Source organism: Procambarus clarkii, chromosome 34, assembly GCF_040958095.1.
Source record: "Procambarus clarkii isolate CNS0578487 chromosome 34, FALCON_Pclarkii_2.0, whole genome shotgun sequence".
NCBI lineage: Eukaryota > Metazoa > Arthropoda > Malacostraca > Decapoda > Cambaridae > Procambarus > Procambarus clarkii.
Genome location: NC_091183.1, coordinates 36,853,173 through 36,996,694, shown reverse-complemented (window position 1 = coordinate 36,996,694; position 143,522 = coordinate 36,853,173). Strand labels below are relative to the sequence as shown.

General features: G+C 43.5%; 3 protein-coding genes across 8 annotated transcripts in view; 2 read left to right on the top strand and 1 right to left on the bottom strand.

Annotated features, from left to right (window-relative positions):
* Positions 1-40,457: 40,457 nt before the first annotated feature.
* Positions 40,458-87,633, bottom strand: LOC138371059 (protein Star-like). The gene is made up of 4 exons (XM_069335711.1): positions 87,564-87,633; positions 76,073-76,274; positions 69,102-69,255; positions 40,458-40,911 (listed from the first exon to the last, which is right to left on the bottom strand). Exons 1-4 carry the CDS (start codon positions 87,631-87,633, stop codon positions 40,720-40,722), a joined length of 618 nt encoding a protein of 205 aa, XP_069191812.1. The 3' UTR covers positions 40,458-40,719.
* Positions 87,634-101,613: 13,980 nt separating this feature from the next.
* LOC123762037 (ubiquitin carboxyl-terminal hydrolase MINDY-3) lies at positions 101,614-123,488 on the top strand. Of its 3 annotated transcripts, XM_069335834.1 has the most exons (11): positions 101,620-101,768; positions 108,497-108,694; positions 114,721-114,854; positions 116,618-116,774; positions 117,092-117,227; positions 117,348-117,462; positions 117,840-117,993; positions 118,359-118,496; positions 119,002-119,161; positions 120,578-120,740; positions 121,507-123,488. In XM_069335834.1, exons 2-11 carry the CDS (start codon positions 108,589-108,591, stop codon positions 121,648-121,650), a joined length of 1,407 nt encoding a protein of 468 aa, XP_069191935.1. In that variant the 5' UTR covers positions 101,620-101,768; positions 108,497-108,588; the 3' UTR covers positions 121,651-123,488. The 3 variants fall into 3 exon arrangements, with proteins under 3 accessions (XP_045604187.1, XP_069191935.1, XP_045604186.1); XM_045748231.2 differs by lacking the exon at positions 108,497-108,694 and having other exon boundaries at positions 101,614-101,768; XM_045748230.2 differs by lacking the exons at positions 101,620-101,768; positions 108,497-108,694 and adding an exon at positions 113,580-113,778.
* Positions 123,489-127,101: 3,613 nt separating this feature from the next.
* The window catches only part of LOC123762039 (uncharacterized), a 36,388-nt gene continuing 19,967 nt past the window's right edge, over positions 127,102-143,522 (top strand). For 2 of the 4 annotated variants that reach the window (XM_045748238.2, XM_045748237.2), the window contains exons 1-2: positions 127,102-127,322; positions 139,276-139,368. The gene's annotated coding sequence lies outside the window, so the exon portion shown is untranslated. The remainder of the gene's footprint in view (positions 127,323-139,275; positions 139,369-143,522) is intronic. The other 2 variants (XM_045748235.2, XM_045748236.2) reach the window with 2 other exon arrangements.

Sequence of the window (143,522 nt, the reverse complement as noted above, 5' to 3'; positions counted from 1 at the left end):
GTGTTCCTCCTTTACGGACAACCCAACCCACAACTCGGTAGAGTTCTTATACTTCACTAGGAGATCACAATAGGAGCTTCTGGCTCTTGGAGAGAGGCTCAACGTCACACGTTTAGGGGATGCGGCTCCAACACTTAGCCTCGTTGTCACGTGCACACACCCACTCGAGCCACTGTGACTCCCCACTCTCTCCTTATGTGATATGATCTCCTCAATCCCCTTTAACTTACTAGTTTTTGTCCTACCCTGTCCACAGCAGTGGTTCTTGGTTCTTTCTCTCTCTCTCTCTCTCCTTTACTATTTCCTGGGAAGCCTCACTAGGACAAGGGCAAACACCAGCAAATTGGAATACATTTACTGGACAAGCACATACACAATACATACACACATATAATAATAATGAATCCTATACTCTATACTATTACAATCAGGTTGCACGCCAACACCATCAGAACTCTATCATCGGCTTATCAAGTGGTATCCTATCTCCTGGTTCACCACCTGATACTATCAACCTCCTCAAGTTGATCAAGTCTACATACACTGTTGCACCATCAGCAAGAGAATATATATATGTATCTATAAATGTGTACAAAGAAAATCAGCATGTGAATGCAGTAACATATATCAGTAAAAATGTTCCTTGATACACATTAATGATCAATCGATCACTCTATCAGTCCTAGAACACATACATCTGTAGGTAATCCAGCCTACGACTGTAACTCTAAACTTCAGTATAAAACACTCCTTGACATAAGAATGCAAACAATCACTCACCTCTCACTGCGACTTGCACGCTAAGGACAACCAAACACTATCAACTCCCTACAGGTAATCCACCAGAACTTCCCTTCCACCTCTGGAAGTTCACTACCCTAATCTCTTCAGGTTCTTCCGGGTTTAACCACCAGGATCCTCTTCAGCTCCTCCAGGCTGCTACCATGAAGTTTCCTTAAACAACTATGGTGCTTCACCACTTCTACTAGGGTCCTCCACAGTTCTCCTGGCTGCTACACCATGAGGCTCCTTGGAGAAACTATGGTGCTTCACCACCTCTACAGAAGCACGTGACACTCCTCTTCACTGCTTCTCCTCACAGCTCGAGGTCCTCTCCTCCACTACCTTGGTGTCTCACCAACTACTCCCTAAGTGCTGGCTTCGAAGATCTCAGCAACTTCTTCTCCAAAGACAAACCTGCAACCCATCGACACTCCGATAAAAATTTTTCCACTTTAACATATAAACAAAAATAATCACACAATATGTTTGCCTCCAACCCTTCCTGTCCTCTACATACTGTGAGAGTGGACTCCCCCGTTGGGCGGGTCCATGCTCCACCTCGCCCAGCGGGCCTCCACACTCTCCTCTGCCGCCCCTCAGTCAGTTGGCTCCAAGCGGTCGAAGGGAGAGGATGCGCTGCTCGTCCCTCCAGCTGTCTCTCTCATCTCTGTCCTCTTATTTAGGTTTCTTGCCTTACCAAAACATTTCTAACTCATCAATAAACATTGCTACTGTCGCTGGGCACACGACCAACTACAAGCAATCACTATGAACTGGCTTAAATCGTGCTTACCACAGATTGTCTCGTTGAGGGCGCTCCTCCCTCTGACGGAGCCTGGTCAGGGCGATTCCACAGCCCACGAAAATGTCTCTGGGCGGCTTAATACTCTCCTCGTCGACCAGGACTTGAGACCACAACGTTCGCAGCTCGATTCTACAGCTGGCACGTCTGCATACTTCTCTTCTCTTAGAGATATATCACTAGGGGTTCATTACTGACGGGAGCTCAAACGGAGGGCGGTTTTCCCCTGCGATGTCTGGCGCTCAAGTGAGGTCAAAGCCCTCCAGAAGCGAGCCTCAAGTCTCCAGCAAATTATACACATATCCTAACCAGTCATTTATCTGCTTTCTTATGCACTGCCCATAATCTCAAATTGTTCATTAAATCAAACAAACTATTTTACATCTGTGTTTTCGCCTCTATATTTCCTATACTTTCTAGCTAGGTCAGGCTTGTTGAATAACTCTCAAGGGGAGACTCGTTTCTCCTGTAGGCTGAGATCATAACAGTGGTGTAGTGGCGTGGTGTAGTGGCATGGTGTAGTGACGTGGTGTAGCAGCCTGGTGTAATAGCCTGGTGCAGTAGTCTGGTGTAATTGTGTGGTGTAGTAGCCGGTGTAGTAGCCTGGTGTAGTGGCATGTAGTAGTTTGGAATAGTGGCATGCTGTTCTACCATTGTGTAGTAGCCTGGTGTAGTGGCATGGTGTAGTGTAGTGATGTGGTGAAGTGGCATGGTGCAGTGATGTGGTATAGTGGAGTGGTGTAGTGTAGTTGTGTGGTGAAGTCTGGTGTAGTAGCCTGGTGTATTACAGTGGTGTAGTAGCCTAGTGTTGTGGCGTGGTGGAGTAACCTGGTGTAGTGGCGTGGTTAGTAGCCTGGTGTAGTAGCCTGGTGTAGTGGCATGGCGTAGTAGCCTGGTATAGTGGCGTGTATTCACGTAGTGTAGTGGCGTGGTGTAGTAGCCTGGTGTAGTTGCATTGTGTAGTGGTGTGGTGTAGTGGTGTGGTGTAGTACCGTGGTGTAGTGGTTTGATGAAGTGGCGTGGTGTAGTGACGTGGTGTAGCAGCTTGGTGTAATAGCCTGGTGCAGTAGTCTGGTGTAGTAGCCTGGTGAAGTGGCATGGTGTAGTGACGTGGTATAGCAGCCTGGTGTAATAGCCTGGTGCAGTAGTCTGGTGTAGTAGCCTGGTGTAGTAGCGTGGTGTAGTAGCCTCATGCAGTGGCATGTAGTAGCCTGGAATACTGGCGTGCTGTTGTACCATAGCGTAGTAACCTGGTGCAATGGCGTGGTATAGTGGCATGGTGTAGTGTAGTGATGTGGTGAAGTGACATGGTGCAGTGGTGTGGTATAGTGGCGTGGTGTAGTGTAGTGATGTGGTGAAGTAGTCTGGTGTAGTAGCCTGGTGAAGTACAGTGGTGTTGTAGCCTGGTGTTGTGGCATGGTGCAGTAGCCTGGTGTTGTAGCATGGTGTAGTGATGTGGTGTAGTAGCATGGTGTAGCAGCTTGTAGTGGCATGGTGTAGTAGCCTGGTGTAGTAGTGTGATGTAGTAGCATGTAGTAGCCTGGTATAGTGGCATGGTGTAGTAGCCTGGTGTAGTGGCGTGGTGTAGTGGCATAGTGTAGTAGCCTGGTGTTATGGCGTGGTGTAGTAGCCTGCTATAGTGGCGTGTAGTAGCGTGGTGTAGTGGCGTGGTGTAGTAGCCTGGTGTAGTTGCGGGGTTATTATAGTTGTGTTGGTTGGTGTTGTTGTCGTCGTGTTCCTCCTTTACGGACAACCCAACCCACAACTCGGTAGAGTGCTTATACTTCACTAGGAGATCACAATAGGAGCTTCTGGCTCTTGGAGAGAGGCTCAACGTCACACGTTTAGGGATGCGGCTCCAACACTTAGCCTCGTTGTCACGTGCACACACCCACTCGAGCCACTGTGACTCCCCACTCTCTCCTTATGTGATATGATCTCCTCAATCCCCTTTAACTTACTAGTTTTCGTCCTACCCTGGCCACAGCGGTGGTTCTTGGTTCTTTCTCTCTCTCTCTTCCTTTACTATTTCCTGGGAAGCCTCACCTAGACAAGGGCAAACACCAGCAAATTGGAATACATTTACTGGACAAAGCACATACACAATACATACACACATAATAATAATGAATCCTATACTCTATACTATTACAATCAGGTTGCACTCCAACACCATCAGAACTCTATCATCAGCTTATCAAGTGGTATCCTATCTCCTGGTTCACCACCTGATACTATCAACCTCCTCAAGTTGATCAAGTCTACATACACTGTTGCACCATCAGCAAGAGAATATACATATGTATCTATAAATGTGTACAAAGAAAATCAGCATGTGAATGCAATAATATATATCCTTATAAATGTTCCTTGATACACAACAATGATCAATCGATCACTCTATCAGTCTTGAACACATACATCTGTAGGTAATCCAGCCTACGACTGTAACTCTAAACTTCAGTATAAAACACTCCTTGACATAAGAATGCAAACAATCACTCACCTCTCACTGCGTCTTGCACGCTAATGACAACCAAACACTCTCAACTCCCTACAAGTAATCCACCAGAACTTCCCTTCCACCTCTGGAAGTTCACTACCCTGATCTCTTCAGGTTCTTCCGGGTTTAACCACCAGGATCGTCTGCAGCTTCTCCAGGCTGCTACCATGAAGTTTCCTTGAACAACTATGGTGCTTCACCACTTCTACTAGGGTCCTCCACAGTTCTCCTGGCTGCTACACCATGAAGTTCCCTCGTGCAACTATGGTGCTTCACCACCTCTACAGAAGCACGTGACACTCCTCTTTACTGCTTCTCCTCACAGCTCGAGGTCCTCTCCTCCACTACCTTGGGGTCTCACCAACTACTCCCTCTGTGCTGGCTTCGAAGTTCTCAGCAACTTCTTCCCCAAAGACAGACCTGCAACCCATCGACACTCCGATAAAAATGTTTCCCCTTTACCACATAAACAAAAATATTCACACAATATGTTTGCCTCCAACCTCTATCTGTCCTCTACATACTGTGAGAGTGGACTCCCCCGTTGGGCGGATCCATGCTCCACCTCGCCCGGCGGGCCTCCGCACTCTCCTCCGCCGCCCCTCAGTCAGTTGGCTCCAAGCGGTCGAAGGAAGAGGACGCGCTGCTCGTCCCTCCAGCTGTCTCTCTCATCTCTGTCCTCTTATTTAGGTTTCTTGCCTTACTAAAACATTTCTAACTCATCAATAAACATTGCTACTTTCGCTGGGCACACGGCCAACTACACGCAATCACTATGAACTGGCTTAAATCATGGTTACCACAGATTGTCTCGTCGAGGGCGCTCCTCCCGCTGACGGAGCCTGGTCAGGGCGATTCCATAGCCCACGAAAATGTCTCTGGGCGGCTTAATACTCTCCTCGTCGACCAGGACTTGAAACCACAACGGTCCCAGCTTGATTCTACAGCTGGCACGTCTGCATACTTCTCTTCTCTTGGAGATATATATCACTAGGGGTTCCTTTCTGACGGGAGCTCAAACGGAGCGTGGTTTTCCCCGGCGATGTCTGACGCTCAAGTGAGGTCAAAGCCCTCCAGAAGCGAGCCTAACGTCTCCAGCAAAATATCCACATATCCTAACCAGCCATTTATCTGCTTTCTTATGCACTGCCCATAATCTTAAATTGTTCATTAAATCAAACAAACTATTTTACATCTGTGTTATCGCTTCTATATTTCCTATACTTTCTAGCTAGGTCAGGCTTGTTGAATAACTCTCAAGGGGAGACTCGTTTCTCCTGTAGGCTGAGATCATAACACTCCCTCCCTTATTTTTTGAGAGTTATTCCAGTGGCAAAGCTCGGGATAATACATCCGCCACCACACTGTCTCGTTCTTCAAACCGATTGGTTCGACCGGTTGATCTGCTTACGTACTCCCTTAGGAGTCTGCAATTAGTTCATTGCTCCTTGCAACATCTGGCTCAGAACACGCCAGAAACATGATCTTCTCACAAACGATCTGACTTCTCTGGCACCTCTTGGCTAGGCTGTCCTCCTTGGACGCATGCACTCCATCAGTCCACTCTACTTATTGTTTCCACTCTCCGTTTCCTCGTCTTCTTCTCTTCACGTCCAGAGTCAGACATCTGCTGTCTGTACCACCTCTGTCGTCTTCACACTTCCTTCTGCTGCCATTATACTTCCTTCTCCTGTCATCATACTTCACTCTCTCGTCTTCACCGACGATCCTCCCTTTCGTCTCCTCATTTATCCGAGACATCATCCTGTTTGACTTCCATCGAGTCCTCGGTTTTCTTCTACTCCTCCATGCTTGTATCATCATCGTCTTCCCACACTTCTCACCTATATACAACTCCATTTCTTCTCCTTCAGCTCTTCTTCGTTCCCTAGAAGTTTCTTCGAGCACTGTACTACACCCAACAGCAGTCGACCGTACATGTCGCTTTGCCTCTCCTAGAGTGCTCGTAAGCATTTCTCCACACATACTGTCTCTTCTCCTTTCATTTTCTTGGCTATTACTCTGTTTCATTATCTCTCCTCCACGTTTTCTGTGAAACATGCCAACTCTTGACATCTCCCACAACTTAACTCCACTATCCATATGCCTCTGTGCTCGTGGACAACTTGACGCTCTACTCCCGTCCTCAGTCTGTCCACAGCCTTCTTCATTTCTACTCAGCACAGTTGCATTCATCTTCCGACTCTTAATTTCAGCAGTCTGGGCTCTACTCAGGTCCGCTCTCTTCACATGATTCTTCTTCGGCTGGGTCATCTTCGCTTTTGACCTCACCGAGACTTCATTTTCCTGGGCTGGACCTTCATCAAATAACCACGCTATATCTACGTCGACATCTTCCACTGGTTGAATTGACACTGTTTCATCTTCTCCAGCGTCTTCCTCGTCGGCCACCTCTGCCTTCATCACTACCGAGACAGGGTTTTCAATGGCTTGGCGGTCTCCTGACTCATCTCCTCGGATGTCAGTCAGGTTCACACTCTCAGGTGTCCCACCCGTGCCGTGGCCTTCTGGGCACTCCTCTGGCACATTCTACACTACGACTCTCGGCAACACCTTTGTCCCGCACAAGTCATTCCCCAGGATCACTTGGACTCCTGGAACAGGTATGTCGGGGCATACTCCCAACATCACCTCTGCCGACACATATTCCGACCTTAGCTGGACAGTGCATACGGGCATGTCACTCTCAGACAATAACCCATATACTTTCATCTTACTCTTGCCAGCTAACCGTCTATCATTCCCAATCAGGCTTCTCATAATCAAGCTCTGATTAGCTCCGGTATCTCTTAAAATACCAACTTCTACTTCAGGTTGGCCTCCTATACTGATCCAACCTTTGCTCATGAACGGCCTATACCTCTTGTTCACTAAGTTCACCTTCTGTGGTTTGTCCTTGGAACACATTAGTATATCTACTTCGGGGGTCACACATGGCCAGGGTCACAACTCTTTTGCCCTGCCGACAGTCTCGCAATCACGTGACCCAATCCGTTACAATTGTAACACCTCACCTGGGAGAAATCTCTCCTATACAAACCAGAGTGGCTCTGACTTTGTCCACACGCATGAGAGTACCTCGGGCCAGGCACACTACCTGCACTCTGTGGGGCTGTACTGGACTCTTGATTTCCTGGATTAATGATCAGTTTCTCGTTTAGCTCCTCCATCTTCACTTTCAGACGAAGTTCGCGACCTACTCTTCTGAGTTTTAGGGTACTAACTTTTATCTGCCCATTTATCAAAATTCTTCTCACCCCAGACTCCTCTGGGTCTTCCACAATTTCTTCCTCCACAGACTCCACTGGATCTGCCATTGCTGTACCTCACCTCGTTCTTCACTCTGTTCTCCCTCAAGCTCTTGTATGCTTCAGTAATCATATCTGCCCTATCTGCGGCATCTTTCACCTCCTTTATCCCTGCTTCTTGGATCTTGAACATTGTTTTGGGATGCATCATCTCCAAGAACTTCTCCATGACCATCAGTTGCTTCAGGTCAGCGTAAGATCCAACTCCAGCAGCCTCAATCCATTTCTGGAATCATCTATCCAGATCTCTTGCTGTCTCAGCAAAAGTACACGCTCCAACCTTCACCATCTCTCTGAAGCGCTTTCTATAAGCTTCTGGAATTAACTGAAACGAGCGCAATATGCTGCTCTTTACTGTGGCATAATCCTGGCACTCTTCCAGTGACAATTGGGTGTATGCCTCCCTGGCTGCACTGGTCAATCTTAACTGGACCAGATGGGCCCATTCCTCCTGTGGCCACTCCTTGATGGTGGCTACCTTTTCAAAGTGCTCGAAAAAGCTCTCTTCCTCTTCGGGAACAAACAAGGGAATGTCCTTCTCCCTAACCCTAACATCTGGTGAGTGTGATACCGGGGTGGTGCTCTCTGGCAACCCATGTTCGATCCTTTGCTCAGCCAAGGTTCTATTCGCTTCTATGTGCATTTGTTTTGTTCTCTCTTTTTCTTTTTCGACCTGGGCTTTTTCTTTTTCTATTTCCAGTCTCCCGGACAGGCCCTCAACTTATTATAGTTGTGTGTGGTGGTGTTGTCATTGTGTTCCTCCTTTACGGACAACCCAACCCACAACTCGGTAGAGTGCTTATACCTCATTAGGAGATCACACTAGGCGCTTCTGGCTCTTGGAGAGGGGCTCAACGTCACACATTTAGGGGATGCGGCTCCAACACTTAACCTCATTGTCACATGCACACACCCACTCGAGACGCTGTGACTCCCCACTCTCTGCTTATGTGATATGATCTCCTCAATCCCCTTTAACTTACTAATCATCCATCCTACCCTGTCCACAGCAGTGGTTCTTAGTACTTTCTCTCTCTTTCTTTTTTTCTACTTCCAGTTTGGTTTTCTCTTTTTCCTTCTCGGCTTCATTTTTCATCTGGAGTTCTAATTTCATCTTTTCCAGCTGGAACTGTCTCTCCTCACGCTGCATCTGGAGCTCTAACTGGAATCTCTCCAAGCTCCTATTTCGGCTACTCCTGCTACTGCAGCTACTCTTTCTGCTCCTAATCGATCCCTGGGATCTCATTTCATCCTGCCCATCATCCTCCTTTCCTCTTTCAGCTCCTTTTGGGCTCCTTGCTCTGCCGCTTCACTTCTGGCTCTCAACTGTTTCAGGATCTCATCCTTCATCCCAGCTACTTTAGATGCTTTCAACCTAATGCCACATTTTTCTGCTATTTGTTTCAATTGATCCCTCGTGCAACCTTCCAAGTCCTCAGGCTTGCCTGACTCCGCAAATGCTTGCACCTTATCCATCTTTGTCCTCTGAGTCTTCCCAAGAGAGAGAATATACACCTGCGGTCACACAGTTTATTTCAGCAAGGGTGTACAAATCCACTCTTGGACAGGGTGTGGGTGTGTCAGTTTACTCTCCCGGACAGGCCCCCAATTTATTATAGTTGTGTTGGTTGGTGTTATTGTCGTCGTGTTCCTCCTTTACGGACAACCCAACCCACAACTCGGTAGAGTGCTTATACTTCACTAGGAGATCACAATAGGCGCTTCTGGCTCTTGGAGAGGGGCTCAACGTCACACGTTTTGGGGATGCAGCTCCAACACTTAGCCTCGTTGTCACGTGCACACACCCACTCGAGCCACTGTGACTCCCCACTCTCTCCTTATGTGATATGATCTCCTCAATCCCCTTCAACTTACTAGTTTTTGTCCTACCCTGTCCACAGCGGTGGTTCTTGGTTCTTTCTCTCTCTCTCTCTCTTCCTTTACTATTTCCTGGGAAGCCTCACTAAGACAAGGGCAAACACCAGCAAATTGGAATACATTTACTGGACAAAACACATACACAATACATACACACATATAATAATAATGAATCCTATACTCTATAATATAACAATCAGGTTGCACGCCAACACCATCAGAACTCTATCATCAGCTTATCAAGTGGTATCCTATCTCCTGGTTCACCACCTGATACTATCAACCTCCTCAAGTTGATCAAGTCTACATACACTGTTGCACCATCAGCAAGAGAATATATATATGTATCTATAAATGTGTACAAAGAAAATCAGCATGTGAATGCAGTAACATATATCAGTATAAATGTTCCTTGATACACAACAATGATCAATCGATCACTCTATCAGTCCTAGAACACATACATCTGTAGGTAATCCAGCCTACAACTGTAACTCTAAACTTCAGCATAAAACACTCCTTGACATAAGCATGCAAACAATCACTCACCTCCCACTGCGTCTTGCACGCTAAGGACAACCAAACACTATCAACTCCCTACAAGTAATCCACCAGAACTTCCCTTCCACCTCTGGAAGTTCACTACCCTGATCTCTTCAGGTTCTTCCGGGTTTAACCACCAGGATCCTCTGCAGCTCCTCCAGGCTGCTACCATGAAGTTTCCTTGAACAACTATGGTGATTCACCACTTCTACTAGGGTCCTCCACAGTTCTCCTGGCTGCTACACCATGAAGCTCCCTGGAGCAACTATGGTGCTTCACCACCTCTACAGAAGCACGTGACACTCCTCTTCACTGCTTCTCCTCACAGCTCGAGGTCCTCTCCTCCACTACCTTGGTGTCTCACCAACTACTCCCTCTGTGCTGGCTTCGAAGTTCTCAGCAACTTCTTCTCCAAAGACAAACCTGCAACCCATCGACACTCCGATAAAAAAGTTTCCACTTTAACACATAAACAAAAATAATCACAAAATGTGTTTGCCTCCAACCTCTTTCTGTCCTCTACATACTGTGAGAGTGGACTCCCCTGTTGGGCGGGTCCATGCTCCACCTCGCCCAGCGGGCCTCCACACTCTCCTCTGCCGCCCCTCAATCAGTTGGCTCCAAGCAGTCGAAGGGAGAGGATGCGCTGCTCGTCCCTCCAGCTGTCTCTCTCATCTCTGTCCTCTTATTTAGGCTTCCTGCCTTACCAAAACATTTCTAACTCATCAATAAACATTGCTACTGTCGCTGGGCACACGACCAACTACAAGCAATCACTATGAACTGGCTTAAATCGTGCTTACCACAGATTGTCTCATCGAGGGCGCTCCTCCCTCTGACGGAACCTGGTCAGGGCGATTCCACAGCCCACGAAAATGTCTCTGGGCGGCTTAATACTCTCCTCGTCGACCAGGACTTGAGACCACAACGTTCCCAGCTCGATTCTACAGCTGGCACGTCTGCATACTTCTCTTCTCTTGGAGATATATCACTAGGGGTTCATTACTGACGGGAGCTCAAACGGAGCACGGTTTTCCCCTGCGATGTCTGGCGCTGAAGTGAGGTCAAAGCCCTCCAGAGCGAGCCTCACGTCTCCAGCAAATTATACACATATCCTAACCAGTTATTTATCTGCTTTCTTATGCACTGCCCATAATCTTAAATTGTTCATTAAATCAAACAAACTATTTTACATCTGTGTTATCGCCTCTATATTTCCTATACTTTCTAGCTAGGTCAGTGTTATCGCCTCTATATTTCCTATACTTTCTAGCTAGGTCAGGCTTGTTGAATAACTCTCAAGGGGAGACTCGTTTCTCCTATAGGCTGAGATCATAACAGTGGTGTAGTGGCGTGGTGTAGTGGCATGGTGTAGTGACGTGGTGTAGCAGCCTGGTGTAATAGCCTGGTGCAGTAGTCTGGTGTAATTGTGTGGTGTAGTAGCCTGGTGTAGTAGCCTGGTGTAGTGGCATGTAGTAGTTTGGAATAGTGGCGTGCTGTTGTACCATTGTGTAGTAGCCTGGTGTAGTGGCGTCGTGTAGTGGCATGGTGTAGTGTAGTGATGTGGTGAAGTGGCATGGTGCAGTGGTGTGGTATAGTGGAGTGGTGTAGTGTAGTTGTGTGGTGAAGTAGTCTGGTGTAGTAGCCTGGTGTATTACAGTGGTGTAGTAGCCTAGTGTTGTGGCGTGGTGGAGTAGCCTGGTGTAGTGGCGTGGTTAGTAGCCTGGTGTAGTGGCATGGCGTAGTAGCCTGGTGTAGTGGCATGGTGTAGTGGCATGGTGTAGTGTAGTGATGTGATGAAGTGGCATGATGCAGTGGTGTGGTATAGTGGAGTGGTGTAGTGTAGTTGTGTGGTGAAGTAGTCTGGTGTAGTAGCCTGGTGTAGTACAGTGGTGTAGTAGCCTAGTGTTGTGGCGTGGTGAAGTAGCCTGGTGTAGTAGCCTGGTGTAGTACAGTGGTGTAGTAGCCTAGTGTTGTGGCGTGGTGAAGTAGCCTGGTGTAGTAGCCTGGGGTAGTGGCATGGCGTAGTAGCCTGGTATAGTGGCGTGTATTCGCGTAGTGTAGTGGCGTGGTGTAGTAGCCTGGTGTAGTTGCGTGGTGTTGTTGTGTGCAGTGACGTGGTGCAGTAGCCTGGTGTAGTGACGTGGTGTAGTGGTGTGGTGTAGTAGCTTGGTGTGGTAACATGGTGTAGTAGCCTGGTGGAGTGGCGTGGTGTAGTGGCATGTAGTAGCGTGGAATAGTGGCATGCTGTAGTACCATGGTGTAGTAGCCTGGTGTAGTGGCATGGTGTAGTAGTCTGGTGTAGTGGCATTGTAAAGTGGCGTGGTGTAGTAGCCTGGTATAGTGGCATGTAGTAGCATGGTGTAGTAGTGTGTAGTGGCTTGGTGTAGTAGCCTGGTGTAGTACAGTGGTGTAGTTGCCTGGTGTTGTGGTGGGGTGTAGTAGCCTTGTGTTGTGGTGTGGTGTAGTAGCCTGGTGTAGTGGCATGCTTAGTAGCCTGGTGTAGTGGCGTGGTGAAGTAGCCTGGTATAGTGGCATGTAGTAGCCTGGTGTAGTCGTGTGGTGTAGTTGGATGGTGTAGTGGCGTGGTGTAGTGGCGTGGTGTAGTAGCCTGGTGTAATAGCCTGGTGTAGTAGTCTGGTGTAGTGGTGTGGTGTAGTAGCCTGGTGTAGTAGCGTGGTGTAGTGGCATGGTGTAGTTGAATGTAGTAGCCTGGAAGTGGCGTGCTGTAGTACCATGGTGTAGTAACCTGATGTAGTGGCGTGGTGTAGTAGCCTGGTATTGTGGCATGGAGTAGCATGGTGTAGTAGTGTGTAGTGACATAGTGTAGTTGCCAGGTGTAGTACAGTGGTGTAGTAGCCTGGTATTGTGGCATTGTGTAGTAGCCTGGTGTAGTGGTATTGTGTAGTAGCCTGGTGTAGTACCCTGGTGTAGTTGTATGGTGTAGTGGTATGGTGTATGTGAGATTTTATTCTTCTTGACAGGTTATCAAAAGAATTAAGTCCTATTGATGTTACGTTAATCGCAACTACCTCGCAAGAGAGGCAGACCTTAAACAGCAAGAGCTGCCAGTGGCAGATATTTAATCTTAAAGCCTAAGATCATAGGACCGCGGGAGCAAACCGCCAGGCGAAACCACTCGGGTAACACCTGTCACTTAGGTCGCTGGCTCCTCCTAGTTAACAAACTAATAAAGGGTAGCCGACGGATTCTCACCTCTTATTTATAGAAGAGTGGTGCTGTGCAATGGACTCGAGCTTTAGATACATACTGAATATGAACATAAGCAGGCAAAGCGTTGCAGAACATAAAATGTGGGGCAGTAATATTGGAAGGTTTGACGTAAACGACCGTTTTCTATAACAAAACAATTTATTCACAAAACAAAACTAAAACTACTACACAGTGAATTTACGTTACTTTACTGTCACTCCAGTGGCACATTAAAGAACAGCTAATCAACAGCCTGATGGACCATGGTCTCCTTATCCCGTCGTCGCTGACTGAACAATGACACTAACTGAACAAAGTGGTGCCCACTGGTGACGCAAGCTTGCAATCAATATTGTCACGGCTTCACGGTGACCAATACTATAATCACAAAAACTTGACTGGCGCTCGCTGCCCACAACGAGGTACCAAGTAACAAGGCGGTTAATCCAAGAATGATAACTCCTTATAAAAAATCTTACGTTAACACTTGTCTCTCAGGACAATCAAAACAAAAGTTACTCTAATTGAATTTAAACAATTACGTTAACACACACGTGTCTCAACGACACTTAAATGGCATCAATGACTCGTAAATCAATTAATTACATCAACTTGAAAGTCAAGCATTCGGTGAGTAATTCCCAATTAATTACTGAATACAACAGCCTATTAATTCAGACGAGTATTGATAAAGCCTACTGTCTCTCAACTGACAGTTCACTTCCGGTCTTACGACAAGATTACCTTAACGAGGGTAGACTACTGTACCACACACAATGTTCCAATACTCCGTGTAAACAACAACATGAACACCTGGTGAACTCACTAAGTGGCGATTACTAATTATCTTTAATTAGCTACGAGTGCTTAATCACTCTGTCCGCAGACAGAGCTGATCAGTCCAACGAATTACAACAGCTTAATTACAGCGCAATTGACTCCGATCATAACAGACCGTAAACCCCTTACGTTAATCACTCAATTAACGACAGCTCGTTAAATCGTTAACACTACATTAGTCTTCACTTGACAATTCCTCCACTGCGTGAACTTCACTGTGACTGTTGCCTTTACACGTCCCTATGTTAATCACAATAATGTTCAACGAACAAATGACCGCGTTAAGTAAATCGTGACCCCCGGTGACGTTAACTGACTTTAATTCTCACGGAATCCTTCACAGTACACAACGCCTTCCACCAAGGTCAAACTTGTCTACGGTTTACACACACACACAGTACATCACAGTACAACACAGTACATCCTTGCCACTCACGGCAAAACTTGTAAATGACTTCCCCCAGTAAATTATCCACCAATAATTCACACTTTACCACAACACAACAGTAAAATATATAACCAAGGGAAATCTCCCTGTTACCAATTTTCACTGCTGAAAAAGGGAATCAAATTACAGCGAATACATACACGACACATAGAAAAAATATAGAAGTAAATAACTCACTTTACTCTACCTCTGAATGTGTCACTAGGTGTCTTCACACACGTCATAAATCACAGTTGGGCCCAATCCTCAACTTGATGACAAACAGGGTAGACTCACACGTCTCCAATTCCCATTCACCTCCCCAGGTGGTCCCAGGGACAGAGGACAGACGGAACACTGGGAGCGAACCCAGCTTCAGAGTTTTATTACCCAAACGGAAACAGTGTACTTACATTAATCATGTGGGGCCCCTCTTTCACTCACACATACACGTCAATCACACTCCCACTGCTGCTGCTGGATGACGACGTAGGCGTCCTCACTTCCTACACGAGGTCAGGTGGAGCACAGGGTCCTAGACCACGGGGTTAGCTCTACACACACAGAGACCAGGATGGCGCAGACACACCGGCACAGGCAACCAAGGTTGCGCACAACAGCAGGGATGCGGTACCACGCCCCTTCCACTTGACACGGTACCCCAGGATACGACGGTACACGGTGTTACACGGTACACGAGACCCGAGATGGAGTTCTTCACTGTTCCTCAGAATTATAACATTTAAGGTTTCTCTCATAACACTGAAACCTTTTCTGGCACGTCTCACAGCAGTATCTTCAAGCACAGATACGATCGACGGCGGATGTCACTTTTGTAGCCCGATAATTACGCCTCACTCAGTCCAGTTCCTCTAAGATGGCGTCCCACAATTACGCGGCTAGATGACAAGTTCACACGGCTCGATACAAGCCCCTTTCCGATTACCGGATTCTTACGCACGGCACACGGAAAGATAGCAAGATGTAGGCGTGACTTTAGTAACGTTGCAGGCGGTATTTCCCGATGCTTGGCCTAGCACGGGAAATGTCGGCCTCACTATGCAGCGTCTTAAGTAAGAATGTCTTTCCCGCCAACATTATGCCCGGGGTACCATGCAGTACCCCTCAGCGTCTTGGCCAATCACGGTTCAGCATTTCTGAGGCCCCAGAGCCTCAGCCAATCGCGCACCTGCCCCATGATGCTACCCCCTCTCACACGAGGTGGACACGTGATAGGAGGGTGGTCTACGGCCGTTAACCCCCCATACCTCCCTCTCTACACTTGACTTGTACAAAAATTTCCCTGAAATCAACTCCCTCCTATAATTTCCTTCACAGACCTGATACAGCGATCAGAAAGACATCAATGGCTAGCAAATGTCATGGGCTGTCCAACGACACCCAACACGACTGTGGAAAAGATATATACAGAAAGTTGAATCACGGTGCACATCACTGGTGCACTTTGTAATTTCGTACTTAATTCAGTGCACGAGAGAGCAGGGAAAATATGTCCCCTGACAGTGTAGTAGCCTGATGTAGTACCCTGGTGTAGTGGTGTGGTGTAATACCCTGATGTAGTACCTTGGTGTAGTGGTGTGGTGAAGTAGCCTGGTGTAGTAGTGTAGTGGTGGTGTAGTAGCTTGGTGTAGTAATGTAGTGGTGGTGTAGTAGTAGTTGTAGTAGTGTAGTGGTGGTTTTGTAATAGTAGTAGTAGTGGTGTAGTGGCGACTACACCCACACACGACTACACCCCCACACGACTACACCCACACACGACTACACCCACACACACGACTACACCCCTACACCCTCGACCAGCTACACACACATCCGGCTACACCCACACACGACTACACCCACACTCGACTACACCCACACTTGACTACACCCACACACGACTGCACCCACACACGACTTCACCCACACACGACTACACCCACACATGACTACACCCACACACGACTAAACCCCCACACGACTACACCCACACACAACTACTTTTTTCTGATCATAAAATAACTAAATGTATTTTGAAGGTTTCATTCAGCCATTAAATATCATTTACAATTTATTAATGAATTTTACAAAAAAACATCATAAATGATATATTTAAACATGTAAAAACTATTTGTAATACATTAGGAACAAAATAGTTCTAAAAAAACATTTATTATAAAACCAATGTGTTTGGATTTTTGGATTAAAAGTTTCTCAAATGTTCTCCTGCACCATTCTCAATGCAAGTTATTCTTAACCTATGGGAAGAGATATGTGAAAGTTTTCGCAACGTTTTGTGTTTGCTGGGATGTGGGTCCCCATTCTCCCTGTCAATCTTTCCATGGTTGAAATCGCCATGATTAAGAGTCTTGAGCCACTCATGTAAGCAACTAAGGCTGCTCTCTCTATATATATTTTTATTGGTTGCCATGCTGGTCCTAATCAAACTCCTGTCTGGGTCATCTGTCAAATAATGGAGGGTTGTAAATGACTGCCACTATTATCTTAGGTCCACCCATTGTTATAGTTCCTGCAATGTAATCTCTGACTCCGTCACAGCCCAGAATTTCCATCTCATCAAAACACCAGTCCTTCCTTATCAGCAGAGCCACTCCTCCACCTCCTCTCCCTTCCCTCTCTTTCCTTACTATATAGTAGTCCTTTGGAAACACAGCATCTGTTATGACTGCTGACAATTTTGTTTCTGTGAGTCCTATTACATCTGGGTTTTCTTCCTGCACCCTTCCCGCCAGTTAACTTGTTTTATTGGTAGTCCTATCAATGTTTGAGTACATTACCTTGAAACTCACTTTCCTATATACATTTTCACCCCACTTCCCCACAAGTGTAGGAAGTTGTTCCATGAGCATTGCTACTTGGGTAGGCTCATCCTCCTGTGGGGTAGTTGCCAGAGGTTCAGGGGAAGGTGGGATGGAGGATGGAAGGCTTAGGTCTTGCCCAGGCCTACCAGGGGGCAGTGCTCTTGGGGTGAGGGCACGCCCTCCTGTGGTGTAGTTAACAGGGGTTTGGGGTGAGGCTGGGTGTGGGATGGAGGGCTTAAGGCTTGGCTGGGCCTGCTTGGGGCAGGAAGAATACCAGTGGGATGGGAAGGTAAAGGATACTCTGGGTAAGGCGGGAGGAAGGATTTGGGTGATATGGTGGGCATTGTGTCGGGGCAAGGAAGGTTTTGTGCTGTTCCCTATGGGGTAGTGGGTTTGGGGTGTTGTAGTTGTCTCTGGTGCTCCTAAATTGGATTGGGGTTCCCCACTCCCCTCTGGGATTTCTGGATGGGGGGCTGAGGTTCCATGGATCCCTTCCCTCTCCTTGCACCGTTTCCTTGCATGTGCTGCCCTTATTATCTCGTCCCTGGTCATGTCCCTCTGAAGGTATATCCCTGAGTAATTCTTTGCATTTTTTAGTTGCTCCTCTTTACTAGGATGTCCTCTTTGATAGCCTTGTTCCTGACTACTACTTTCATCATCATTTTTAGTCTTTATTGTACTGGCCAATCCATAAAAACTGTTCAATGCCTCGTTCAGTCCCTTCCATTCCAATCTCTTTTAGTATCTCTGACACTGCAGCTTTGTCCTTAGTCCTTCATTCATCCTTCATGGAACATCCCTAATACCTACCACTACTACAGCTCTTTTCCTCTCCATTAGCTGGCTCGTGCATCTAGCTGCCTCCTGTGAAGTTACTGCTTTCATTACAACTTCCTTCACTGTGGACATGGCATCTGGGCTCTTCAGTATTTAAGCAAAGGTGGCACCCATTATAGGGGTTCCTGTAATTGCTAAATCCCCTGTTACCTAGGCCAGAGTCTGAGGAGGGCCTGGTTTTAGCTTTTTTATCGCCTCTTGCTCTGCACTGAGTTCTATCTGCAGTTTACGTATGGTTTTCCTCATGTCCTTCACTTTCCCACTGAGTTCTCTCCATGCATGAGCAATCATCTCCATGTATGACTCGTCCTGTTCCTCTCCTCCAACTTTGTTCTGATATCTTACCATCCTGCTTGACCTATAGTCACCTATTTGTACTTACGTATTTGTGCTTGCAGGGGTTGAGCGTTGGCTCTTTGGTCCAGCCTCTCAACTGTCAATCAACTGGTGTACAGGTTCCTGAGCCTACTGGGTTCTATCATATCTGCACTTGAAACCGTGCATGGAGTCAGCCTCCACCACATCACTGCCTAATGCATTCCATTTGTCAACCACTCTTTCACTAAAAAAATTCTTTCCAATATCTCTGTGGCTCATTTGGGCACTCAGTTTCCACCTGAGTCCCCTAGTGCGTGTGCCCCTTGTATTAAATAGCATGTTCTTATTTTTATTTATTTTATTTTATTTATTTATATACAAGAAGGTGCATTGGGTTTGTGAGAATACATAGCATAGTACAGTAATTACACTCTTGTAAAGTCACTAGTACGCGCAGCGTTTCGTTTTGGGCGTTATCTACCCTATCATTTCCTTTGAGAATTTTGTATGTGGTGATCATGTCCCCCCTAACTCTTCTGTCTTCCAGCGACGTGAGGTTTAACTTCCGTAGTCTCTCCTCGTAGCTCATACCTCTCAGCTCAGGTACAAGTCTGGTGGCAAACCTTTGAACCCCCTCCAGTTTATTCTTGCTCTATGACTAAATATTGACTCCATGTTGGGGCTGCATACTCCAGGATTGGCCTGACATAGGTGTAATACAAAGTTCTGAATGATTCCTTACACAAGTTTCTAAATGCCGTTCTTATGCTGGCTAACCTGGCATATGCCGCTGATGCTATCCTCTTGATATGGGCTTCAGGTCTGGCGTGATATCAACCACCAAGTCTTTCTCTCTCTTTGACTCTTGGAGAATTTAATCTCCCAAATGATACCTTGTATCTGGCCTCCTGCTCCCTACACCTATCTTCATCACATTACATTTGCCTGGGTTAAACCCTAACAACCATTTGTTCGACCATTCCTTCAGTTTGTCTAGGTCTTCTTGAAGCCTCAAGCTGTCCTCCTGTCTTAATCCTTCTCATAATTTTGGCATCGTCAGCAAACATTGAGAGGAATGAGTCTATACCCTCCAGGAGATCATTTATGTATATCAGAAACCGGATACGACCGAGTACAGAGCCCTATGGGACTCCACTGATGACTTCACGCTAATCTGAGGTCTCACCCCTCACTGTAAATTTGTGCTTCCTATTGCTTAGCTGCTCCCTTATCCACTGGAGCACCTTACCAGTTACTCTTGCCTGTCTCTCCAGCCCATGTACCAGCCTCTTATGAGGTACTGTGTCAAAGGCTTTTCGACAGTCCAAAAAAATGCAGGCCGCCCAGCCTTCTCTTTCATGCTTAATCTTTGTCACCTGGTCGTAGAATTCTATTAAGCCTTTAAGGCAAGATTTACCCTCCCTGAACCCATGTTGACGATTTGTCATGAAGTCCCTTCTCTCCAGATGTGTTACTAGGTTTTTTCTCACGATCTTCTCCATCACTTTGCATGGTATACAAGTCAAGGACACTGGCCTGTAGTTCAAAGCCTTTTGTCTGTCACCCTTTATTTATATTGGGACTACATTAGCCGTCTTCCATATTTCTGGTAGGTCTCCCGCCTCCAGTGACCTACTATCTTGAGGTTATCTTGAGATGATTTCGGGGCTTTAGTGTCCCCGCGGCCCGGTCCTCGAACAGGCCTCCACCCCCAGGAAGTAGCCCGTGACAGCTGACTAACACCCAGGTACCTATTTTACTGCTAGGTAACAGGGGCATAGGGTGAAAGAAACTCTGCCCATTGTTTCTCGCCGGCGCATGGGATCGAACCCAGGACCACAGGATCACAAGTCCCGTGTGCTGTCTGCTCGGCCGACCGCCTCCTCTCCTATACACTATGGAGAGTGGCAAGCAAAGTGCCTCTACACACTCTTTCAACACCCATGGTTAGATCCCGTCTGGCCCAACAGCCTTTCTCACATCCAGAACAAACAGGTGTCTGTTGACCTCATCTCTTGTAATTTCGAACTCTTCCAAGGCCGCCTGCTTTACTGCCCCCTCTCGTAATGCAGTGACCTCACCTTGTTCTATTGTGAAGACTTCCTGGAACTTCTTGTTAAGTTCTTCACACACCTCTTTTTCATTCTCTGTATACCTGTCCTCGCCAGTTCTAAGTTTCATTACCTGTTCTTTCCCTGTTGTTTTCTTCCTGATGTGACTGTGGAGTAGCTTTGGTTCGGTCTTGGCTTTGCTGGCTACATCATTTTCATAATTTTTCTCTGCTTCTCTTCTCACACTAGCATACTCATTCATCCGGTATCTCTCTCTGCTTTCAGGTGTTCCTTTATTTCGGGAGTTCCTCTACGCCCTTTTGTTCAGTTCCTTTGCTTCCATACATACCCTATTAAACCATGGATTCTTCTTTTGCTTCTCGGATTTTACCTTTTGGGCCGGGATAAACCAGTTTACTGCCTCGTGACATTTTTGGGTGGCATAATCCATCATGTCTTGTACAGATTTCGTTCTGAGGTCTGTGTCCCATGGTATTATATCACTTAGGAAATATGCCAGCCTTTTGTTTCCTAGTTCTTTTTGTGGGGGGAGATAAATCCTAGCTCTACCAGGTACTCAAAGATCAATATACTGTGATCACTCATTCCCAAGGGTGCTTTCAACTTAACTTCCCTTATATCCCACTCATTTAGGGTAAATATCAGATCAAGCATGGCTGGTTCACCTTCCCCTCTCATTCTTGTCGGTCCCTTAATGTGTTGGCTTAGAAATTTTATTGTTGCCACATCCAGCAGCTTAGCTCTCCATGTATCTGGTTCTCCATGTGGGTTTCTGTTCTCCCATTCTATCTTCCCATGGTTGAAGTCTCGCATGATTAATTGTCCAGATCCATTCCTGCTGGTGACAGAAGCTGCTCTCTATATTATGCTAATGGTGGCCATGTTGTTTCTATCATATTCCTGTCTGGGTCTTCTGTCATTTGGTGGCGGGTTATATATGACTACGACAATAATTTTTTGTCCTCCTGTTGGTATGGTACTTGTTATGTAGTTATTGAAACATTCACAGCCCTGAATAACCATCTCCTCAAAACCCTAGCATTTTTCTTACCAGCAGAGCTACACCACCACCACCTCTTCCTTCTCTCTTTCCTCACAACACAATAGTCCTGTGGAAACACTGCATTTGTTATGGTTTTCGTTAGCTTAGTTTCTGTGAGTGCTATTATGTCTGGGTTTTCTTCAAGTACCCATTCTCCAAGTTCATTTGTTTTATTTGTAATCCCATGTTAGTGTGCATTGCCTTGACAATCACTTTCTTCTGTCCCTTCTTATGCCCCTTTCTTGGTGAGCGTTCTGCTGGTGGGGGAAGCTGTTCCATGGGTGTGAGCATTTGTCAGGTGGATAATAGGGTCTCAGAGGATAGTGAGGTTAAAGGTGGGGTGGGGGTCAAGTGAAGGGGGAACAGGGATGGTATAGGATGAAAGGGGAAGGAGGACAGGGAGGGAAAGGGAAGAGGGGAGACTTGTTGGGAGTAGGGGAGAGGTAGCAGGGTGGAACTGGGGTGAGGGGGGAGTAAGAGTTGGCTGAGCATTTGAGTGGGGGCAGGGAGGGTTTGGGATAGGGGGGTGAGAAGTTTCTATGCAGAGGAGGGTGGTGATGTTGCCCTCCCTTCTGGTGTTACTGAGTTGCTGGTTGTGGGTTTCCCACTCACCTCTGGGGATGTTGTGTTGGCTGTGATTTTCTGGTTTCTTCTCTCGCCCTGCGCTTCTTCCTTGCTTCTGCTGACATGGCTCTCTTCTCCCATAGCGGGAGGATGTGAGAGAGAGGGAGTGGAATAGAAAGAAGGGGATCGATGAGAAGGAGGGTGGGGGAGACAAAGCAAGAGAGGTGAAAGGGGAAGAGAGAGAGCGTGGGAGGTGAAAGTGAGAGACGGAGCAAGAAGAAGAGGGGCTGAGAAAGAAAGGGAGAGAGAGAAGGGAGAGCTAGACAAAGGGAGGGGGTTGAGAGAGACTGAAAGGGAGAGGAGAGGGAGAGAGAGAGAGATAGAAGAGTAAGAGAGAGAGAGAGAGAGAGAGAGAGAGGGAGATATATATATACAGTGTGAGTTACAGAGAGGGAGGGAGAGAGGGGGTGAGAGGGAGGGAGGGAGAGAGAGGAGAGAGGGAGAGAGAGTGAGGGGGGAGAGAGAGAGATAGAGATACATTGTGAGTGAGAGAGAGGGAGGGAGGTAGGGGTGAGAGAGAGAGAGAGAGAGAGAGAGAGAGAGAGAGAGAGAGAGAGGAGAGAGAGAGAGAGAGAGAGAGAGAGAGAGAGAGAGAGAGAGAGAGAGAGAGAGAGAGAGAGAGAGAGAGAGAGAGAGAGAGAGAGAGAGAGAGAGAGAGAGAGAGAGAGAGAGAGAGAGAGAGAGAGAGAGAGAGAGAGAGAGAGAGAGAGAGAGAGAGAGAGAGAGAGAGAGAGAGAGAGAGAGAGAGAGAGAGAGAGAGAGAGAGAGAGAGAGAGAGAGAGAGAGAGAGAGAGAGAGAGAGAGAGAGAGAGAGAGAGAGAGAGAGAGAGAGAGAGAGAGAGAGAGAGAGAGAGAGAGAGAGAGAGAGAGAGAGAGAGAAGAAAGAGTGTCAGATGGGAGAGAGATAGGAGAAAGGGAGAAGGAGGAGGGTGACCGACGATAGTATGGCCACACCCTCACCTAGGTGTCAAATCCTGTTTGTGATACGTGTGTGTGTACTTACCTAGTTGTGCTTGATGGGGTTGAGCTCTGATATTCCGGCTGCCTCTCAACTGTTACTAACTACTATTCTTTTCTTTTTCTCACATCACACACACACACACACACACACCCCAGGAAGCAGCCCATGTCAGCTGACTAACTCCCAGGTACCTATTTACTTCTAGGAAATAGGGGCAACAGGGTGAAAGAAACTCTGCCCATTGTTTCTCGCCTGCGCCGGGAATCGAACCAGCGACCACAGGAACAGGGGTCCAGCGTGCTGTCCAGTCAGCCACCGGCTCCCTCCCTGTGTTTGTGTGTACTCACCTAGTTGTACTCACCTAGTTGTGTTTGTGGGGGTTGAGCTCTGGCTCTTTGGTCCCGCCTCGCAACCATCAATCAACAGGTGTACAGATTCCTGAGCCTATTGGGCTCTATCATATCTACACTTGAAACTGTGTATGGAGTCAGCCTCCACCACATCACTTCCTAATGCATTCCATTTGTCAACCACTCTGACACTAAAAAAGTTCTTTCTAATATCTCTATGGCTCATTTGGGCACTCAGTTTCCACCAGTGTCTCCTTGTGCTTGTTCCCCTTGTATTATATAGCCTGTCTTTATCTACCCTATCAGTTCCCTTCAGAATCTTGAATGTGGTGATCATGTCCCCCCTAACTCTTCTGTCTTCCAGCGAAGTGAGGTTTAATTCCCGTAGTCTCTCCTCGTAGCTCATACCTCTCAGCTCGGGTACTAGTCTGGTGGCAAACCTTTGAACCTTTTCCAGTTTAGTCTTATCCTTGACTAGATATGGATCCATGCTGGGGCTTCAAACTCCAGGATTGGCCTGACATATGTGGTATACAAAGTTCTGAATGATTCTTTACACAAGTTTCTGAATGCCGTTTGTATGTTGGCCAGCCTGGCATATGCAGCTGATATTATCCGCTTGATATGTGCTGCAGGAGACAGGTCTGGCGTGATATCAACCCCCAAGTCTTTTTCCTTCTCTGACTCCTGAAGAATTTCCTCTCCCAGATGATACCTTGTATCTGGCCTCCTGCTCCCTACACCTATCTTCATTACATTACATTTGGTTGGGTTAAACTCTAACAACCATTTGTTCGACCATTCCTTCAGCTTGTCTAGGTCTTCTTGAAGCCTCAAACAGTCCTCTTCTGTTTTAATCCTTCTCATAATTTTAGCATCGTCCGCAAACATTGAGAGAAATGAATCGATACCCTCCGGGAGATCATTTACATATATCAGAAACAAGATAGGACCGAGTACAGAGCCCTGTGGGACTCCACTGGTGACTTAACGCCAATCGGAAGTCTCACCCCTCACCGTAACTCTCTGCTTCCTATTGCTTAGATACTCCCTTATCCACTGGAGCACCTTACCAGCTACACCTGCCTGTCTCTCCAGCTTATGTACCAGCCTCTTATGCGGTACTGTGTCAAAGGCTTTCCGACAATCCAAGAAAATGCAGTCCGCCCAGCCCTCTGTGTGTGTGTGTGTGTGTGTGTGTGTGTGTGTGTGTGTGTGTGTGTGTGTGTGTCCTCACCTAGTTGTACTCACCTAGTTGTGTCTGTAGGATCGAGCATTGACTCTTGGATCCCGCCTTTCGAGCATCGGTTGTTTACAGCAATGACTCCTGTCCCATTTCCCTATCATACCTGGTTTTAAAATTATGAATAGTATTTGCTTCCACAACCTGTTCCTGAAGTGCATTCCATTTTCCCACTAATCTCACGCGAAAGAAAACTTCCTAACATCTCTGTGACTCATCCGAGTTTCAAGCTTCCATCCATGTCCCCTCGTTCTGTTACTATTCCGTGTGAACATTTCGTCTATGTCCACTCTGTCAATCCCTCTGAGTATCTTATACGTTCCTATCATGTCCCCCCTCTCCCTTCTTCTTTCTAGTGTCGTAAGGCACAGTTCCCTCAGGCGCTCCTCATACCCCATCCCTCGTAGCTCTGGGACGAGTCTCGTAGCAAACCTCTGAACCTTTTCCAGTTTCATTACATGCTTCTTCAGATGGGGACTCCATGATGAGGCGGCCTACTCTAAGACTGGCCTCACGTAGGCAGTGTAAAGCGCCCTAAATGCCTCCTTACTTAGGTTTCTGAATGATGTTCTAACTTTTGCCAGTGTAGAGTACGCTGCTGTCGTTATCCTATTTATATGTGCCTCAGGAGATAGATTAGGTGTTACATCCACCCCCAGGTCTCTTTCACGCGTCGTTACAGGTAGGCTGTTCTCCTTCATTGTGTACTGTCCCTATGGTCTCCTATCTCCTAGTCCCATTTCCATAACTATACATTTGCTCCTGTTGAATTCCAGTAGCCATTTCTCTGACCATCTCTGCAACCTGTTCAGGTCCTCTTGGAGGATCCTGCAATCCTCATCTGTCACAACTCTTCTCATCAACTTTGCGTCATCCGCAAATATCGACATATAGGACGCTACACCTGTAAACATGTCGTTAACATATACAAGAAATAGAATTGGTCCCAGCACCGATCCTTGTGGTACTCCACTTGTTACTGTTCGCCAGTCCGACTTCTCGCCCCTTACCGTAACTCTTTGGCTCCTTCCTGTTAGGTAGTTCCTTATCCATGCTAGGACCTTTTCCCCCACCCCCGCCTGCCTCTCGAGCTTGAACAGCAGTCTCATGTGCGGTACTGTATCAAAGGCTTTTTGGCAGTCCAGAAATATGCAGTCTGCCCAACCATCTCTGTCCTGTCTTATCCTCGTTATTTTATCATAGAATTCCAGAAGGTTTGTTAGGCACGATTTCCCTGTCCAGAACCCATGTTGATGTTTGTTCACAAACCTAATGTTCTCCAGGTGTGCAACCAGTCGTAGCCTAAATATTCTTTCCAGTATTTTACAGGGGATGCTTGTCAGTGATACAGGTCTATAGTTAAGTGCCTCCTCCCTATCACCTTTCTTGAAGATCGGCAAGACATTTGCCTTCTTCCAGCAACTGGGCAATTCTCCCGACATAAGTGACTCATTAAAGATCATTGCCAGAGGCACGCTGAGGGCCTGCACTGCTTCTTTTAGTATCCACGGTGATACTTTGACTGGTCCAACTGCTTTAGTTGCATCTAGAGTTGTCAACTGTTTCATTACCTCCTCTGCTGTCACCACTATATCTGATAGTCTTTTATCTAGGGTAACCCCTTCCAACAATGGGAGCTGCTCAGGCTCGGTAGTGAACACTCCATGGAAACTGGCATTCAGTGCCTCACAGATTTCCTTGTCACTTTCAGTATATGCCCCCCTCTGTCTTCCTTAGTCTTGTCGCTTGGTCGTTCACCGACATTTTTCTTCTTATATGACTGTGTAGTAACTTAGGTTGTTTTTTCGCTTTGATTGCAATATCGTTTGTGTGTGTGTGTGTGTGTATGTGTGTGTGTGTGTACTCACCTAATTGTGCTTGCAGGGGTTGAGCTTTGGCTCTTTGGTCCCGCCTCTCAACTGTCAATCAACTGGTGTACAGATTCCTGAGCCTACTGGGCTCTATCATATCTGTGGTGTTGTGTGTTACTGAGGAAGTCTTGGTTGTAGGGTTGATATAAAGCCATTGCTTGGTTATTGACTTTAATACTTAAACTGATACATGACTAGTAGCTTCCAAGCTGGTAGCGTCCTGTACGCTCTCTTATTTACCTCTCTCTCTCTCTGGCGTCTCAGCCGCCGCACATATAAAACGGATGGTACTATTTTCTGTGAACATGACATCCCTCCTTTTCTTTAAAAATGATGAATACAGGATGTCTACCATGCTTGTAGCACAAAGCAAAGTTATTGACACAAAGTAAGGTATTAACATATCACGAGATATTGCATACATTTAACATTAAGCACACAAAGAATTTAAACAACTTAATCTTTACCACACAGGATTTCAATGTTAAAAATACAAATGCAATGTTAAACAAACATGAAAGAAACTGTAATACAAAGTTACAAAATATTGAATGAGAGATCTGCATTATTGAAACAATATTAAATTTAGTTCAGCATAACAAGTAAATACTTTGCATTGCATAGGAACGCAATTAATCATCAAATCGTGTAGGGCGTTTAACATGACGTTTAGGACGAGAGTCCCCAAATACAATAACATCCCTCGATGAATTGTTTATTGAGTTATAGCTCGTTTTTTCTTTTTCCTTTGTATGACTTTTCACCTCATCATTTTCTACACTAGATGGAATCACTTTGAAATAGGCCATATTACGTGTTATACTATGATCTCTATTACTAGCTGTTACCTTAGTTCCTTTTACACTTATCACTTTATATGGTTTTGTATCATATGGCATATCACGCTAAAGGAATATGCAAATATGGAAAATTAGGAGCAAAATGTCATTTTCTGCATCCTCGAAAATGCAGGAACATGTTGGAGAGGGGTACATGCCGTTTTGGAATAGGGTGTAGATACTTCCACCCTAAATTATGTCAATTTTCAATTAGGGACAAAAAATGCTACAATCTTCAGTGTCCGGATTTCCATGTGAGAGGTACAGAGCGTTATAGACGGGAAGATCAATATGATACTACTGGAAATTTTTTAGAGGAAGGCAGAAACAGAGTAGTAAATATAAGAGAGAGGAACAGTCAGATGGAACCACTACAGGATTACAGAGGGGAACGGAGATACCCACAAGACTGGAATTCAAATTACCAACAAGCACACAGGTACTACACCAGACAACACCCGTCCTACTACCAAAACTGGACGAATCACTTCCAAAACGACACACCCTGGACGCAAACACCAGAGGCCTCCTTACCAGAGCCTCAGATATTAACACCAAGTAAGGCTTCCAGCACTTCCACTAACACGATAACATCATTTATATTTGCCAACATCCAGGGTATAAAAACACGCAAAACCAACAAAGTTCAATTTATAGATGGTCTCATTCATGAGGCAAATGCAGTGTTTGCAGCCCTAACAGAAACCCACACAAAGGACTACCATGATGGTGAAATATGGATCTCAGAGTACAATCTTTTCAGATGTGATAGGAAACACCGGCTTCAGGGTGGGGTCAGTCTCTACATCAAAGACACACTCATCTGCACTGAGCTGCTAAACACCTCAAATGATATGGTGGAAGTGCTGATAATCAAAATAGAGATTTTAAATGTAGTTATTGTCCTTGTATATAAGTCACCGGAGGCAAACCCTCAGCAGTTTAAAGACCAACTAATGAAAATAGAACACTGCTTGGAAAACCTCACAAATCCAGCTCCGAACATCATCCTGCTTGGGGACTTCAACCTACGGCACCTGAAATGGAAGCACCTGGCTAATACAGTAATATCAGAAAGAATACCAGGAAGTAGCCTAAATGAACAGGCACATGCAAATGACCTGCTACGGATGTGCGACAGGTTTGCCTTAAACCAGCAAATAGTAGAACCAACTAGGAAGGAGAACACGCTGGACCTCATTTTCACTAATAATGATGAATTGATCAGGAACATAATGATTACAAATACCTGTTACTCAGATCACAACTTAATTGAAGTTATGACAACCATGGGGAGTAGACCTTCAAAACCAGTCCAGATTCCCGGTGGAGGAGATTTGAGCAAATTCAACTTCAATAATAAACAGATATACTGGGAGCAAATAAACCAGGACTTCACAGAAATAAACTGGGAAGAACAGCTAGAAAATGCAAACCTGAACCAGTGCCTGGAAAAAATAAGCTCAGTAGCACTAGAAATATGTTCAAACCGCATACCTCTAAGAAAAAAGAGAAAGAGATGCAGATTGGAACGGGAACATCGTTCCCTATATAGGCGAAGAAAACGAATCGCGGAACAACTTGAGAGTCGTACCCTATCTCAAGAACGGCGAAGAAGGTTAGGTAGAGAAATAGAAACAATTGAACTCAAGCTACAAGAATCATACAAAACCCAGGAGAGGCAAAGAGAGCAAAAGGCCATCAGTGAAATAGAAAGAAATCCGAAATATTTTTTCTCCTATGCAAAATCAAGATAAAAAACCACATCTAGTATCCGGCCCCTGCGAAAGGGAGATGGAACTTTCACCGATGACAACAAAGAAATGAGCGAGCTACTGAGGACGCAGTACGACTCTGTTTTCAGCGAGCCATTAAATACACTAAAGATTGATAACCCAAATGAATTTTTCATGGATACGATACCAACATCAAATCATATATCAGACGTCACCCTATCCCCACTGGATTTTGAAGAAGCCATAAACAGTATGCCTATGCACTCTGCACCAGGCCCGGATTCTTGGAACTCCATATTCATAAAGAACTGTAAAAAACCACTATCGCAGGCCCTTCACATTCTGTGAAGACAAAGCCTAGATACTGGCGTTATTCCTGATATACTAAAAACAGCAGAGATAGCACCACTTCATAAAGGAGAAAATAAGGCAGAGGCAAAAAATTACATACCGATAGCGCTAACATCGCACATCATAAAAATTTTTGAGAGAGTGCTAAGAAGTAAAATCACAAAATACATGGAATCACAGCAACTCCATAACCCCGGACAACATGGTTTCAGAACAGGGCGCTCTTGCCTGTCGCAGTTGCTGGACCACTATGATATGGCATTAGATGCTATGGAAGACAAACATAACGCGGATGTAATTTACACAGATTTCGCAAAAGCTTTTGATAAATGTGACCATGGTGTTATTGCACATAAAATGCGTTCAAAAGGAATTACCGGAAAAATAGGCAGATGGATCTACAATTTCCTGACCAACAGAACTCAATGTGTAATAGTCAACAAAATAAAATCCAGCCCATCAACCGTGAAGAGCTCAGTCCCCCAGGGTACTGTGCTTGCTCCAGTACTTTTTCTCATCCTCATTTCGGACATAGACAAGAACACAAAGTATAGCACTGTATCATCCTTTGCAGATGACACTAGGATCTTCATGAGAGTAGGCAACATAGAGGACACGGCGAACCTCCAGTCAGATGTAGATCAGGTCTTTCTATGGGCTTCAGAAAATAATATGGTGTTTAACGAAGATAAGTTCCAGCTCATGCGCTATGGAAAAAATGAAAATATAAAAACGGAAACCACGTACAAAACTCAGGCAAATCATAACATAGAACGAAAAGGCAATGTAAAGGATCTGGGTGTACTCATGTCAGAAGACCTTACCTTTAAAGAACACAAAAAAGTAGCCGTCACAACTGCAAGAAAAATGACAGCTTGGATAACAAGAACTTTTCACACTAGAGATGCTATACCGATGATGATACTTTTCAAAACGCTTGTGCTCTCTAGAGTGGAGTACTGCTGCACAATGACAGCACCTTTCAAAGCTGGAGAAATTACTGACCTGGAGAGCGTGCAGAGATCCTTTACTGCTAGAATCCACTCAATAAAACATCTAAACTATTGAGACCGACTAAAGAGCCTAAAACTGTACTCCCTTGAGCGCAGGCGGGAGAGGTACATAATAATTTACACGTGGAAAATATTAGAGGGGCTGGTCCCAAACCTGCACACAGAAATAACATCACATGAGACCAGAAGACATGGCAGGATGTGCAGAATACCCCCGTTGAAAAACATAGGTGCAACTGGTACTCTGAGAGAGAACTCTATCAACATCAGAGGTCCGAGACTGTTCAACACGCTCCCACTACACATAAGGGGCATAACTGGCCGACCCCTCACAGTGTTCAAGAGAGAACTGGATAAGCACCTCCAAAGGATACCTGATCAACCAGGCTGTGACTCGTACGTCAGGCTGCGAGCAGCCGCGTCCAACAACCTGGTTGATCAGTCCGGCAACCAGGAGGCCTGGTCGACGACCGGGCCGCGGGGACGCTAAGCCCCGGAAGCACCTCAAGGTAACTTCAAGGTAGGTAGGTTCCCTCTTTTTTCTTTTTAACTAGAACAGTGTCTCCAACCTTTATGAATTGTTCCTTTGCACGTTGATCGTGAGCAATTTTCATTTTGCCCTTGGCTAGTGCATCCTTCTGAGCGAGACGTTTATCCGTTACCTCGGCTGGCATGACAGGTAGTGAGATCCTCATAGGACGTCCAAATAAAAGTTCGCCAGGCGACTTGCCCAGTGTTCCATGCGGTGTTGCACGGTAGTTCCTGAGAAAAGCATATATAGCTTGTTTCCAGGATCGTCCTTCGGCATGAGCACAGCGTACCGCTTTCATGAGAGGTTGCATGAATCTCTCAACTTCTCCATTTGCTTGAGGATGTAGTAGCATCACACGGCGGTGTTTGAATCCAATATGCTCAGCAAAGTTGACGAAGTCTTGTCCATTAAATGGCGGTCCATTGTCCGTCTTGACAACTCCAGGAATGCCAAAGTTTGAAAAGATCTTGTAGAGTTTCGGGATGACGGCCTATGCAGATGTGGAAGTGATGATTTTTACTTCTGGACAACGTGAGTGATCATCAATGACTACCATCAAGTACTCTCCAGTTGGTAGCAGTCTACAGAAGTCCATCGATACTTCCGTCCATGGTGCATCATGACCGATGATAGGTAGTGGTGAAGATTGTAGAGGTGTTGGTCTTGAAATATCCACTGCAGCTTGGCAAGGGACACAGGCATCATGCATGTCCTTTGCTTGACGATCAATGCCAGGAAACCACAACTTTTCTCGTAGCAGCTGTTTGGTCCTAACAAGACCTTGGTGTCCTTGATGTGCAAGCTTCAGAGCACGCTGCTGGAGAACAGCTGGAATAACGATACGAATACCTTGCAGCACGGTGTCGCGTTGTTGTGTAACACTTAATTCTGTCTGGATGCGTTCAAGTCCTTTGAATGCATCTCGGTCAACTCCTGAGGGTGGGATGCGTGGAAACTTTTTCTTAGTCAATGCATCCACTGTTGCTTGCAGAGTTGGGTCCTCTAGGGTTGCAGTACGGATTTCATCAAGAGTGAGAGCCTTAGGGACTGCATCACAGGTTACAGAGTGTACATATTCCTCGGCAACTTGCTGATGCTTGGTGATGGTGAAACTGTTGGCAGGATGTCGACTGATGTAATCAGCGGGATTGCCTGCACCCGGCTTGTATTTCACCGTAAAGTTGTATGGTTGCAGACGAAGAGCCCATCTCTCAATGCGAGCTGGTGGTTTGGACTTTGGATTATTGAAGATGGTCTCCAACGGTTTGTGGTCAGTGACTATCGTGGTGAAGGGCGCACCAAGCAGATACACATTGAAGTGTTCACAGCCCCATACAAGAGCAAGAGCTTCCTTCTCTGTCTGACTGTATCGTTGCTCAACATCTGTGAGAGAACGGCTGGCGTAGGCAATTACTACTCTGGAATCTGGTTGACCAGGTTTGTGTTGGGCTAAAACAGCACCTAAACCAACAGGACTAGCATCCACCGTTAACTCAGTGTCCTTTGATGGATCAAAGTATGCAGCAGTCGCATTCTCTACTAGTGCATCTTTCACAGCATCAAATGCATTTTGCTCGATATCGCTCCAATACCATGATGCATTTTTCTTCAGGAGCTCACTTAGAGGCTTCGTAATGGTAGTAAAATCTGGAATGAAGCGAGAACAGTAGTTTGCCATTCCCAGAAAACTATGTACTTCAGTGGATGTTGAAGGAGGTGCAGCATTCTTGATATCTGCAACTTTCTTAGTATCTGGAGACAGACCTTTGTCACTAAGTACAAGTCCAAAGAATTCAATTTTATGTTGATTGAACTCACACGTTGCTCGGCTTAGTGTCAGATTTTTGTCTCGTAGGCATTGCAATGTTGCACGAAGAGCTTTGTCGTGTTCAGCTTGGGTACGGCCATAAACAATGATGTCATCAGACATGTTGTCAGCATTAGGTATATCTTGCAATACCTGGCTGATGATGTGATGGAATACCTCGGCAGCACTGTTAATGCCAAAACTCAGGCGCTTGTACCTATACAGACCTCGATGTGTCGTAAACGTTGTGATGAAGCGACTATCATCATTAAGTTCAAGCTGATGATAGCCCTTGTTTAAATCTAACTTGCTGAATACACTTGCACCATTCAAGCGGTAGATCATATCATCTACAGTGGGTGTAGGATGGCGTTCACGCATTATTGCCTTGTTGGGAACACGCATGTCTACACAAATGCGTATCTCATCTGGATTCTTCGGCTTTGGTGGAGTGACAATTGGGCTTACCCATGGTGTTGGGCCTGTTACTGGTTCAATGATATCTAGTTCCATCAGCCTATCCAGTTCGGGATCGACTTTCTTGCGAGTATGGAATGGTTGTCGGCGACGTGGTTGGGCAACTGGAATTACATCTGGGTTGATATGCAGATGTACTTTGCTATCAGTATAACAACCTATGGATTTAAATCGATCAGAAAATTCAGCAACAATAGCATCAACATTGTTTGCAGATTCCACTGCTACAGCACTAGAAAGCTGAAGTAGCCCCAATTTGGTTGAAGTCTTGTAACTGAGTAGAGACTCCTTTGCATTCCTAACAACATGGAATGTAGTAATGAGCATTGCATTCTTTGACTTAATCTCTGCAGTGAAAGTTCCAATCACTGCAAGGCTACCTTTGAAGCATAGGCAGTGGCTTTACCATTGTAGTTCTCAAGCTTTGGGAACTGTTTTTTAAATTTCTCATAGTGACATTCAGCAATGGTGTCAATATTTGATCCAGTGTCAATGAGAACTTTGAGACAAATACCAGAAATGTATACTATAGTCTCTGGGTTGTTTTGAAGATCATTCCATTCTGTGATTGATTGTACTCCATAAGTGTAATCACATTCACTGTCATCTGAGACTGGTTGTAATGACATGTTGTCTTGTACATTATTAACATTCTGGATATGAGGTGCAATATTGTGTTTGCCACTTCGACCCCTATGACCTGATCCTCTTACAGTGCTTTTATTCACTGGCTGTGGTTTCTTTAGTGCAGAACGACACAGCACCAAAATGACCTAGTTTTCCACACTCATAGAACTTCTTACCTTGAGCAGGACAAACATTATCTTGGTGTGGGTAGTCTCCTCCACAATTGTAACATTTATTGTTGACACCCTCTGATGTGAGTCGTTGTGACTGCTTGAGTCTTGTTCCATGACTCTAGTTGTGATGTGGTTCTCGGCTCAATTTACTGTTAGGTTTGGCATGATATCTTCTTGGATCACGGTGTCCTCCCTGAACCTTAAGTACCTCATCACTGTTAGTAACAGTGGCAGAACCGTTGTTGGCCCTGCACTCCATGACACGAGCATCACGTGCAGCATCTTCCATTCGACGAGCAATATCCAGTATCTTGGTAAGAGAACCTTCATCATCAACAAGTTCTAGAGCTCTTCGACGGAGACGTGTAGATGTGCATGTTTCAATTATTTGTTGTTTGATTTCTTTGTCAACATCAGCAAACTCACAATGGGCTGCTAAACCCTGCAGACGTGTGTGGTATTGATCCACAGTTTCATTAGAGACTTGTTTGGCTCTCCTGAAATGCATAATTTCCATTGCAGTATTTTGTCTTGGTTTGAAGTGCTCAGTTAATTTGACTTTGGCAGTGTCATAATCTTTGGCACCACCAGTGTCTTTCAGTGTGTCAAAGATGTCACAAACTCTATCACCTGCATAATGAAGTAGAAAGGCACGCTTTCTTTCAGCACTTTTGATGTCAGAAACTATCAACAAATTTTCAAACCTTCTAAGCCTTTTGACCCACCTCTGTGACAGGTTTGTCTGGTCACAGTCAGGATCAAATGCAGGAAACTGAGGTATATTTGCCATTTTTTTACTGATTAAAAGTAAACTTATCACTTAAATGTTCCTCAGAATATTAAACACATACTGCACTGTATATGTTAGTTAAGAATTCACTTTAATTACTTTAATTTTGCAAAGCACACAAGCATTTTAATGCAAAAGTTCACAACAGAGCACAACACAGCAGCAACTGACTTCTTACCTAGCTCTTGTGTACATGTGTTGTTCCTACTCACAGCAGCACAACAGTTGTCAGCAGTTGTTTGCAGTTGGTACAGCAGTTGGCAGCAGTTGGTGCAGCTGTTGGTACAGCAGTTGGCAGCAATTGGCACAGCAGTTGGCACAGCAGTCAGTTCACAGCGTGAAGAATTGTGGCACAGAGCGCGTTTCGTATACATAACATCGGGTTTTGTATACAGCATCAAAGCGTCGTTTCGTACACAGCGTCGGCAGATTTCCAGATTCCTCAGTACACAGCTTGTCAGCACAGCATTGGTTAGCACACAGCATTGGTTAGCACACAGCATCGGTTAGCACACAGCATTGGTTAGCACACAGCATTGGGTATGGTGCTCACAGACAGCTTCTCTTCCTCCTCCGGGCGAGACAGCATGCTTCTCCCTAGTGTTTTAAGCTGAACCAATGTGGTGTTGTGTGTTACTGAGGAAGTCTTGGTTGTAGGGTTGATATAAAGCCATTGCTTGGTTATTGACTTTAATACTTAAACTGATACATGACTAGTAGCTTCCAAGCTGGTAGCGTCCTGTACGCTCTCTTGTTTACCTCTCTCTCTCTCTGGCGTCTCAGCCGCCGCACATATAAAACGGATGGTACTATTTTCTGTGAACATGATAATATCTACATTGGAAACTGTGTATGGAGTCAGCCTCCACCACATCACTGCCTAATGCATTCCATTATTAACTACTCTGGCACTGAAAAAATTCTTTCTAACATCGCTGTGGCTCATCTGGGTACTAAGTTTCCACCTGTGTCCCCTTGTTTGTGTCCCACCCGTGCTGAAAAGTTTGTCTTTGTCCACCCTGTCAATTCCCCTGAGAGTTTTGTAGGTGGGTATCATGTCTGCCCTTACTCTTCTGTTTTCCAGGGATGTGAGGTTCAGCTCCTTTAGCCTTTCCTCGTAGCTCATTCCTCTCAGTTCCAGGACGAGCCTGGTGGCATACCGCTGAATCTTCTCTAGCTTTGTCTTGTGTTTAACTAGGTATGGACTCCAGGCTGGAGCTGCATACTCTAGGATTGGTCTTACATAAGTGGTATTCAGGGTTCTGAAAGATTCCTTACACAAGTTTCTAAAGGCAGTTCTTATGTTGGCCAGTCTAGCATATGCCGCTGATGTTATTCTCATGATGTGGGCCTCTGGGGACAGGTTCGGTGTGATATCAACCCCCAGATCTTTCTCTCTATTTGACTCTTGCAGGATTTCACCTCCCAGATGATACCTTGTGTTCAGCCTCCTGCTCCCTTCGCCTAATTTCATCACCTTGCACTTTCCTGAGCTGAGCTTTAGCAGCCATTTTCTTGACCATTCCTCCAGTTTATCCAGGTCTATCAAGTTTATCCAGTTTATCCCGGTTGATATGGGCTGCAGGGGACAGGTCTGGCGTGATGTCAACCCCCAAGTCTTTTTCTCTCTCTAACGTGCAAAGAATTTCATCTCCCAGATAACACCTATTATCTGGCCTTCTGCTCCCTACACCTATCTTCTTTACATTACATTTGCTTGGGTTAAACTCTAACAACCATTTGTTCGACCATTCCTGCAGATTGTTCATGTCTTCTTGAAGCCTCAAGCAGTCCTCCTCTGTCTTAATCCTTCTCATAATTTTGGCATCGTCAGCAAACATTGAGAGAAATGAATCTATTCCCTCCGGGAGATCATTTACGTATATCAGAAACAAGATAGGACCGAGTACAAAGCCCTCTGGGACTCCACTGGTGACTTCACGCAAATCTGAGGTCTCACCCCTCACCGTAACTCTCTGCTTCCTATTGCTTAGATACTCCCTTATCCACTGGAGCACCTTACCAGCTACACCTGCCTGTTCCTCCAGCTTATGTACCAGCCTCTTATGCGGTACTGTATCAAAGGCTTTCCGACAATCCAAGAAAATGCAGTCCTCCCAGCCTTCTCTTTCTTGCTTAATCTTTGTCACCTGGTCGTAGAATTCTATTAAGCCTGTCAGGCAAGATTTACCCTCCCTGAACCAATGTTGGCGATTTGTCACAAAGTCCCTTCTCTCCAGATGTGTTACCAGGTCTCTTCTCCTGATCTTCTCCATCACCTTGCATGGTATACAAGTCAAACTCATGTGTGTGTGTGTGTGTGTGTGTGTGTGTGTACTCACCTAGTTGTGTCTGCAGGATCGAGCATTGACTCTTGGATCCCGCCTTTCGAGCATCGGTTGTTTACAGCAATGACTCCTGTCCCATTTCCCTATCATACCTGGTTTTAAAATTATGAATAGTATTTGCTTCCACAACCTGTTCCTGAAATGCATTCTATTTTCCCACTACTCTCACGCTAAAAGAAAACTTCCTAACATCTCTGTGACTCATCTGAGTTTCAAGCTTCCATCCATGTCCCCTCGTTCTGTTACTATTCCGTGTGAACATTTCGTCTATGTCCACTCTGTCAATCCCTCTGAGTATCTTATACGTTCCTATCATGTCCCCCCTCTCCCTTCTTTTTTCTAGTGTCGTAAGGCACAGTTCCCTCAGGCGCTCCTCATACCCCATCCCTCGTAGCTCTGGGACGAGTCTCGTTGCAAACCTCTGAACCTTTTCCAGTTTCATTATATGCTTCTTCAGATGGGGACTCCATGATGAGGCGGCATACTCTAAGACTGGCCTTACGTAGGCAGTGTAAAGCGCCCTAAATGCCTCCTTACTTAGGTTTCTGAATGATGTTCTAACTTTTGCCAGTGTAGAGTACGCTGCTGTCGTTATCCTATTTATATGTGCCTCAGGAGATAGATTAGGTGTTACGTCCACCCCCAGGTCTCTTTCACGCGTCGTTACAGGTAGGCTGTTCCCCTTCATTGTGGTCTGTCCCTTTGGTCTCCTATCTCCTAGTCCCATTTCCATAACTTTACATTTGCTCGTGTTGAATTCCAGTAGCCATTTCTCTGACCATTTCTATGTGTGTGTATGTGTGTGTGTGTGTGTGTGTGTGTGTGTGTGTGTGTGTGTGTGTGTGTGTGTGTGTGTGTGTGTGTGTGTGTTCACCTAGTTGTATTCACCTAGTTGGGCTTACTGGGGTTGAGCTCTGCTCTTTCGGCCTGTCTCTCAACTGTCAATCAACTGTTTCTACTACTACTACTATATTTTATTCCACACGACACACCCCAGGAAGCAGCCAGTGACAACTGACTAACTCCCAGGTACCTATTTACTGCTAGGTAACAGGGGCATAGGGTGAAAGAAACTCTGCCAATCGTTTCTCGCCGGCGCCCGGGATCGAACCCGGGAACACAGGATCACGCGTACAGCGTGCTGTCTGATCGGCCACCGGACGTGTGTGTGTGTGTGTGTACTTACCTAATTTACCTAATTGTACTTACCTAATTGTGCTTGCGGGGGTTGAGCTCTGGCTCTTTGGTCCCGCCTCTCAACCGTCAATCAACTGGTGTACAGATTCGAGCCTATTGGGCTCTATCATATCTACATTTGAAACTGTGAATGGAGTCAGCCTCCACCACATCACTTCCTAATGCATTCCATTTGCTAACTACTCTGACACTGAAAAAGTTCTTTCTAACGTCTCTGTGGCTCATTTGGGTACTCAGCTTCCACCTGTGTCCCCTTGTTCGCGTCCCACCAGTGTTGAAAAGTTCGTCCTTGTTTACCCGGTCGATACCCCTGAGGATTTTGTAGGTTGTGATCATGTCCCCCTTTACTCTTCTGTCTTCCAGTGTCGTGAGGTGCATTTCCCGCAGCCTTTCCTCATAACTCATGCCTCTTAGTTCTGGGACTAGTCTAGTAGCATACCTTTGGACTTTTTCCAGCTTCGTCTTGTGCTTGACAAGGTACGGGCTCCATGCTGGGGCCGCATACTCCAGGATTGGTCTTACATATGTGGTGTACAAGATTCTGAATGATTCCTTACACAGGTTCCTGAACGCCGTTCTGATGTTAGCCAGCCTCGCATATGCCGCAGACGTTATTCTCTTTATGTGGGCTTCAGGAGACAGGTTTGGTGTGATATCAACTCCTAGATCTTTCTCTCTGTCTGTTTCTGTCTGTCTTCTGTGTGTGTGTGTGTGTGTGTGTGTGTGTGTGTGTGTGTGTGTACTCACCTAGTTGTGCTTGCGCGGGTTGAGCTTTGGCTTTTTGGTCCCGCCTCTCAACTGTCAATCAACTGGTGTACAGATTCCTGAGCCTAATGGGCTCTATCATATCTACATTGGAAACTGTGTATGGAGTCAGCCTCCCCACATCACTGCCTAATGCATCACTTTCCTGATTTGAACTTTAGCAGTCATTTTCTAGACCATTCCTCCAGTTTATCCAGGTCATCCTGTAGTCTCTGTCTATCTTCATCTGTCTTGATTCTTCTCAAAATTTTTGCATCATCAGCAAACATTGAGAGGAATGAGTCAATACCCTCCGGAAGATCGTTTACATATATTAGAAACAGGATGGGTGCAAGTACTGAGCCCTGTGGGACTCCGCTGGTGACATCTCGCCATTCTGATGTCTCCCCCCTCACCGTTACTCGCTGTTTCCTGTTGCTTAAGTACTCCCTTATCCACTGGAGCACCTTCCCTTTTACTCCTGCTTGTTGCTCCAACTTTTTTAACAGCCTTTTATGGGGTACTGTGTCAAAGGCTTTCTGGCAATCCAAGAAATGCAGTCGGCCCACCCTTCTCTTTCCTGTTTAATTTTTGTTACCTGCTCATAAAATTCTATTAAACCTGTGAGGCACGATTTACCATCCCTGAACCCATGTTGGTGGTGCGTTACAAATTTATTTCCCTCCAGATGCTCTACGAGCCTTTTCCTCACAATCTTCTCCAGCATCTTGCATGGCATACAAGTTAAGGAAACTGGCCTGTAGTTCAGTGCCTCTTGCCTGTCACCCTTCTTGTATATTGGGACCATGTTAGCTGTCTTTCAACTTTCTGGTAAGTCTCCTGTTTCCAGTGACCTGTTATACACCATAGAGAGTGGCACACTTAGTGCTTCTGCCCCTTCCTATAGTATCCATGGTGAGATTCTCTCAGGCCCAACAGCCTTTGTCACATCCAGCTCCAGCAGACACCTTTTGACCTCATGACTGGTGAGGTCAAATTTCTCCAAGGTTGCTTGGTTTGCCGCCTCCTCATTTAGTGCAGGGGTTTCTCCTTGTTCTATTGTGAAGACCTCCTGGAATCTCTTGTTGAGTTCTTCACACACCTCCTTGTCATTCTCTGTGTATCTGTTCTCCCCTTTTCGCAACTTCATCACTTGTTCCTTCACTGCTGTTTTCCTCCTGATTTGGCTGTAGAGCAGCTTTGGTTGGGTCTTTGCTTTACTCGCGATGTCATTTTCAAACTGTGTGTGTGTGTGTGTGTGTGTGTGTGTGTGTGTGTGTGTGTGTGTGTGTGTGTGTGTGTGTGTGTGTGTGTGTGTGTGTGTGTGTGTGTGTCCTTAGCCATACAGGAGAGTGAAAAATAAAGATAAGTACATGGAAATTTTTTAATATTGGCACTATAATACAATGAAATCTTAATTGAAAATTTAATATATAGACCAGTTATGGTAATACATCAGAAAATGACATCTTCATAGCATCAAGCCGGTGTAAATCGTGCAAGACATTTTGTATACCTTTTGTGAAGAAATTCGTGTACCTTGAAGTTATGCATTATACCTCGTCCACACTTCATCATAGTACAATAATAAATCAGTATGAGCATGACTTAATGGTTTATGAAGCTTTTATCCAATGTTCATTGTTTGATTCAAGAGAGCTGGCCAACCGAACCAGGCGTCAATACTTCTAATACCCAGGAACTTGTAGCCTTGTTTCTTCATGAATTCGAGAAGAGTCTGGAAGCCCTCTGGAATGTGGTTGATCTCCACACACATAAGGCGGATTTTGATTTTGTCCCAGGGCATCGTTCTCAATACCTGTTACATGAAATATCAAGAATTAGAATACTTATTAACTTTAAAGCGATTGGTTCAACTTGGCAACCATAATGTAATGACTGCAATATGCTAATGTGACAAATAATGAAGATTGAATTGGTCACGTGTTAATTAGGTAAAAATACTACTTAATCAAATGGATAACGTCTCCCTATCATAGTGAACAAAGTAAACTACACACACACACACACACACACACACACACACACACACACACACACACACACACACACACACAAACACAGGGGGGGGGGCCCTGGTAGCCTGGTGGATAGCGTGCAGGACTCGTAATTCTGTGGCGCGGGTTCGATTCACGCACCAGGCAGAAACAAATGGGCAAAATTTCTTTCACCCTGAATGCCCCTGCTACCTAGCAGTAAATAGGTAGGAGTTAGTCAGGTGTCACAGGCTGATTCCTGGGGTGGGTGTGTGTGTTGTGTGGAATAAAAAAAATGTTAGTAACCCAGTAAATAGTAAAAATAAAAAAAAACAGTAAAAATAGTAAAACCCAGAGCTAAGAGGCATGAGTTACGAGGAAAGGATGCGGGTAATGCACCTTACGACACTGGAAGACAGAAGAGTAAGGGGAGACATGATCACAACCTAAAAAATCCTCAGGGGATTCGACCGGGTAAACAAGGATAAACTATTCAGTACTGGTGGGACGCGAACAAGGTAACACAGGTGGAAATTGAGTACCCACATGAGCCACAGAGACGTTAGAAGGAACTTTTTCAGTGTCAGAGTAGTTAACGGATGTTGACCAGACCACACACTAGAAGGTGAAGGGACGACGACGTTTCGGTCCGTCCTGGACCATTCTCAAGTCGATTGTGCAAAGATTGGGGGCCGTGTATAACAAATCTGTTATACACAGTTATGTGGGATTGTGTATAACAAATCACTGGCAACAGGTGAACTGCCAAAAACTTGGAAGACGGATGGAATGCATTAGGCAGTGATGTGGTGGAGGCTGACTCCATACACAGTTTCAAATGTAGATATAAAAAAGCCCATAGGCTCAGGAATCTGTACACCAGTTGATTGACAGTTGAGAGGCGGGACCAAACAGCCAAAGCTCAACCCCCGCAAGCACAAATAGGCGAGTACACCCTCCCCCCACACACACACACACTCACACACACACACATTATATATGTAAATGATCTTCCAGATGGTATAGAATCATTCCTCTCATTGTTTGCTGATAATGCAAAAATTATGAGGAGGATTAATACGGAGGAAGACAGTATGAGACTACAAGATGACCTAAACAGACTGCATGAATGGTCCAACAAATTGCTTCTAAAGTTCAACCCGAGTAAATGTAATGTAAAGAAATTAGGCATTGGAAACAGGAGGCCAGACACAGGATACAGAATGGGAGATGAAGTCCTTCATGAAACGGACAGAGAGAAGGATCTAGGAGTTGATATCACACCAACCCTGTCTCCTAAAGACCACATCAAAAGAATAACATCTGCGGCATACGCGAGGCTGGCTAACATCAGAACTGCCTTCAGGAACCTGTGTAAGGAATCATTCAGAACCTTGTATACCACATATGTAAGACCAATCCTGGAGAAATGCGGCCCCAGCTTGGAGCCCGTACCTTGTCAAGCACAAGGCAAAGCTTGAAAAATTTCAGAGATATGCCACTAGGCTAGTCCCAGAACTAAGAGGCATGAGTTACGAAGAAAGGCTGCGAGAAATGCAGAACGACTCTGACATAAAGGAAATTGGTTTTGAAGCTCCCTGTGGGAATGAGCGATCACAGCGTTCTGATGTTTGAGTATCTGGTCGAAGAAGGGTTAATGTACTCAAGGAATGGCCCAGAAAACAAAAGGCTGGCATTCCGAAAAGGAAAATATGAGGAGATAAGAAAATTCCTATCAGATGTAACTTGGGAAACAGAGCTCAGTGGAAAGACGGCCCAAGACATGATGAACTACATCACACAGAAGTGTAAGAAGGCAGCAGACAAGTTCGTCTAAGTCCAGAAAGAAAGAAATGAAAATCAGATGAGAAACAAATGGTTTAATCAGAGATGTAAGCTAGCTAAGCATATAAGTAAAAGGACGTGGAGAAACTGCAGAAATAATAGGACACTAGTGAGCAGAGAAAGATACCAGAGCGCCAGGAATGAATATGTCAGGGTGAGGAGAGAGGCAGAGAGACAATATGAAAATGATATAGGAAGCAAGGCAAAGACAACCCAAATTGCTGCACAGTCACATCAGGAGAAAAACATCAGTGAAGGAACAGGTAATGAAACTGAGGATAGAAGCAGACGAATTCACTACAAACGACAAGGAGGTGTATGAGGAATTCAATAAGAAATCTCAGAAGGTCGTCACAGTAGAGCAAGGGGAAGTCCCAGAGATAGAAAAGGGAAGACCTAACCAAACACCACCAGATGAGTTTGTAATTACCAGTGGGGAGGTAAGGAAGCATCTGCTAGAGTTGGAAGTGATAAAGGCTATAGGCCCGGATGGAATCTCACCTTGGACACTGAAGTAAGGAGCTGAAGCTCTGTGTCAGCCACTCGCCACTGTGTATAATAAAGCACTGGCAACAGGTGAACTGCCAAAAACTTGCAGGACGGCTAATGTAGTGCCGATATTCAAGAAGGGTGATAGACAGGAGGCATTGAACTACAGGCCAGTGTCACTAACCTGCATACCATGCAAAGTGATGGAGAAGATTGTGCGAAAAAAAACTAGTGGAACATCTGGAGCGGAAGAACTTTGAATCAAAACATCAGCATGGGTTCAGGGATGGCAGCTCATGCCTCACAGGATTGATGGAATTCTATGACCAGGCAACAAAGATCAGGCAAGAAAGATAGGGATGGGCAGACTGCGTACTTTTGGAGTACCAGAAAGCCTTTGAGACAGTACCACATAAGAGGCTGATGCATAAACTGGAGATGCAGGCAGGAGTGAGAGGGAAGGTACCCCACTGGATAAGAGAGTACCTAAGCAACAGAAAACAGCGAATCACTGAGGGGTGAGGTCTTGGAATGGCGAGATGTAACCTGTGGAGTCCTTCAGGGGTCAGTCCTTGGACCTATACTGTTCCTGATATATGTAAATGATCTCACAGAGAATAGACTCGTTCCTCTCAATGTTTGCGAACGATGAGGAGGAGGATTAAAATTATGAGGAGGATTAAAATGGAGGAAGATATTATGAGGCTACAAGATGGCCTAAACAAATTGAATGAATCGTCCAACAAATGACTACTAAAGTTTAACCCAAGTAAACGTAAGGTAATGAATCTATGGGGAGCAAATAAGAGACCAGACACTGGATACAGAATGGGAAAGTCCTTCACGAGACGAACAGAGAGAAAAATCTAGGGATTGATATCACACCAAACCTGTCTCCTGAAACCACACCATCAAAAGAATAACATCAGCGGCCTATGCGAGGCTGGCTAACATCAACAGGAAGAAAATAAAATGGTATGAGAATGATTACATAAAGATGCTTAACGCAAATGTGCGAGACATGAGTAGAGAGTACCGGAGACATCCCACTGAAAGTAACCAAGAATTGTTTAAAACTGTGTGTCAAGTAGCCAGGGAAGAGAAGATTAAAGAGCGGGAAAGACAATGGCTTGAGTTCACTAGCTCTATTGGACGGGAAACATCTGCAAGACAAGTGTGGGCAAAAATTCAGATAGCTAAGGGGGGCAGAACCCGGCCTGCGGCTCACAAAGACCCCCAGGGTAAGGCTGAGGAACTAATTCACAAGTGGAGTGATGCAGCATCCTCCTCCTCCATCCCTGCAGGGATCAGCTCCTGCGACATGATGACAGAAGAATTAGGATAACAAGAGCACTGTCTAGTGATGACGAGTATGGGGAACCAATCACAGCCCAAGAAGTAAGGGGCGCTATGAAAAAGGGTAAAAGTACAGCACCTGGTGAAGATGGCGTCACCTACGACATACTCAATGCACTGTGTGAAGTGTCTGGGAATCCACTACCCCACCTGTTTAACAAGTCATTCCTAAGTGGAGTGTTGCCCACACAATGGAAACACGCAATAATTATTCCCATACCGAAGCCTAATGACCCTGGTAATTACAGACCTATCAGCCTCGTGTCATGCACTTGCAAGATGCTTGAAAGGATCATCCTAAACCGACTGTTGCACAAAATAGGCAGGTTAGGGGAGGGGGTCAATGGATTTGTTAAAGGACGGAGCACAGCAAATTGTATAGTTAATTACTTGGCTAATGACACGGCTAGGTACTCTGTATATGTTGACATCAAAGGAGCCTTCGACAAAGCACAGGGGATTGCGATCCTGGACGAGCTTGCATGCATGGGTGTCAAGGGGAGACTCATGAAATGGGTTGAAGACTACCTCACAGGAAGGAAAGCCAAGGTTTGCTTCAATGGAGCAGTCTCCAGAACAATGAATATGGAACTCGGGACCCCCCAAGGCGGAGTCTTAAGCCCTACACTATTCAATGTACTTATGAACCCCATTGCAAATATTAATTTTCCGGAAGGAACACAACAAGTGGGATATGCAGATGATGTCCTAATACAAGCTCCCACCTTGGGAAAAATTGAACAGTCCATTGAACTCCTCGGAAGGAAATGTATTGAGCTCGGTTTCACTCTCTCCACAAACAAGACGAAGGCATACTCCCATCACAAGCGGAGAGCAAATGAAGAACTGCAAATTAATGGTGTAACACTTGAATGGGTTGACCACTATCGGTACCTTGGCGTCACTGTCGGCTCTAACAAGGGAAAGAAAGAGGAGCTCAATCAACTCATAGGAACATGCAAAAGTCGACTCAGGGTACTGAAAGCTATGACCTGGAATGGACATGGAGCCTCTATTGCCGTGCTTAAAGTGATGTACACAGCCTATGTGCGCTCCGTCATAGACTATGCTGCACCAGTTCTGTGCACCTACTCCCAAAGCGATATGAAAAGGCTTGAAAGCATTCAAATTGAAGCCATGACAATCATTCTTGGGGTTCCAAGAACTGCCAAAACGTCTAATCTACGAGAGGAGTTGTCCCTTCCCAGTGTTAAAAGCAGAATTCAGGAGCTGAATGCTAAGCTTGCAATTAGGATAGCCAGAGATCCCCATTACAATGATATTGCCAAGAAAAAACTGAGCTCTGTGCTACTTTCAGGGGGAAACAGGAGAAGCAAAAAATGGCATCACAGAGCAGTCTGCTACCTTGAAGAGCTTCACCTGCTTGAGCAAGCCCGTGAGCTCCTGCCTGTAGAGAGGTTACCTCCCTGGGAGGATGACTCATGCAAGATCATCATCAATGAAATGGCAATGAAAAAATCCAACATGATACCACAAGAAATGAGGCACAAGTATCTCGAGGAAATTTATAAAGAAGCCGGAGATGAACTAGATCAAATCTACACTGACGGGTCATCTAATCCTATCAATGGCACTGGCTGGTGCAGCATACACGGTAATCAAGGATAATACCTTCCAACGCAGAAATGAAGAAAAAGCACGTATTGAGAACTATGCCTCTTCAACGCAAGCAGAGCTAACTGCCATTGTTATGGCGTTAAGGTTTCTTGAACGGAACACTAATGGTGTAGTGATTTGCACCGATTCAAAAGCAGCACTGCAAAGCCTAAGTAAAAATCAGGCAGAAAATCTTGCAATAGTCGCTGAAATCAAGAGAGCTGTGAGAGTACTTACCAATCAGGGAAGAGTCATCAAGTTTCTGTGGATCCCCTCCCATGTTGGAATATGTGGAAATGAACGAGCAGATGTGCTGGCTGCTGAAGGCGCTGAAGGAGACCATATTGAATACTTCATACCCAAGACTCAACTACAAATTAGAGGTATTGTCAGGCAACATCACCGTGACAAGGTAACTGAGGAAAGGAGGATAGAAGCACAAACCAGTGAATCTGTACGATGGTACAACATGGTTGCAGCTGGCAATCCCAATCAGTATGGCCGAAGAGGAGGACGACGAGGGAGAGAATCAGTAATAGCGAGAATCCGTCTTGGATACAAATATCCATGGAGATTTGGAATGGAAACAACAGTTGATCAGCGAAGTTGCAGAATCTGTGGTGAGAGTGATGGACACCGCCTTGACCACTATCTACGTGAATGTGAACACCTGAGAGACATTAGGAATAACTGTAGAATAATAAACCCCACATTGTTTGAGTTAGGAAAACACTATTTGTCAAATATTGATACTGTTCTTAAAAGATTTCCCCATTTTGCACCCGCAAGATAACGTAAGCTTTTAAGGGTTGATAAATGTTAATCTTCTTGTTTGAGGAGCTGTTCACTTGAGACAGTTAAGCAAGTCCCAGCTGTGTCTGGGTACAAGTGACAGGATGAACAACCCAGCGGGTTTTCTTCCTATTGGGGAGTGTTGTATATTCTGCTATGGCGGTATGTTCACTCACAAGATGAGTGGCGCTGCCCAATAAACTCGCCCCTTGGGGCAAAATTTAAAAATTTAAATCAGAACTGCCTTCAGAAACTTGTGTAAGGAATCTGTCAGAACCTTGTATACCACATGTGTAAGGCCAATCCTGGAGTATGCGGCCCAAGCATGGAGCCCGTACCTAGTCAAGCACAAGACGAAACTGGAAAAAATTTCATAAGTATGCCACTAGGCTAGTTCAAGAACTAAGAGGCAGGAGTTACGAGGAAAGGCTGAGGGAACTGCAACTCACGTCCCTGAAAAACAGAAGAGCTCGGGGAGACATGATCACCACATACAAGATTCTCAAGGGGAATTTACAGGGTAGACAGGGATGGATTATTTAACATGGGTGGTACACGCACAAGGGGACACAGGCGGAAGCCGAGTACCCAAATGAGCCACAGGGAAGTTAGAAAGAACTTTTCAGTGTCAGGGTAGTTAGTAAATAGGATGTACTAGGAAGTGATGTGGTGGAGGCTGACTCCATACACAGTTTCAAATGTAGATATGATATAGCCCAGTAGGCTCAGGAATCTCTACACCTGTTGATTGACGGTTGAGAGGCGGGACCAAGTAGCCAGAGCCCAACCCCCGCAAGCACAACTTGGCGAGTACACACGCGCTCACACACACACACACACACACACACACACACTCACACCGGGGGCGTCGGTGGCTGTACAGATAGCACGCTGTACACGTAATCCTGTGGTCCGGCACTGGCGAGAAACAATGGGCAGAGTTTTTATCACCCAATCTATCACTATCTATCACCCAAGGGTAGCCTTGGAAGCCGCACCCAATTGCCGTGGGAAAGGAGAAAGCGGATAAACGGCGGGGAGATCAACACCCACTGCTAGATTATGACATGTCAGTCAGTCCGACCGGCGCAGATCACAGTCCAAGCGCCGTATACTGCATTAGAGTCCTCTGTTGGGGATCGCGACACTCGTCCCCGACATCTTTCTTCCTTGTCCCCGGCCGCTCAGTGGCGTCCGGCACCCACACCATACAGAGAGAGAGAGAGAGAGAGAGAGAGAGCAGGCAAAGACTCTGCTCCCCTCGTTGACAGGGCCGGCGCCTGCTACTCTGGCGGCGTCTTGTGCTGGGTTTTCCTTGACACGCTTCCCAGTGGGCCCTCCCCTTCATTCTACTGTAAACGTAAATGTACGTGTGCGGCAGAGAAGGAAAGGGAAGGAAAAATAAGAGAGAGAGAGAAAGAGGAAAAAAAAGTATATCTATGTCTTCTAACCCAAGTCGAAACACTTTCAAAGAATACCTGATCAACCAGGCAGGTTGCGTACCTGCCTGGTTGATCGTACCTGCATTCGTACGTCAGGTTGCGAGCAGCCGCGTCCAACAGCCTGGCTCAGCACTCCAGCAACCAGGTGGCCTGGTCGACGACCGGGCCGTGGGAACGCTAAGCCCCGGAAGCACCTCAAGGTAACCACCCTGATGCCCCTGTTACCTAGTAGTAAATAGGTACCTGGGAGTTAGACAGCTGTTACGGGCTGCTTCCTGTGTGTGTGTGTGTGTGTGTGTGTGTGTGTGTGTGTGTGTGTGTGTGTGTGTGTGTGTGTGTGTGTGTGTGTGTGTGTGTGTGTGTGTGTGGTGTGAAAAAATAAAAAAAATGTTAGTATTTAGTAGCAGTTGATTGATTGATAGTTGAGAGGCGAGCCAAAAGAGCAGAGCTCAACCCTCGCAAGCACAACTAGGTGAATACACACACACACACACCAACCTGTCCTCTTAAAAATAACGTCACTTTTCGCTCGTTTGCACGCTATGGCCAAATTTGGACGTAATTTGAAATGAAATCGACTCACAAAAGTGACGTACTGTTCCGTTTTCTGTTTGAGTCGTCCGGCTTACTCCGTAAGGTTAGGAGAGGAAACTTTCAATTAACGTTTTCATATCGTTTTGAAACTTTATGAGATTTTCCTGCCCACCTAACTTACTGTTGTTGAAAACAAAAATCCCAAATTTATTTTCTTTTTCAAATTATGTCCACTTTCGGCCATATGGGCAAACGGCCAAAAGCGATGTTATTTTTAAGAGGACAGGTTTAACAGGCGGGATCCAAGAATCTATGCTCGATCCTGCAGACACAAATATCTGGGTACACACACACACACACACATGCTGAGCATCTTCTTCTGGAGAATAGGTGCAGTTTGCATGAAGGGTTTACCCTTCCGACGACTCCACCAGGACAGATGTAGGAAGACGTGTGGACGTTGAGGAGGAGAAAAAAGTCACAAGTGTTAGATGTGTTGGGCCGTAGAGAGAGGAGTGGCGACGAAAACAGAGGGGGCACGTTAGAGGGAGACTCAGCGCACCGCAGGGCGGGGTGACGAGTTCATGGCGGCAGCCGATCCACGCACGGCGTAACGTTGTGCACAAGACGTTAACTACTACTTCTCCGGGAACTTGTATATCGGAAAGCGCAAGCAGTACGCATCCCAAATCACCCACGTGTCAGGGGACACCCGGCCACCAGGCGGTGCCCTCGGCTGAGACATTTTATCCGGCACCCTATAGACAAACTTCTTCACCCCCCTACACCCAGACAGTGGATGAGCACCACGGGATCGGAAGCACCCGGGCATCCCGATAAGGGCCCAACACCGGACCCGCACAGGGCACGACCCCAGCAGACGGGACTAGGCTTCCCCCAGACCGGGGCAACAAAGGAGGGGGGGGGACCGCAGGGGAGGCAGGCGCGGAATCGACCCCACCACATGGCACAGGAGTCGAGTCCCCCCAGCGTACATCGTTCCGCAACATCACGACGAGGTCCCAATCATCAGGGGCAACCCCCCACTGCAGAGATCCAACAGCAGGAGACGCAGGGGGGGGGGGGGGCACAGGTAGCAGCTTCAGAGCCCCTCACAGCACCATCATCCTTGGCGGGGGGCGCCAGAGCACCATACTCCTCCACCATCTCCCAAGGCACACCACGAAGGGGGGAAACACTCCGAGCCCGCCGCCAACGCTTTGAGACAGGCCGTACCACACCACTCACACCAGGCCCCTCCGCAGGCACGGCCATCATTTTCACATCCACACAGGCCACACCCGCACCATCCAAAGAGTCCACAGAGGCCACATCACCCACACTGTCCACATCATCCAGGGAAACAGCCTCAGAACACCGACGCACATGCTTCGGCAAAGGGATGGAAAGAGCAGAACTACAGTCGCCAGCACACACAGGCACGGCAGGCACCTGCCCCTGCCGAAGCCCCCATCCAAAACAGCAGAACCCGCGTTCCCGGGAGCCGGTATCACATCCACTGGCGGGGGCAGGACATGGACCTCCACTGGGACATCCATCACGACAGGCAGCGCAGGCGACGGCCAGACACCCACACACACCGGCTCAACAACCCCAGGGGCCACAGCAGTCACCTGACGTGTCGCACAGGCCGTAGAACTCACCTCAACAGGCGGAGCAGCAGATAGGCAATCAGGCGCCTCAGGCACTGTACCCACTCTGTCCTCAGAACCGTCTGAACGCAACAGGGGCGGAAATTCCTCCGCACGAAAAACATGCACCTGACCAGTTGCTCTCACGTCGCACGCTGCAGCCAGATGACCCTCGTGACCACACCGATAACAGGTGCGCGGTTCACCCCGGTACAGGCAGCGGATCGTGTAACCCAACATGGACATCGACGACGGTACACTACACTTCAGCGACATCGTCAGGGTGCGGAGCCGTTAAGCATACCAACACAGTGCCCGGCAACGACCTTGTTCCAACGAATACTTAACACTGTCGCAAATTGTTCAAACAGGAGGTAAAAAAGTCGTCCTGAAATTCGAAGGGGGCACCATGCACCGCCACAGACGTTAAGGTGACACTAAGATTCACTACCTTAACTGAGCCAGCAGTATCAGGGAGAGAGTAAACAGACCCCTCACATCGCTCGAGGAACACCTGAAAGGCAGCCTGGAGGCGGAACTTGACCACAGCACGGTCGTCCTGAAGCAGCTGGATGCCCACCAGGTCCGACAGCTGTACATGCAGCACATCAACTAGGGCGACACCAACCAATGGATGGTCCACCGGCACCGTAAATGCTAGACCAGCCGACAATGTCCTCTTCACTGGAGGGCAAGACGTCCCCATGGCTAAATCAAACGTCACCCTGTCAGAGGCAAACCACCACCAGCAGGGCAAACAAGCAATCACCCAACGTAAACACTAGCCAGGAGCGGACAGACCTCAGGAGCGTCCGACCTGGCCGGTGATCACCACGCAACTCATGCTGAGCATGTCATCAACTATTTCCTCAACTACTAGGCTGTCACCCCAGTCCGTCCTGCGTACAAAGATCCAAGCTTGTCAATCCAGCAGCCAAACGCCCTGTTTATGAATGAAAAGCGGTTTACACATGACTCACAACTGATGACGTCTGAACACTTCCGGAGCAAGTGCTTCTCTCATGTCCTCTACTCAAACCACAATTCTATAAATGCTTCACCCGCATACTACAATTACAAATAAGCACCATCCAGCCCGTCCTCCAAACAACTACTCAAAAGTTATTCCATGCACCCGCCAAACCTCCTTTTTTATGAATGAAAACGGTTCACACACGACTCACAACTGATTTCATTCGAACACTTGAGGATCAAATGCTTCACTGACGAATTTTGTCCAAATCACAACGCTGTGAATGCTTCACCCACGTACTACAAATACCAGCCCGTCCTCCAAACAAAGATCCAAAAGTGATTCCATGCACCCGCCAAACCCCCTGTTTATGAATGAAAAGCGGTTTACATACGACTCACAACTGCTGACGTTCGAACATATCCGGAACAAGTGCTTCACCGACGAATTTTGTTCGAATCACAACGCTATAAATGCTTCACCCACGTACTACAAATACAAATAATCGCCAACAGAACCTAAACACCTGACCTAACCTAACCTATGCCTATTTATACACAATATGCTAATATATTATAATAATAATTTATACTTGAGAAAACTCCGGTTTTGAATGAACAGCATGTTAAAATTTATGAATGCGTCTGTGGGGTCGACCGCTGAATGTAATGGACTTGAGTCGAAGACGGAGTTGCACCAACAGAACCTAAACACCTATCCTAACCTACGCCTAACTATACATAGAATTTTTATGTATAATAATATTTATTTATGTATGAGAACAAACCAATTTTTAATACACAATATGTTAAAATTGCTAAAAGCGTCTGGGGGAGGATGGCTGCTGCTTTAACCAGCCTAGTGTGAGGACGGGTTGTCTGGGGAGGGCAGCTGCTGCTTTAACCAGCCTACTGTGAGGACGGGTTGTCCGGGGAGGGCAGTTGCTGCTTTAACCAGCCTAGTGTAAGGACGGGTTGTCTGGGGAGGGCAGTTGCTGCTTTAACCAGCCTAGTGTAAGGACGGGTTGTCTGGGGAGGGCAGTTGCTGCTTTAACCAGCCTAGTGTAAGGACGGGTTGTCTGGGGAGGGCAGTTGCTGCTTTAACCAGCCTAGTGTAAGGACGGGTGGTCTGGGGAGGGCAGCTGCTGCTTTAACCAGCCTAGTGTAAGGACGGGTTGTCTGGGGAGGGCAGCTGCTGTTTAACGAGCCTAATTTTTTTTTATTTTTTTTCTACCACAGACGTGGCCACACATTTACAATGCTAACCAACATATATACATTTTCTTCTGTCCTCCATGGACAGGGTTAGAGATGTGTTAAACATATAGTTCAAGGGTTTATTGAACACTCAACCACAGAAGGTGAATCGGTGCTTTTAAAATGCTAAGCTAACCTACATACGTTAATACATTGATACACAGATTTACGTATGTCCTACATAAAGTGTTCGATGTGTCTTTTACATAGTGTCATTAATGTGCATTTACAAAGGTGAAATTTAATTCTTATCAGCTTCCATATATACTTTATACACATACATATATGTATACCTGTCCTCGCCTGTTCTAAGTTTCAATACCTTTTTTTGATGGTATTTTTTTGAAGGCACACACACATGTGTGTACTCACCTAGTTGTCCTCACCTAGTTGTGTTTGCGGAGGTTGAGCTCTGGCTCTTTGGTCCCGCCTCTCAACCGTCAATCAACAGATGTACAGATTCCTGAGCCTATCGGGCTCTATCATATCTACACTTGAAACTGTGTATGGAGTCAGCCTCCACCACATCACTTCCTAATGCATTCCATTTGTCAACCACTCTGACACTAAAAAAGTTCTTTCTATTATCTCTGTGGCTCATTTGGGCACTCAGTTTCCACCCGTGTCCCCTTGTGCGTGTGCCCCTTGTGTTAAATAGCCTGTCTTTATCTACCCTATCAATTCCCTTCAGAATCTTGAATGTGGTGATCATGTCCCCCCCTGACTCTTCTGTCTTCCAGCGAAGTGCCCGAAACGCTTTGCGTAATAGTGGCTTTAGGCATTGTATGTACTAGCTCTATCTATTAACCCAACAAACTTTGTAAAATCTCTTTATGTATGTACCTTTCCAAAATAAAAATTATTTTTATTATTATTATTATGAAGTGAGGTTTAATTCCCGTAGTCTCTCCTCGTAGCTCATACCGCTCAGCTCGGGTACTAGTCTGGTGGCAAACCTTTGAACCTTTTCCAGTTTAGTCTTATCCTTGACTAGATATGGACACCATGCTGGGGCTGCATACTCCAGGATTGGCCTGACATATGTGGTATACAAAGTTCTGAATGATTCTTTACACAAGTTTCTGAATGCCTTCGTATGTTGGCCAGCCTAGCATATGCCGCTGATGTTATCCTCTTGATATGTGATGCAGGAGACAGGTCTGGCGTGATACCAACCCCCAAGTCTTTTTCTTTCTCTGTCTCCGGAAGAATTTCCTCACCCAGATGATACCTTGTATCTGGCCTCCTGCTCCCTACACCTATCTTCATTACATTACATTAAGTAATGTAATGTGTGTGTGTGTGTGTGTGTGTGTGTTTGTGTGTGTGTGTGTGTGTGTGTGTGTGTGTGTGTGTGTGTGTGTGTGTGTGTGTGTGTGTGTGTGTGTGTGTGTGTGTGTGTGTGTGTGTGTGTGTGTACTCACCTAGTTGTGTTTGCGGGGGTTGAGCTCTGGCTCTTTGGTCCCGCCTCTCAACCGTCAATCAACAGGTGTACAGATTCCTGAGCCTATCGGGCTCTATCATATCTACACTTGAAACTGTGTATGGAGTCAGCCTCCACCACATCACTTCCTAATGCATTCCATTTGTCAACCACTCTGACACTAAAAAAGTTCCTTCTAATATCTCTGTGGCTCATTTGGGCACTCAGTTTCCACCTGTGTCCCCTTGTGCGTGTTCCCCTTGTGTTAAATAGACTGTCTTTATCTACCCTATCAATTCCCTTCAGAATCTTGAATGTGGTGATCATGTCCCCCCTAACTCTTCTGTCCTCCAGCGAAGTGAGGTTTAATTCCCGTAGTCTCTCCTCGTAGCTCATACCTCTCAGCTCGGGTACTAGTCTGGTGGCAAACCTTTGAACCTTTTCCAGTTTAGTCTTATCCTTGACTAGATATGGACTCCATGCTGGGGCTGCATACTCCAGGATTGGCCGGATATATGTGGTATACAAAGTTCTGAATGATTTTTTACACAAGTTTCTGAATGCCGTTCGTATGTTGGCCAGCCTGGCATATGCCGCTGATGTTATCCGCTTGATATGTGCTGCAGGAGACAGGTCTGGCGTGATATCAACCCCCAAGTCTTTTTCCTTCTCTGACTCTTGAAGAATTTCCTCTCCCAGATGATACCTTGTATCTGGCCTCCTGCTCCCTACACCTATCTTCATTACATTACATTTGGTTGGGTTAAACTCTAACAACCATTTGTTCGACCATTCCTGCAGCTTGTCTAGGTCTTCTTGAAGCCTCAAACAGTCCTCTTCTGTTTTAATGCTTCTCATAATTTTAGCATCGTCCGCAAACATTGAGAGAAATGAATCGATACCCTTTGGGAGATCATTTACATATTTCAGAAACAAGATAGGACCGAGTACAGAGCCCTGTGGGACTCCACTGGTGACTTCACGCCAATCGGAGGTCTCACCCCTCACCGTAACTCTCTGCTTCCTATTGCTTAGGTACTCCCTTATCCACTGGAGCACCTTACCAGCTACACCTGCCTGTCTCTCCAGCTTATGTACCAGCCTCTTATGCGGTACTGTGTCAAAGGCTTTCCGACAATCCAAGAAAATGCAGTCCGCCCAGCCCTCTCTTTCTTGCTTAATCTTTGTCACCTGATCGTAGAATTCTATCAAGCCTGTATGGCAAGATTTACCCTCCCTGAACCCATGTTGGCGATTTGTCACGAAGTCCCTTCTCTCCAGATGTGTTACCAGGTTTTTTCTCACGATCTTCTCCATCACCTTGCATGGTATACAAGTCAAGGACACTGGCCTGTAGTTCAGTGCCTCTTGTCTGTCGCCCTTTTTGTATATTGGGACCACATTCGCCGTCTTCCATATTTCTGGTAGGTCTCCCGTCTCCAGTGACTTACTATACACTATGGAGAGTGGCAAGCAAAGTGTCTCTGCACACTCTTTCAGTATCCATGGTGAGATCCCATCTGGACCAACAGCCTTTCTAACATCCAGATCCAGCAGGTGTCTCTTGACCTCCTCTCTCGTAATTTCGAACTCTTCCAAGGCCGCCTGGTTTACCTCCCTTTCTCCTAGCACAGTGACCTCGCCTTGTTCTATTGTGAAGACCTCCTGGAACCTCTTGTTGAGTTCTTCACACACCTCTCTGTAATTCTCTGCATTCCTGTCCTCGCCTGTTCGAAGTTTCAATACCTGTTCTTTCACTGTTGTTTTCCTTCTGATGTGACTGTGGAGTAGCTTTGGTTTGGTCTTGGCTTTGTTTGCTATATCATTTTCAAAACTTTTCTCTTCTCTTCTCACCCTGACGTACTCATTCCTGGTTCTCTGGTATCTCTCTGGTATCTATCTGTGTGTGTGTGTGTGTGTGTGTGTATATTCACCTAGTTGTACTCACCTAGTTGTGCTTGCGGGGGTTGAGCTCTGGCTCTTTGGTCCCGCCTCGCAACCGTCAATCAACAGATGTACAGATTCCTGAGCCTATTGGGCTCTATCATATCTACACTTGAAACTGTGTATGGAGTCAGCCTCCACCACATCACTTCCTAATGCATTCCATTTGTCAACCACTCTGACACTAAAAAAGTTCTTTCTAATATCTCTGTGGCTCATTTGGGCACTCAGTTTCCACCTGTGTCCCCTTGTGCGTGTGCCCCTTGTGTTAAATAGCCTGTCTTTATCTACCCTATCAATTCCCTTCAGAATCTTGAATGTGGTGATCATGTCCCCCCTAACTCTTCTGTCTTCCAACGATGTGAGGTTTAATTCCCGTAGTCTCTCCTCGTAGCTCATACCTCTCAGCTCGGGTACTAGTCTGGTGGCAAACCTTTGAACCTTTTCCAGTTTAGTCTTATCCTTGACTAGATATGGACTCCATGCTGGGGCTGCATACTCCAGGATTGGCCGGATATATGTGGTATACAAAGTTCTGAATGATTTTTTACACAAGTTTCTGAATGCCGTTCGTATGTTGGCCAGCCTGGCATATGCCGCTGATGTTATCCGCTTGATATGTGCTGCAGGAGACAGGTCTGGCGTGATATCAACCCCCAAGTCTTTTTCCTTCTCTGACTCCTGAAGAATTTCCTCTCCCAGATGATACCTTGTATCTGGCCTCCTGCTCCCTACACCAATCTTCATTACATTACATTTGGTTGGGTTAAACTCTAACAACCATTTGTTCGACCATTCCTGCAGCTTGTCTAGGTCTTCTTGAAGCCTCAAACAGTCCTCTTCTGTTTTAATCCTTCTCATAATTTTAGCATCGTCCGCAAACATTGAGAGAAATAAATCGATACCCTTTGGGAGATCATTTACATATATCAGAAACAAGATAGGACCGAGTACAGAGCCCTGTGGGACTCCACTGGGGACTTCACGCCAATCGGAGGTCTCACCCCTCACCGTAACTCTCTGCTTCCTATTGCTTAGGTACTCCCTTATCCACTGGAGCACCTTACCAGCTACACCTGCCTGTCTCTCCAGCTTATGTACCAGCCTCTTATGCGGTACTGTGTCAAAGGCTTTCCGACAATCCGAGAAAATGCTGTCCGCCCAGCCCTCTCTTTCTTGCTTAATCTTTGTCACCTGATCGTAGAATTCTATCAAGCCTGTATGGCAAGATTTACCCTCCCTGAACCCATGTTGGCGATTTGTCACGAAGTCCCTTCTCTCCAGATGTGTTACCAGGTTTTATCTCACGATCTTCTCCATCACCTTGCATGGTATACAAGTCAAGGACGATGGCCTGTAGTTCACTGCCTCTTGTCTGTCGCCCTTTTTGTATATTGGGACCACATTCGCCGTCTACCATATTTCTGGTAGGTCTCCCGTCTCCAGTGACTTACTATACACTATGGAGAGTGGCAAGCAAAGTGTCTCTGCACACTCTTTCAGTATCCATGGTGAGATCCCATCTGGACCAACAGCCTTTCTAACATCCAGATCCAGCAGGTGTCTCTTGACCTCCTCTCTCGTAATTTCGAACTCTTCCAAGGCCGCCTGGTTTACCTCCCTTTCTCCTAGCACAGTGACCTCGCCTTGTTCTATTGTGAAGACCTCCTGGAACCTCTTGTTGAGTTCTTCACACACCTCTCTGTAATTCTCTGCATTCCTGTCCTCACCTGTTCGAAGTTTCAATACCTGTTCTTTCACTGTTGTTTTCCTTCTGATGTGACTGTGGAGTAGCTTTGGTTTGGTCTTGGCTTTGTTTGCTATATCATTTTCAAAACTTTTCTCTTCTTCTCTTCTCACCCTGACGTACTCATTCCTGGTTCTCTGGTATCTCTCTGGTATCTATCTGTGTGTGTGTGTGCGTGTGTGTGTGTATATTCACCTAGTTGTACTCACCTAGTTGTGCTTGCGGGGGTTGAGCTCTGGCTCTTTGGTCCCGCCTCTCAACCGTCAATCAACAGATGTACAGATTCCTGAGCCTATTGGGCTCTATCATATCTACACTTGAAACTGTGTATGGAGTCAGCCTCCACCACATCACTTCCTAATGCATTCCGTTTGTCAACCACTCTGACACTAAAAAAGTTCTTTCTAATATCTCTGTGGCTCATTTGGGCACTCAGTTTCCACCTGTGTCCCCTTGTGCGTGTGCCCCTTGTGTTAAATAGCCTGTCTTTATCTACCCTATCAATTCCCTTCAGAATCTTGAATGTGGTGATCATGTCCCCCCTAACTCTTCTGTCTTCCAACGAAGTGAGGTTTAATTCCCGTAGTCTCTCCTCGTAGCTCACACCTCTTAGCTCGGGTACTAGTCTGGTGGCAAACATTTGAACCTTTTCCGGTTTAGTCTTATGCTTGACTAGATATGGACTCCATGCTGGAGCCGCATACTCCAGGATTGGTCTGACATATGTGGTATATAATGTTCTGAAAGATTTCTTACACAAGTTTCTAAAGGCCGTTCTTATGTTAGCCAACCTGGCATATGCTGCTGATGTTATCCTCTTGATATGAGCTTCACGGGACAGGTCTGGCGTGATATCAACCCCCAGGTCTTTCTCTCTCTCTGACTCTTTAAGTACCTCATCTCCCAAATGATACCTTGTATCTGGTCTCCTGCTTCCTACCCCTATCTTCATTACATTACATTTGCTTGGGTTAAACTCTAACAGCCATTTGTTCGACCATTCCTGCAGCTTGTCCAGGTCTTCTTGAAGCCTCAAGCTGTCCTCCTCTGTCTTAATCCTTCTCATAATTTTGGCGTCGTCAGCAAACATTCAGAGGAATGAGTCTATACCCTCTGGGAGATCATTTACGTATTTCAGAAACAGGATAGGTCCAAGTACAGAGCCCTGTGGGACTCCACTGGTGACTTCACGCCATTCTGAGGTCTCACCCCTCACTGTAACTCTCTGCTTCCTATTGCTTAGGTACTCCCTTATCCACTGGAGCGCCCTACCAGTTACTCCTGCCTGTTTCTCCAGCTTATGCATCAACCTTTTATGGGGTACTGTGTCAAAGGCTTTCTGACAGTCCAAAAAAATGCAGTCCGCCCATCCTTCTCTTTCTTGCTTAATCTTTGTCACCTAATCGTCGAATTCTATCAAGCCTGTAAGGCAAGATTTACCCTCCCTGAGCCCATGTTGATAGGTTGTCACGAAGTCTCTTCTCTCCAGATGTGTTACTAGGTTTTTCTCACAATCTTCTCCATCACCTTGCATGGTATACAAGTTAAGGACACTGGCCTGTAGTTCAGTGCCTCTTGTCTGTCACCCTTTTTGTATATTGATACTACATTAGCAGTCTTCCATATTTCTGGTAGGTCTCCCGTTTCCAGTGACCTCCTATACACTATGGAGAGTGGCAATCAAAGTGCTCCTGCACACTCTTTCAGTACCCATGGTGAAATTCCCAACATCTTTTCTCACATCCAGCTCCAATAGGTGCTTCTTGACCTCATCTCTTGTAATTTCGAACCTTTCCAAGGTCACTTAGTTTGCTTCCACCTCTTCTAGCGCCGTGACTTCTCCCCGTTCTATTGTAAAGACCTCCTGGAACCTTTTGTTGAGTTCTTCACACACCTCTTTGTCATTCTCTGTGTATCTCTCCTCGCCCACCCTAAGTTACATTACCTTTTCCTTTACTGTTGTCTTCCTCCTGATGTGACTGTGTAGTAGCTTTGGTTCGGTCTTGGCTTTATTAGCTATATCATTTTCATACCTTTTCTCAGCTGCTCTTCTCACACTAACATACTCGTTCCTGGTTCTCTGGTATCTCTCTCTACTTTCTGGTGTTCTGTTATTACGGAAGTTCCTCCATGCCCTTTTGTTCAGCTCCTTTGCTTTCATACATTCCCTATTAAACCACGGATTCTTCCTTTGTTTCTCTGTTTTTTCCTGTTGGGCTGGAACAAACCAGATTACAGCCTCCTGACATTTTTGGGTGACATGGTCCATCATGTCTTGTACGGACTTGGTTATGAGTTCTGTGTCCCAATGTATATCTCATAGGAATTTATTCATCTCCTCATAGTTTCCCTTTCGGTACGCCAGCCCTTTGTTTCCCAGTTCTTTTTTGGGGGTGATAATTCCTAGCTCAACCAGGTACTCAAAGCTCAATACACTATGATCACTCATTTCCAAGGGGGCTTCCAACTTAACTTCCCTTATATCCGACTCATTTAGGGTAAATATCAGATCAAGCAAGGCTGGTTCATCCCCTCCTCTCATTCTTGTCGGTCCCTTGACGTGTTGACTTAGAAAGTTTCTTGTTGCCACATCCTGCAGCTTAGCTCTCCATGTGTCTGGGCCTCCATGTGGGTCTCTGTTCCCCCAACCTATCTTCCCATGGTTGAAGTCTCCCATGATTAGAAGTCTGGATCCGTTCCTGCTAGCCACAGAGGCTGCTCTCTCTATTATACTGATGGTGGCCAAGTTGTTTCTATCATATTCCTGTCTGGGTCTTCTGTCATTCGGTGGGGGGTTATATATGACTACTACTATAATTTTCTGTCCTCCAGTTGCTATGGTGCCTGATATGTAGTCACTGAAACCTTCACAGTTCTGAACTACCATCTCATCGAATCTCTAACATTCCCTTAGTAGCAAAGCTACACCACCTCCTCCTCTCCCTTCTCTATCTCTTTCCTCACTACATAGTAGCCCTGTGGAAACATTGCATTTGTTATAGTTTTCGTTAGCTTTGTTTCTGTGAGTGCTATTATGTCTGGGTTTTCTTCTAGTGCCCATTCTCTGAGTTCACTTATTTTATTTGTAACCCCATCTATGTTAGTGTACATTGCCTTGAAGCTCACTTTCTTCTGTTCATTTTCTTGTCCCTTTTTTGGCAAGCATTCTGCTGGTGTGGGAAGCTGTTCCGTGGGTGAGAAGATCTGTGAGGTGGTTTGCAGGGTCTCAGAGGATTTTGGGGTGGGGAGTTGGGGTTAAAAGGAAGAGGGGACAGGTAGGGTGTGGGTTAAGGAGATAGGGGGAACATGGAGGATACGGGATGAGGGGGCGGAGGGATAGGGAGAGTATGGGATGAAGGGGGAGGGGAGACAAGGGGGGAAAGGTTGGAGGGGGGACATGACGGGAATGGGGAAGAGGTTACAGGGTCAGAATGGGGTGGGGGGGGAGGGAGGGTTGGGTGGGGGCAGGTAGGGTGAGGGGAAGGGAGGGTTTCTATGCAGAGGGGGGTGGTGGTGTTGCCCTCCCCTCTGGTGTTACTGGGATGCTGGTCGTGGGTTCCCCTCTTGTCTCTATGACTGTTGTGTTGGGGCTGTGATTTCCTGGTTTGCTCCTCTCTCCCTGCGCTTCCTCCTTGCCTCTGCTGCCCTGTCTCTCTTCTCCTTCGTCCTGTCCCTCTGCCGGAATACTTTTTTGTATCCCTCCACATGCTGCAGATGACTCTTCCTTTCGAGAATATCCTCCTTCGTGGTTTCGTTTGTAAACACCACCTTTACAAGTTGGTTTCTGTACTTGTTGTACAAGCCCAACCTGAAAACCTTCTCAATGTTTTGTTCAGCCCCTTCCATCTGTAACCCCTTCAGTTGCCCACGTACTGCCTCTCTATCCTTGCTATTCCATTTTTGCCTGTTGGGTCCTTCCTGTTCTTTGTTGCCTACAACTACCACTGATCTTTTTCTCTCCAGCAGCTGAGTGGTGCACCTTGCTGCTTCCTGTGAGGTAGCAGCTTGCATCGCTACCTCCCTCACTCTGGCCATTGCTTCTGAGCTCTTTTTCAGTATGTCTGCAAAGGTTTCAGGTACAGAGGCATTTCCTTCCAATGTAACATTCCCACCTTCCCTTTGGATGATAATCTGATGCTCGGTCTCTTTATTTTTCTATGTGAGGGATTTGATCTCCTCCCTTGCTGATATGAGCTCACTTTGCAGGTTGTTAATTGTAATCCTCATTTCATGCATCTCCCTCTTGTGTCCCTGTTGCGTCCTCCTGCCATTTTCCCCCTTGTCAAGAGAGAGAGCAAGAGAGAGAGAGAGAGAGAGAGAGAGCAAGAGAGAGAGAGAGCAAGAGAGAGAGAGAGCAAGAGAGAGAGAGAGCAAGAGAGAGAGAGAGAGAGCAAGAGAGAGAGAGAGAGCTAGAGAGAGCAAGATAGAGAGAACAAGAGAAAGAGAGCAAGAGAGAGAGAGAAAAAGATAGAGAGAGAGAACGTGTGTGTGCATGTGTGCGCGTGGGATGGGGGTTAAGAGGATTTGTGGTGCCTGGAGATTATGGTAGGTAAGAGAGGGGGTAAGAGAGGGGTGGATTATGAGTGAGGTTTATATCCCCTTTCCACAAAAGGTGTTAATCCCTTCTAGCCTGACTGAACGTATGTGTGAGTGCGTGCGTGTTCGTGTGTGCCTGTGTTTTGTTTTTGCGTGTGCGTGCATGTGTGTGTGCGTGCGTGTGTCATGGGGGGTCCTGTAAAATGTCCACTGCTACCCAAATTGAGCCACTTTGATATTTTAAATGTATCTGGTATACTGAACAAGAATTTGGTAATATTTTAACTCTGTACACCTGAAGATTTGAGCAGAATTTGTGTACTCACCTAATTGTACTCATCTAATTGTGCTGGCGGGGGTTGAGCTTTGGCTCTTTGGTCCCGCCTCTCAACTGTCAATCAACTGGTGTACAGATTCCTGAGCCTACTGGGCTCTATTATATCTACATATGAAACTATGTATGGAGTCAGCCTCCACCACATCACTTCCTAGTGCATTCCATTTATTAACTACTCTGACACTGAAAAAATTCTTTCTAACGTCTCTGTGGCTCATCTGGGTACTAAGTTTCCACCTGTGTCCCCTTGTTCGTGTCCCACCCATGCTGAAGGGTTTGTCTTTGTCCACCCTGTCAATTCCCCTGAGAATTTTATAGGTGGTTATCATGTCTTCCCTTACTCTTCTGTTTTCCAGGGATGTGAGGTTCAGCTCCTTTAGCCTTTCCTCGTAGCTCAATCCTCTCAGTTCCGGGACGAGCCTGGTGGCATACCGCTGAATCTTCTCTAACTTTGTTTTGTGTTTAACTAGGTATGGACTCCAGGCTGGAGCTGCATACTCCAGGATTGGTCTTACATAAGTGGTATACAGGGTTCTGAAAGATTCCTTACATAAGTTTCTAAAGGCAGTTCTTATGTTGGCCAGTCTAGCATATGCCACTGATGATATTCTTTTGATGTGGGCCTCTGGGGACAGGTTCGGTGTGATATCAACCCCCAGATCCTTCTATTTGACTCTTGCAGGATTTTCCTTCCCAGATGATACCTTGTGTTCAGCCTTCTGCATCCTTCGGCTAATTTCATCACTTTACACTTTCCTGAGTTGAACTTTAGCAGCCATTTTCTAGACCATTCCTCCAGTTTATCCAGGTCATCCTGTAGTCTGTGTCTATCTTCATCCGTCTTGATTCTTCTCATAATTTTTGCATCATCAGCAAACATTGAGAGGAATGAGTCTATACCCTCTGGAAAATCGTTCACTTATATTAGAAACAAGATGGGTACAAGTACTGAGCCCTGTGGGACTCCGCTGGTGACATCTCGCCACTCTGATGTCTCCCCCCCTCACCGTTACTCGCTGTTTCCTGTTGCTTAAGTACTCCCTTATCCACTGGAGCACCTTCCCTTTAACTCCTGCCTGTTGTTCCAACTTTTTTTACAGCCTTTTATGGGGTACTGTGTCAAAGGCTTTTTGGCAATCCAGGAAAATGCAGTCGGCCCACCTTTCTCTTTCCTGCCTAATTTTCGTTGCCTGGTCATGAAATTCTATTAAACCTGTGAGGCACGATTTACCATCTCTGAACCCATGTTGGTGGTGCGTTACAAAGTTATTTCCCTCCTGATGCACTATGAGCCTTTTCCTCACGATCTTCTCCATCACCATGCATGGTATACAAGTTAAGGAAACTGGCCTGTAATTCAGTGCCTCTTGCCTGTCACCCTTTTTGTATATTGGGACCACGTTAGCTGTCTTCCAACTTTCTGGTAAGTCTCCTGTTTCCAGTGACCTGTTATACACCATAGAGAGTGGCACGTGTGTGAGAGTGTGTGTGTATATATGTGTTCGTTTTTGCGTGTGTGTGTGTGTTTGTGCATAAGTACGTGGGCGTGCTTGCGTGTACATGTGTGCGTGCGTGTGTCTCAAGTTCCCGTAAGCGTTAACTTCTACCCAAATGAGCCACTTTGAGAATTTTTAAATATATATGCTATCCTGAACAAGAATTTGATAATATTTTACCTCGCACTGTACACCTGATTAATTAACCAGAGAGGGGTACATACCAGTCTGCCTTTCCGCTCACACAATTAGATGAGTAATGATGATGTATGGTTGACGGTGGTGCTCCGTCGTCGCCTTCCACTTGGTGATTCACTAAGTTCGAGTAGATTGATGATGTCGGTTCTTCTCTATCTACACAAAGCTCTGGAGTCAGTCACTGTATCGTTGTGTTCCAATTCACTAATTTACTTTACCACTGATCACAGTCACCACCAAACAAACACAATCAGGTAGTTCCATGGCGGGTCGTCGCACCTGGCCGTCAGGTCAGGTCGCTCCACCCGGTCCTCCACACTGTATATGCACCTGGTTGATTGGTTGATGCCACTAGCTCCACTTTGGCTTCTTCGCACTATCGCTAGCGATATGACTATGGTATGTTGCACCCTGCTAGCTACACACTGCGAGAGGCCAAATACAATGATCTAGCCTCTATACTCCTTCAATGTCCCGAGAAATTGACGAATTTCCGCGAACCTCACTAATCGTGTGTGTCTCCTACCGTCGTCGTCTCTGTGTATGTGTGTGTGTGTGTGTGTATTCACCTATTTGTGCTTGCGGGGGTTGAGCTTTGGCTCTTTGGTCCCGCCTCTCAACTGTCAATCAACTGGTGTACAGATTCCTGAGCCTACTGGGCTCTATCATATCTACATTTAAAACTGTGTATGGAGTCAGCCTCCACCACATCACTGCCTAATGCATTCCATCCGTTAACTACTCTGACACTGAAAAAGTTCCTTCTAACGTCTCTGTGGCTCATGTGAGTACTCAGTTTCCACCTGTGTCCCCTTGTTCGCGTCCCACCAGTGTTGAATAGTTTATCCTTGTTTACCCGGTCGATTCCTCTGAGGATTTTGTAGGTTGTGATCATGTCTCCCCTTACTCTTCTGTCTTCCAGTGTCGTAAGGTGCATTTCCCGCAGCCTTTCCTCGTAACTCATGCCTCTTAGTTCTGGGACTAGTCTAGTGGCATACCTTTGGACTTTTTCCAGCTTCGTCTTGTGCTTGACAAGGTACGGGCTCCATGCTGGGGCCGCATACTCCAGGATTGGTCTTACATACGTGGTGTACAAGATTCTGAATGATTCCTTACACAGGTTCCTGAACGCTGTTCTGATGTTAGCCAGCCTTGCATATGCCGCAGACGTTATTCTTTTTATGTGGGCTTCAGGAGACAGGTTTGGTGTGATATCAACTCCTAGATCTTTCTCTCTGTTCGTTTCATTAAGTACTTCATCTCCTATTCTGTATCCTGTGTTAGGCCTCCTATTTCCACCACCTAGTTTCATTACTTTGCATTTACTCGGGTTGAACTTCAACAGCTATTTGTTGGACCATTCACTCTGTCTGTCTAGGTCATCTTGTAGCCTCCTACTATCGTCCTCAGTTTCAATCCTCCTCATAATTTTTGCATCATCGGTAAACATTGAGAGAAACGATTCTATACCCTCTGGAAGATCATTTACATATATCAGAAACAGTATAGGTCCAAGGACTGACCCCTGCGGTACTCCACTCGTAACGTCTCGCCAATCTGAGACCTCACCCCTCACACTGACTCATTGTCTCCTGTTACTTAGGTACTCCTGTATCCAACGGAGTACCTTCCCTTTCACTCCAGCCTGCATCTCCAGTTTTTTCACTAGCCTCTTGTGTGGCACTGTGTCAAAGGCTTTCTGACAATACAAAAATATGCAGTCTGCCCACCCTTCTCTTTCTTGCCTTATTTTTGTTGCCTGGTCGTAGAATTCAAGTAACCCTGTGAGGCAGGACCTGCCATCCCTGAATCCATGTTGATGCTGTGTTACAAAGTTCTTTCGCTCCAGATGTTCCACTAGCTTTCTTCGCACAATCTTCTCCATCAACTTGCATGGTATGCAGGTTAGGGACACTGGTCTGTAGTTCAGTGCCTCCTGTCTATCCCCTTTCTTGTATATCGGGACTACGTTAGCTGCTTTCCAAATTTCTGGCAGTTCCCCTGTTGCCAGTGATTTGTTATACACCATGGAGAGCGGGAGGCACAGTTCTTCTGCTCCTTCCTTTAGTATCCAAGGGGAGATTCCATCTGGACCTATAGCCTTTGTCACATCCAATTCTAGTAAACACTTCCTTACTTCCCCGCTGGTAATCTCAAACTCTTCCAGTGGTTCCTGGTTAGCTATTCCCCCTCTTATCTCTGGGATTTCTCCTTGCTCTAAGGTGAAGACCTCCTGGAATTTCTTATTCAGTTCCTCACACACTTCCTTGTCGTTTGTAGTGAATCCTTCTGCCCCTAACCTTAATTTCATAACCTGTTCCTTTACTGTTGTTTTTCTCCTGATGTGGCTATGCAGCAATTTAGGCTGAGTCTTTGCCTTGCTTGCGATGTCATTTTCGTATTGTCTTTCTGCCTCTCTTCTCATCCTAACATATTCATTCCTGGCATTCTGGTATCTTTCTCTGCTCTCCAGTGTCCTGTTATTCCTATAGTTTCTCCATGCCCTTTTACTTTGCTGCTTAGCTAGCCTACATCTCTGATTAAACCATGGGTTTCTCATCTTCATTTCACTGTTTTCCTTTTGGACTGGGACAAACTTGTTTGCTGCATCCTTGCATTTTTGCGTGATGTATTCCATCATATCTTGGGCCGTCTTTTCCCTGAGCTCTGTTTCCCATGCTATATCTGCTAGGCATTTTCTTATCTCCTCATAGTTTCCCTTTCGGTATGCTAACCTTTTGGTTTCGGTATCCCTTGTCGAGTTCAATAACCCTTCTTCAATCAGGTACTCAAACACCAATACACTGTGGTCGCTCATTCCTACTGGGTCCTCAAAACTGATTTCTCTTATGTCAGAGTCGTTCAGGGTGAAAACCAGGTCAAGTCTCGCTGGTTCGTCGTTTCCTCTCATCCTTGTGGGTTCACTGACATGCTGGGTTAAGAAGTTTCTAGTCGCCACCTCCAGTAGTTTGGCTCTCCACGTATCCTCGCCTCCATGCGGTTCCTTGTTCTCCCAATCAATCTTGCCGTGATTGAAATCCCCCATGATGAGCAGGTGGGATCTATTTCTACAGGCAGAAGAGGCTGCCCTCTCAATTATAGTGTTAACTGCCATGTTGTTGCTTTCGTACTCTTGACTGGGTCTTCTGTCATTTGGTGGAGGATTATATATTACTGCTACTACTATCCTTGGTCCTCCCATTGTCATGGTGCCTGCTATGTAGTCTCTGAAACCCTCACAGCCCGGGATAGCCATCTCCTTAAAACTCCATTCCTTTCTCATGAGTAGGGCCCCACACACACACACACACACACATGTGTGTGTGTGTGTGTGTGTGTGTACTCACCTAGTTGTGTTTGCGGGGGTTGAGCTCTGGCTCTTTGGTCCCGCCTCAACGTCCCGCCTCCCGTGTGTGTGTGTGTGTGTGTGCTTTGATTATTTATTAGCAGGTTATTCACATGTTTAATTCATATAAACATAATGATATATATTTGCTGCTCATAAATTATCTTTTTCCATGTTGGGGGCCTGACAGCTAAGTGGACAGTGCTTCGGATTCGTAGTCCTGAGGTTCCGGGTTCGATCCCCGGTGGAGGTGGAAACAAATGGGAAGAGTTGATTTCACCCTGATGGCCCTGTTCACCTAGCAGTAAACATGTACCTGGGCGTTAGACAGCTGCTACGGACTGCTTCCTGGGGGTGTGTAACAAAAAATAGACCTTGTCGAGAACCGGGCCGCTATGACGCTTAGCCCCGAAATCATCTCGGGATAACCTCAAGATGTGAATTATTTGACATTATTCTATTACTATTATTAAACAATACCCTTCACACTTAGTTGCTAAGTCTACTAACTGGACTCTATCCAGCACCAACATGCAGTACAGTAGCGTACACAAACAACACAACAATGACCAAATATCCCCAGTTTGCTAACTGTAGGTAGTAACTAAGAGATTGTAACCTATCCACCGCTGCCCACTGGATGGGGGGGGGCGGTGTGCAGGACAAACATATCAATTGTGACACTAGCTCTCCACATATGTCAGTTGCTTAATTTAGAAACTGTACTTGTGGTCGGTCTCTAACAGTCAACCCATTGTTGATGTGACGATGTGCATGGAATTTTGTAACTAGCTCATCAAGACTGTAACTTGCTGAGCTAAATGAATTGTGAGAATTTAAATATGTGAGCCCATTATGTGCCTTTGTAACCTTTCCACGTCCATAAACAGGATGCTTATGGGGTGCATATAAGTAAATTATGGATTAGTTTTCGCAATTTAATTGTATATACAATATTTTTATGAAGAATAATTATAATTATTTTTATTTTATAGTAAATACGAAAAAATGTGACAAAGTTGGTCTTACCTTCATCTCAGATCCTTCAATGTCCAAGGAGAAAAAATCAATTTGCGTCACGTTGAGCGCCAGCAAGATGGAGTAGAAAGGGAGAGCCTTGGTTTTATAGGTAAGGCTGCTGTTCTTACTGATTTGACCTAGAACACCTTTTACTCCAGTGGATCTATGAACATAGAAAATAGGGAAATATCAGCATCGAAAATATCGTTTTCCATGTCGAGTAGATATATGCACATATGAATAAATTTTGCATTTCAGCAGTTCTGCGGCAAGCTGTAGTAAGGCACATCATTATCCGGGCTGTAGGCAGAAGTGGACGCTTGCACATACATTTTTAAAAGTTATATATATATATATATATATATATATATATATATATATATATATATATATATATATATATATATATATATATATATATATATATATATATATATATATATATATATATATGTCGTACCTTGTAGCCAGAACGCACTTCGCAGCCTACTATGCAAGGCCCGATTTGCCTAATAAGCCAAGTTTTCAAGAATTAATTGTTTTTCGACTACCTAACCTACCTAACATAACCTAACCTAACTTTTTCGGCTACCTAACCTAACCTAACCTATAAAAATACGTTAGGTTAGGTTAGGTAGGGTTGGTTAGGTTCGGTCATATATCTACGTTAATTTTAACGCCAATAAAAAAAAAATTGACCTCATACATAATGAAATGGGCAGCTTTAATTATTTATTTATTTATTTATTTATTTATTTATTTATTTATTTATTTATTTATTTATTTATATACAAGAAGGTACATTGGGTTTGTGAGAATACATTGGATAGTACAGTATTTACATTCTTGTAAAGCCACTAGTACGCGCAGCGTTTCGGGCAGGTCCTTAATCTAGCAGATAATTTTAAGTAGGTAATTTCAATCAGAATTGATAAATGATAAAGATACATTACAAGAGAAAATGAGATGAGAGAGATAAGTAGGTATATTAAAGCATATTGTTATATTAAAGCTCTGATTGATTACATTGACAGCTTGATTAGTAATTTAAACAAGGTTAATAGACACCATACAGCAGATTGACAGCACATATAAGACAGCAATGATCACAATGGTAAAGATGTTCAAATTGGGAACATAAAGGTTGGGAGATTGGGTAGCAATTGATACAGTGCAATTTTAAGGCAAAAAGTGAAAAACTATGAAGATGAAATTAGGTACTTTTTAGTATTGATTTTGAATGATGTAAAAGTTGGACAGCTTTTCAATTCAGTAGGGAGTGAGTTCCATAAACTGGGTCCCTTTATTTGCATAGAGTGTTTACACAGATTAAGTTTAACTCTGGGGATATCAAAGAGATATTTATTTCTGGTGTGGTGATAATGGGTCCTATTACATCTGTCCAAGAAGAGTTTCAGACAAGGATTTGCATTTAAGAACAGGGTTTTGTAAATGTAGTTGACACAAGAGAATTTGTGGAGTGAGATTATGTTCAGCATGTTTAGGGAGTTAAACAAGGGGGTTGTGTGTTGTCTGAAAGCAGAATTTGATATTATTCTGATAGCAGATTTTTGCTGGGTGATGATGGACTTGAGGTGGTTTGCAGTGGTTGAACCCTATGCACAGATACCATAGTTGAGATAGGGATAGATTAGTGCATAATATAGAGAGGTGAGAGCAGAGTTAGGAACATAATATCTGATTTTGGAGAGTATACCAACTGTTTTAGAGACTTTCTTAGTTATGTGTTGTATGTGGGTACTGAAGTTGAGTCTCTTGTCTAGGAATATGCCAAGAAACTTTCCATCATTTTTATTGCTAATGTTTACATTGTCAAACTGAAGTTGAATTGCATTTGTAGATTTGCTTCCGAATAGGATGTAGTAGGTCTTTTCTATGTTAAGTGTTAGTTTGTTGGTTGACATCCATAAGGGGACTTTTTTTAGTTCATTATTAACAACACCATTTAGAGTATGTGGGTTGGGGTTGGAGTAGATGAGGGTAGTATCATCAGCAAACAAAATAGGTTTCAGAATGTTAGAGACATTAGGCAGATCATTAATGTATATAAGAAAAAGAAGAGGTCCCAAGATGCTGCCCTGTGGCACTCCAACAGTTATTGGTAGAATGGGAGAGATTATATTATTGATTGCTACACATTGGTGTCTATCACTAAGATAGGATTGGATATAGTCCAGTGCATGGCCTCGGATTCCATAATGATGGAATTTACTTAATAGGTAATCGTGATTAACAGTATCAAAGGCCTTTCTCAGGTCAATGAAGAGTCCAATTGGAAACTCATTTTTGTCAAGAGCTGAGTAAATTATATCAAGGAGACTAATAATTGCATCGTTGGTACTCTTTTGAGAGCGGAAGCCAAACTGACAGGGGCTAAGAATGTCGAATTTTACGAGATAGGAGTAGAGCTGTTTATAGATAATTTTTTCAAATATTTTTGATTGTATGGGTAGGTTCGATATTGGTCTATAGTTGTTTATGTCTGACGGATTACCTCCTTTATGAACTGGCGTTACTCTAGCTTTTTTAAGTATATCGGGGAAGGTATTTATCATTTCATAAGAAAAAAATTAGAGAAATTATATTAATTCAGGAAAACTTGGCTTATTAGGCAAATCGGGCCTTGCATAGTAGGCCGAGAAGTGCGTTCTGGCTACTAGGTACGACATATATATATATATATATATATATATATATATATATATATATATATATATATATATATATATGTCGTACCTAGTAGCCAGAACGCACTTCTCAGCATACTATGCAAGGTTCGATTTGTCTAATAAGCCAAGTTTTCATGAATTAATTATTTTTCGACTACCTAACCTAACCTAACCTAACTTTTTCGGCTACCTAACCCAACCTAACCGATAGAGATAGGTTAGGTTAGGTTAGGTAGGGTTGGTTAGGTTCGATCATATATCTACGTTAATTTTAACTCCAATAAAATAAAATTGACCTCATACATAAGGAAATGGGTAGCTTTATCAGTTCATAAGAAAAAAATTTGAGAAAATATATTATTTCAGGAAAACTTGGCTTATTAGGCAAATCGGTCCATGCATAGTAGGCTGAGAAGTGCGTTCTGGCTACTAGGTACGACATATATATATATATATATATATATATATATATATATATATATATATATATATATATGCAACAATGATCACAAAAACACTGATCCAAGTATGCAGAATAACCACATATGAAAAATAGAAAATGCTTAACGCGTTTTCGGCTAATTCGCCTTCATCAGAGCAAAGTAGAATGAGGATAAGATTGCTGATCAGACCTTTATATCCGCCTGGGCAGATCACCTGACCACCAAAAATAAGTGGAGGAAAGGAATTATAAGAAAGAAGGTAATTGCAGAAGGCCTATTGGCCCATACAAGGCAGCTCCTATTAATATCTCCAAGTGCCATACGTGTTTAAATGATTGCTATATTGTTTTGACGTGCTATATTGAGGCTTAAATAGGGATCCAACTTGTACATACCGGGGCTCACATTAAGGCTGTTGTTACAATGTTTGATCAGAGCAGACTCGATCACGTTTCGTTCAACAAAATCCTTACTTTTAACAATACATTTTGCCCCTGTGAAGTCGATAGAATGATTACATAAACTGGAATGTAAATACAATGCACTGGATTGCTGGGCTGTACGAATAGCGTATGAATGCTGTTTTAAACGTGAGGAAAGAGTTTTACCTGTCTGGCCGATGTAAACACATGCACACTCATTACAAGGGATGGAATACACACAACCTGCTACAGACGAGGGCGAGTTCTTAATTAACATGGACTTAACTGTATTATCATTTTTGAACACTAGATTAATATTAAGGTTCTTCAGGGCTGGGGCAAGATTTACTAGACCCTCAGAATATGGTAATACCAACGAATTTTTCAGTTCTGGTTTCGACTTAGTAGTCTGTTTGTAGAAAGTCCTTTTTGCTTGACCAAACGCAAGATCCAAGATCGATTTTGGGTATTTTAACTTCTTCCCAATTTCAAATATATATACGATGAAGAAATAGCAAATATATTTGAAATTGGGAAGAAGTTAAAATACCCAAAATCGATCTTGGATCTAGCTTCTATATTGGAGCGGAGTCTTGAGGTGGGTAGAATATAGTTGTGCAATAATTGACTGTTGATTGCTGGTGTTGACTTCTTGATGTGTAGTGCCTCGCAAACGTCGAGCCGCCTGCTATCGCTGTATCTATCGATGATTTCTGTGTTGTTTACTAGGATTTCTCTGGCGATGGTTTGGTTATGGGAAGAGATTATATGTTCCTTAATGGAGCCCTGTTGTTTATGCATCGTTAAACGCCTAGAAAGAGATGTTGTTGTCTTGCCTATATACTGGGTTTTTTGGAGCTTACAGTCCCCAAGTGGGCATTTGAAGGCATAGACGACGTTAGTCTCTTTTAAAGCGTTCTGTTTCGTGTCTGGAGAGTTTCTCATGAGTAGGCTGGCCGTTTTTCTGGTTTTATAGTAAATCGTCAGTTGTATCCTCTGATTTTTGTCTGTAGGGATAACGTTTCTATTAACAATATCTTTCAGGACCCTTTCCTCTGTTTTATGAGCTGTGGAAAAGAAGTTCCTGTAAAATAGTCTAATAGGGGGTATAGGTGTTGTGTTAGTTGTCTCTTCGGAGGTTGCATGGCTTTTCACTTTCCTTCTTATGATGTCTTCGATGAAACCATTGGAGAAGCCGTTATTGACTAGAACCTGCCTTACCCTACAGAGTTCTTCGTCGACTTGCTTCCATTCTGAGCTGTGGCTTCATTTAACGCATACGTCGACCGTGCTCTCAGCCACAGCTCAGAATGGAAGCAAGTCGACGAAGAACTCTGTAGGGTAAGGCAGGTTCTAGTCAATAACGGCTTCTCCAATGGTTTCATCGAAGACATCATAAGAAGGAAAGTGAAAAGCCATGCAACCTCCGAAGAGACAACTAACACAACACCTATACCCCCTATTAGACTATTTTACAGGAACTTCTTTTCCACAGCTCATAAAACAGAGGAAAGGGTCCTGAAAGATATTGTTAATAGAAACGTTATCCCTACAGACAAAAATCAGAGGATACAACTGACGATTTACTATAAAACCAGAAAAACGGCCAGCCTACTCATGAGAAACTCTCCAGACACGAAACAGAACGCTTTAAAAGAGACTAACGTCGTCTATGCCTTCAAATGCCCACTTGGGGACTGTAAGCTCCAAAAAACCCAGTATATAGGCAAGACAACAACATCTCTTTCTAGGCGTTTAACGATGCATAAACAACAGGGCTCCATTAAGGAACATATAATCTCTTCCCATAACCAAACCATCGCCAGAGAAATCCTAGTAAACAACACAGAAATCATCGATAGATACAGCGATAGCAGGCGGCTCGACGTTTGCGAGGCACTACACATCAAGAAGTCAACACCAGCAATCAACAGCCAATTATTGCACAACTATATTCTACCCACCTCAAGACTCCGCTCCAATATAGAAGCATCAAGAAATATGGACCAATAGGCTTTCTACAAACACTTCTATTCAATATCCATTGTTTCGTGTTCTGTCTTGTGTTGATACTTTTAATACCCTATTAATATCCTCTAATGCCACATCATCCTTCCCACCTTACTCAAATGTAATGCCACATCACCCTTCCCACCTCACTCAAATGTAGATATAAAATCAGGGAAACGCAAGTTCTAATCAGTTGTGTATTTGTGAAGTCTTTGAAAATGTAATAAGTTTTACGAAACGCGCCCGTGTCGCGTCAGACTAGAAATAAAAATGAATTTTGGAGAAGTGATTTTTGATTTACCTCCAGCAGTGAAGAATAATGTACGAAAGATTGAGAAAATTCGTGTTAGAATTATTAATCTTACTTTTTCGGTCATATTTAATAAAATATATATATATATATATATATATATATATATATATATATATATATATATATATATATATATATATATATATATATATATATATATATATATATATATATATATATATATATATCACTTAAGAACTCTGTGACACAACCAGAGTTCAGTAGCGATTGAATAAGCAGTGGCTGGTGGAGTGGTTATGGTGCCGTCTACACCAGGGGGAGAGCCCTGGTAATGCAACTTCTAACCCTGGTCAGGTCTTATAGTTCTTATGTTATTATGTGACTGTTGATGGCTGGTTGATGACTGCAGTGTGACTCATATTGGAAAATTGTATCACCTTCTACTTGATGAACACAACAAAGCTAATGAAATAAAATGAAGAAAGTTATTATGGAATGATAGCGATAAACTCTGTACAGCAAATTGATGTAAATATTTATTGTAAAATGTTAAAAAATAATTCAGACATCATTGTGAAATATTTAAAATAATGATAAGAGAAAATCCTTCACACTTTACAGTTTGCTGGTGTATATTATTCCGGAATATTGCACATATTTCATTAAAATATTTATTGCAGAGTGACCAAGTTAATAATTAAATCCCGAAATAGAATGTGATTTTATTTGATTTTGAAAGACAAAGTATATGTAGGATTTAAAAAAAAATATTCAAATTTTCAAAGAGAGTGACAGTCATGAAAAATAATTTGCTAATAAAATCCCCAAGTAAATAATAATTCGTACCAATAGTTTAATTTTTAATTATTGTAAAAAAGTAGAGAAGCAACGTTTCCCTTTCTCTAACAGAGTAGAAAAAATACTATTTCTGTTAACACACAGCTAAGTGTAATTCTGTGTATTTATTCACAAATCTATTACACAAAAACTTCTGGAATCCCTGCCTTAAATTAGTAAATATTTCAAATTTACCATTAACAAAAAGCCAGAGAGAAATCGTATAGGAGTTTGCTGATAGACTTCTTTGATATTTTTATATAATAAGACAATTAATTAATTAGAACACATTTAAGCTACTCACACAAAGTGAATTTCGGCGGAAACGTTGCCAATAGCCAGGGCCGTGTTTACAGTGTAAGCCTTCCTGTGTTTCTGTAGAAGTTCCTGGTAGGTCTGCGGGAAAGCCTCTATGAGAAGCCCCGTCCAGTTGCGGTTTCTCTCGAAAAACAAAGTGTTGCTAAGGAACTCTCCGTCCACGGCGCCAACCTCCACGAAGAATCCACCTGTCTGTACAACAACAGTATTAGTTACGGGCTCCTAACAGCTGAGTGAACAGCGCTTCAGATTCGTAGTCCTGAGGTTCAGGGTTCGATTCGGTGGAGGCGGAGACAAATGGGCAAAATGTTTCTTTCACCCTGATGCCCCTGTTACCTAGCAGTAAATAGGTACCTGGGAGTTAGACAGCTGCTACAGGCTGCTTCCTGGGGGGTGTGTAACAAAAAGGAGGCCTGGCCGAGGACCGGGCCGCGGGGATGCTAAGCCCCGAAATCATCTCAAGGACGACAGCACAAAATCCAACATTTTCAGATTTAAGAGCTCAGGTTACAGGTACTAATACAGTATGATGCTGAACATTGTCATAAATTATAGTTACATGTATAGGGAGATACTAAACACTGTCAATGTTTTAGTTATAATGGAAGTGGTATGTTAAGTACTGTCATAACATTAGTTACCTGTACAGTATGATGCCAAACACTGCAATAATAATTGTTACAGTTATAAAGGGATACCAAACACAATCAGATGGGTCACACCTTCCCCCATTTAAACCACCAAGGCTACAAAAGATACCCCAGTTACATTAATAGAGGACCCACTTATGACGCGTCTTATGTATATAGAGTAGGATAAAAAAAAATAAAAGTGTCGGGGACGACCTCTTCCTTGTCCGGTCTGCGTGCCTGAAATCTCTGCCGTCCAGGAACAAGGGCTTCTGCTCAGCACTCCACACAAATACCTCACAAACAAGTAAGGTCGTCTCTTTGGGTCTCTCTTAAGGAGACTTTGGGGAGTCTCCTTAAGCTGCCAAATGCCTGTGGTGCTAGGCTACATTCTCCTGCTCAAATCTTACCAGTTAAATGAATACCCTGGCCTTATCTTACGTAGTTATGGTCACTGTAGGAATGGACGTCACTCAGGACATGGAGACACAACCAGGCGTCTCTCCGCACTCGACAGTGTCAAGTATCTCACTCTCAAAAGGTTGTTTCACATCATTGTAAGAAATTGTTTTCCACAGTTGGTGTGTATGTGTTATGTTATTTGTTCAACTCTGGTTGCTAGGCAAGTAATCAGATAGAACATGGAGAACGGAAACATGCTAGCATAAAAAATATGAAATTTAATGATAAAATAAACTCTGTACACTCGGGAATTACAACCATCCCCCCCCCCTCCAAAAAGTTGCAACTAATTCTTTAATCCAGGTCATGTCCCGCAACAACTGAGTTCCACTCTTCCATTCTCACACTAATTCCGGGTGTTATACTACTCCACACACTTGGGGCTAAACACTTAAGCCTACCCTACAGGCGACCAGACATCAGAGTCAATAATTCTCGCTTTTGTAGTCTCCGTGGTGTAGTGGTAAGACACTCACCTGGCGTTCCGCGAACGCTTTGTCGTGGGTTCGTATCCTGGCCGGGGAGGATTTCCTGGCGCAAATCCTTAACTGTAGCCTCTGTTTAACTTAACAGTTAAATATGTACTTGGTTGTAAAAACGATTCTTCATGGGGTTGGTATTCCTAGGACTTGCCCGAAACGCTAAGCGTACTAGTGGCGGTACAAGAATGTAACAACTATGTATACATCTAAACAAAAAATAGTGTACAGTGGCCCTTCACACAGGCTCACTAGCTTCAGCTACCACACCACATTGCTCACTCTCCCTAAATAATTGGCTGCAATACGCTCAGACGTTCCACGGCCTCACTTCTTATTGATTCTGGCCACAGAGAAGTAGGCGTTCCACAATCTTTACTCCAGTGCTGTCTCTTATAGACTGTAGAACCACTCAGGCAACAAAACTTCACTTGGTCTTCACTGCTGATTTTACTGTTGTCACTGCTGGTAACATTAGCATCAGAAACCTCACACAGATACAGAAGGCTGCTAAGAAAACCGCCCCCCCCCTTACAATTAATCTTTCTGCCCAGCCGTTACGTTTGAATTGTTGGCCCTGGACGAGTAATAAACTTTTGACTTTTACTCCTCTTCCGACTAGTTACGTGTGCTTACCAATCTCTTCCACAGAGATTTACTAGGTGGCTCCGTTCGTACACCGTCGTCTCTCAACCTGTAGACTCTAGACACGCAAAATTACCAGAACTTTTAGTGCTGATATATGTTATGGCCTCCCAGTCCGAATTCCTTTGATATATTGCTATCTCGCTGGGCTGCAGTGCATCATTCCGGTGCCAATGTGACTCGAGTCTCTCCCGATTGGTTAATACCTGTTGCAACCAACCAATTATCTGCCCTTATCACATCCGGGATATTTGGAGCCCTCGCATGACTTCGTTAGTGCCAAACTCGCTCCCTTGTAATGACATTTCCCCAACCATCATAATGGATATTGGTGACTGGGCTTTCCACCCAAATTCGTTTGTTTAACCTTTATCAAAAAAAGGTATTCTGCCACATTGCAAATTTAACTAAACAATCCTTGAGCAATCTTACATATATAGAAGTGGGTTAGAAGACTCCTGACAGGCAGAAGAGGTTTGCTCCGGAGACGGGAACCATAACACAGAATACTAGTTAAGGAGTGATGCTAAACACTGTCATACCATAAGTTATAGGTACAGTATAGCGCAAGGCACTGCTATAGCATTAATTATAGGTACGGTATGAGGCAAAGCACCGCTATAGCATTAGTTATAGGTACGGTATGATGCAAAGCACTGCTATAGCATTAGTTATAGGTACAGTATAGCACAAAGCATTCCTATAGCATTAGTTACAGGTACGGTATGGGGCAAATTACTGTCACACAGGTATAGTGTGATGATCAACACTCAGGGACTCGCTGCCGGCGCCATTGCTAGTTGGCCGCACATGGAACAAACAACGTTGTTGATTAACTGATGTCCAGCTGACTGATATTCTGCACAACTCAGTTCGCAGGCGACCCAAACTGTCGTACCGCACACGTCGCTCATGACAGTTTTTTTGTGAGGATCGTATCACTGACCTGGTCATTGAGAGTTCTACCCTGATGGGCGAGGAGATACCCTGAGGGTTGTTACCAATCGTACGTCACGAGTCTAGCCCTAGCTTCGGTAGGGGAAGGACGTGGTGAATCGGCGCTCCGGCTGTTGGTGGTGTTTACCAATTTGGCCGGTTGAGAGCAGGTGTGTCTCTGCCTGCCTGTGCTGACGTGGAGTTAACGATGGGGGTCCCCCTCCCCCCTGTACTGCGGGGTCAGTCTGTGGGCCTCGAATTTTCCGGCCGGGCTGGGTACCGAGAGATAGCGCTGGTGTGTGAATTGCTTCATGTCCCTGTGATAAACATTTATGGGGTCGAGCTGGTGACAGCTCGTCGAGCGATATTAAAGTTTACCGAGGAATTGGCATATCGCGACTTTCTCCGTCGTTACGAGGGGCGGATATTGCCCCTGCCGGATGGTGCGGGCACTGTGTCACTATCTGATCGGAGTGGTGCCCTCACGTATGTCAGTGTGCATGGGGCTCCCTTGGAGTTTCCAGAGAGTCTGCTACGGCGGTACTTCGGCCGGTATGGCGCAGTGGTTAGTGTGCGGGTGAACGTGGTGTCTTCCAGTCAACTTAAGGGTGTGAGGACCAACATTCGCACCCTGGGCATGAGGCTCCGGGAAGATATTCCGTCCTCTGTGTGGCTTATGGGCTACAACGTTCGGGTGTTTTAGCCCGCCAGCCGCGGACGTGTTATCGTTGTGGCCTCTTGGGCCATCAGGCTGCTGACTGTTCTGCGCCTGTCATTGCACCCGTGAACCTCTTCAGTGAGGAGGATTTTCCACCGCTTCCTGTGGAGGAGGATTCAGTGGATGTGGACGTCTCTTCAGCCGCGGATGTGCCCCGTGTATCGCCTGTTGTGCCGCCTGGTGCGCCCGCAGTTGTTGTCGCCTCTCCTCAAGAGGTTGTGGCGTCGCAGGGTGATCGTCCGGCTCCGACTAGTGTCCCTGGGGTTCTTCAGACTGCCTGCTGCTCGATTCCCCCATCTTCCAGTTCGTCCTCTGCTGCGTCTGACCCTGTCCCTGCACCCTTGCCAGCTGTTCCGGCTTTGCTGGGTGATGGGGTGGATCCGGCGCTTCCTCCTGTGCCTGGTCTGGTGCCCCATGTGGTTGAGGATGCTGCCGTTCTGCGGCGTGCGTCGGTTCGCCCTGCTTGTGTTGCGCGTGTCTCTGAGTCGGCCTCCGGGTCTGATGATGTGCGGCCAGAGCCTAAGCGTTCCCGGCTTTCGTCTTCAGCTTGGGCTGACGTTGGCGATTTCGACGCTTGTGGATCTGCCGGCGACGGAGGGGTGGCTCCGGTTGCGATGCAGCAGACTATGGTGGTGGTGGAGGTGCATTTGCCTGAGGGTGCCAGTGACGGTGTTTCGGCCTTCACTTCAGATTTGGTGTCTGCGGTTCCTGCTTCGGGTGCGTCGCCTGCCTCGGATGGCTCCGGTTCTTCGTGGGGGTGGTTTCTCCTGCTGAGGTTCGCGGTGAGCGGGGTGGCCTGGTGATGGTGTTGAAAAAGACTGCTCGGTCTGGGGGTTCTGTAACCCCTTCCTCGGTCCCTGTTTCATCGACTGCGGTCTCGACGCCTCTTTCGTCTCCGGCCATCTCTTCAGTGTCTCCTGCGGTCTCGGTTGGGACGTTACCATCTCGTTGCTTGTCCCCTGCTCCTGTGCGTACGGCGACGCGGCCGTCCCGACAGCCCTCGTACGCTTCATCGGTGTCATCTGCTACCTCGAAGGACGTGGTTTGCGCTCCCCAGCCTCGTTATGCGACTTGCGTCGGTGACCTTCAGGAGTGGCCGTTTCCACCTGATCTGGAGGTTCCCGAGTTTATGTTGGGCCCACGGCGGCAGGGGGATCGCCCCCCCACCGACTTGGAGTATTTGATTTGGGAGGCCTATAAGCGACGGTATCCTTGGGATTCGTTCCCTGATAAATATCTTCCTGTCTCTGAGATAAGTATTCCTCGCTCATGATTCCTTTGTGTATTGTGGTGCATGGTTGTGGGGTGCGGGTTGGGTGTGTGTGTGTGTGGGGTGGGGCAGGTTTGTTTCCCGGTTCCTGCGTGCTCTGGTTTGTGGTTGTGGGTTTGTGTGGCTTGTGTGTGTGTCCGGTTCCTGTGCGGTCCGGGGATTGATTGGCGAGTGTCTGGTTGTGGATGTCGTGTGCTTATGTTGTGCTTTGTGGTTCTATGTTTTTTTATGTTGCTGCTTGTGCACTGTTTGTGTCGTGTTGAGTGCCCTTCAGGCTGTTGGCGTGACCCGGTCTGGGTTTATGCTTTTTGTCGAGTTTTGCCATTGTGCTTTTCTTTGTTTGTTGTATATTTGTTCCTTTCTAGTTGTTATATTTATTGTTATTATTATTATTGTTATTGTTATTATTGTTATTATTATTTTTATTGTTATTGTTATTATAATTATTTTCGTTTTGTGTTGGTGCCTCTCCGTGTGGGTTTGAGGTGCTGATAGCCTTGTTCTGAATATTTCATATTTTGGTGTGTTATTTCTGCATTGTATTCCACTGTGTTTTAACTTGCTTGTTGTGATTTGTTTGTAATTAGTATTGTTTTGTGGTCGGCCCTTCCGGTCGGCGTTTTTGTGTTTAGTACATTTGTTCCTTTATGTTTTTGCACGTTTGTGCTTTGTTATTTTGGTCTGTTCTATGTTATTGTTTACTTTTATTGTACGTATAAGCATGCTTGCCTGTAAAAATAAATATAAAAAAATCGTACGTCACGGCTCGAAACCCTGACAACAGCAAGACCTTAAATGTCTAGGGCAAACTACAAACTGCTGTTCTTTATAGCGGGTCACCAGTGTAACCACGTGATTGGCACAGGTAAAGAATTAAAAGTATTTCTCCCTTAGGACTGAAGAAATATACATATAAAGTTTTAATATATATTAACAATATATATGCTCAATATTATATAAATTACAGATGGACAAGATCAATTATAAAGCAAAATCAAAAGTACTGTCTCTCCTATAATATAATTATGGCAAAACACAAATGCTAACAGACTTATCTCCCAAAGATGTTATCCCTCCTGGTCCATGATAGCTACTGACTTAAAACGCGACAGGAGTCAAAATCATTGCTTCTGCCCTGCGAAAAATTGCCAAACTTACAGAGTATTAATTTAACTTACATGGAGCAATATATTGTGACAAGAGTAATCTTAAACTAACTAAGGTAATGCTCAGATACACATGCATAACAGAGGTAATGTAATTATTAATACATGCAGCAATTAAAATAAAACAATAGAGGGAAATGTTGGCACTCCCACCAGCAACTACCTCTCTCACGGACACTTGCCGCCTAATGTTCAAACAATTACAGAATCACATACTGTTACCCGCTTATGATCATTACAAACCACTTTTCCCATGGGATCAGCCGTGAGCTAACAAAGAAAAAACCAACCGTTCCCATGGTTGGTAAGTTGGGCCTATTCCAATATACAATGAAATATATAACACATAACTTGCATACAATTAAAGAATGTTTATATGTACATACATGTAATCATATTACGCAAAGCATATATAAGTAAAAATTAATTTATTTAATTACGTATCTTATAAAGATACGTAACACGGGTATCGTCACAAGGGGGGCACCATAGAAGGTGTACTGAGCCTTACAGAGAAAGGTAGACCAAACTGCTCAATTAGGTGCTAGGTCACAAGTTTCCGTGGTGTAGTAGCCTGGCGTTCCACGAGCACTTTGTCATGGGTTCGTATCCTGGCCAGGGAGGATTTACTGGGAGCAAATTCTTAACTGTAGCCTCTGTTTAACTCAAAAGTAAAATGAGTACTTGGTTTTAAAAACGATTCTTCGCGGCGGGGATCGTATTCCAGGGGACCTGCCCGAAACGCTACACGTACTAGTGGCTGTACAAGAATGTAACAACTCTTGTATATATCGCAAAAAAAGGTATCCTTGATTGCACTTGAAGGAATCATTTTACGACCTCCATTGGAGAGGAATGAATTTCTCCAGGCCTAGGAGTGCCTCAGGCATTAGGAAAGGCAGTGAATCGGTCCTCACTACATGGAGACGTCAAAGTGAAAGAAGCAATGGGGGCAGCTTTCAGACGAGGAGGGATAGTGGACCGAGGTGCAGCAGGCACCGAAGAAAACTGCTATCGAGGCTTCACCACTTGCTTCTACCAGCAAGACAGCAGACATAATGGTCCTAGAGAGGACAGCACCAGTCACACACCAGCCAGTGTCAGACAATACTTCTCTGTCCATAGCCCAGCCACAGGACAACATTATGAGACAGGAGAGGACACCAGACAGCGTCAGACTCTGCACATCTTTTAAAATTCAAGATAATGCAGACAGACCACAGCATATGGAGTAGTAACGGCAATAGAAAAGGAACAACCAGAGCTCAAACTTTCCATTACAGTCAACCTGAAAGGAGAAATAATAATGACACCACAAGACCAAGAGACTGAAAATTACTTAGAAAAAGTAGGAGTCCTGCAAGGGATACCTGGATGCTTGGAAAAGCTGGACCCTTCAGAAAGACGCACACGAGTCGTGCTTTTGGGATACCCAATTGACTTTCCCCTGGATCCAGTACTAGAACACAAGCAAATCCTGAATGCGGAACGATGCCGCACAAAAGGCTGTATAGCCAAGCACAAGGAAAACCAGGCCACAACAGCCAAATGTCCAAATTGTGGAGGCAAACATCATGCCTGGAGCACAACCTGCTCTGCAAAGAAAAAGTGCAGACATCTCAGACCAGGATAAACACACAGACCAGCACCACATACACCAACACCAACGTCTGGAACACTCGTGTACAGCCACAACACATACCCACCCTCAGAGAACAAAATTTCCCGAATCTATCAATTCCAAATCAGAAAATTCACAAAAATGATGCAGAAATACAACAAAAGCAAAAAAGCAAAAACTAATCACTTTTGGAAACAGCACAACAAATTTACAGTTTTACTGAGGTCCAGCTGAAAAATATCGTGAAGATCATGGCAGAGACCATTATCTGCGTCTACAGATGATGCAGAACGCCTCACATCAACAGACTAAAGAAATCACTTGTGTAATAATGGACAAGATCGTGCAGCAGACCACAGTTACACAAGAAATATTCAGTCTAAGACAAGATGGAGCACAAGAGGACAAACAACGCAACATGGACATACAGACTACCAACAACACTCGGATAGTCAAGACACCAGAACATCAACATTCACAAAAGCAACTGCAAGAAGCAGTGACCACCCAAGATCAACAGAGTCTTACAACACAAGAGACAGACAACAACAGCCAATGCAGTCTGATATGCAACAACACCAACAAAGACGCATTGAACAGCAGAGATGCACAGGTTCCAACAACACAAGATGCAGGCATGAACAATCAATGCAGCCCAATATGCAGCAACATCAACAACGAATACTGGATAGCAGAGATGTACAGATTCGGACAGCACAAGAAACCGCCCCGAGCAATCAATGCAGTCCGACATGCAGCAATACCAACAGCAAAGCGATGGACCACAGTTATGCACAGATTCCAACAATGCAAGGAATGACCATGAGCAATCAGTGCAGTCCAATTTGCAGCGAGACGACATGCGAGGTGGAGAATATTGACGTCGATTCCGAAGAGGAGTTCTACTAGAACAGGCAACACCAACCGAAACCGTCGTCTGGCCATTACGAATACTGCAGTGGAACATACAAGGTCTTGCAAATAAAAACCACATTCTTCAGGAGGCTGCAATCAGCACGAAAGCAGATATAATCGTGTTGAAAGAAACTCTTTTCCCAGCCACGAAATCCTTCAGATTAGCTGGATATCAGCACTATGTTATACCGTATGAGCAGGGGAGACAAAGAGGGCTAAAGACCCTAGTCAGGAACACCATACCCAGCAAGAAAATAGACCCAGTTTCATGCGGGGATGGAGTAGTAGTATTAGCAGTAACAGTGAATATGGCTAATATTGAGCTCCTCATATACAACGTTTACAAGCCCCCTAGACGTAAATAAGAAGCAGAGGTAGTGCTTGCCTTGGCCACGCAGGAAAATGTAATTATTGCTAGGAATTTTAATGATCATCATTAAGAGTTAGGTGCGACTGGGCTAGCCAATGCAGATGGGCGCCATTTAGCTGCAGCTCTGCGAGAAGTACCTGAAAGTACACTTCTTAACACTGGGGAACCCACTCACATTCAAGGAGGTTCCCTTGATCTTACATTAATCTCAACAGCCCTCAAGCATCATGCGATGTGGGAAGTAGACCCGGTGATCACCAGTGACCACTATGCTACTGTCACAACACTGAACATTGAACGACCTCCTACACCACCTGCACAACCTAAGTGGAATTTAAAAAAGGCCAATTGGAATATATACCAGGAGGAACTTGAAAAATGGTATGCAACACACACGCCACCTGAGGATTTAAACATACACTAGACGAATCTCCAGGAAGCCATTGCAGTTGCTGCAGACAAAGCTATTCCAATCCCAGGTAACACAAAACGAAAGTGTCATGTTCATAGCAACCACACCATCCGTTTGTATGCGCTGCGTTTCATACGCCAGAGAGTATGTAAACAACTGGGTGCGTGCAGGACGCCCACGGGAGACATCTCCCATCACGCAGGGTGCAGTCGCACCTCCACAGATCTCCAGTATCATCTATTGATACTGGTAATTGCTCAAAAGAGCCACCACTTACCGGCTATTCATGCCCGTGCTATGAATAGCCGGACGAGCGGACGTCTGGACACCTCCGCTAGATTAGGTTCTGTTTTCGCGTTTTGGATTTGATACTGCCGTTTGGCATCCCTATTCAACGGTCCACTTGTACGACGCCTGGCGCACATATGGCCTTGGGTCACGAGATTGTTTATATTTTTTTTTTTTTTTACGTGTTATGACTGGTTCTCCCGGTGGAGTGACGGTGTTCGGCGCCGGCTTGGCCGAGAGGCGCCTGGGGTTTGCCGGTCTTGGTGGGCTCCAGGTGTGCCCTCAGTCGTGGTGGGTGGCCGGCTGCTGCTCTGCCTTGGGCATAGGATGACTTTTGCGTTTTAGCTGGGGGCCGAGATTTTGGTTTCGCTGTGTGTTCTCGGTGTGGGGGCGGGGCTAGTGCTTGTCACTCTGAGGGACTCCTGGGGCTCCCCAATCATCTGCCTGTCTGCGTTTCTTTTCCTCAAGGCATATTAGTTTCCGGTGATTGCTGTCACTCGTTTCGCGATTAGGCTTGGCCTTTCACCTTTTTGGGCTTCGCGATTAATCCTTCCTGGGTACGTCACGGCGCATCCGATCCCACAATCGTCGTCGCCTTTAAACAACAATAACAACACGCTTGGATGCTGCTAGTCATGTAACATTATAAGTAAACGTCAGTAACCAATCAATGGCTTTATATCAACCCTGCCACCAAGACTTCCTCAGCAACACAACACATCACTGGCGACGAGGATGAACAGTGAACGTAGGTATTCACCCAGCTGTAAACACAAGAAACATGCTGTCTCGCCCCCGGAGGAGAAACCGTGCTGTCTGTGAGCACCATACCAATGCTGTGGGTTACCTATGCTGTGTGCAGACCAATGCTGTGTGCTAACCATGATGCATAGTACTGGTAAACTGTGTGCTAGGGAAGCAATGTGCTGACTGAAACTGTGCTGAGAAAGCTGCGTGATATCTACCGATGCTGTACTCACCTAGTTGTGCTTGCGGGGGTTGAGCTTTGGCTCTTTGGTCCCACCTCTCAACCGTCAATCTACTAGTGTACAGATCCCTGAGCTTCTCAAGATCTATCATACCTACATTTGAAACTGTGCATGGAGTCAGCCTCCACCACATCACTTCCTAGTGCATTCCATTTACTAACTAATCTGACACTGACTAAATTCTTTCTAATGACTTTCTTTCCTCGTAACTCATGCCTCTTAGTTATGGGACTAGTCTAGTGGCATACCTCTGATCTTTTTCCTGCTTCGTCTTGTGTTAAACAAGGTTCGGGCTCCATGCTGGGTCCGCATACTCCAGGATTGGCCTTACATACGTGGCATACAAGGTTCTGAAAGATTCCTTTCACAGGTTTCTGAAGGCTGTTCTGATGTTAGCCAGCCTCGCATACGCCGTCGATGTTATTCTTTTGATGTGGGCTACTGGAGACAGATTTGGTGTGATATCACCTCTTAGCTCTTTCTCTCTGTCCGTTTCGTGAAGGACTTCATTCCCCCATTCGGTATCCAGTGACTGGCCTCCTATTTCCTCCCTCTAGTTTCATTACCTTACACTTACTTGAGTTGAACTTTAGTAGCCATTTGTTTGACCATTTCTTCAGTTTGTCTATGTCATCTTGTAGCCTCATGGTATCTTCCTGTCTTAATTCTCCTCATAATTTTTACATCATCAGCATACATTGAGAGGAACGAGTCTAGTCCCTCTGGAAAATCGAATTCATATATCAGGAAGTATATAGGTCCAAAGGGGCGGGACTCCACTGGTGATGCCTCGCCACTCTAAGACCTCACTTCTCACAGTGACTCTGTTTTCTGTTGCTTAGGTACTCCCTTATCCAGTGGAGTACCTTCCCTTTCACTCCTGCCTGCGTCTTAAGTTTGTGCACCAGTCTCTTATATGGTACTGTGTCAAAGGCTGTCTGGCAATCCAAAAATATGCAGTCTGCCCATTCCTCTTTCTTGCCTGATTTTTGTTGCCTGGTCATAGAATTCAGTCAATCCTGTGAGGCATGATCTTCCATCCCTGAACCCATACTGATGTTGTGATACAAAGTTCTTCCGCTCCAGATGTTCCACTAGCGTTTTTCGTACAATCTTCTCCATCACCTTGCATGGTATGCAAGTTAGTGCCACTGGCCTGAAGTTTAGTGCCTCCTGTCTATCACCCTTCTAGAATATCGGGAATACATTGGCCGTCTTCCAAATTTTTGGCAGTTAACCTGTCACCAGTGATTTGTTATACACCGTGGCGAGTGGCTGGCACAGAGTTTCTGCCTTTTCCTTCAGTACAAGGTGAGAGTTCAATATGCTGATGCTGTGTACACAACTGATGTTTTGTGTTCAAAACGACGCTCTGTGCTACACAATTCTTCATGCTGATCAAGCTGTGAACTGTCTGCTGTTTTGACAGTACTGAAAACTCATAAAACAATATTGCTGACAACTGATGTGTAGGTGTGAGTTAGAACAACACCTCATGTACACAAGGCTAGGTAAGAGGTGTTGTGACCCCAGGTAACCTGAAGAGCGTGTCAACCTCAATGAGAGTTATTCGGCGATCTGGACCTGATTGAGAGATCAGAGGAAGTATAAATATATAGATATATATTCAATACTTGACAAATATCAGTGAATAGTTTAAAATCATGAGCAGAGGATGAACATGTAAATAAGTGACATGACATGAGATGTTGATACTTTGTTGACATGATGTGAGGCTCGGATGGACATCTCGACCTAACTTGAGCAACAGAGGTCGTGAGAGAGGGTTGTATTGGGTATGAGCTCCTAGCAAAAGAGGACCCCCCCCTAGTTGTGTAATCAAGCAGGAGTTTATGTGTGAAGCCTGAGGACGACTTAAAGTGCTCAAGTCAGGACTAGAAGAAGCCTTGTGAGGCAGTAATGTAGAGATTTTGTGGGCGACCTGTGTGGGCGCCATTGTGAGGACCAGGACCTGAGCGTCCTCGAGACATAAAGTCTGTGGTAAGCTAATATAACAGTTGTTGCAGTGGTCGCCTGTGTTTGATCATGTGCCCAGCGATCATGGCAAGTGTTTATGTATATAGTATAGGTATTTTATTAAGGCAGTAAGCTGAAATAAGAGAGTAAGAGATAGGAGAACATATTGGAGGGAGGAGTGATACGTCCTCCCTCGACGAAGGTCAGTGGATGACTGAGGAGGGGAACCTCCCGGCTGGCAGAGGCAGCCAGCAGCATGTCTGGACACGTCGAAGATAGACTAGCCCAGGGCGGGGGAGTACTGTCATGGCGACGTGTTAGAGTTTAAAGAGATGTTGGATGGAGGAGTTTTACTTTTTGTGAATACATTTAATTATGTTTTAGTAGGGAAACATTTTTATTGGCATGGTAACGGAATTGTAGGTTTGTTTGGGAAGAAATTAATGGAACTACGAGGCTGGAGGTGTGTATGCTAAAATCTGTGGGAGAGCAGAACTCTATAGTGAGGAGTTGACCTGAAGTGGTGTATGGGAGCAGTGAAGAAGAGTTTCACTTGTTTATTTATTTTATTTATTTATTTATTTATTTATTTATGCATATACAAGAATGTACATAAGGAATGTGAGGATACAAATATGGTAATTACAGTCTTGTAAAGCCACTAGCACGCGCAGCGTTTCGGGCAGGTCCTTAATCTAAGAAAATTTTAAGGAGGTAAATACTTGCAAAATTTATAGACAAAAAAATGATAACAGATTACATGGAATGAAAAAAAAAAGATGAGAGAAAATTATAGGTACAGTATATTAAAGCACATAGATAGCTATGATTGATTGCAATGACAGCTTAAAATGGTAGTTGACAACAAATTGGTAGGCACAATACAGCAGAAACAATATAAGATTGATTGCAATGACAGCTTGAATGGTAGTTGACAAAAATTGGTAGTCACAATACAGCATATGGCTAGCACATAAAAGAAGACAGCAATGAACACAATGATAAGGTTGTTTGATATTACATAAAAATTAGGAGATTGGGTACCACTAGGTACAGAGCAAATTTAAAGCTCAGTGTAGGAAACTAAATAGATGAAGTTAGGTACTTTTTGGTTTTGCTTTTAAATAAGGCAAGAGTTTTACAGTTTTTCAATTCACTAGGGAGTGAGTTCCATAGACTAGGTCCCTTAATTTGCATAGAGTGTTTACACAGATTAAGTTTGACCCTGGGGATATCAAAGAGATATTTATTTCTGGTGTGGTGATAATGGGTCCTATTACATCTGTCCAGGGAAAGTTTCAGAGCATGGTTTGCATTTAAGAACAGGGTTTTGTAAATGTAGTTGACACAAGAGAATGTGTGGAGGGAGTTAATATTTAGCAAGTTTAGAGATTTAAACAAGGGAGCTGAGTGTTGTCTGAAAGCAGAGTTAGTTATTATTCTGATAGCAGATTTTTGCTGTGTGATGATGGGCTTAAGGTGGTTTGCAGTGGTAGACCCCCATGCACAGATACCATAATTAAGATAGGGGTAGATTAGTGCATAATATAGTGAGAGGAGAGCAGAGTTAGGAACATAATATCTGATTTTGGAGAGTATACCAACTGTCTTAGAGACTTTCTTAGTTATGTGTTGAATGTGGGTGCTGAAGTTGAGTCTCTTGTCTAGGAATAGGCCAAGAAACTTGCCATCATTTTTATTACTGATGTTAATGTTGTCTATCTGTAGCTGAATTGCATTTGATGATTTGCTTCCAAATAAGATGTAGTAAGTCTTTTCGATGTTTAATGTTAGTTTGTTCGTTGACATCCATAAGTGGACTTTTTTTAATTCATTATTCACAACATTATTTAGTGTATGTGGGTTGAGGTTTGAGTAGATAAGGGTAGTATCGTCAGCAAACAATATAGGTTTGAGAATATTAGAGACATTAGGCAGATCGTTTATATATATAAGAAATAGAAGAGGTCCTAAGATGCTGCCCTGTGGCACTCCAACGGTAATTGGTAGAGTGGAAGAAGTTGTATCATTGATGGTTACATATTGGTGTCTGTCACTAAGATAGGATCGGATGTAGTCAAGGGCAAGGCCTCGGATTCCATAATGCTGGAGTTTAAGTAAGAGGTAGTTGTGATTAACAGTATCAAAGGCTTTTCTTAGGTCAATGAAGAGTCCAATCGGAAACTCATTTTTGTCAAGGGCTGAGTAGATAATGTCAAGGAGACTAATGATTGCATCATTGGTACTCTTTTGGGACCGGAAGCCAAACTGGCAGGGGCTGAGTATGTCGAATTTTACGAGGTAGGAATAGAGCTGTTTGTAAATAATTTTTTTCAAATATTTTTGATAGAATGGGTAGATTTGATATTGGTCTATAATTGTTTATGTCCGCCGGATTGCCTCCTTTATGGACTGGCGTTACTCTTGCTTTTTTGAGGATATCAGGGAAGGTGTGACACTCTATAGATTTGTTGAACAGTAGTGCTATGGGTGGGGCAAGGGCATGGGAGGCTCTCTTGTACACAATGGACGGAATTTCACTGGTGTTCCCTGCCTTGGTTTTTAGAGAGTGTATGATGGACACAACATCTGCCGGGCTGATTGGTGAAAGGAGAAGATAGTTTGGATAGCTGCCTGAGAGATATGTGTTAATATGTGTCTGAGTCTGTGGGATTTTACTGGCAAGATTAGCACCAACCGATGAAAAGAAACTATTAAATTCATTTGCCATTTCTAAATCAGTTGACGGTATATCCCCATCCTTGTAGAGTTTTATTTGGTTATGTGAGTGTTGTTTAGTTCCTAGGATACTAGAGATAGTTTTCCAAGTGTTTTTCATGTTGCCTTTTGCTTCATTGAATCTATTCACATAATATGCAAGTTTTGCCTTTCTTATGATACTGGTAAGCATTGATGAGTACCTTTTAGCTACTTCCTTTGAAACTAGGCCAATCCTAACTTTCTTTTCATATTCATGTTTCTTGTTGATTGAGTTGAGAATGCCACTTGTTAGCCATGGATTGTTTAATCTTTTATCAGTTACTTGCTTTGTAAGAAGGGGACAATGAAGGTTGTAGAGGCTTAGAGTTTTGGAGAGGAAGAGGTTAGCTAATGAATTTATATCATGGGTATTATTGAATTCAGAATCCCAGTTAATATTGTGAAGTGCCTCTGTAAGATTGTCTAAAGCTGATTCACTGTGTAGCCTAAATGAAAGTTTCTTGCTTTTTGGTGGTGTTATGTCCATGTTCGCTATGAGAAAGGTAGGATAGTGGTCAGTTGTTCTGTCGTAGATTATACCAGATACAAGGGGAGCTGTTATGTTTGTCCATATGTGGTCCAAGGTAGTGGCTGATGTTTAAGTGACTCGGGTAGGTTTGGTGATAGTGGGGATTAGCATACAGGAGTTCATGCTGTTAAGGAAATAGTCAACTTGAGAGCAGTTTTGTTGACCCAGGTCAATATTAAAGTCTCCTCCCAGAATGATGTGGTTTTTGTTGAGATTGTTGTTTATAATAAGATTCCTTAGGTTGTCTGAGAAAGAAGCTATGTTAGTATTAGGAAATCTATAGATGGCTCCAATAGTCAAAGAGGATTTAAGGGATTTAATTGTAAACTGAGCAAAAGTATATTCACAGTAGTCATCTCTGTCACTAATAACACTGTTGCAGATAAATGTATCTCGGTAATATATAGCTGTTCCACCACCTTTTTTATTAGGCCTACAGTTATGAATGGCTTTATAACCAGCTAAGTTGTAGAGTTGGGTATAGTCTTTATTTAGCCAAGTTTCTGTTAAAATAATGAACGATAGGTTAGTACCTAGTGCTGTGAGTAGTGCATTTAAATCGTCAAAATGTTTACCAAGTGATCTAACATTTTGGTTATAAACTGATAGATAGGTGCTATTTTGGAGTTTGTTTTTAGCCTGGTGTGCTGTGAAATACTTACAATAATGATGATCAATGTGCTGGTTGGTATAGATATGAGACAGAAGATTTTGATCAGGATCAATATCAGTGTGCATAGAGATGCAGAGGGATCACGATACTTGAGGAGCCAGCGATATACACTGAATGCCAGACACAAGAGAGCACACAAGGGGGGAATATGTATACCCTTACTCCGCTGCATGTTATTGTGTAATGGCAGCCATGACAAGTTGTCATTTCCCAGTGCCCTCACGTCTGGCTGCTCGTCGTACAGCCACTCTTAGTCAGGAGAAAGTTACCTCACTCCTCAACCTCTGCCGTCTTCCAAATATACTATCAACTATGCACTATTTATATTTACGGGCTATTCATGCCCGTGCCACCTCTTGGGTGGCTTAATCTTAATCAATCTGCACTATTTATCTACATCACTCGCCATGCAATAACTCTGGCTGGAACCATCAAATAAGTAAGAAAAGATAAACATGACGCGTCGAATAACTTCAACGACCCTTGCCGCCTCGATAGCTTCCTGACCTATCCTACAGGCTCGCGTAGATGGCTTCCTAAACTCCCTCTAGACACAACTTCCGCATAGACAGTCGGCCGCCTGCAGGTCGGGTGTGTTGCTGAAGCAAAATGAAAGGCTGATGGTCGCCTGGCCACGGCGGTAGCCGTTATTGAACTTCATCGATCAGCTGATAAATCAAAACACGCCTGACGTGGGCCCTTTATTTACCGAGCGGGCAAGAGGCTCACCTCTCTCCAGCACTCAACTCTCACAGTTTATATATATCATAAAAATATATATATATTCCTCCACTACGTGCAACTAATGGGATAATATAGGTCTTAAAATTCACATACTTTAATTAATGAAACTAAACTACGAGACATTTTTTATTATTCCACGTGACACATGTGTGTCCCCTCCAAGACTAATTCAAGAGGTCGAAGTGGCTCCTCGTGTCAATCTTTAGAAAGTCTGCCTGGCGGAGTGTCTGTGGGTTGATCAGTAGCGTGTGCTAACACCGCTGGTGTATAATGGAGTGGGGTGGTAGTGAACCACTGCTTATCATTTGTCTCGATGTACCTGATAGAGGGCGCTTCTGCCACATAACTTATACTCCTCATGCAAAAGTCAAAGTATCAAAGCCTAGGATCAGTGTAAATAACTGAATACTGAGTAGCTACGAGCCATTCACCAGGGAATTCAAAGAAAACGATCTGTTAAAATAAATTAAAAAAAAGTATCGTAATCGAGCAAATGGGTTTTAAAAACACAAGTGAACATTTCCTCTAACTAAGCAAATTAACTCATATGCAAATGTAAGTTTAAATTATAACTTATCAGCACCCTCTCTTTAAAATACTAGTAACTATATATTTTAACCTTCAAGGTCACAAAGAAATTGGTCAACTAACACGTAATTTAGATAAACAGATTAATTATTTTGAGTTTAATTCTCATTATATGGCAATAGGCCTTACTTATTACAAACGAGTCTGCATAGGCTAATGTTTTCACGCAAACGCGTTTCTGCCCGAAACGCTTTGCGTAATAGTGGCTTTAGGCATTGTATGTACTAAGCTCTATCTATAAATTCACCAATGTTTGTATCACACCTTGCATGTATGTACTTTACCTGAATAAACATTTGAATTTGAATTTAAGACTACTGTATGCATTTACAAAATATATAACAAAACACACAGAGATCACAATAACGTCATGCATCACATGAACAAATTAACTGAACAAATGAACAAATAACTGTCGTAGCTCAGTCGATTAAGGCAGTGTCTGGGATGCTCCCGGACGCAGGTTCGAATCCTCGTCACGGCCCTTGTGGATTTGTTTTATATAACAAAATCATATATGTACATAGAGCTAATAAATATGTTTAAGCCTACTTCTCATATGACGCCGGAGAGAATATCCATAAACAGTGATGCTAGTTACACACAGTAACCAAATATTATCATTAACCTCGTTTATACCTCGCCCTAAAGAAAACACTAAATACCCTGATAGATAACAAACAACTTGATGAAAACAAGTGTGGTCAAAGGACAGCTGGGTAGACAGCGCTTCGGATTCGTAGTCCTGAGGTTCCGGGTTCGATCCCCGGTAGAAGCGGAGACAAATGGGCAAAATGTTTTTTTCATCCTAATGCCCCTGTTACCTAGCAGTAAATAGGTACCTGAGAGTTAGACAGCTGCTACGGGCTGCTTTCCTAGGGTAAGGGGGTAACAAAAAGGAGGCCTGGTCGAGGACCGGGCCGCGAGGACGTTAAGTCCCGAAATCATCTGTATGATTTCTGTAAGATAAACTCAAGATAACGTTGCAATTGGCGCCCAAACCATTGCTTTATTGATCATAATCCCCTCCACCCTCCACTCCCCTCAGTGGGGGGCATCTTCATTAATTCACGACGAAATTTGTGTCACGGGTTGAGGACCGGACCTCGTGGCTGGTGGGCGGCCGCCAGACTTGTCTCATCCACACATGAGGTCGCTGCTATGTTGTTGTGTAGTACAGACAAGGGCTTTTACCGCCCACCATAATGGAGTGATTGGTGGTTTGGGTTTACAACGGTCTTGGCTACGTGTTGATTTTGCACCATTTTAAAAGCTATATTATATTAACCGGGGGACTGCTAATATTGTAGAGATTACATCCTCTGACATTTTATTAATTCCAAGCCAACCTGGGATAAAGAATTTATCAGGAGCCCACACAACGAAATCATTGTCGAAGCAAACAAAAATATTAATTAATTTATATAAACCTTTAGGTCAGATTCACAATTCGGCCAGGCGTCTGGAAGAGTCGAACCAAAAGAACAGGGTTCAGTTGTCCACCAGAACAGCACTGTCTGTTCCTAGAACTGGACGCTTAGTCTGTCTCGAAAACTTTGACCAAAAGAGCGGGTTCTCAAGCCACACTCGCCTGTCCTTGAGGGGGTCGTCTGAACACGCAATCCCCCTTCTCTACCACACTACCACTACTACTACCACACTACCACCGTAAGGTAGTGTGTCCAAGGAAAGGGAGACTCCTGGGTAAGGAGGACATGCCGGGTTGAGAGATGCAGATGAATGAGTCCTCAAGTTAATAGATCAAAAACATATTAATAGCATTTAGTTACATTGGGTGTAAAAAAATGAACAACGACAATAAGAACGGTAGTAAACATTAGAATCAGAATCACGAAATGATAACCTTATCATTTACAGTGCTCAAGGAATCTCATTGTAATGTTCTTCTAGTCCAAAGTTTAAAAAATGCTGCTCACCTTAATTTAAAATACCAGCAGTACCTTTGTAGACTAGCAACAATTTACCTTTAAACAAAATTCTCCATCATATCTCAGCAACGGTCTTTCAACGGTAAACTCCACCCATTTGCATATCTAATAATAAATCTAAAATATTCTCGATCTACAGTAGATGACAGCACAATACTGAAATGTTTCAATATCTGCAATAAGTTAACCCCAACAGCTTTACTACAAGTTATCGTCAATACAGGTCAAACTATCTTCCATCCCAAAATGGATGAGTGTCAACAAAAAACATAGAATGGCTTTGTCTAGAATCTAGATGCAGACCCTAGCACAGCCTCAAGATTCATTCAATCATGGGAAGCCTGGCCTCTTGCAGCCCCCCCCCAAACACGGCTTGGCTTCTTGCAAACCACATCACTACCTGGTCTCTTGTAGACCCTGAACGCGGCCTGGTCTCATACAGACCCCATCACAGCCTGCCTAGTACAGACCTCAGGTTGACGGTATACTGTTGAATGTCTTCTGAACCTACACAAGCTTGTCTCGCGGAACCTAATATTTCCCAAACTTGTCTAGTTTGAACAACCAACAATGTGGATCAAAGACAAGCGTCTTACACTATGAACATAACTCTACCGAGGACCGTAACCTGGCAGGAAATGAGCACGCCGCAAGCTAAACAGACATGTCAAGAGCCAGCCAAACCGCCACCAACCGGCCAAGCGCCACTGCCACGAATCTAGCACAAACCATGGGTCCATGAACCCTGCTACCAGCCTGGCAAACAGGAGGATCCATGCTCCCTGCTCCAGGGTAGCTTTCTACATGTTGTTACTGACATGAACTAGACTTTACCCAGCATTCAGGAAATTATTCCTTCTGCGGCTTTCACCGTCTCCCGGTAGATCTAAATGCTGTACACGTCGTCTAGGCTAGTTCGGTAATTAAGAATGACCAGCACACACACACACACACACGCCTCAGTAGTATCATGACTACATGTGACCATCATATTATACGTATACATTACTCTAGCTCCCTCTTTATTTTAAATCTTCCATTCATACAGGACTAACAGCACTACAATTAGCTCAATGTACACTTCAAAACAGAAGAGGTGTTATATTTTCTACGCTTCACATATTAATATATAAACATATGTAACATATTAATATACACATATCCATAAACCGTTCACGAGACAGTAATTGCTTGGCTGAGGATGGCAGAAGCTTACTCAAGGCAGGGTGGGCGCTACAAGCACCACTCTCCCAGGTCCTGAGCACTGTGCCTGTATGTAAACTCTGAAAAGCATGAACGGGCTCATACTCTCCAACACTACATCATTAAATGTCCAGACATTAGACCTTTTAGACCTGCCGGTATGAGATACCTACAACTTTACAATTACTTTGTCCCTTCTTGGTTTTCTTAAGGATATCTTCATTATCCATCTAATGTTTGCTATGTTGTCCCTGGAAGACTGCCTATCCTGAGAGATGGGCATTTTAGCATCAAACAGCCGCAAAAATGCAGATGTATAAAAAAGGTTGACTTAACTGTACAGTAGCCTATGTCTCTTCATAGGCAGGAATCAGGGAAATGTTAATATCTGCCAGTCGTAAAGGGAAGCTGGAAACACTTGAGCAAAGCTAATCTGACACCCAGCTGACTGTTTCTCATACTGAATCATGTGCTAAAGTTCGCCTCAGACTCGACAACACCTTATACCATAAGCCCACTAAAGCATAACCTTAGCACGTCCATATCTACCAACAACAATACCAGAATACAACAGTCACTATCAACCGTATTGGCTTGACCAAGAAGCGTACAAACTGTACTGTTTACGTGCCACGGTGTGTATGAACCTAAGTAGACGATGAGTCACAATAACGTGGCTGAAGTATGTTGACTAGACACACACTAGAAGGTGAAGGGGACGACGACTCAAGTCGATCAATCGACTTGAGAATGGTCCAGGACGGACCGAAACGTCGTCGTCCTTTCACCTTCTAGTGTGTGGTCTCGTCAACAAAATATGAACCTAACACAACGTTCGTAACCAGTAAAATAAATATAAAAAAAAACGATGCCCTCCGGTTGAGTTTTGTCAGTAATACTTGCAATTGTTATGCAACAGCTTTTCTCTAAATATATAAATTTCTTTATGTTTGTATCTCTTGCGTATATATCTAGACGTATTGATGTATAATGATAACGGGTTCATATTACTATTAGCGCTCGCATTCTTCCTACACGTCTGGTCTCATCCCATACTCGTCCCGCATTTTGGAAGTAGCTAGTCCTGCACATTTCTGCTGGATGTGCTAAAGTCCTTGTAAGCAAAATATAATCTTCAATCAAACCCACTCTGAAGATGGTATTTCTCTACAGCCGCCTTATCAGTGTGCTTTACATTTGATGTTATCCCACAAGTCGCATATAGGGACTTATGGGATAACGTATTTACGTATCCCGTATTTACATATATCCTCTCCCGTATTTACGTGACCACCACTACAACACCTGTAATGTTTTTCACTCGTATTTATCAATACATGTGTAATTTATTTGTGGGAGAGCAACAGAGCCTCCTGTGTAGCATTACAGGCCAGGCAAACAATTACCTAAGGCAGTGTGAATAGGCGTTACAGACACCACAAACATATCAGATTAGATAAGAACAAGCACTCAACTTCACGACACAATCCACATTAAGATAACATCATCGACTCGTTCACTACATTCTCTAACATGAAAATCACACAATTATATCTCATGTACCGAGTACTCTTATCCTATATCTTCTTTTTCCATAAATCATCATTTAGAGTTTCTCACATCAAAAACACACGACAATTCACTATTGTGGCTCAAGAGCCCAGAGGCCACACACGGTTCGTGAAGGACAGCTTATATTGAATTTGTAGAAGACGAGTTTCTACAGCATTTGTGGGATACAAGGATACAAGTTCTTAGTATGCTTAGTAATTCCTAGCGTTCGTGGCACCATAACATAAGATTACAGTGTACTGGCCCATACAAGGCTACACACTACACTTTGATCTTAGCCAAAAGGCCGAGAAGCGATCATACGAGGCTGATTGACGATTGATAAGGATTAAGCCACCCAAGAGATGGCACGGGCATGAATAGCCCGTAATCATACGAGGCATGGGGCATAATCATTATATATCCATCGCTATTAAGCTGACTGTTCCACTCTTGCTAACCCACTGGTCACCTACAACGGTGTATGTTTTCTCTAAACATAAATCTGTCCAATTGTTATTACTTATATTCTACAAATTTACTTCTTGGATAAATCAGATTAATAATGTTCAGGAACAAAATGGGCGTGTCAATCACTCTGGCGTAAAGTACACATCTAATAATAGAAGGACGAGGAGAATGTTAGTAGCTCAATGGTAAACATTGAGCTACTAACATACGATAGATGGTAAACATCTATGGTATGTTTACCAGTAGGCCGTTTACGAATAGGCTAATAAGTGCACGGGAAACTGTAGGATACCGGAAAACTAAAATTTGACACCAATCTGATACACAAGGCATGGGAGACAGCTTATTATATATACATAGAATCCCAAATTTAAATACCGCCTGTATGTAGAATAGCTTACATAAAATAATTATCAATACATTAGCAACAGCACTGCAATTGTTATAAATAAAACAAGGTAGCGTGCGTGAAAAAATTATTTTACCTCTAGGAAACCACTTCTTGAATTAATTCCATTGATTCCACTATGCCTGCAATACTTAAGCTTCAAAGCGCTACCCGGAGTAGTTCCCTTGTAATACACTTAACTGCCGTTTGCACGTAATGCTTCCAACTGCACCCAATTGTTACGTAACCGTATAAACCTAAGGGCCTGACAGCTGAGTGGACAGCGCTTCGGATTCGTAGTCCTGAAGTTCCGGGTTCGATCCCCAGTGGAGGCATCGAACCCCAGTGGAGGCGGAAACAAATGGGCAGAGTTTCAATCACCCTGATGCCCCCTGTTACCTAGCAGTAATATAGGTACCTGGGAGTTAGACAGCTACTACGGGCTGCTTCCTGGGGGTAACAAAAAAAAGAGGCCTGGTAGAGGACCGGGCCGCGAGGAAGCTAAGTCCCGAAATCATCTCAAATAACCTAGAGAGCGAGGCGGGTAGAACTCACCAGCCACACCCACGAAACATCATCTTATGGAGCTAAAGGTCATTCAGGCAAGGCACCGTCGTAAGAGCTGCTAGGAATCACGGTACGCTAACTGCGCACCCGTGTACCATCATGGGTTATGTGCATCTGGTGAGTCAGATCTACAGGTGTTTCTTACCCACCCACTCAACCCGCATCCATCACCTCTACGATAAGTTTACTAATATGAGAAAACCTAACTTTTGAAATCTGGCCGATTCATAAACACGCAATTTACATATATGATAAATGGCAAATTACATATTTCCCCAACTACCTAAACGCCCCACAACCGGTGTTTCCAAGGCCTCGAGATGACCCGTAGCTCAATTTACGCTCATTCGACTATTATAATTGCTTAAACCCAATTATGATTATATTACCTCTACTGATGAGGCCACACGCCAAGATCAAGGTAACAATATAGGCTTGGTAATGCCGCTTGCTGGTCCGTCCACCAGCCGTGATCCCAGCAATATACTCATTCATTTATGGACAAGTTTGGCGAACCGCTAACAGATCTGTTTCAACGCGGCATATTCAGGCATCATATCCACTAAAGCAAATGGATTGATGTTAATAAGCCTATATTTTTACAATATTTGTAAATTTTCATAACACCTACTGTAATTCAAATTTAAATAAATTAAATAAAACAAATCCACTATAGTGCCGTGTTGCCTACACACGTACCGAAAATAAATTGTCAAATACAGTTATCGCGTTGTCAAATATTGGAGCCAAACTTTAGACCTGTTATCAGAGGTTTAATCATTCATTTCAACAAACCATCCAAACAATGTTCTTTAGTGGAATGAAAAAGGCTAAATTTCTACCTCGGCGAGTTACCCTCACTACTGTATTTATATGAAGTTAAGATGAAAATATAAACATAATTAGGCTATGATTTGAACAAAATATAAATGCTTATTTAGGCAACATTTTGTAATTATCCATTTGGCTCACACGAACAGTATCAGTTTCTCAGCAATTAATGACATCGTAAATTCAATATACAAGTCGATGAACAACAAATTGCAAATTAGTGACAAAAGTTAAAAGATGTGAACTACAAAGTGCACTTTTTTATAGGGCAAATGCCTTGTGTTTTCATTGAAAAAGCTAAACAACTGGATACCTGAAATCTGAAACTACAGTCTGGAGAAGGTTGGGCTGTTGGCTGGGTCAGACCTGTTTCCAAGTTCTAGCTTGCTATCCGGAAGCGGACATTCCTTATTCACCCGAGTGGGAGTCATCGCACAATCAGCAGGCGGTGCTTGCTTATCTCAGCGTTCTGACGACAATAGTAGTTGGTACCTAGGCGTTCCGGGTCCCTTGCCACAGAGCATCCGCCTCTCACCGCATCATCTGACCACGTAACTAAACAATTACCAGTTTCTTTACCAATTTCTGGGAGTTACAGCCTTATCCATGTCACTTGTCCATCTCCCCCTCTCTAACAAAACCATAAGGATTGCTGATGATAGTGGGTTTACGGGCTATTCATGCCCGTACCACCTCTTGGGGTGGCTTAATCTTGATGATAGTGTTTTGTTAACACCTTCCGGGCACACAATGTGTACCCTGGTTAGGCTACCATCGGTCAAGCCTTCAACAGGACTCACTCTGGCAGGTAAATCTCGCACGCTGCCACACTCATCTGCATGCAACTGTGGCGTGACTCAAGGTGACAGTATCACAAAACAATGATGCAACACAAACATCTGCAGTCGCAAGGTTCACATCTACGTCAACATTAAACAAAATGTGTTTCCATGAGAGGATTCACTACTGCATCTTGCGTAATGTTGTATAGCTTATGGTTGTTTGCCAATTACAGAAACGCAACTTCTGAAAGGCGACGATTTTTAAAACTGATGCCTTGTAAATTTAAAAGATACTGAGTTTGCCTTTATAGTGTGAATAAAAACTTGTCAATATATTTACTAGGTTTGGAATAGACTAGGCCTATAGATATATAGAACAATAGTTATTGAGATCAACCAAAACATTAATACAAAATAACTAGCCTATCAAAGGTCATTGATACAGATCAAGAAGGCGTATTAAAGTTCTTTAATATAGCTGTATTTCGACCGTATACTTGGGGGGGATACTGGTAAACCAAATATACGGGTCAACGCAATCTATGAGCTATATCAGTAAGTCCTAAGGCAAACTATTGTATAGTTTGCCTGGTACTGGTATTGTAGTGGTTCTAGACTTTTGTTTGATGCCTGTCTAATTTCAACTAATTTTATGCAACTGCCATTGAGAAGACAGAAAATAACACATGTCTATAATAAACTGACCTTCCATCAGTTTGCAAAGCATGTGCTATAAATAATGCAATGGTTTAATTTTGAAACAAAAATACAAATTTGTCTTTTACCCTGCCATTTCCAGAAGTAAACATTGGGTAGGTAGTGGAAGTGTTGGTTTAACCATGTGAGGCGGAACACAATTCAAGGGCATACATTTCGCTGGGTGAACAGCTTCAGGACGAACCACTTATTTTGATGAAAGGGAGGAGTATAACAACACAAGTTCACTTACATCGCATCAGGCTTGGATACCCATGTGCATGGGAAATAGGCTTACAGGTTTCAGAAGATGGGAGGAATGTCAGCCCTCTGGTGAAATACCCGACAAACCACTGGAACATTATCTAACACATTGCACAGTTACACAAACCCAATACGATTCAAACTTAAGATTCAACAGAGCAGTTGTTAAACACATGGGGCAAAAATCTTATTGAAGCGACCATACGAGTCATAAATACTCATACTCTGCCCAAGTGAAACAGAAACAAGCAACAATTAGTGGGCCAGCCAGAGGCTTAGGGCCCGCGCTGGAATTTTCCTGAAGGAAACAAAAAAGTTTCAGGACCTAAAGGTCGTCTGTGAATGGAACACTGTAATAGTTTTGTCCACTATCATTTCCTTCAGCACTCGTGCCGGCATCTCCCGTCCTTCATCCATGATGCACAAAAAATAAAGAAAATACTCCAGCCTCACTAAACCGTGCAAGACGCACAGTCACTAACTTAAACTCACATATCTGGGAAAGCGTGCCAAGGTCGCCACGATGAACGAGGGTGTTTGGGGCAGAGTAAAAAGACCGTGAACTAAGGATCAAATTCACCAAGCCAGAAAAAATCATTAACAAATGTGACCTAGATAAGGCTTATACATTACGAACTTTAAACTTAAACAGAGTAGCGTGGTAGTCACACCCACTAAATTCTTGGTTAGTCTAGACTCTAGAGCGCCAGAAATTATACCTTTTGTGGATACAAGTTTTTCTTGTGTGCTGTAAACGTCCGAAATAATATGCAAGCGAGCAGACAGATTAAGACATTTTTCCTCACCAAAAGTAATTAGCACTTGCATCGTCTCAAAAAATGTATTACTATTGCAGCACCTCCAAATCCAAAATTCATTACATGAAAATTACGGAAAATATATACAATGGATTCACGTACTGAAATAGAAGTCTGTAACAGTCAACTGTTGGAGTAGTTAAAGATATTTTAGAGGGTCTCGGTAGTAAACTTGGGTTCGTTCTCGACTAGCAGTCAAGAATTCCTGGTTCGAATCCAGACCGGCCCAGACATGGACTGAGGACGGGTTGGAAATGTCTGGGCGCGTTTCCTATCACCTCATGCAGTAAACCTGGCAGTAAATAGGTACCCCAGGAGTTAGTCAGCTTGTTGTGGGATCACATCCTGGAGGGGTCTGCAATTCTCCTGGTAAGGAAACCCTCCATATAAGCCTAACATATACTCTATGTATAAACTGGCTGCCTGTCCCCCGACACAATATTCATTATTATCATCATCATCATCATCATCATCATCATCCGACACCCTGATGTTTTCTTTTGACAATTACTTACTTGCCTTTGGAATATCTATCTGACCAATCATCACACAAGATCCAAAACAACGCCTCGTCTCATTCCCTGCACACAATGTGTCAGTCATCATGTCAGCATACCAGACATGGGGGGACAAAGTTCATTGCCAACTAATCCCTGACAACTTTGTGATTGCATATTACAGTACAGTATACAAAAATATTGGTGCTTGACAATGATAATGGAGAAACACACTGGTTCAATGCATTCGTCTTGGGCAGATAAGGGACAGCTTAGGCCCATATCTTAGGCAAATTATATTCGACTGCGAATGACAATTGGTCCCATGTTCCAGTATTGTGAACTTAATATTGAACACAAATAATCGACTGTGCAATACATTCTTGACAAACTTGTGTTCACCTCATAGTGCCAGCATGAGTTAAGAGCCTCGCCGACAGGCATACTGGTGATGCTGCTAGTGGTGGTGGTGATATGCTAGTGGAGGTACTGATGCTGCTAGTGGTGGTGGTGGTGCTGATGCTGCTAGTGGTGGTGATGATATGCTAGTGGTGGTGGTGATATGCTAGTGGTGGTGGTGGTGGTGATATGCTAGTGGTGGTGCTGATGCTGCTAGTGGTGGTGGTGGTGATATGCTAGTGGTGGTGGTGATATGCTAGTGGTGGTGCTGATGCTGCTAGTGGTGGTGCTGATGCTGCTAATGTAGTGGTGGTGGTGGTGCTGCTAATTAATGTGGTGGTGGTGATGCTGCTAATGTGGTGGTGATGCTGCTAATGTGGTGATGCTGCTAATGTGGTGATGCTGCTAATGTGGTGGTGGTGATGCTGCTAATGTGGTGGTGGTGATGCTAATTAATGTGGTGGTGATGCTGCTAATGTGGTGGTGATGCTGCTAATGTGGTGGTGGTGATGTTAATTAATGTGGTGGTGATGCTGTTAATGTGGTGGTGGTGATGCTGTTAATGTGGTGGTGGTGATGCTGTTAATGTGGTGGTGGTGATGCTGCTAATGTGGTGGTGATGGTGGTGATGCTGCTAATGTGGTGGTGGTGATGTTAATTAATGTGGTGGTGATGCTGTTAATGTGGTGGTGGTGGTGATGTTAATTAATGTGGTGGTGGTGATGCTGTTAATGTGGTGGTGGTGATGTTAATTAATGTGGTGGTGGTAATGCTGTTAATGTGATGATGATGCTGCTAATGTGGTTGTGATGGTGTTGGTGGAGATGCTGTTAATGTGGTTATGATGCTGTTAGTATGATGATGCTGTTAGTGTGGTGGTGATGCTGCTAATGTGGTGGTGGTGCTGTTAGTATGATGATGCTGTTAGTGTAATGATGATGATGGTGTGGTGTGATGCTGCTAGGGTGGTGGTGATGCTAGTGAGGTGGTGATGCTGCTAGTGGTGGTGGTGGTGATGCTGCTAGTGGTGGTGGTGGTGATTCTGATGTTAGTAGTAGTGGTGGTATTGCTGGTGAGGGTGATGACAATGATGATAGTAAGGGAGGTGATGCTGATGCTAGTGAGGGTGATGCTGGTAGTGCTGGTGATAATGACGATGCTGTTGATGATTCAGACAAGACCAGTTGACGTGACCAAGACATTTGACTCCCCCCACACACACACGTGAGTGTGATGAGTGCGTCAGCGATGATAAGCGAGCTCCCTGGCAGATATCCCAGACCGGTACACCGTCCCTCCATGGTAATGTTCCTCTCCCACCTCACCCCGGGAGGGCAGGATCTTACCTGTGGCTGCAGGATATGATGGTGGGAGTCGTCTGCCTGCCTCCGTCACCTCACACCGCCATGCCCGTCACCTCTATCCTCAACTACGGTGAATAATTTCCGTCTGCACTGTCAATCCCGTCCACCCAACACACACTCACTTGTTTCCCAACACGGCACTGTTTACACGCTTCCTCTCCCGACCTTGTTGTCACACGAGAGGAAGAGGGCGCCCCCGGAGGTGGGTTATAGAGTGAGCGGCGGCCAGGAGGGTGTACTAGAGGAGACACTAGTCATATAGAGCGTGGCGGCGAGGGGTCAAGAGGTGTGCTCCTCGCAGCCATCCTCGCCAGACTGGTCGCTTCACCCTCGCCTCTACTGACAACTCTGCCGCAGCTGCCAACACCATCCTTCCCTCTCAACTTTCTTTCTTCTCCTCCTCCTCCTTCATCTCCTGTCTTCACGCGTCACTCACAACTCTCTTTACGCAACTTTGATCGTCGTGGCATTCAGAAAATTGTTCAGACGAGGAAAGTCAATGCAAATAAAAATCGTATTGACAGCGCCATGCCGGTATTGTTGTTAGATATCGCAATAACTTATATTATTGCATATTAATACCGTATAACGACACATTTTTTTACACAACATGTGTATCTCTTATTGTATTTATTAAGCTCTTTTAGAGACAGCTTACTAAACACCATTAGCATTTATAGCAATAATATTATAAGTCAACTCCCGAAGCGATCGATAAAGGTGCAGGAGCGCGCGTGTGCGTGTGCACGTTGTCGTCATCAACCGGGCGATTTAAATAACATATTTGTTGAGGAACCTCCAAAATAGCTGATTAAATCTGAGAAACAGGGAAAAATATAAATAAAAACAGGGGATGAAGGGAGTGAATTATCAAGGGAGAGCGCCAAGCAATTACGCCTATATAGCACTAGGAAGGGGTCAGGATAAGGATGTGGGATAGGACGGTCGGGACGCCCCGGTTGAGAAGCGACGTCGACGATCAAGGGATCGAATGCGCCCATAAATTCTTGAAGCAGGACAGAAATTGAACCAGCGCCCTGGATATCCCCAGACACGCGCCTTAACTCATGGACCACATCGTCCATGAGGGAAGGAATGGTGCCCAACCACTTGAACAGTCGGGGATTGAACGCTGATTATCATGAAGCGAGACCGTCACTCTACCGTCCAACACAAGTGGTTACATTATTATTTGCGGCAGAGATAACACAGACGATGTTCACAACTAGACTGTCAGACACTGACATACACGAGTGATATACCACTCATTTTCTCGACAGAAGGGGTTGCAAAACTTTACATAAAGCACAAGTTCGCTCTGATCTTGACCATGAACAACTCTCTTGGATGGCCTTCCTCCCTTCCCCATCATTTATCAGTATTCTAGACACGGTGAACCCAGAACAAGAAAGCTCAGTACCGACTCATCTTGGTTGAAATGGTCAGTACATTTGACTTCAACACCAGAGAGATGTTGGTAGTCTTATTGTCATGTATAAGGCCAATATTTGTAAGGTTCCTCACCTGGTTGATACCTGGTTGATGGGGTTCTGAGAGTTCTTCTACTCCTCAAGCCCGGCCCAAGGCCAGGGCTTTGGGCTGGGCCTGTCCCAACTTCGGTTTGTCCAAATACAATAGTAGCCATTTCTACTTTCCAATTCTTAATTACGTCATATATGTAGTATGGTGTTTATCGTTACTATAAGTACTAACTAAACAGGAAGATGGTCTCACCAAAGACATGAAGGATCTAGCACACAGGCGACTCCAGCTTCGTCCATCAACTAACAAGTTGAGGACTCACTACTAAAGTTTATTCCTATTGGAAACTAACAACAAGTTCATCAAATAAATGAGTATCTAGGGATAGGCTTCAGACTAGCTGATGTAGAGTTACAGCTCTTGCAGTTTCACTAGGAACATCACCGCCATTTCTAACTAACCCTTGAGAGAGGGAGAGGGAGAGAGAGAGAGAGAGGCGTGACCCCGAGCACTGCAGGGAATTTAACGTGTCACGTGTTGTTTGTTCTGCATCCTTAATCCCTGCTCACTCGCTCCACCCCATCTCCCCTCACTCTCCTCCTTCGTCTCACCTCACTCTCCCTTCTTCCTCTTCTCTCCTTCCTCCCTTAATTCCTTCCGTTTACTCTCTTTCCTCTCACTCGATCTTCCCCCCTCCCTCCCTTCACCCCTTCATCTCGCTCTCTCATTCCCCTCACTCCCTCCTTCCTCTCACTCTCTCCCTCATTCCTACCCCCCCCCCAAAGATAAGCCACACTGGCAATAGAGATTACCACTCAGCATACAGTGAGTCACTCACAATCATATATATAATATGTGTTGTTGTTTCAGGTCCCTTGCCTTCTGAAGTCTGTTTCTTGGTCCAGCTAGGCAGGGCGCTTGTCTTAATAGTAGTTCGGGTATGAGACGAGTAGCACTTCTTTGTTTACATTTTCCAGAACTTGTGACGTCGCCGGTGTGGCCTGGAACACCCACATCTTCCCCTGAGGAGAATGCATGTGGCCTTCCTTCCTCTCCTCCCCTGAGGAAGATGCATCTGGCCTTCCCACGCCCGAACCTGTGGCACTCGAAGCACCGGACGGGATCCGCGATGGGCACCGGATGCCTGAAACTTGCCCACTTTCCAGCCTTTACTGGTGGGTGGGATTTCCCGCTTTCATTGGAAGATAACTTCGTTGTAGGGGATCCGATCCTTCTGTTGTCCGTCCTGTGGCTGATATCGCGTGCGGTAACCCTTTTTCACTGGGGTTTGTGTGATCTGAAGTGTACTCCAGAAGAACTCTTTTATTTCCTTTTTCTTGAGTTTGACTAGTAGGTATTTCTTGTCTAGGAATATATATTTCTTTAGCAATACTTTTATTGCTTAGCTCCTTCCGTCCAAGTGTTTGGGAACCATTCTTTTCCACTCTACTGTTTCAAATCCTTATCCTCAAATCCCTTACAAGTGTTATGTAGTTGTAATGGAAGAGGGTTCTCCCCTCTCCCTCGCTCTCTCCCACCATCCATCACTTCAGGTCCTTTGCTGCTTGTCCTCTCACGTTGTAACTTCTTGAAAACCAAACCAAACATATGAGGCCCACGCGGCCTCACACGCGCGGGGTCCAGGGTTCGAAACCCATACAACCAAGGTGAATGGAATGTAACTACTGGAGGTGGACGCTGGGGATCTTCTGCACAAGATATTCCAGGTGCTTGACGCAGGTGTCCCAGTCCAGGTCCTCTGGGAACTTGAACATTACCTTGCGGCAGCTGTTCTTTGTGCTTCATAAGACTTGTGCTTGTTTCTCTGTGTCAGGTGTCAGTGTTATGCCCAACTTTCCTGCCTCGTGCGTGGAACTGTTTGAGTCTGTAGACTCGTCGTTTATCTCACCTTTGCGTTTTTTAAAAGCTCCAGTGTTGGTCTATTGTGGATTAATTACCCAAGGATGTGTGCAGACATAACTGGAGGCGTATGTCTGGTTGGTTTTGGTATTATTATTGTTATTTGCGCCATCACAAGACATATATTATAGTGTGGTCACACACTCGCCCATCTAGGTCAAGCTCTGCCCTAGGGGCCAGGAATATCTTACCCCCGACGGGGGTGAGAGTGAGGTCCCTGATGCCCTCTGTGATACCCTAACCCTCTCCAAGAATTTACCTGGAAGCCACTATCTCTCTCTAGTGTCACAGGGATCAGCTCACTAGTATTGTGTTTGAATCTTGGAACTTGAGTGTAAACATTTGGTTTATCTTAACTGGAGGTGGAGGGAGCTGCGTGTATTCACCTAGTTGTGTTTGCGGGGGTTGAGCTTTACTCTTTCGGCCCGCCTCTCAACTGTCAATCAACTTTTTTTTCCCACAACACACACATACACCAGGAAGCAGCCCGTGACAGCTGACTAACTCCCAGGTACCTATTTACTGCTAGGTAACAGCGGCATTCAGGGTGAAAGAAACTTTGCCCATTTGTTTCTGCCTGGTGTGGGAATCGAACCCGCGCCACAGAATTACGAGTCCTGCGCGCTATCCACCAGGCCTACCAGGCGTGTGTCAGGCCCGGCCGGCTGCTCCAGACTGGAGAGGGGTGTGGAGGTGAGGTCTGGCCAGCTGTACCCTCCTCGTGGTCCCTCTTGCACAATCTTGGCACAATCTTAACACTCCATGGATGACCTTAACAGACCTTAACATTTTGCTCTTTATCTTCATATTACGGATAATAAGCTTATTCATTATTTTGGGCCTCGTAGGGGGGGGGGACATTTGGTACGTGCAAGTAGCACAAATTTTAATGATACAACTTCTTCTTACAAACAATAAACAACATAGTTATACTTGCATGGTTGTGATCCGTCAGTGGAATTATTTCCAAGTAACTTTGTGTAGGTTCAGTAGTGGTCGAGGAACACAGCCGGACCGTCCAGCAGTAATGCTTCAGTCACACTGACTTCCTGGCGTTATCATTCGACACTTGCGTACAGTCAGCTGACAACCATCTCAGCCAATGGGCGGCGAGTGTTCCCAGACGTCAGTTAGCGTGCCGCCAATCAGGAGGCGAGTGTTCTCTCGCGGGCTGTATGACATCACATCATAATACCCCATTTACCCATTGCTGATGTAAATGGGGAAATCTCTTGGATTTACCCAGACCCCATTAGGTCAGTGACTGACCTTCCTCAGGATGCAGCACCACAACAGTTGCATAAGTCCCAGGCACCTATATACTACTGGGTGAACAGAGGCAGCAGGTGTAAGGAAACGTGCCCAACCGTCTATGTGAACAGACTGTTGCTGTAAATGCTAACAAACTCTATATGATTATCCAACCTGTAACTACCTTAACTGTACGAAATTTTAGGGTTCAAACATGTGATTCTGTAACTCCCAGGACGGGTATGGGGTTCACAACCACTCACAAGACGGGTATGGGGTCCACTATCACTCACAAGACGGGTATGGGGTCCACTACCACTTACAGGACGGGTATGGGGTCCACTACCACTCACAGGACGGGTATGGGGTCCACTACCACTCACAGGACGGGTATGGGGTCCACTACCACTTACAGGACAGGTATGGGGTCCACTACCACTCACAGGACGGGTATGGGGTCCACTACCACTTACAGGACGGGTATGGGGTCCACTACCACTTACAGGACGGGTATGGGGTCCACTACCACTCACAGGACGGGTATGGGGTCCACTACCACTCACAGGACGGGTATGGGGTCCACTACCACTTACAGGACAGGTATGGGGTCCACTACCACTCACAGGACGGGTATGGGGTCCACTACCACTTACAGGACGGGTATGGGGTCCACTACCACTTACAGGACGGGTATGGGGTCCACTACCACTCACAGGACGGGTATGGGGTCCACTATCACTCACAGGACGGGTATGGGGTCCACTACCACTCACAGGACGGGTATGGGGTCCACTAAACAGACTTAACAACACGAAAATTACACAATGTTCGCAGTTTCGTTTCATTCTGCTCTATTGATGCCATTCTCAACTCCGCGCAAATTTGATCAAATATTTAGATGATACAGAATACTTTGATTAATATATAAAAGGACCCGCATAGTGTGTCTGCCCCGTGGCTCCTCTTCTCTCAGCGAAGATGCCCTCTGCCCTCAGAAGAGGGCAGAGGGCATCTCTGTCTGCCACTGAAGGTCACAGAGACCCACATAGCCCATGCGCACTTGTCTGAATATATATAGTCTACGAATGTGTGAGTTTATATACTCTATGTCTGAATGTTTATACGCCAGCGCTCTGGATTCCCAACATTTGTTTTGATCGTGGAAACCCTTGAAATATTTCGTAAATTATCAGGGAACCTCTACTTGGCTGACAGCTGCCTGGTTCATCAGGGAACCTCTACTTGGCTGACAGCTGCCTGGTTCATCAGGGAACCTCTACTTGGCTGACAGCTGCCTGGTTCATCAGGGAACCTTACCTGGCTGACACCTGCCTGGTTCATCAGGGAACCCTTACCTGGCTGACACCTGCCTGGTTCATCAGGGAACCCTTGCCTGTCTGCCATAAATTAAGCAATAAACGAAACAGAATTTGAGTTCAACACAATAACTACATTACAAATTTATATAATTTGTATTTTATTTGTATTTATATACAATATACATTGGGTGAAGAGAATACATAACATTGGTGTTTTTACATTCTCGTAAAGCCACTAACACGCATAACGTTTCTGGCTTGTCCTTAGAATAGATTATATTCATAAAGTAGAATGTCTCAAGTACTAAATTGGGTGAGTATGTAGCAGAAGATGGGAAACTATGAGGAGGAAATTAGATACTTTTTGGTTTTACTTTCGAATAAGGCATAGGTTAGGCAATTTTTGAACAAAGTTTTATACATGAAAACAGCACAAGAGAATGTGTGGAGAGTGTGTGTGTATGTTTAGGGTCTTAAACAGAGGGTAGTTGTCTGAAGACAGAGTTTGTTATCGTTCTGAGAACAGATTTTTGCTGGGTGATGATGGGCTTAAGGTAATTTGCAGTGGTTGAGTCCCATGCACAGATACCGCATGTAAGTTGATATGTGGAACCAATTACCGCGTAACGTGGTGGTGGGGTCCCTCGATTGTTTCAAGCGTGGGTTGGACATGTATATGAGTGGTATTGGGTGGTTATAAATAGGAGCTGCCTCGTATGGGCCAATAGGCCTTTTGCAGCTACCTTTGTTCTTATGTTCTTAAGACTGGGATAGATTAGCGAGTAGTATAGTGAACGAAGAGCAGAGCAGGGAACATAATATCTAATTTTTGAGAGTATACCAACAGTTTTAGATACTTTTTTGGCTATGTGTTGTATGAGAGTACTGAAGTTTAGTCTTTTGTCTATGTATAGGCCAAGGTTTCCTCATTTTTACTATTTATGCTGACATTGTATATCTGAAGGGGAATTTGGTTTGGCGATTTGCTTCCGTAACGCATCCTTTGGGCAAGTCCTTGAAACTGTGAATGTCTTTCTGCCTAATAGTGTGACATCTTGTGTTGAAGACGTCTTGATATAATAAGTTCATGCCGATTGGACTATTATATATAGTCCAGTATATGTGACTATTATATATAGTCCAGTATATGTGACTATTACATATAGTCCAGTGTGAATTAATACGTTTCGACAGGGTACTGGTGTGAGACTGCAAGGTTACCAGATATTACCTTAATTGTCTGCAAGGGGATTCTCGATCTACTTTATGTGGGTAGTTTATTGAGTAGTACTCAACCTATATAGTGTCTCACAGTTTGTGGCCTCATAAAATGACTACGAACTCCACCTCCTCCTCCGAAGACCCTTGACCCTTGACCCTCTCAGAATCAACATCTAAAAAGCTTGCAATATTAGCGATTCCTATAAATCAAACTTAAAAACTCTTTACCCTAACTCAACTATCAGTAGAGAAATTAATATTAAGCATAATTTTTAGTTTCATAGTAACTAATATAAAAAGAGTCTGCAGGTTGAATACGTAAGTTATATTTGACAGTTATGGTAAGAGATGAATCGCATTGTTTACCTGATCCAGGAGAGGTGTCTCTCCTCCTGTCCATGATATACGCTCTTCACTGGCCTCTCAGGCGAGATATACACTTATAATGACGGAAGGCTCAGCGCGAGGCTCTGGGTCTATCCAAGAGGTGTCACAGTTGGTCTGGGGACCAAACATTAGACCAGAGCTCTTTGCTCGCTGGTCTCAAGGTGGGTCTCAACTCTCACTCCTGGCAGGGAATTAGCTGCCCCTTAGTACCCTCCCCGCTCGACTCCTGGATAGTTGTGTGTGGATATTATTGCATTTACAAGCAACAGTCACTGAGACGTTTTAAAATATATGTTTAATTAGTCCAACTCTTGCAGTTCGCAAGAAGAGAAAATCATTATGAAAATTGCATGTATCACATTGTATGTATTCGCTGTATTTCACAAGTTTGATAATAATTTGTTTTCCTTTTGTATATTTTATGTATATTTGTTGATAGTTGGTAATAGCACTAAATGTTTAAACTGTCATGTTTACTGTATACATGTACAGAATACAGGGGGCAGGGGTAAATAGGGTTGGGTCTGATAATTGATTGCCGTGTGACTGGATGCCAGTTCCAGTTTTTTATATATGACCATTATGAATGTAACATATGGTTTGTAAATGATTGGTTCATGTATTTAATATACTTACAATAAATTAATAAATAATTTCTTGAAGATTATCTGATAACCTCCAAAGTCACCCATTTCTCCTTTCTTTAATGGAACCTCTGGCTGTGCCTTCTTATTACATACTCCTTCATTGCCCAGTCATGTATATACTGTACCACTTCCCAGTCAAATATACTGTAAAAGTAGGTTTGTACAAACTAATGATGCAGGTTAAATTAGCATTACACATGAATGCTATTCCACAAATTTATATGTTGTGTAAAACTTTTACCAATAAATACCAGTGCATTTTTCTTTTGGTGAAATTTTATACAATTTTAAAGTATGCAATTTGTATTTTATGCAATTTTAAAGATTACTTTGTTGTTTTTTCTTGATAATGAGTAGGCACTCCTTTTTGTTTTAACTTAGCAGTGTATGGGTTAATTTGTAATTTTCTTGGCACTTAAAAAACAAAAATTCTTTCATAAGCTTTTTACTTTCCAGGTTTTATTTTTAGTGAACATGAAAAAACGGCATTAATCCAAACAAGTGGAGGGCCATGTGCCGTCATTGCCCCTGTGCAGGCCTTCCTTATGAAGAACCTTATTTCCAAACATCAATTTTCACAGCTCAGGGAGGTACGTAAATATCTGGAATTTGAAGCTGCGTCCTATTCTGAATCCATGGTGTAGGAGAGTTTATTGAAGCTTATATGGTCTTATACGAGTTATTTACTTATTCCTGGAAAAAACACCATCATACTAGGTATTACAGAAAATAAATCATAAGGTACGCTTTCTTCTCGGTACCATAATACAGTACAGGCTTTATTTGAACAGCCTGTGTTATATGAAGAGTCCATGGGGTAGTATTTAACTGTCTCTATATGTTCACTTATCCAGGAGTTTTTTTTAGAACTTTGCTTGTGGGAATTTCTAGTTGTTTGCCTGTTTCATAAGGGCTACTTACAGGGATTATAAAATTGCTGTTGATGTCTAAATTACCATCAGTGATCTGGTGTCATCTGCCTCTCTTTTTTTTCTCTCCCCCCCCCCCCCCCCCCACCCAGCTACCAGTGGCTGAGTCAGCTGATTGAGGGTCTTGTATTCTGATTCCAAACCACAAATACTGTATAAATATGGGTTTGTTTCCAAGAGGAAATTCTTTGGCCTGAAGTGCAGACAGTAACTTGATATCCCTTATTTATCAGTTATAGAAATAAGATCAATGTGCTTATCTATTTTTCTAGATACCAGTAAAGTAGTTGCTTCACTAACTTCATTCTTCTCAGCTTCATCTGTCTAATCTCCTCATTTCTAAACACAGTGCAACTGTAGTCTGCACTATCTACAGTATTATCTATTATATTAGGTCATTCTTTTCTACCTCCTTACCAGCATCTTGGAACATGCCATCAACACTTATAAATTTCTTGTCATAACTGCCTTCCTACTCATCAACAGGAGTTAGATTTTTTCCTAGCATTCTTGAAGCTAAAGTCACTGTTGGTTAAATTTTTTATGCCAGTTCCCAGTGAGATGTAGCGAGTAATCCTTATACTCGCTCCATTATCTCATTATCTTAATGGCGTAACTAATTAGCACTAACTACACAAGCTATAATCCTATCCCTAATTACAGGTAACAGTTCTCACATCCTCCTATCCTAGTAGAGAAAGGTGAGGGGTAGTCACAAAATATAAGGAAGCGATATGAGAATAGACAAAAGTACAATTTCCAGTCAAGAATGTAGCACTCGGCATAGGCAGTTCTAATCGTCTCCGAGATGCTACAGCTTCGACATAGAACAGACAGCAGACTAGGACCGCATTGAGCTACAACACTCTCCCACATAGTGCTTCGCGACTCCGGCCACACTCGGCTCTCTGCTCTGCTCCAAGCTCCGTCTCAATGTCTACAACACTGCTGTATCCAGGACTACTAAATAAATATGAAACTCACTAAACACGGTGTATCTAATCTACCCAACAACGTAACATAAGCGTACGTTACAGAGGGTTGATTTGGTGCTAAAATATTATAACTATTTTTCATGCCTTTTATTCTATTTCTTTTAAGAGGCCTGTAAATAAAAATGCAGTATTCTGAATAATAATTAATATGAAAAGAGCAAGACTAGCAAAAATAGGAAAAGAAAAATTAGATCTACTGTATTGTGAATATTTGTGACAATCAAGATATCGGAACCCCCTCCCTCCCCCCTCCAGAATGGGATGTTTTTGCGGCAAATCTAAATTATGGATGGGAGATTAGGTGGGTAGTTTTGGTCTGTTATTTAGAGAACACTGGTACTGTATATAGACATTCGGATTGTTAAGAGCTCACTGTATACTGGATTTGTAAACTAAGACATATAGATAAGCTGCATCATTGTGTTGTAGGTTGAGAGTACAACGGTAGACCAGTACTTGGCTGCAGCCTTGACGGAGATGCTGTGCCAGTGTAAGCAACCACCTACTTTAGCCATGCACACGACTGACAAGTCTAGCTCTCCCACTCATGCTAGTGATAGTAATGCCCCACTTCTGAGAGACCATGGTGAGTGCCATAGGCAGCTACTTATTACTAAAGGTGTTAAAACTCTTTGGCACATTTATTAATATGTACTGCATTCAATTAATGAGAAACATATGCTTGCCTGTAAATTAATGAATATCATGTTATCAGTAGTCATTGGCTTGAATAGGTAATGTTTAATTAGTTATTAGTAATTACATGAGTACAGTATGTTTTTTCTATTGTTAATTATTCTTGTCATCAAAAGATAATTCTTTCTTGTTCACAGTATAATGTAAAGATTTTCTTATCTGATGGCTGCTGATTTTCATATTAGATCATGCCGCTGTTTCTTACAGGTCCCTTTGAAGTAGCTTGTTTGGATGATCCCTTGCCTCTAAACAATGACTGTTCTGGCTCAAGTCCGCCAGAGCCAGACCAGCCGTCACCCACACCAAGTGCCAAAGATTACAGTCTTTTCCATTCCAATGTTAGGTATGTTAGTTAATTGGTGCATGTTGTATAGCCTTGTGTAATAATTTAAATGTTTCTAGTTGAATTTATACTTAATAAAAGTACAGCACAAATACTATTAATATTTACATGTTATTTCAGATTAAGGCAGTTTGAAAGTGCCCACTCCTTGCAAAACCATTTAGAAACGCACCTGGACAAGTACAAAGCTCAGTATGGGGTTCTCCTCTTCCTTTACTCGGTCATATTAACAAAGGTACAGTGACGGTACAGAATTCTGTAAAATAATTCATTATACTTTGCTTAAGACAAAGGCGCCAGCCATTGTGATCTCAACTGCTAATCCCAGGGGAGATACTCCGTGACGTTGGGCCAGGTCAACTACGACTTGACACCAACTTTCCAAACCCCCATAGTCTATGAGAAACCATACTGAATAATTCCTACAACAAACCTAGTTTGTTACATCCACGGCTCATTGCCACCTTTACCAGCATACACAACACTTCTCTACCTTTTACACTAGCTCTCACGTACCTCTTTCCAAGTTCTTTCTACTTCTGACGGGGGAGACAACTGTAAAGAAGAAAAACTCACAGTATTTGTGCAACAAAAGTATATTATTATTAACAGGGTGTGAGGACTGTGAATGAAGAAATGGGTGACCTTGGCGAGAGTCTTATAGATGGCAGCCAAGGTCATGGAGGCCAGGGCCTCATCAACCTCCTCATTACCGGCCGTGCTTCATCCTATGTGTGGGATGGCGTCAAGGATGTTGGAGGCCTCAGTAAGTGTCATTTCATGCTGTTTCTAGTTTTAATTAGATGTTGATAAAAAATGCACTGCTATATAATGTGTTTTCAAATACAATACCCTAGAATATTAGCACATTTTTAATGAACTCAAAAACTCTGATTTTCAATTATGTATAAGTAGCATTGTTACTCATCTTGTAAATAACTAGTGTAGTTTTTATTTTTAAGATTTATTTTTGCACATCTGAAATGCAGGCTAGTATGTACATTTATATAAGAGCATTTTGCATTGCTCTCTTGGAGTGACAAATGACATATTGTATAGTAATTTACTATTTCTTGGATGTATCTCCTGGATCTGTACAATATATATTTTAATTCGACACCCCACTTTTAGGTTTGATTGGTATTTTAAAACGGCCAGCTGTCGGGTTTCTCACACGTTTAGAACATCTGCGTTATGTGCAGGTTGGATGGTACCTCAAGAATCCTACTAATCCTGTTTGGGTTATTGCTTCTGAGACGCACCTCTCAGGTTTGTCAGTACTGTACTTGTACCATCTTTAGTACCACTCAGAATTATGCAACTCTGTTACATAAAGAAAGTACTCATGAGCTATAGGTTGGATTTTTGGCTTAGAATATTTTAGTAATAATGATATGATGATGATGTGATTGTTTTCTCAGTACTTGGTGACATAGTTCCTCTGAGAGGTTAATAGTCAGGTAATTTGTTTTATAGATTAATAGTAAATAGTTAAGAGGTTAATAGTTAAGTGATTTGTTTTATAGATTTGTCACATTTCTAGGTGTAATTTTACTAAACAAGCACTTGTTCTTTTTTAATTAGACTATGTGGTAGGCTATCTCAGATTTTGTAAATATTGAATGTTTAATCATAAGCTTATTAAAAGTGACCACTCACATTAATGCTTAATTTAATTTTACAGTTTTTACAATTATTTTTTACTTTTTAACTCTAAAATTTTATGATCCCAAGCACTTGTATTTAATTAATTTTCCTCTACTGTAACCAACAGTTTTGTTTTCATGGTGCAAAAAGTTGGTGACTCCAGACTCGGAAGTTGAGCGAGCCAAGCAAGTGTTCAGCTGGTATGATACTGAAGGCAACAGATTTATTCAGGGAGAAAAACTAAAGGATGTTTTAGAGAAGCTTAATCTTTGCACCGATGATGATTTGTGAGTTTCAGAAGTACAGGTACAGTGTTTTACAAAATATTTTTAGTAGTGGACAGGATTTAGCAGTATTCCATGATAGAGAAATAAAGCTTTGAGTATTAATTAAAAGTTAATTTTTGAGCAAGCTGCTCGGACAGTCACATAGTCCTTCTCTTGCCTGAACATGGCAAAGTACCAGCCAGGTCAAATTGTCATTCATTTATTGATGCTGTGGTTATATTTTCAGTACACATGGGACAATAATGGAAAAAAGGAGATATAGTACTTGAGAATTCTCAATCTGTCTTGGAATGATTTTTAGGTTTATTCATCTCTACTCAAAATACCTCCTCTAAGCAATACTTGGCTTTAAATAGAGCCACAAGTATTGCTTTTCAGGGTGCTAGTTGGTTGCCCGGCTGCTACTCTAGTCCACCACCAGGTGTCAGCTCTCACAGTGTGTGGATGCCCAATGCCAAGGGAGACTGAGGAGACACTCGGGTAATTGCCTGCAAGACCTAGGCTTCTTGAGAAATATGAGATTTTCCTAGGTATGATAGCAACGGTCCTACCATAACATGTCTGATGAATCTGATGTGAATGTCAATGCAGAGAGATTTTAAGAGCAGGCTGATCTGAGCAGGACACACAAATCGCAGCCAAGGGGGCAGGCTTCAGCTGAAATAAACAAACCTTCCAAAACCATTTGTGCCTCATCCTCCGAAAAAATCAGTGGCAGAAATAAAAGTCAGAAATAACATCACATGAGACCAGTAGGCATGGCAAGATGTGCAAAATACCACTGTTGAAAAGCAGAGGTGCAAGAGGTGCTCAGAGGGAGAACTCTATCAACATTAGGGGCCCAAGACCTTTCAACACTCTCCTGCTACACATAAGGAGCATAACTGCCTGGCCTCTCACAGTGTTCAAGTGAGAACTCGACAAACACCTCCAAAGAATACCTGATCAACCAGGCTGTGTTTCATACGTCAGGCTGCAAGCAGCCACATCCAACAGCCTGGTTGACCAGACGACCAACCAAGAGGCCTGGTCGGTGACCGGGGTGTAAGGTTGTTGATCCCCGGAAGCTACATAAGTTAGACACAAGGTAGACAGAAAAGGATAAATGCAGTAAAGGAGTGCATCAGTGGTGTTGGATACTGTGGTGGACAGAGTTTGTGGTGTGTTTGGATACTGTTATGTAGCTCCAATCCTTCAGTGGAGGAGTGCATTAAGGATGCTAGTTTGTACATGCACTAATATGTGTACTGTATTAATCATTGATTTTTAAAGTCAAATAATGTGAGAGAATGACTATGTGGACTATCTCTTATAATTAAGCTGCTTTGAACAAAGCCTCAAGAGATTAGAAATACTATAAATAACAAATGATTACACGAGTGTGTGTATTTTATTGGTTTTTGTTTTGGCTTGCAGTATCCAATTTATGATGTTGGAGTTGGACCCAGACAATATGGGAGTAATCCTCTATCACAAGTTTGTGGAGACCTTCTTCACGCCTGATCAGTCCTATACCCCGCCAGACACCTTTGCTGTTTATCATTATAATGGACTAGAATCTTCATGTCCATTGAATAAGGTGAGGCTAAAGTAGCTAGCTGCTCTTTAATGCCACTTTAAATTGTAACAATGAATTAGTAAAACTATATTTGGAAAGGGACATGTATGAAAGTACTGTATGTTGAGCAGAAGTTAATATTTTCAATTTGTAAATATTAAACTAGATATAGTTTGAAAAGGTGCAGAATGCAAACAAACCTGAGAGACATATATAGAAAGCATTTGTAAAGAAAGTAGGTAATATCGGTTATGGGTAACCCTGACCTTCATTATGGATTGTATTTATCACCAGTGACTTAGAGTAAACGTGCATTTAATTTCTCGAAAAGGGCATCTACGGGCATAGTGGGTGTTGCAAAATATTTTGTAGATGCCGTGATGTAAATTTAATGCAAAAGTTTATAACGGACGTGAAATTCTCATGGCAATTTGTGTTAATCAAATCGCTCTTTACACAGGAAATTTTGTGGTACTTACCCACCTTGCATCATACTTCATTGATCACTTTCTGAACTCATTAATAGCTAGGAATTACTGTAATGTGTGGGCAGAAATCTAAATTTAAGAGATGGCTTACCAACTTTTTGCTTTTTAACAAATATTTTATTTACCATTGTTGCTAGTCCCTGTTGCTTGAATGTACAGTACAGTACTAACATGTCAGTTGGAAAATTCTATATAGTATTAGGTTAACTCTCGGACCTGTGAAAAAAATAAGTTGTAAAATGTGTAGATTCTTAATGAGAAAATACAGAGGGGAAAAATTAAAACCTATTCTTTTTCAGATTCAGTATGCAGAGGGCTGCGTAACGTTACAGGAGAGCCACGTTGGCTTCTCCGCAAGTAATTCCGAGTTCCTAACCTGCCTTGCAACAAAATGGCCAAACCTTGATATACAGTGGTCAAACTTTACACCATCACTCAACTAGCACCACCTAAACATCGTTTTCAGTATTTTTCTGCCATGTTCCGAATCACAAATTCATAACTAATGCTGGTAATACCAGAGAGCAAATCGACTTACTGTACTTATTTAAGCGTTTCAGGAATATTCCTGAACAAGTTTAAGCCAAAATTTTTGTTCATAAAAATTAATTAATTTTATAATATTTTATTAAAGAGTATTAATAAAGAATCCTAAATTTATGGTTAGGATAAGTACAGTAATGGAATTTAAAAAAAAAATTGAGGTTTAATTAGTTTTGTACATACTATACGCTATACATTATTCACCCATTCCTAAGTTTTCTACCAGGAGTTTGATCTCAAGTTGTGCTACTTGGAAGAGTTGTTACCTGTGAGCAAAGTTAACGTGTTAATAAAGTTTTTTTTACGTAGCTTTATTTAATGCAATTGCTCCAAGTAAACAATTAAAAACTAAATCATTGTACAGTAGCCACTTCCTAAATCTTAGTGCAAGATTTACATACTACTTGTAAGTATAAGCCAACTTGTAGGTAACTTCATATATAATATAAACACACACATAAATGTATGTATATATGTACACACAAATACATATACACCATATGAGCACATTCCCAGTCTGCATGAATATGTACACATGTACTGTAAAACACACACACACACAATTTCAATTCACACAATTGAATTAAAAGATTGAAGCTAAGGAAACAATGGGTGGCGAAAAAATTAGAAGTTCACTTTTGCAAACAGATTGGTAGATGGTTTGAACAAGTTCGGTGAGAAGGTGGCGAAGGCCAAAACTGTCAGTAGTTTCAAAGCGTCACATGACAAAGAATACTTGGACGGCTGGACACCACAAGTGCAGCTCTTATCCTGTATCTGTACTTAGATAATGTCACACACACGCGTGCGCACGCACACAAAATATAAGCAAATTCACTTTCACAAATAGAGTGGTACACGGTTGGAACAAGTTAGGTGAGAAGGTGGTGGAGGGCAAAACCATCAGTTGTTTCAAAGAGTTCTATAACAAAAGAATGCTGGGAAGACGGGATACCACGAGTGTAGCTCTCATCCTGTAACTACATAGGTTATTACACCTTGGTAATTACAGTACACAAACACACACACACACACACAAAAAAACCTCATCATATACAATGTGTTCCTTGCAGAAAGAAATCACGTTAACGTGATGTATAAATGAGAGAATCAATGAGAGAGTCGTGAGGAGGATTCAGACTTATGCTCCGAGTACCCCCAAGCAAATGCCTTGGACAACTACACCACAACATGGTAAAAGAATTGCAACCTGGAATTTAGTTGAATCCCAGGTTGTAATTCGTTTACCATGTCATGGTGTTGCCTAAAGCACTTGCTTGGGAGTACCCAGAGCATAGGTTTGACTCTCCTCATGGCTCCTACTGATTTTCTCATTAATATATAATGTTATTGTGATTTTGTTTGTGTACTGAAGAGAACCATTGTCGATAGAATTCCTAGACTACAAAACCTGAGTATGAGGGAATTGTATGAAACCCTGGTTTGGATTCAGTGGAAGCCAAACAAGATTTAGTTGAATCCCAGGTTGCAATTCTTGTCTGTGTCATGATGTTGTCTGAGGCATTTGTTTGGGAGTACTCGGAGAATAGGTTCAAAGCCTCCTCATGGCTAATACAGTACTGATTTTCTCATGTGTTCCTTAGTGTGGATGTGGCAAATAATGTGATATGATATTCATGTGCCTACAAAACTAAATAAACATAGCCACTGTCTTGATATTGTACTTGACGACATTTTAAAAAAGTTTATTCATTTAGTAATATACTGTATTTGTTGATGCACTTTTTATTTAACTTTCTCTGCAGTGATGTACCCTGTACAGTGGCTCCTCCGTTTACGAATTTAATCCACTCCCATAGACGGTTTGTAACCCGAAAATTTGCAACTCGAAACAAATTTTCCCGTAAGAAATAGTGTAATGTAAATTGAATTAATCCGTTTCACACTCCCAAAAATATTAACTTCAAAATATATTTCATACCTAATAAACACAAATATTTAGTACTATAGTATGTACAAGTTATATCTTACCTCTATTGATAACTCTTGTTGGTGTATGGAAGATGGGGAGGAGGAGAGGTATTAAGTGTTTGGAAGGGGAGTCCCCTTCCATTATAACATTAGGCAGTGATGACTTCTCTGGAGTACTCTCTCTCTCTCTCCTACGTTTTGCCTGCATACCACTAGGATCTGGTTGTGGCTCACCGCTTGTTTTTCTCACTAAAAACATTTCCATAGAGACTTGTTTTCCCTACATTGTAACACTTGTCTGTAGTGACGCATCACAGTGTCTAAAAAGGTAAAGGCAACGCCTACTTCAGCTTGCTGTGGGCGAGTCGTTTCAGCAAAAGTTTGCATTTCTTCCCATAGTCTACACCACTTAATCTGTGAAGGCCACTTTTTCTAAATTTCTCAAACCATCCCCTGCTCGCCTTAAACTCTTTCGTATCTACATCACTCATTCCAGGGGTAACCATGCCACCAGGAACCACACACCAGGTCGCCCATACGCGTATCAACAAACTATGTAACTCGAGGCAAAGCTTGTAACCCGATACAAATTTTACGAAGGAATTGGACTCGTAACCCGAAAAATTCGTAAAGTGGGGCATTCGTAAGCCGAGGTGTCACTGCATATATTTGTTTTAAACTTTGCACAGTAGAGCTGTTCAATAGCCCCTCTTCTGGTAATTGATTTTTATACTTTGAATTTATTATCTCAGGGTTTCAAGAAAAAGTTTAACTTGTTGTAAACTTGTTACACACAGAAATCACAATAGCGTGATGCATCAAATGAAACCAAACCTCCTGAACGTGGATGAAATCCACGGCCTTTGTGGATTTGTTCATTTAAACTTGTTATTCTGCACGTGCCCTATTAAATATAGAATGTTTACAGATGATCAAACTTGCAGCTGTGATGTCATTGTTATTTTGTATTCAGATACACAGTACTATATGTGCAAGTTTTTATATACAGTGGAACCTCAGTTTTCGAATGCCCCTGTTTTCAAATTTTTCAGTTCTTGAGCTCAATTTCTTCAAAAATTCGCCTCTGTACTCGTAGTTTGCCTCGGTGCTCAAGTTTGTTGTTATACGTATGGGCCGACCGAGCTCATTGCGCGCTTCAGTTTACCAGTGTCTCCTGCTTAGTGATGATTGTGCTTGATTTCTCTGTGAAGAATTAAATTGTTTTAGTGCATTTTTGGTTTCTGAACATAAGAGTTCTTATTATATATCACGCCGTGGGTTCCAAGAAAGTCAGTGGTAAAGTTCAACCTAAGAAAATAGTTGTGAGGATGCCAATAGAGGAAAAACAAGACATCATTCATAGTGAGGCAATTTGATGTCTCACTATAGACAAGTGTTAAAACGTAGGGAAAAACAAGTGTCTATAGACAGATTCTTATTAAGACAAGCAATCAGTGAGTCACAACCAGGTCCTAGTGGTATACCTGCAAAATGTAAGAGAGAATACCCCAGAAATGTCATCAAATGTGGGCCTTAGCAGCTGAGTGGACAGTGCTTCGGATTCGTAGTCCTGAGGTTCCGGGTTTGATCCCCAGGGGAGGCGGAAACAAATGGGCAGTTTCTTTTACCCTGATGCTCCTATTCATCGAGCAGTAAATAGGTACCTGGGAGTTAGACAGCTGCTATGAGCTGCTTCCTGGGAATGTGTAACAAAAAAGGAGGCCTGGTCGAGGACCAGGCCGCGGGGACGCTAAGCCCCAAAATCATCTCAAGATAACTGCCTAATGTTATAATGAAGGAAGACTTCCCTTCCAAACACTAACACCTCCTCTCCTCCCTCCCTCCTCACCATCTTCCATACGTCAACAAGAGTCCTCCATAAAGGTAAGGTACCTATGAAACAATTATAAGAAGCAACAGCTTCTCTGTTTCCACCTACCCTGGCTACCCAGGCTTTGCGCTCTGGAGAGGCCACTCCAGACCAACAACCAGGGCGCGTCTCCATAGTCTCCTGAGACTGATGAATGGCTACTACTACTACTACTACTACATCAGCAGATAGAGAAAATTCCCAGAGATACTTGTAACGAGTCTAAGCCGAGCAGTAGTAACATCTAGAAATCTGCTGATTTTATTGGATGATCCATAGATGTGTGGCTTCTCTTGCATGATACTAATATGATAAATGAAATTACAGGTGTCAATTTCACTTTGCCTCAGATCTACAAGATTTTGTTGAAGTTCCTGGTGTACTATATATTGCTTTCAGACTGCTTATTGACAATCCAAGGTTATACTCAATTTCTCCTTTAAAGGCAGAGTCTTCGGCTAACTCATCAGCTCTGTCATGCATTCGGAGGCCAAAATGAGATGGAATATACATGAAATGGACTGTTACCATCATTATTTATTTTATATTTGTGCCTAGCTTCAGACGCGAGCATGCTACAGTTATGTCTTAGAGTTGAGTGCAATTAAGGATGACAAAGAGTCACTTATAATTAATGTAATTGAAATTGAAATTGAAATAAGCTTATTGAGGTAAAATTCACACAACGGGATGAGGTAGCTCAAGCTATTCTCACCCCGTTCAGTACATCGTGTTAATACATACATATAAACACATCACAAACAATAAACATATTACCAAACATTCTGAGAGATAAACATCTACATTTCCTAATTAATGTAAGTTAATGTAATGCATTGTCGTCACTAAAGAGTCTTAAATACGCAGGAAGCGTGACGTTCTCTTCAGTAGATTCCAACTGTCTCGTCTGTCAACAACAACTCTCGCCATTCACAAATAAGTGAATTCAGTGCAAATTCTGTGTTAGCTTTAAGAGTGTTCACAGCGCTATGCGTGTTGGTGTCTTTGTAAGAATGTATAACTTAATCACGAACATGTGTACCTTTGTGCAAATATATAAATAGATTCCATATGTAAGATTGTCCATAGTCGGGTGTGCGAGAACAAATGTGAGATGATATTAGTTATTAACATGGCTATAGGTAGTTGAGATGCACGTGTGTGTGTGGAGGGGGGATCATGATTGTATGAATAGGGCAGGTGTGTGCAGGGAGGTGTCACGCTTGTATGTGTGAGCCAGTTGTGTACAGGGTGGTGTTGCCACGTGTGTACGGAAGGGGATAGATGTGTCAGAGGATACAGAAAGGTATTATCACGTGTGTATATGGATTACAACCCTGCTCCAGTGCCAGATAAGTCCACTACGGGCTCACCATAGCCCGTGCTACTTGGAACTTTCTGTTCCCAGTAACTGAATCTAAAATAACATATGTACATGGAGGTGTCACGTGCGTATGGGGAGAGAACAGGTGTGTTGTGACCTGTGTGTCGTAGAACAGGTGTGTGGTGGCTGTGAAGACATCTGGGTGACGCTCATCAGTCAAGACTTCCAGTCAGCCGTTGGCCGCGCTGGGGTGCAGACGCTCGCCGCCAGCTCCTCCCCCAACTAGTCACTGGCTTCTATTTTGTATTACTTTTCCTAGTTAATGACCCCCTAGAACGTTATACCAGTGCGTGTGCTACTCTCAAGCACAACGACAAAACAGGGAATTATATATATGAGAACTGTGTACTGGTTTAACCGTCGCAGATAATAAGACGCCGACGCAGGTAAGTTTCTCAATTATTTCTTGAATGTCAGTGTATAGGTACCCGTGACCCCTGGCCAGGTACCCGTGATACCTGGCCAGGTACCCGTGACCCCTGGCCAGGTAGGTACAGAGTGCGTCAAGTGATGTACACGCACGTACAGAGGGTCAAGGAGCACGGGGAGAATATTGACTGGGCTGACGTTGACAGTCTCTGGCTGATAGCGTTGTGGGTATATATATATCCACCTTGTTTACTAGTATTTTGTGTACAAGATTATTTACAGACGGTCACAGTGGTTACACAGTAGGTACAGACCTGCATGTTTATAACGCTAGTAACATTATGTACGGTAAGTGGGAGCTTCAGTAAAAGAGAACAAGCCAAATCCTAGGAATAATTAAGTGAAATTTTGACTTCACTGGAACGAAGGCAGTCATACAGCTGTAGAAGTCTCTGGTGCACCCTACTTGGATTATTTTATCCAAGCATGGAGACCTTATCCCCAGAAAGACACATCTGCTGTGGAGAAAGCTCAACACGGGCTAACTAAAATCATTCCTGTACCAAGTCAACTCTCATACCAGGAGCGGTTGAGGGCCACACGGCTAACAACACTGCAAACCAGACATGACAAGGCTGATCTCATCAAAATTAAAAAAAAATACTGAACAATTTGGAGGATATTGATCCAGACAACTTCCTCAAAAGGTCAAATGTAACACAAACACGGAGCAACAGTTCAAAGTTCATGCCGCAGTGTAGGACAGCAAACAGGAGATGCTTTTTCGCCCATAGGGATATAAAATCGTGAAACTGTCTACCCCCTGAAGCCGTAAATGTCAAAATGCTGCAAAATTTCAAAATCCAGCTGGAGAGAATCAGGACAAATGGTAGGAACCTTCGACAAGCTGTCGGTTTTCTGTCTTCGTCAGGCAGAAAGCCTACCTTTACCTTTCAGGTAAAGCATTGTTTCCAGCTTCGTCTCTTTATGGGGATGGGTCTTCTCTTTATATAGGGATAAACTTCCTTTCTTCATTATTGGGATAGGCTTTCTCTTCTTTATGGGGATGTGATTCCTAATACACAAACTAAAAGATAGCAAAAACTCTCACTGGTTGCCACTTATGGGCTATTCATGCCCGTGCCACCTTTTTGGTGGCTTAATCTTCATCAATCATCACTGGTTGTTACAAAGCGTCTTAGGGTCACTGATGATAGTTTGAACTGAACAATATGTTATTGTGAAGTCTGTTTTCTCGGTCCAGTGGAAGGCTAGGGAGAATTTGGAACAACAGATATATTAAAATTATGCAAACTGCACCTACTATCAAGAAGAAGATATTAAACATAATAATTAGTAATTAATTACAACCACTGGGTCTGGACGGTAGTGCGACAGTCTTGCTTCATGCAGGTCGGCGTTCAATCCCGGACAAAAAGGACACAGAATGGGTATTGGAGTCCTTTACAAGTAACAGAATGGGTATGATAGTCCGTTACCAGTCACAGGATGGGTATGGAAGTCCCCTACCACTTCCAGGATGAGCATGGTATGGATCGTAAATTAATTTAACTAAACTAACAAAAATCTTTATAGTACAAGCAGTTTGTGTTAAGGTTTTCTTTGAGAACGGCACGAGTAGTACTGTAGAGAGACGCGTCACTGCCTTCCTTCCCTGGTACCTCACTGATTTCCTTCCGTGGTATCTCACCGACTTCCTTTCCTGGTACCTCACTGATTCTCTTCCCCGATATCTCACTGCGTTTCTTCCCCGGCACCCCACTGTATGTAATGATTGTTTCCTGAGCACCTCGCTGCCTGCCTCCCCTCTGTACCTCACTGCCTTAGCCGGTACCTCACCGCCTGCCGTCCCCATTACCTCATTGAATATGTGGTTGCTAAAATTGATGGAAATGACCTAGGCTAGTTATGCTTGCGTGTAGAGACGCAGTTCTTGACTAAGGTGAGGTCCTGCACGTCAAGAGGAGTCTTGGATGGTTATGGTTACTTGTAACTCAGGTCTTGCCCCAGCCTCCCAGATCAGTAACTTGTAACTCAGATCTTGCTCCAGCCTTGCTGATCAGTAACGCGTGGATTAGGTTGTGCCCAATCCTCCCAGATCAGTAACTTGTGAATTTGGTCCGTCGGCAGCTTCCTAGACCTAATTCTTGTGAATTAGGTCCTGCTCCTGCCTTCCAGACCAGTAATTCGTGATTTAAGTCCTGCTCAAGCTTGCCTTTTGGACTTGAGTACAATTAGATATCTTGTTGTTAATAATGCTAGGCTGGGTAGCTAGGATTAGGGCTTATAATAATAATTTTATTTAAAAATATACAGAAGAACTTGATACAGTGGATAAGTAGTTATTACAGAATTTATTTATAAATTTAATAAAGGCACAAAAACGCAAAGTGTGTTAACTATTATATTTATATATATATATATATATATATATATATATATATATATATATATATATATATATATATATATATATATATATATATATATATATAATATATATATATATGTATATATATATATTGTGACGGTAAAGCGTTGGTGTTCGGCTGTTTCAAAAGCTAGGTGCAGGGCCTCGTCACATAATCGAAAAAAAGGAGAAAAGTTGGTCCTTTCGTCTGTGGTTAGATAATGGGAAGACACACAAAACACATATAAACAATGAAATTTTAATTACTCTAGAAAAACAAGACATGAATAAAGTTAATCACATAAAAATATGCAAGATAAGGCAACAAAATAATATGAATAATCACTTGCAAATGAAAAGTTACGTTAAGACAAGTAAGTTACAGTGATAGCAAAATAAAATATAAGTGCTGGAATACTGGCTTCGAGCTGCCACCTCCCTTAGTACACGAAAGCCAAGGCTTAGTCTACCAGCGAGAGATGTCAACTGCTTGGAGCACTGAGATATTCTGACGATACTGCGCACTGCAGCCCAGACGTCGACTTGTGGTGGCGGCGGAGGGCAGGGGCGACGAGTCACCAGCCAATCAGCGACAGGCAGGCAGAGGATGAGCAGTTAGCTGGTTACGGCGGTGGTAGCAGGTGTCACTGTGTGCTGGGTACGATTTGCTCTCTGGGCAAAACGTTTGGCGATACTTGGTGGACGTATCTTCTATATTATCTTGTATATTGACATACTTATGTAGGGAAGAGCAGGCTCAATCTCTCTTGAAAGAGATTATCGTCACAATATATATATATATATATATATATATATATATATATATATATATATATATATATATATATATATATATATATATACATATACACACACACACACACTGTATAAGGAACCCCTGCTGCGTCCTCGGTTCGTGTCCGGAAGCGGAGAAGCTCCAACAGATCCATAACCTTTATGTACTCATTGTATCAACCACTTTATATCTTGTAACCTTTAAATATCTAATAAAGCACAAGAAAACACAAAAGGAAGGGTGTGGTAGGAGAAAAGCACACTGAAACTGTATTGGAGGGGATCTAAACATTCCCTCTAATGTGATATGTGTGCTGTCCTCCGAGGCTAATGGTTCCCCTTCTTCCAGTCAGAGGTGGTACACCCCTCCATTATTTCATTATTTTCATTATATATAAAGTATACGCGGGTGCCTCACAAAGGCTCCCCCGGATGCTACATATCGTCGTCGTCGAGGCCGAGGGTCCCTGGGGGTACCACCTGGTACCCTCCCATGTATATTTATACACAGTATATATATACTGTACTGTATACATATGGCTTATTAACTGATCCGTTGAAAATATTATGGTGCTTGCCTGGTTACCTACAACTACTTCGACAACCGATCCATTTATAATTATCTTGTCTGTTTGGAGAGTGGCATGGAGCTTTCATTGATCCCAACCAGTAAAGTAATTTAGTACGACAGGTTTTCAATGGTGTAAGGAATGTGTAATTATATCGGGTAGTGCACATGCATTCGTTTGTATGAAGAATGGCGTTGTTTGTGTGCTCAAGTGTAATTATTATATTACAATATACATCTACTCACCAACACGAAATATGTTTAACAAAGGTAAATGAATTGTCAAGGAAACAGAAAATTTATATTTCGAGCACGTGTAACTCGGGTTTGGGTTCCTCTCTCTACTTCTCTTCTTTCTTTACCCTCTCTACCCGTATTCTTACTTTTTATTCTCTACCAAGGGACTCCAAAACTTTTACCAAAGCCAACTCCACGCCACGTGGTCCTAAGACGATTGACCGACTTAGGATTCTACACCCAGTATGACGTGACCTAGGCTCTGAGCAAAACCCTAGAGTATACATTGCTGGGCTCTCACCATTCATGCTCGTGGAATGACTGTAAACTCCAACAACGTTGAGAATGGTTGGATAGCAGACAGACTAACTTTCATCTTGTAAGGAGGGATTCTGTGGTTCTCGTAGGTCATGGATCACCATTCCCTCTTGTTTGGCTTGTGTTGGAATATCAAAACAAGATTTTAAATCTAAACCAGTTGTCTGAATACAGTAATAATGTATTTTATTAGTAAGGTGCCACTAAGGTGCCACAAAGGAAGCCGGTCGGCCGAGCGGACAGCACGCTGGACTTGTGATCCTGTGGTCCCGGGTTCGATCCCAGGCGCTGGCGAGAAACAATGGGCAGAGTTTCTTTCACCCTATGCCCCTGTTACCTAGCAGTAAAATAGGTACCTGGGTGTTAGTCGGCTGTCACGGGCTGCTTCCTGGGGGTGGAGGCCTGGTCGAGGATCGGGCCGCGGGGACGCTAAAGCCCCGAAATCATCTCAAGATAACCTCAAGATAACGTTATTACAGTGCCAGGCAAATAATATGATCAGTCTGCAGTGGACGATATTTGCAAAACTGGTGTTGGAAGATTTTGAGCTGCCATCTGCAAAATATAAATTAGAACACATAATTTATCATTGGCACTAAATAATCTTTAGTGCTCATTGCCTGATCTGAGGACTAATTTCCAATATTAAACAAATTGGCATCACTGGCATCACTGGTAAGCATTTTAGTTGCAATAATTTGTGAGCTTCTGTAGCATAATTACAATATGAAAAGTCATTTTTTCCAACAATCCATAAAATAGTTGAACAATTATAATTATTTTAGTGATAAGAATTTTGCAAAATTCGTCTTGTGATTGTGAAGCAATTTGTGAAAGAAAGAATTGTGAAAAGATTGATTGTGAAAGAAAGATTGTGAAAGAATTTGCTGCTCGGTGCTGATTTTTTTTATAAAGCCGTCGTCAAGTTTCTTCAGCAACAAAAATATCTCAGAAATTCTAGTATGATTTAGTACAACATGGAAAGTAATATACTCTTATAATTTTGTTTTTGCTTCCAAGAAAGAGTAGAGTCGACTGACAAACACGGACCTCACGTGGCAGTTACAGTATATTGATTATAAGGCATAATTTGGGTAATGTCTATCATAATTGCTTGAATTCCTGGAGAGGTGAACCGAATATAAATTGTCTTGAAAAAAAAAAAAAATTGGAGTACGAGGTTTTTATTAAAGAGCTATTAATATACAGAATAGTTATTTAATACAAGTTTTAATTTTATGGTATTTCATTTGTGTTCATTTAATGCATGTATTTACCTATGTTAATATTTAGGGACTCGTGAAATATATACATATGAACCCCCTCAGTTCGCTATATACATTATTTTGTGACGTAAAGTTTTGAATCCTAAGTAAGTATAGGAATTTTTATTTTATGTGCATATACAGCACTTATTTTCCCCCTTTCAAGTCAGTTTGTTCACTTATGAACACGAATGTAAAATTTATGACCCTCAAAGTATTGATTTTGTAATTCTTCTTTACAGTTAATTACAGTGACTAGCCATTTTACAATAACGTACAGATCCTTTGTATCCAAATTTTGCCTAATTAGCCAGGCGAATAAACTCGAGTTGCGTGCTTTCTCAGGTGTTCATAATTTAGGAGGAGGCAAGTGAGCTAGGCTAATATCGAGGCCCTCTTCTAGGTAGTGAGTGAACTAGGCCATTATCTAGGCCTCGTTGTAGGTAGTGAGTGAGCTAGACCATTATCTAGGCCCTCTTCTAGGTAGTGAGTGAACTAGGCCATTATCTAGGCCCTCTTCTAGGTAGTGAGCGAGCTAGGCCATTATCTAGGCCCCGTTCTAGGTAGTGAGTGAGCTAGGCTATTATCGAGGTCTTCGTGTGCATTATGTATTTGATTGAGCGTTTGTTATTAATGCAGTGACATGGGCTGAATATATCTCCCCAGCCCGTGTCCTAAGGCGTAGTATACACTTAGCGGAACCTGATAATATTAATTTGTGTTCCCCTTCAAGTTCGCTCGAAGAGCACAAAATCATTATAATCACGGGTTATCTTGAGGTTATCTTGAGGTGATTTCGGGGCTTTAGTGTCCCCAAGGCCCGGTCCTCGACCAGGCCTCCACCCCCAGGATGCAGCGGGTGTGTCCTACTCTTGCACACTTTTTTTGTTAATAATTAGAAAAACTGTCTAGGCCCCAATTATAGGTTTACGTGCTTTGATTGTTCTTTAATCTGCTTCAAAACTGAACTAGAAAAATCCGTACGCATTGCCTGCTGCTTTCATAGCTGTCATCTGACAGCTTTATTTTATTTGAAATAGAAAAAAAGAATTGCATTAGAATTTTTTTTCTCTGTGGTAAGGTAAGACAAGGTAATTACAGGAGAAAGTGCTTACCTTACATTACCATGAAGACGAAATTTGTGACTGGCAAGGTGTTGTATTGCTTTTATAATATATAGTAAACTTGTGGTAGGGAATATAAATACCAATCACGATTGTAGTATTATATATTTATATAAAGTATTACTATAAATACAACTCCACACACTCACAGTATATGTTCGTGGGTAAAAGTACACACACACTTACAATGTGTGTGTGTGTGCGCCGTATCTTAAGCATGAGGTATTCAATTGACACGCACGGAATCGTTACGCTGGCACCTCTTTACCTCACTGATGACAGTAATCATTTCGGTAACACACACTTTACTATAAAGCTTGATGCTATAAAATAATTATATCCATTTATAGCTACAGTGTAACCAGATATGAATACATTTATAATACTCGTTGGCCTAGTTCACCAGAAAGGAATAACTCATAAGTAAATATAACTAGATAATAATAGGACAGACTCATTTAGGCATTTTTCTTTTAACCTGATACCTGATGCCTCTGTTTACCATTTACGGTAATTGGCTTAAGCGGGATTCCGATGTAAGTCTTACAAGACGTAGGCTTTTTGTAAATTATAAGAACTATATAATTTCGACTATGGGAAATTATGAGAACTAATATACATACAAAGCAGTCAGTATAATTGTAAACAATTAAAATATTACAGAACTTGCCGTGTGCCTAATCAGTGGTACATCCCTCTAGATTCCTGAATGTCTTATATCAATAAATAGTTTTTTCTGCATAAATAAATATAACATGTTCAGTGAAGAATGTGGTATACAACCTTACATACACCAGTCCTATTATAATGCAAGCTGCTGACTGCTGTTCTAGCTCTCTCTCTTGGGGTCTTCTAAGGCGTGATGTAACTGGAGAATATTAATGTGCTGAGACGATAGGAAGTGGTAGACCTGTTTAGGGCAGAATCCTGATACACGAACTTCGTTCTTTTTTTCGCTAAGCATTTGAAAGGTTGTTTCTAGTTCTTACCTCTTCAAATGACGACGAAAAGTAGAGCTCCCTCATCATCTGACATTACGATGTTAACACGAGTCCTCACGTCAAAGTAACAGCCTCTTAATTCACTCATGTTTAGCGATGGTCAGAAGGGAAGGGCCGCCAGTATTACTGCTTGAAAATATAATATCGCGGTTGGATCTTCCTCTGCCATACTCACATGTGGCCTTTTGCTGTCTTTTTTAACGCTATTCCAAAATTATTTGTGAATTCTTTTACCGCAGATACTTTACTGTCGGGATCTATATGTAGACCGTAATCTGTTCGTAGACTACAATGTCTTCTCTAGTCTTACTAACTACTTAATAGCCTGACTATGTTGTCAAGATCGTAGGACAGTATCATTTTTTTACATCAGCGATATTAGACTGGAATAGAAACTAACTACTCCAGGGACTTCCAGACACCACGACTGCGTGTGGTATCTTGACAGCTTGAGTCCTAACTTGCACTTTTAATTGAATAAGGACGGACCCAGTCACCAGGAAAGCCGGTACTAGACTTGATGACCTAGGCTGCGCTCGCCGGAGCAAGCACTCTGAAAGACAAACATCCTGTTTCCTGAGTAGCTGAGGTTTCGTTGCCCTGATATTTCGACCAGTTTGACATTATCACATAACACCCCTCTTTGATTAGTCGCTGCAAATCACACGACGAGGGCTTGGCACTATTAAGAATTTTGAATGCCGCCATATTGCCTTCACAAATAGTTTTAAAGAAACATCAAATACGGGTATAGAGTAGCATAAAACATTATTTCTTAAGTAAATAGATGATTTACAGAACACTGCATGACTGAGATGAGTTGAATGGCTTCTAGGGCCTGTAACGCTAGAAGAGTAGCGTATTAAATTAAGGTCTTGCATGGGGGCTGAGCACAAGACCAGCATGTTAACTCTGCAGACGGTTTGTATGCTGGACTAACGGCTAACGGCAGTTGAAGAGTTTGCTTCCTTGGCTGGGGATTAGGTTGACTAGGCTAGAGAGCGGAATATCTAAACACACTACAAATATCTTGAATTTACTTGTTTTGAGTGGTACTTGCCTGAGTTTACTTGTTCAGCAAATTTATTAGGTTGTATTTCCTTGTTTATTTCAGTAACATGTGAACTAGGCGAACAAGAGAATTATCTTGTGCTAGACTAACATCACTATTACATTGCTTAGTGTGCTAGGCTAACAAAAGAATTAAGTTATATAGTAAGAGAGAGTAGCAAGATAATTATCTGCCGTTGTATACTAGGCCAGCAAGAGTATTATCATGCATAGTGTATTAGGCTTCCAGGAGAACATCAGAATGTGTATTTTTTTCGTTATTAAATAATATACAATATAAAGATCATATGTACATAAATTAAATTGATGTACAATTTTTTTTTATTGGTACGGGTATTAGGATATTTGGAGAATTATATTTCTGAGTTTTCTTGTTAAACCTGTATACCGGGCTGCTGGTTGGAGGAATACTTGTTGAGTTTACTTATTAACATGTGTATAAAGCTTGCAAGATAAATGTTTTGTAGTGATTATTAGGTGGTTTACCGGCGAGGCATAATGATTAATTCACAAGAGGTCACATGCAAATTGTGAACCATTCTGTGACGTAGCTATTTTCCCGGTTAGATTACTATGCAATGTTACAAATGATATTTGATTTAGCTATAGCCCATGAAAACGACTGCAAAATCACACGAGAGGAAAATTAAGCAATTATTATTGTAGTTTGTTAAATGTAAATGTGTTTGATGTGTATTGAGCCCGGTCTCTGGGGAAAATTAAGCAATTATTATTGTAGTTTGTTAAATGTAAATGTGTTTGATGTGTATCGAGCCCGGTCTCGTGCACACTGTACAATCATCAGGGGAGCTTCCGGCACTGTGCTGGGAAGTTGTGCTAGTGTGGGGTATCGATCCTGGCAGGTTAACTTTACCTCGCATGGCCTTGATAAAGTGGGGACGCCACACTATAAACAAAGGTAAAACTTGCAGCCTGCTTTTTTATATATCAATTAAACTTTAGATTCTAAATAAATTTAAGTCTGAGATATTGTGGCTTAATCTTATATGATGGCTAATGATTGTTTGTTCTGATATTATCGAATTACAGTATTACTTGGCTGGGAGACAATTTAAACAGTGGCATTTTCTTAGGTTCCATTGACCAGGGCCGTTTTATGAGAGTTGGTTATGCATGCAATTATCTACAGTCACTAACTGCTACTCTCCTTCATAACACGACACAAACATGTTACAGTAAGTGAAAATTACAGCATGGGGGGGGATTGTGAAGGAATTGATGAGAATTATAAGTAGGCCAGAATGGTTGAGATGAGATACATGAAGGTTATTGACCAGCTATAGGTCATTGAAAATTATAATCATTGCCAATGGCTTTGTATATCTACGCCAGATGTTGATATTATAATTGTTGACCAGACCACACACTAGAAGGTGAAGGGACGACGACGTTTCGGTCCGTCCTGGACCATTCTCAAGTCGATTCGACTTGAGAATGGTCCAGGACGGACCGAAACGTCGTCGTCCCTTCACCTTCTAGTGTGTGGTCTGGTGAACATAACGTAGCCACGTTATTGTGACTCATCGCCTGGATATTCTAATTGTTGTTTTGATACCAGTTATTTCTCTATAATTTCGTTAGGAATTTTTTCATATTATTTACTTTCAATACTCTCCGCTGCGCTATTTTAGCGTTCTTTCAATGACGTTAAACGCATTTTAGAAATGATCGCAAAGGTAATGGGAATTATAAGTGTGATGGGTAGTTCAGGATAATGCCATGAAGTAGGTGATAGGTAGTTCATGATACTGTCATGATGTGATGGGTAGTTGAGGATAATGCCACGAAGTATGTGATGGGTAGTTGAGGATAATGCCACGAAGTATGTGATAGGTAGTCCAGGATAATGAGTATAGATGATTTATAATTTGCAAAAAAAATAGGTGCATCGTTTTGGCGTATCGACGTATTGAACACGGCGTTAATTTATGCTCCACAGCTCAAGCCCTTGACCACGCATAATGATGATAAATACACCAACCCACATTCTCCTTATAATACTACCGTGTTTTCCGCAGGGTGTCGGTGTCTTCAGAACATCTAGTTCACTTTTAACCCCGGTGTCTTTACCTCCAGCGAGAAGGGGGTGGCCGTGCCGCCTCTTGGGTGGCTTAACCTTCATCAATCAACCATCTGATTGGTTTACGGGATCACTATAGCCCGTGCTACATGGACATTTCGTTCTGAGTAGCTAAATCTAAAACAGCATTCTCATTGGTCAACTGGGGTAGTAAGTGGCGTGTCACCTGGTGTAAGCTGGGTGCTGGTACTGTAGTTGAAACAGATGTATAATTGTCGGGTTGTATCTTATCTCCTATAGTTGTAAGTCTCCCATGTGCTGGCGGTCCAGGATATCTCTGGCGATGAAGTGACAGAATGTGTGGAAATTGTATTATCATTGAGTTCTTATTAATAACCTATCCTGTTATCACCATATCATCAGTTTCTTACAATTACTAATAATATATTGTGTCGAGGTACAGGCAGCCAGTGTATATATATTCATGTTAGGCTTACATCGAGGACCCTCCCCAGGATACAACCCCACAACAACCTGACCAACTTCTGGGTACCTATTTACTGCTAGATGAATAGGTGTATTAGGTGATAGGAAACGTGCCCAACTATTTCTGTCTCGCCGGCGTTTCGTACTCATGATTGAGTGGAGAACGAACCCGACTGTACCCAGACAAAATACCCTAATTGCTGGATGATGACTGTGTCGTACTGGTCGTAGATCTCGTGCCAGTTAGACGTTGGCATAATATTATCTACCAGTTATAACTGAGTGTTGGGTCACGCGCGCTGTCTATATACACCAAGAGGTTCTTATCATCGTTTTGGCACCTGAGTCCCTTGATCCTTAGACCGTTACTCGTGTGTTTAAGTACACCTTGGCCACTTGATCCTTGGACTCGTGTGTTGGGAAGGTGAACCTGTCTTATGGTTATATGAAATTGTAATAATTATCAGATATCAGCTGAGCAGTGTTGACATTGCCAAATATGAATGAGAGAGATTTGGGCGTCATAATTAGTAGGGAACCGTTACGCCAGGATTTCAATGTATATATGTTTGAGATATTAACACAATATTGAGTGTTAAACAGTGGATACAAATTGGATGATTTTATTTTCAGGAAAGATCTGGATAAATACTGGTTTTGAAATTGGTCTGGTCCAACAATAGACGTTGGATCGCTGGATACTTGAAGCATTGGTTAGACCCATGGGTGAGTGTGGCTATATGACTTGGTAAGATGACTCAACATTGTGTATGTACTCACCTAGTTGTGCTGAGGGAGGGGGGGGGGGAGCAAAGGCTCTTTCGTCCCGCCTCCACAACTATCAATCAGCTTTTTCCAGACTAGCAGCTTTGGTCTTTTTATGTAGTCCCGACATATTGGCAAAAGATGATAGTTGAGATGTTATGACGTCTTTGAATTGCTTATCAGTACTGTCTGGTGGACCACCTCCGTAGCAACTACCGACGGTTATCTTGAGATGATTTCGGGGCTTAGCGTCCCCGCGGCCCGTTCCTCGACCAGGCCTCCTTTTTGTTACACATCCCCATGAAGCAGCCCGTAGCAGTTGTCTAACTCCTAGGTACCTATTTAATGCTAGGTGAACAGAAACATCAGGGTTAAAGAAACTCAGCCCATTTGTTTCCGACTCCGCCGGGGGAACCTTAGGACTACGAATAACGACCGCTGTCCACTCAGCCGTCACGCCTCTTTATGGTACGAACAGTTAGGTAATATTTGTTCATTTGTAATTATTGTTAACAATAACGTACGATAATTAGATACAATGACGTATTGCAGCTACTTTATACTTCATACGGGGTTGAAGGAAGTAGAATAATATAATTAACACCCTTCCATCGGGTGATTACCGTGCCATAGCGTGTTGTAAACCGGTATACCTCCCCTATTGACTAGTCGATAAGCAATAATTCTCCCTCCCTTGCAAAGCCACAGTGGTCAAGAGCATTGTCTACCACTAAGGGGGTGGGGGAGCCCATGTCAGTGGCCCCCCTTCTCGCTGGTCCTGGCAATGGCAGCCCTGGCATCCTGTACACACTGGTAGTATTCCCTGGATCATGTACACACAGCATGGCGGACAGCCCCCGCCTTCTTTCATAACCCTCACTGTATTTCCCATTTCTAAACTTCCTTTCACCTATGCCTCTCTATCCTTTTTACTCATAAGAAGGGCAATGTTAGGCGAGACATGATCACCACCTACAAAATTCTCAGAGGAATTGATAGGGCAGATAAAGACAAACTATTTAGCATGGCTGGAACACGAACAAGTGGACACAGATGGAAACTTAAATTAATACTTAGAAAGAGACTAGAAAGATTTGTTCAATGTTAGAGTAATTAGCACATGGAATGCACTGGTCAGTGATGTGGTGGAGGCAGACTACATACACAGTTTCAAATATAAATATGATACAGCTGAATATGTTCAGGAACCTGTACAACAGTTGTGACGGTTGAGAAGCGGGACCAAATAGCCGAAGCACAACTAGGTGCGTGCGTACACACCCCACCATTCACACCGAGGCACAAGAGTAATCTCAACTCACGAAACTACAAATATGACCTATTATTTTGCTTCTCTGTACCGGGAGCGCACTATGGGCATGCGACCCGTCCTCCCAGTAGCGCGTCGTTTTTTGACCTATATTTTACCTAAGGCCAAAAACGTTTGTTACTAGAAAATGATCGGGGCTCACGAAATTGACATAATACTCATGTATGTATTTTATGTCTTCCTATGTCTATTCTAATCTTCTCAAGATAACCTCCCTACTACCTGTACGACAGAAATACTTGCCTACTTCCCTCTGATTCGTGTGTGTGTGTGTGTGTGTGTGTGTGTGTGTGTGTGTGTGTGTGTGTGTGTGTGTGTGTGTGTGTGAGTAACGTGAAGGGTTCACACCTGACTAGTCAGCTCGAGACACCTGCCACAGCCACGTCATCAAAATACTGAGCAAAACATTCTCATGTATCCCCCGTAGCCTACTGACCTATTAATATTATTATTATTTTTGAATGTGAAGCCAAATGTATGTTTAAATGTAGAAAATAAACTAATTTTCGGATGTAACCTACGCCCTGTATACAGCACCTTTCTTAAAATGCTGTATACAGCGTTCAGAACATTGTATGAGAAAGGATGTAGGTTATATTTGAAAATTTGGTTTTTAATTAAAAACCTTTGTGTCGGTACCTTTGTTTCCTTGTCTTGAATCTATGACCTCTTGGTCTTGAAGTTGCAGGTTTCAAGAATTCCTCTTTGTCAATTTTGTCGATTCCTGTTACTAATTTGTATGTAGTGATCATATTACCTTAATTTCTTCTATCCTCTACCATTGGCATATTTAATACCACAAGCCTCGTTGCTCGTTTTTCAGTTCCAGAAGCCATTTAGTAGCATGCCTTTGAACCTTTTCCAGATTATTGATGTGGTTCTTGAGATATGCGCACCATACAACTGCTGCATATTCCAATTTTGGTCTCACAAACGTCGTGAACAGTGTCTTTAATATTTCGCCATCCATACACATAAAAGCGATTCTGAAATTGGAAAGCGTAGCATATGCTCCTCGCAGCATGTGTTCAGAGGGTGACTGTCTACTGCCCAAAACAACCTATAGATCTTTTTGTCAGAGTTCTTTGATGTCTGTCCTTATAATTTGTAGGTTGTGTGTAGTCTGTTTTCTCCTATTCCACATTCCATAACGTGGTATTTATAGTGAATTCCATTTGCCAATTGGAATTCATACACTTTGGTAGAAGTGTCACATATATATATATATATATATATATATATATATATATATATATATATATATATATATATATATATATATATATATATATATATATATATATATATACTTCTTTTGTCCAGATAATCTTGAAGGGCATGACACTTGTCTCAGCCTCTTATCTTCCCTAGACGCTGTACTCACGCACTTGTACTCATCAATGAGTATTATTAATGAGTCGTGGTTTTATGGCCATGTATATAAGACTACGTTCTGTACCTGTGTATGACGACTCATCTCTGACACATACTTGCCACCTACCTGAGTCAGGTACTTTTGTCCACGAGGAGTAATAAAACACATCTATAAAAGATTTATTACTGCGGTATAAATATATAACGTAGTGAGTGTATATAGGTGACGCCACGGGCTGCATCACCTGCAGACGTCACGTGACACGTGAACCATACATGTTGACGTATCTTGTGAGTTATATACTTGTGTATGTGTAGTATATAACCCTGTTAAATATTTAGTTTCGGATGTAATGATATATTTATACAGCATTCTTAATGCGATTCAACGTGTTCCTGGTATTGTATACATTCTGTTTACAAGGAAATGTGCTTAAGAACACAGTTAAGGATGATTTATATCGCAGGCAATCCGTCCTCGACTCAAGTCCATTACATCCAGCGGTCGACCCCACAGACGCATTCATAAATTTTTACATGCTGTTCATTCAAAACGGGAATTTTCTCAAATATAAATTAATATTATAATAGCATATGTTGACCAGACCACACACTAGAAGGTGAAGGGACGACGACGACGTTTCGGTCCGTCCTGGACCATTCTCAAGTCGACGGACCGAAACGTCGTCGTCCCTTCACCTTCTAATGTGTGGTCTGGTCAACATACTTCAGCCACGTTATTGTGATTCATCGTCTGCATATTAGCATATTGTGCATATATAGGCATAGGTTAGGTTCTGTTGGCGATTATTTGTATTTATGGGTGAAACATTTATAGCATTGTGGAAACTTGTGTTCGCACATAACTTGTGCGAACACAAGTCGTCAGTGAAGCACTTGTTCCGGAAGTGTTCGAACGTCATCAGTTGTGAGTCGTGTGTAAACCATTTTTCATTCATAAACAGCTGGGGTTTGGCGGGTGCATGTAATCACTTTTGGGTCTATGGAGGGCTGGCTGATCGCAGGGGTTAGTGCAGCCAGCTCACAACCAAAGGATCCCAGGTTCGATTCCCGGGCAAAGCGCTATGTTTAAGCACGTTTTCGTACATCCAAGGCCACTCTTCACCCAACAGTAAATAGGTACCCAGGAATTATGCGACTGTTGTGGGTTTGCAATCTGGGGAAGGTCGGTTGTTGTCCCAGGCGAGCAGGATCTGGATTCACCGTACCTGCCATCCTGGTTTGACAACCTGGCAATAGGCACCAAGGTGTGGGGGAGAGATTACCTATTACAAATCCACTCCAATGAAATTTAGTTGTAAATTACAACTAGTGTTGTGTGCTAATTGATTGCAAGTAGTGAATTAACATTTGTATTGTGCTCATTAAAGTCTCACTTCGTGGAGATGGT

Coding starts and splice junctions, on each gene's coding strand:
- LOC138371059 (XM_069335711.1), bottom strand. CDS start 87,633: ATGAGGCTACAAGATGACATAGACAAACTGAAGAAATGGTCAAACAAA. Junction 76,275..87,563: donor GCTACTAAAGTTCAACTCAA/GTAAGTGTAAGG, acceptor TTGTACAGACAG/GTGGATTCTTCGTGGAGGTT. Junction 40,912..69,101: donor TTGAAGGATCTGAGATGAAG/GTAAGACCAACT, acceptor TTCATGTAACAG/GTATTGAGAACGATGCCCTG.
- LOC123762037 (XM_069335834.1), top strand. CDS start 108,589: ATGCATCTGGCCTTCCCACGCCCGAACCTGTGGCACTCGAAGCACCGG. Junction 116,775..117,091: donor CCCACTTCTGAGAGACCATG/GTGAGTGCCATA, acceptor TGTTTCTTACAG/GTCCCTTTGAAGTAGCTTGT. Junction 120,741..121,506: donor CTTCATGTCCATTGAATAAG/GTGAGGCTAAAG, acceptor ATTCTTTTTCAG/ATTCAGTATGCAGAGGGCTG.